Here is a 142553-nt window from a genome sequence, read left to right as displayed (position 1 = left end):
TTCCTTTCTCTCCACCACCAACACTCCTATCTCTCCAATCTCTAACACTATTTCATCCATTTCTCTCTGGAGCAGCCTACCCCCAAAAAAATCATGTGTAATCATTCCTAGAATCACAGAACTTCCATCAGAATCAAAATGGCTTAACGTAAACATTTTTCAGCAAAACGCAAGTGTTACCGTACAAATGCCATTAATTTCGGTTAATTTAAAGAACGGTAGGCCGAGCGATCAGAAAGATGGGCAGTTCGGCGGTTCGAATCCCTAGCGCCAGGTAATGGAGTGAGCTCCCGTTCCTTGTCCCAGCTTCTGCCAACCTAGCAGTTCGAAAGCACGTAAAAAATGCAAGTAGAAAAATAGGAACCACCTTTGGTGGGAAGGGAACAGCGTTCAGTGCTCTTTTGGTGTTGAGTCACGCCGGCCACATGACCACGGAGACGTCTTCGGACAGCGCTGGCTCTTCAGTTTTGAAATGGAAATGAGCACCGCCCGCTAGAGTCGGGAATGACTAGCACATAAATGCGAGGGGAATTTTTACCTAAGTTGAGCATTAAGAAGTCAGCATTTTAAATTTTCTCACACACCTGAAAAGGATCTAAATTTAATTTAATTTAAGAGATCCAAGTACAAAGGCTGGAATTTATATATTAATTCAGTTTGTTGGTCTCCTTGTATCCTACCTTTATTGTTTTTACAAATAGCTTATTTTTGCAGGATCCAATCTGCGTTGGTCTCCTCCAGGGGCAGTTGGATCCTGCAACATTATCCTGGAACTTATATATTCGCCTTCATCTATTAACTTATTTTCATTTTTACAAATAAATTTTACAAAATAAAATGAAGAATCAAATCTATTTATTCATTAATTCGGGTCAATTGTAACAAGGCTGTTAGGGTTACCCCAACGGAGAAAGCATTTATTTTTTCCAGATTTTGTTTTTTAACTGTAGCATGAAGAGAAAACCTAGGAAGTTGTATTGACCCTGAGCAAAATGGTTTATTAGAAATAATTAACAACACCTCCTTCAATTTAAGATAATTTAATTTATCCATTATTGTAGACCTTGAGCTGGCTTAATAAAAGCATTATCCTAACACCAAATTTTGAACCTCATTAAAAAAAAAAAATCTTAAAATCAATCCATCAGCTGAATTAGAACACCTACAAAAATTACTCCTTTTGCATGACATTGCATGAAACAAGAAAATCAGAAATGATGAGTAGTAACTTTCAACTAAATTTGCAAGCTATCCAGAGTCATCGAGACTGTTGGGTGGCTGTATACATTTTCTTAAATAAATGAAGAAATGTAGATTTAATTTAAATAAAAGGAAATACTTAAATATAAAGGGGGGGGAATCCCTAGTGAAAGATTCACACAACAGTGGAATAGTTTACCTACCCACAGTTGTGAATTCTCCATTCTCAGATCTCAGGTTTTTAAAAAGGGGCTTCGTAACCCTCATTCAGTGATGATTTTCCCATCCATAGCAGAGAATTAATTAGATAAAATTAGATAGGGAATTACGGTGTCTTCCATCCTTCTCAGTTCTGGTAGACCTTCTGTCTCCTGGGCTCTTCCTTTCTTCATGTTTTTTGTTGTTAGTTGCAAAGTTGTGTCCAACAAATCACAACCCCATGAATAACGTTCCTCCAGGTCTTCCTGTCCTCTACCATCCTCTGAAGCCCATTTAAGCTCATGCCGACGGCTTCAGTGACTCCATCCAGCCACCTCCTTCTCTGCCGTCCCTTTCTTCTTTTGCCCTCCATGGTTCCCAGCATGAGGCTCTTCTCCAGGGAGTCCTTCCTTCTCATTAGGTGGCCAAAGCCTTTGAGTCTCCTCTTCAGGATCTGGCCTTCTAAAGAGCAGCCAGGGTGGATCTCCTCCAGGACTGACCGGTTGGATGGCCTTGCAGTCCAAGGGACTCGCAGGAGTCTTCTCCAGCACCAGAGTTCAAAGGCCTCCATTCTTTGGAACTCAGCCTTCCTTATGGTCCAACTTCTTCATGTGGGAAGACCCAAAAACATATCTAGATGTTACTGATTTTCACACACGCAGCAAGATCTTGCTCCTGTGTCAAATTTTGGTTAAGATGTCTTGGGAAGCAGCTGAAGGTATCCAGCTAAAAGAAGAAACAGTCATTTTGAGGTTGTATTATGCCAAAGTAGACTTTTGTCTGGTTCCAGAGCGTAGACTTCTCCAGCCTCACCTGGAGAAGCTGAGGTGTGAACCACAGCCCTTGCGGGTGAAGTTATGTGCCATCTACCCATGGACCTGTCTACCATTTTCTTACCTGGAAATGCTGCAGCCTGGACCTTAGAGTTTCTTCTATAATGGAAAGAAAATCCCAAATTTTTTTCGGTGGATGCTTATGACAGCACTCGCTTCTCCAGAAGTCCGCCCGAATGCCGGAGAGGAAGATGAGATTAGAGACATTCTTTTTGTCTACGTTTAGAATTGATTTACGGTTCCCAGACTGCAAGGAAGAGATCCTATATGTACCCTGCGGGCTTTCGGGGGAAAATGGTTTTTCCAGATTTGGGATTTTCGTTTTCATTGCCTTTCCAGATGTTAGGATTAGGCAAGCTGCATTTGCAAACGCAAACATACAAATCCCTCCATGTATTTTATTTCCTTGGCCAGACATAAAAATGTACTTTGCTGCGCTCCCCTGCCACTGTTTTCTTTTGAAATACAAATTTGAGCGTTTTCAGCACCATTGAAAATTAAACATCACCACACTGCAGATTTGAATACCCTTCAGCTGCCCCCTCCTCCACCCCAAACCTTGATTAAATCAAAACTTTTACAAACTTAACTTTAACTTCACAAAATTTTACTTGAATGGCATGATTTTTTATTCAATTTTTTAAAAAAGCTAAGCTGATATAATCAAGAATGCCTTGATTATATCATCTTGGCTTTCAATTATACAGAATGGTGCCACGGTGGTTTGTTTTTAAAGTCAAGATATAATCAACAAATACTTCTTTCTTTGACATTTTTTTATTTTTTTTTCCAAGGCAAGGTTAAAATACAAAACTTTCCCCCTCCCCCTCAAAATCCCAAAAACACAAAACAATCAAAAGCATTAAAAAAGGTACATAAAAAACACATTGCACACATATTATCCCCTCTAGTTGAGTATTGATTAACATTTTAGTTCATAGATAGAAGATTTAAACAGGTAGAGTGTTAACTGGATTTGTCTTACTTACTCACTCAGCTAGTATAACAAAAAAATATCCTTTAAAATATTTGACAGTATGGTTCTCAAGCCTTTTCCTCTCTTAGTCAGTCAACCATCTCTTCCCACAGAGTAAATCAGAGACCAGTGGAATTATAGGTTTTTGAGTCTTGTGCCTGGAAAGGTAATTCAGCAAGTGGAAAGAGAAAGTTTGATTTTTTTTTAAAAAGAAAAGAGAGATAGAGAAGAAACATAAATGTGAAAGACGCTCTAATGAACTGTTTTTTTAAGCAGACCACAACTGCATAATAATGAGGGACTTTGGGGGATGAGGTCAAAGAGAGAAATTTCACCCACAAGGATTTGAACCAACTTTTGAATTGTCAACTACCAAGCACATGTGGGCACTGGGAAGCAGGAAAGCAAAAACCTTCTTTATAACCAAGTTAAAAGAGACCGGCAAATTTTATTGTGGGGTCCTTGGTGCTCTCTGAGCTTGGTGGTTTCCTTCCAGACGTTTCATTACCAAACTAGGTAACATCATCAGTGCAGACCAGACAATTTGTTTTTGGTTTTGTTTGTTTTTTTGCAATAAATTATTTTTATTTTTGTGACAAAAACCTTTGTGTTGTTGGAATGGTTTATCTCAAGTGAGAGGTAACTAACAGAATAACAGAGTTGGAAGGGACCTTGGAGGTCTTCTAGTCCAACCCCTGCTCAAGGCAGAAACCTTTTTAGACAAATGGTTGTCCAAATCTCTTCTTAAAAACCTCCAGTGATGGAGCACCCACAACTTCTGGAGGCAAGTTGTTCCACTGATTAATTTTTCTACCGTCTTTCCCCAAAAATAAGACATATTTCTTTTGCACTTGGCCTTATTTTCGGGGAAGTCTTATTATTTTTGAGGCACAGGAGAAGGCGAGCGTGGTCACCTCATGGCGACGGCTGCTGTGTCACAATATTTTCAGGGAGGGCTTATTTTAGCGCATGCACTCAAAAGCCCGATTGAGCTTATTATCCAGGGAGGGCTTATTTTCAGGGGAAAAGGGTAACTGTCAGGAAATTTTTTCCTTGTGTCTAGGTTGCTTCTCCTCTTGATTAGTTTCCATCCGTTGCTTCTTGTCTTGCCTTCAGGGGCTTTGGAAAATAGCTTGACTCCCCCTTCTTTGTGGCAGCCCCTCAAATATTGGAAGACTGCTACCGTCAAGGACCAACCTTGGCTAGGAATGAGATGGGCAAATACAGGAAGCGCCAAAAATGTTAATTCCTTCTATTTTGAAAAGCGAGAACGGAAAGCGGTTTTTCTTTGATTCGGAAAATCAGCCTCTCGGGTTTTGTAGTTGTTTTTTCTGCATTATTCAGAATTTGGGTCCCACCAAAAACCTATTCCAGCTGATTCTGGATTTGTTCCGAATCACCTTGTAGATGTTTTTTTTGTTTTGTTGTTGTTGTTGTTGTTCTCTGACCTGTAATTGATTGCAAGTTGAGAAAGGGTGATTTTTCTTCAATAGTGGGAGAATTGTGGGGGGGGGGGGGTTATCACTACAGGAAGCGACAGCTCATTCCAAGAAACACACCGGCCGTTATTGCTGCTCGCGTGACAGCCTGGAGGGTGTGTGAAAAAAACAGGGGGTGGGGGAAGGCACAGTTTCAAGGTTGGGCTGAGCCAGGTGGAAGGGTGTGTCACCGGATATGTGAGTGATAAGGAGAAAACGAGAGGATGTTTGTGGAAGAACAGTGATGCTTTAATTCAGTGTTTCTCAACCTGGGGGATGTTAAGGTGAATGGACTTCAACTCCCAGAATTCTCCAGCCAGTGCTGCTGGCTGGAGAATTCTGGGAATTGAAGTCCACCCATCTTAAAGTTCCTACAGGTGAGAATTATTGAGTTAGGTATTTCTGCTTTTCCCTGCTTCCTTGAGAAGTCTTTTTCTTAGGCCAGGGGTCGGCAACCCTAAACACCGAAAGAGCCACAAAGGTCCTAACCGGAAGCCCCCCCCCCTTCAATTCTGAAGCCGACCAGAAGTCTGGTTCCCCTAACATAGAGTCTCCTCCTAGCACGGCGTTCTTTTTCCTCTTCCTGTCCTAACCAAAAGCCAAATTGTGGAGCCGACCGGTGTCAGGGAGCTGCAGCAGAGGGATGAAAGAGCCACATGCGGCTCCAGAGCCACAGTTTGCTGACCCCTGTCTTAGACAGTGTATTTGAGGAACATCTACCCAACTTGGTGTCCCTCAGGCCTAGCAATGTTCTGGTCTTCTAGTTGTGTTCAGTCTTGTTTAAATTGAGATTATCCCAGAGCCCATTCATGTCCATTGTCATTCTTACATGCCATTCCATACATGACATGGCTTGGTACCAAGTTATTTGAAGACCTGTCTTTTCCCAGTACATCTACCCACCCACCCGAGTGGAGACACAGGGATGTTACGGGTCCTCTTTCCTAAGGGAGTACATTTACTGGGGCCAAGAAGAAGAGCCTTTTCTGTGGTGGCTCCCTCCCTGTGGAACATCATCCCTGCAGAGATAAGGTGGGTCTCCATTTTGAACTTTTTGTCAAGGCCCTGACAAAGGCCCTGACCCCAGGGTGATAAGAATCCCATCAAATTGTTGGTCTTATCGTTGTCACCAGGGGGGTGGAGGTTTATTGATTTTGGTACTGAGAGAGACAGCAATAGCAATAGCAGTAGCAATAGCAGTAGACTTATATACCGCTTCATAGGCCTTTCAGGCCTCTCTAAGCGGTTTACAGAGAGTCAGCATATTGCCCCAAACAATCTGGGTCCTCATTTTACCCACCTCGGAAGGATGGAAGGCTGAGTCAACCCTGAGCCGGTGAGATTTGAACCGCTGACCTGCTGATCTAGCAGTAGCCTGCAGTGCTGCATTTAACCACTGCGCCACCTTGGCTCTTATCAGAGATAGAGGGGTGGATGGATGATTGGATAGATGATTTGATGGATGTATAAGAGAGAGATGAGAGGGATGGATGGATGATTGGACGGATGGATGATTGGATTGATGGATGGATGGATATGTATAAGAGAGAGATGAGAGGGATGGATGGATGATTGGACGGATGGATGATTGGATTGATGGATGGATGGATATGTATAAGAGAGAGATGAGAGAGGGATGGATGATTGGATGGATGGTTGTATAAGAGAGAAATGGATGATTGGATGGACGGACGGACGGATGGATGGATGGATGATTGGATGTATAAGAGAGAGATGAGAGAGGGATGGATGATTGGATGGATGTGTAAGAGAGAGATGAGAGGGATGGAGGGATGATTGGATGGAGGGATAGATGATGAGATGGATAGATATATATGAGAGAGATGAGAGAGGGATGGATGATTGGATGGTTGGATGATTGGATTGATGGATGTATAAGAGAGAGTTGAGAGAGAGGGGAATGGATGGATGGATATATAAGAGAGAGATGAAAGAGGGATGGATGAATGAGAGGGGGAGGGATAGATACATGGATAGATGGATGGATGATGTATAAGAGAGAGAGAGAGATGAGAGAGGGATAGATACATTGATAGATTGATAGATTCATTCCTTGTAAGAGTCTAGTTTGGTGAAACGATTGGTTGATTTGTCAATCACCAAAATGTTAGGAAGTCCAAGGACGCTCTCTTTGCAAGAATGGTCTCTCTGCTATTCCCCACACCACCCCCTTCTAAAATAGGGCTCCTCCCCCCATACCTGAGCTGCAAAGGCCAACCGGATTGCCTCCAGGAGACCCCGATATCTTTATTTTATTTTATATTTTTAGACAACCGTGCCCGTTCTCCTCTTCTGTGCGTTTTCTTCTGGTCTAAACTCGAGGCCGAGGCTCTAGGATCGTACGGGTGCATTGAGAGAGGGTGAAAGCTGTGACTCAGCCTGAAATCACCCATAAAGACATGCCTTTTGGGAAAGCCCGATTGTATGCTTTGCATAACATCCTCTGAGCCGAGGGCTCGGCAGCAATTCTCCTCCGCTACGTTTCTTCCTTCGAGGCAACCTGTTTCAATGAAGTGCTTGTCTGAATCTCCGGGGAGGTGGATGAGTGGAGACTTGACTCATGTAGTCATCAAAGAACACAGCTTCAGGGTTGTGAGGTCAGCTCTCATGTGCTCCTACGCCCCCACATCCCCCCCCCAAAAAAAAACCCAGAAAACCCCCTAGCCCCGAGGGTGGGCAACGTGCAACCGGCTAAATGGCTTGCCAGACTCAAGCTGAAAACTGTGGGCGAAAAAAAGGGATGGGCGGAGTTGGCTAGCAAAGGCGAACGCACAACTGAGTCTTCTTGTTGGGTCCGATAGGCACTTCCGACCCAACAGCAATTCTTGGTCTGCTTCCAGGATGCTCATTGCAAGACATGATTGCCCCATCGCTTGAGAATAAGTCAGAAAATCATTTTTTGTGTGCACTTTTGGAGTATTTTTTTTTGGGGGGGGGGAAATGATTAGACCCAGTCCTTCCTTTCTTTTATTCTTTTTCTTTTTCCCTTCCTATAATTCCTTTCTCCCTCCCACCCTTCCTTTTCTTTCTTTTCTTTCCTGTCTCCTTCCTTCCTTCCCTTCTTTTAATTCATTTCTCCCTCTCTCCCTTCTCTTTCTTGCCTCTCTCCCTCCTTCCTTCCCTCCCTTTTTTAATTCCTTTCTCTCTCCTTCCCTTTCTTTCATGTCCCCTTCCTTTTTTCCTTCCTTCCTTGCCTGCCTTTCAATTCTCCCTCCTTTCCTTCCTTCCCTCTTTTTCTTTTGCTGTCTCATTTCTTCCAGTTCCTTCCTGTCTCCTTCCCTCCTTCCTTCCTTCCTTCCTTCCTTCCTTCCTTCCTTCCTTCCCTTTAATTCCTTTCTCTCTTTCTCTCCCACCCTTCTCTTTTCTTTCCTTTGTTTCCTTCCTTTCTTTCCTGTCTTCTTCCTTTACTTTTTTAAATTCCTTTCTCCCTCCTTCCCTTTTTCCCTTTCTTTCCTGTCCCATTCCTTCCCTTTCTTTCCTTCCGTTCTTTCCTGTCTTCTTCCTTTTTTCCTTCCTTCCTTGCCTGCCTTTCAATTCTTCTTTCCTCCTTTCTTTCCTTCCTTTCCCTTTTTCCTGTCTCCTCCCTCCCTCCCTCCCTCCCTTCCTTCCTTCCTAATTTTTATCCCATCTTTATTACTTCATAAATAACACAAGGAAAGAAACATACCAGATATTCCCCACTACTCCTATTTTCCACAGAGCAACCACCCTGTGAGGTAAATTTGGACCAAGAGGGTGTCGCCCCAAAGTCACCCAGCAGGATTTCATGCCCTTAGATGGGACTAGAATTCACCGTCTCCTAGTGATTGGCCCAAAATCATCCAGCTGGCTTTCATGCCTTAGGCCAGTGATGCCTTACCCTTTTTGGATCATGTGCCAAAAGTGGGGGGGGAGCACAGGGGGGCGTGTGTGGGCTTGCCCATACCCATAATGCTATGCGCACAACACCCCCCCACGCACGTGCATGCACAACCAGCGCCTTCCCCCCCCTTTTTTGGCGTGCATTTTTTGCCTTCCCCAGGCGCCAGAGGATTTCTAGGAGCTGCGGGGAGTGAAAACAGCCTCCCCCCCCCCCAGGGGCCCTCTGGCAAAAAACGGTCCTAAGGGCAAACCACATGTCACCGTTCCCGAGCTACCGGGTTGCCCATAGACCCGAAAAAGAAGGCGTAAGTCAGCTGGCCAGCAGCCGTATGCGCACTGGAGCTGACATGGCAACGTCTGCCGTGCCCTAACAAATGGCTCCGCGTGCCACCTGTAGCACGCGTGCCACAGGTTCGCCATCACGGCCTTCGGAAGTACTAGAATTCACTGTCTCCTGGTTTCTAGGCCTACACCAATTAACTCCCTGAGGAGAAATTTCTGCGTGATCACATTTGCCTGCTTTCTCTATCGTAATACTTTCATTTCTTTTTGCCTTGACAAAAAACTCCCTATAGGTGGGGAAACCCCCACCCCCCAAATTGCAATAAGATAGGGGCTGTTTCAAATCAGTCACGCTGGGTCACAACATCGGCCTTCTGGTGCCTCTATGGCTCAGCTCTTGCCAGGGATCCTTATAGACACATTTAAAATTCTTTGGAAAGAGAGCTAAATGCGTTCAGTCTCTCTTCCGGTTCCTGAGGGGGGATAAAAATGCCCCATAGCAAACCGTGGATGCGCTTAACAACTCCAGCATTCACTTAATGGCCGCTGCAAAAAAAAAAAATAGTTTGTAAAATCAGGGGCGGCCACATGGTGATCTGCTTGTGACCTTCAGAACTTACAACCAAAAGTGTGGGCTTAATTACTACTGTAAGTCCGAGGACTATATCTGTGCCTCTATTTCTTCTGTCCAGAATATGGAGATAATGTATTCCTTCATTGTTTTTCTTTAAATGCTTCCATATTTATAGGTAAGGGGGGATCCTCAGCCCTGACTTGAAATGGGGAGATGGAACAGCGGAAAGGTGGAGGAAGTTTAAAAAGAAAGGCTAGCTGGGCGGGGAGGGGAGGGAGATGTTCAAAAGGAAGGAAGGAAGACAGACAGACAGACAGACAGACATAGAGGTAGGTTGCTAATTTTTTTATAATGGTTCGGGCATGCTCTCCGCTTCTGCGCATGAGCAGAAGCATCCGGGCGGGTGAGTGGAGCCTCCCGCCACTGCTACTACCGGTTCGGCTGAACTGGCAGCAACCCACCGATGGATGGATGGATTGATGGATAGATGATAGATAGATAGATAGATAGATAGATAGATAGATAGATAGATAGATAGATAGATAGATAGATGATAGATAGAAAGAAAGATGATAGATAGATAGATAGATAGATAGATAGATGATAGATAGATAGATAGATAGATAGATAGATAGATAGATAGATGATAGATAGATAGATAGATAGATAGATAGATGATAGATAGATAGAAAGAAAGATGATAGATAGATAGATAGATAGATAGATAGATAGATAGATAGATAGATAGATAGATAAAAAGAAAGAAAGAAAGAAAGAAAGAAAGAAAGAAAGAAAGAAAGAAAGAAAGAAAGAAAGAAAGAAAGAAAGAAAGAAAGAAAGATGATAGATAGATATTCCAAAGGTGCTTTTTCAGGAGGCAACTGGACTTTCTTTTTTTTTCATTTTGAAGATGTTTCACTTCCTATCCAAGAAGCTTCTTCAGCTCTGACGGGATAGTGGGGAATGAGAAAGAGAGAGAGAGAGAAGAGAATGTATGGATGGAGAGAGAGATTGGTACATGATAGATAGATTAGAAAAATAAATAGATTAGATTAATGGTAGATAGGTAGGTAACATGTGAATGGAAAGAGATGCTAAAAGAGGAAGGAAAAGTGACGTGACCTGAGAGAAGAAATACCTGGATAGGGCATCCCCACTCTATCCTTATGTTTGGCATCCTCATGAGGACTAGTAATACCCTCTTTTAAATTTGGCACCTCGAATCTGTAGATTAAGCTAGACTTCATGACTGCACCCCAGACCTCCTGCTTGAGCGAGTTGATCAAGCCTCCCAGCACATCCTGCGTTGCAAGGGAAGCAGAATAAGACGAGAATTCGTCAGCCGATCAGGGTGCGTTCCCGAGAGGGCAGAGAGCCGCCCGCTTGCAAATAGGCTTAACTGTTCTCGGGGTTTTTAAAGCTGTGCTGTTAAACAACTTGGAGTTCGCCTCTGACTAAGACAAGGAGATCGGCCGATCGTTAACCCTGTGTGGTGTTATCTTCAAAACCAATCCAGATGCTTAATAGAGAAGCACTCAGGGTTGGGAGTCTTAGCCCAAACACTGCAAATCACACATTGGCACAAAGTTAGATCCGGGATGGGGAACCCAAGGCACGCATCCTACAAGTGGCACACAGAGCCCTCTTTGCAGGCAGGCAAGCTGTCTATCCCAGCTCAGTTTTACCGCATATGCACGCGGGCCTCCCGCCAGCTGATTTTTGGGGCGCACGCGGGAGACATGCAGGCATGTGCAGGGGCGGCATGGGGTCGCACAGGCATGCAGAGGGAATGGGGGGAGCGCGGGGTGGGGTGCCCCCCCCCAGCAGCCCATTTTCGGTCCCAGGAGGCTGCAGGGAGTCCTACTAGGCGCAAAATGGGCCACTAGGGGGGATGTCGCATGCGCATTTGCGGGGGGAGTTGGTGCATGCATGCACAGGGCGGCCTGCGCATTGCATTGTGGGTGCAGGCGGGCGCTTTTGGCACGCGACATCGCAAAAAGGTTAGCCACCGCTGTCTTAGACCAAACCTCACGTGGAATTATGGAATTTTTTTTTAAAATTTGAGTTCTGTGGAGGTTCTTACCTGGTGTTTTTTTTTGGGGTGGCGTGAAAATTTGAGGGCTCCTGAGACAACTGGCTCTGGGATCACCGAAAGGCAGTGGACGTGGTGCAAACATCATTTAGCATGCCTTTGTGTCCCAATGTTTAATAACCGTTTAAATAACCATCCAAGCAAAGAATACATGGACGACAATGGCTTGTTGGTGGAAGGTGGAGTAAAAAAATTGGTTTTTTTCTCCGTAGCTACCTTGCTGGTTTGTTGTCGTGGGAAAAATAAGACGAGAAAGGAGTATGTTTTCCACCTTGAATTATATATATATATATATAATTAAAGCAGGATTTATTTTTATTTTTGAGAAAAAGGTTGGCTAGGAAATGCAGAGCCTTGAGCTTGAATGAATAACAGCAACTAATACGATATGGACACGGTAGCTCAGCAGCTAAGACGCTGAGCTTGTCGATCAGAAAGGTTGGCAGTTCGGCGGTTTGAATCCCTAGCGCCGATAATGGAGTGAGCTCCCATTACTGGTCCCAGCTTCTGCCAACCTAGCAGTTCGAAAGCACATTAAAAATGCAAGTAGAAAAGTAGGAACCACCTTTGGTGGGAAGGTAACAGCTTTCTGTGCGCCCTCGGCACTGAGTCATGCCGGCCACATGACCACGGAGACGCCTTCTGACAGCGCTGGCTCTCCGGCTTTACCTTTTTAACCGACACGATAATGATTTATAACATTTGCTTTCAGTAGTGAAATGTGTACATACAACAGTCAGTATAGAACAGGTTGGCTGGGACTTGAGCCCAGTTTTCCTTTTGAAAGGGTTGTGTCCTTGGTGAAAGTGAAACGGGCGTTTCTTTCCAAAGGTTAGAAAGTGTCCCTCGCAACTTTTCAATTGTAGATTCTTACAGCCTTTTTTGCGTGCAAAGTTAGAACGAGGTGTGGAGGGACAGAGTCAAAAAATGCAGAGTGAAAAAGTACGTGGCAGCACTCTGCGTTCATCCCAGTGACGACGCTTTGTGATGGAAAACAAAGCATTTCGGAGAGTGTCGAAGTCATTTTTTTTATTATGATTTGCGTTTTTGAAAACCGGTTTTTAATTGGAGCGTCGATTTAATCGCCATTTGAACTCTTTTAAGAGTTCAAAAGTACAATTTTAAAAGAACGTTCCTTTGCCCCGTGTTCATTTTTAAACTAGAATTTTACTAGTCCTTAAAGCACAAATGTTCTACAAGTACAAAAAAAGGGGGGGGGAACGCACTTTTATTTATATGCCCGTCCATACAATTAGAGTCATCGTCAAAGAATGTTTTAAAATTATTACATTTCCAAAAAATTACAATCCAAAGGATTTAAGTGGGCTGTTTTGATTTTAGAGACTTGTGCATCTGAAACCTGGGGTTGCATTTATAGCCCCTGAGTTATACATCAAGAAAGGATCAGAAAATACAGTGTTGTATCTGCAATACGAGTGCTAAGGATTGTGATTTGGTATAATTATACCTCCCTTCTATAGAATTAAATCCCATTTCTTGCTATTAAGAATATTATAGAGAGCTGAAGTGTAAAAAAATTTCCCCTGAACTGTTGAATCACGGTCATGCTTTTTCTTAGAACTGCAGATTTGAGGACACAATTTTATCTATGCTTTTGCTTTGTCCTTGAATAAATAAAACTTATTGTTCAGTTGAGTACAGGTATTGTTTCCTGCAATTCCCCTGAACTGCTTATCCTCAACAGCAAAGAGATATCCTAATACCTGAACTTTATTTCCTATGTACAAATATTTTAATCAAAAATACCTGTGGGAATATTTATGCCACCAATGCCAATTTTCTTCTCTTATTTATATTTCATACTTCTTAATTGCTTTCTTTTGAAATTGGAAAGACATTTGGAAGACTGTTAAGAAATCACATAATTTTTGCCTCTTCAGCTATGTCTAAACGATAGATATGCATTTAATTCTTTAACTGGGCTCTGCATAATTAAAGGAAGTCTATAAGTTCAGAAAAAAAGCGGGGGGGGGGGGGAGACTTACTAGCACTTCTAAGGTTTTTAACAAAAATGCCCCAAGGACCAAAAGCCAAGATATAAGATTGCAAAAACGAATAATTTCAATAAGATGCAGAAAAGAATTCTCAAGTAGCTTTCTTTTGACCATGTATCTGTAAAATCAGATTACAAAGGATTTGTAATTCACATCCCCTGAATCCTCATTTCTAGAAAAGCATCTTAAAAGGGAAAATTAGCAAAAGTTGAGAATCATTTGCCCCGGGTGGGTGGCTGATCGCTTCAGAAATGAAGTCAAAAACTATATTGCCGTTTGGTTAAAACTGCATTCCAAAAATTGGTCCCCCCCACCCATGTTTTTATATATCTAATTTTGAAAAGCCACTAGAAAACTGGAACTTCCTTTTTAAATAAGAACACACATCAGCACAAGTTGATGTTCAGTTCTTGGTGGTTAAAAATGGTTAATTAAAATTAATTAAGCATTTGTTTAAAAATGGTTAATTAATAGAGAATCATGACTGAAGGACTGCTAGTTTTAGACAATCTCCTATGATCTACAAAAAATATTGTCTTTCCCAGCTGTGGCACTATACAAATCTATTAAAACTTAAACTTAAACTTAAATTAATGCACAGTCCTTTTAAAATATTATTTTTCCTCTTCGGTAGCTGTCCTTTCAAGGGAACCCAGCATTAATAAATTCCGTTTTCTGCCTTTGTAAAACTTTCATTTTCAAGATCAGAAATGTGTGGGGTTTTTTTTTAATTTTCTTTTCACTGCATAAGAGAAACACATTTATCTATCATACATGTTTTCTTGTTCTGAAACATCATTCCATACATGAGAAGCAGGTATCTAAAGCTTTTCCCCTTAATTAATCATCCACAATTAGCGCCAGAGGCCGGAGATCAAAACCACGCAATTGAGAAGAAAAGAGAAAATGACAACGATTTTAACATTATTTAAAGCTGCTTTTATTTTTCCCCTCTGGGTGTTAAAAATAGCAAACTTTCAGTAGTTAGCAGTGTTGTATAAATACATAAACTTCCTCCAAGGTCTACAGCATAACCTATTAAAAACCTGTACCATTCGGCTGATTTCAAAGAAGATTATTTTATGGCATGTTTGATTACCGGAAAGAGAGTTATAAAAGAGAAAAAATAAATTTTAAAAAAGTGAATGGTTGATGCATAAGAAACAAGCCTTACCCCGATCTTGAATGTTGGTTGGACTTTATTCTGCAGTTAAATTTCAATAATAAGCAAGTGGGTTTAAGCCTTTACAGAGATGAATAGTATTCGGCTACTCATTTAATACTCATAGTCTGGGCATTTCTTATCTAAGATCTGCTGACTCTCTTTGAAAGTTTTGAAGAGTTTTCTCTGGTCCGGCTTCTGTGTCATCTTTACTGAAATGCAGATTGGTCGGTAAAAGGTGACTCAGTTTGCCAGGCAAAGCATGGGGAAGACTCATACCAGAAGGATGATGAGTTCTTAATTTTTAGGGAAGGAAGGATGTCTGTAAGGTGAGAGATTTTCTTAATAAGATTATCCAGCCGGTTCGCACCGGTTTGGGCAAACAATTAGTGGAGACCTGCGGGTGGGTCCACCTACCCGCCCCGGTGCTATGCCATCCTATTTAACTTCATTTTCTAAGCCGCGCACATGCGTGCAAGCTATGCCCGCGAGCAAAGTGCATTGACGGAGGACTGCACTCACACGCTCACAGTTTCAGTGTGCGGCGAAGTGGTGGTAAAATTATGTGAAACCCACCATGTTTGAAATGGTTGTGTTGGAGAAAACCTTGCTGTAAAATATTTGGGGATGGGTCTCTAATCTTTTCACTGAGGATCACTTTTAAAAAATAAACTGTATGCTACATTATCACATTTTATTTTTCCAGGGATAGGGATTTTCAAGGATTGAGGAAGTGTTTCCAGGATAAATTGGAGATTTCCAGGATAAATTGGAGATTTCCAGGATAAATTGGAGATTTCCAGGATAAATTGGAGATACATACCATGTTAGGACACGCTCGTGGTCTTAAAACTGTAAAAGAACTGAATTTATGGAAGCCACGGAGGTCCTTTTTAACCTGCGTACCTTGTTAAAAGAGTGAGGATATCATACATATTGAAAAGAACAAAACCAATTTCTTCCCCATCCCAAAATCTAAATCTCCAAGAAAGCCTAACCTTGTTTATTTTTTTTAAAAAAAAAACAGTAGTCCTTAACTTACAACCACAGTTCAATCCAAAATTTCTGCTGTTAAAGTGATATATTTGTTAAGTGAATTCTATCCATTTTTCTTGCCAATGTTGTTAAGTGAATCACTGCAGTTGTTATGTTAGTAACACGGACGTTAAGTGAATCCGGCGTTGACTTTGCTTGTCAGAAGGTCACAAAAGGGGATCGGGCGACACAGGGACATTGTAACAGCCGTGTGAAAAACAGTTCAAAAGTCACTTTTCTCAGTGCCGTTGTAACTTTGAACGGTCTCTAAATGAACTGTTGTAAATTGAGGACTACTTGTAGAAGAAATAATTGCAATATTGTTCAGGCTTGTTGAGGCTTTGTTTTTCTGTTGATTTTGTGATTGCATGCACATGCGCTGTTCAGACCTCGATGTGCGTTGGACAAGAGAATGTTGTGAATATATTTATTTATTGAATTGATTTGCTGCAGATCTTAGTGTCCGGAGTGAAACACAAAGGAAGCCATAATCTAATTTTATTGAGAACGTTTTTTTTTTTTATACTTTGTCCACTTGTGAGAAGACGAGTGGTTGGAAATTGTTTCCCTGCCCCAAAAATCCCCCTTTTAGGCTTCTGGCAATTCCCCCCCCCCAAAAAAAAAGAATAAAGCTTTGTTTGGGGCAATGGGATCCAGTGGGGACCCCTGTGAGATTCAGGAGATCGGATTGGAGTCAGCCATGCCTTCCAGAGTACAATTGCTGTGTCTAAGCAAGGAATCAGATTTCCGAGATCCCAATTTTGGGTTTTACTGGTGTTATTGCCTCTTCCAAATGTGTTGGATGACAGATTTTCTTTTTTTCTTTCCTTCTTTCCTTCCTTTGTTCCTTCCTTTGTTTGTCTCTGTCTTTTTCTTTCTTTCCTTCTTTTGTTTCTTTCCTTCCTTCCTTCCTTATTTCCTTTGTTTCTGTCTTTTTCTCTCATCCCTTTCTTTTCTCCTTCTTTCTCTTTCTCCCTTTCTATTTCTTACATTCTTTCTTTTTCTTTTCATTTCTCTTTCTTTCTTTCTCTTATGTTCTTTCTTTTTCTTTTGTTCTTTCTCTTTTTCTCTCTTTCTTTCTTCCTTCCTTCTTTTCTTCCTTTGTTTCTCCATCTTCTTTCTCTTTTTCTCTTCATCTCTTTCTTTCTCTTTCTTTTTCTCTCTCTCTCTTTTCTCACTTTTTCCCTTTCTTCATCCCCAGCCAGTCCACAAAAGACCATCATTGGTGGCTTCCTCTATCCCTGACGCACACACACACGCATTTTTCTCCAGCACCTTAAAGGGCACATTGTCCATGCTGCTGGAGAGACCCCCTTCTTTGCTTTACGGGAGGGGGGAACAGACCCAGAATGAAACCTGCTTTGGCCTGATCCTGGCTTGGGTGTGGCAGGCAGCTGAATACGCTAGTAGAGAAAAACACTCCCCAGCCTCTACCCCACACACAATCCTTCCAGAGGGTGTCAGGGATCACTTTTGGGGGTGGGGGTGGGGGGCTTCCAGTTTGGACCCAAGCTTTTCCTTAGTGCCAGAAAGAAGGCAGCTCTCAGCCTGACTTCTCCCCCAAGCCCACCCCTCTCATTTGTGCCAAACCAGCATTTCTTTCTATCTTAAGGAAATGTGGTCATAGCACCCAGTTTCGCTGCAGCATTCGCCTTCCCAGGAACACTGCAGCACAATTCAGAAGCCAAGATTCTTTGTTAATCAATCACTTTTCTTTCTTCCTTCCTTCCCTTTTCTTTCTCTTTCTATGTCTCTTTCTCTCTTTCCCTTTCTTTCCCTCTCTTTTATTCTTCCTTCATTTCTCCATCTCTGTCTCTTTCTCTTTCTTTTATTCTTCCTCTCTATCACTGTCTCTTTCTTATTCGCTCTCTTTTATTCTTCCTTCCTTCCTTTCTCTCTCTCTATCTCTATGTGTCTTTCTTTCTCTCTTTTTATTCTTCCTTCCTTTCTCTCTTTTTCCCTTTCTCCCTTTCTTTCTATCTCTGGCTCTTTCTTTCTTTCTTTCTTTCTTTCTTTCTTTTTCCTTTCTCTTTTTTTCTCACTTTCTCTCTCTGCCTCTTTTTCTTTCTCTTATTCTTTCTCTTTCTCTCTCTTTTCCTTTCTCATTTTTTTTCTTGCTTTCTTCCTCCTCCTCTTCTTTTTTTTTTTCCCATTGCCTGACTTTTGATGGGAGGGTACCTTTCTTGCAGCTGGGGAATGCATTCTTTTCGGGATAAGGCCCTGGGGGTGTCGGAGGTGGGGGGGGCGCTGGGGAAGGATGACGCAGGAGTTGTCCTAATAAGGACTTGGTTCGGGCCGGGCCCGCCTCTTTTGAACAGGTCACCCGAGGGAGGCGGGCAGTTCCTTTTTTAAACGGGGCGACTGACACCAGCCAAGTCATTTCCTTGCTGATCGGTTCAAACCAGTTCATTCAGGAACCCTGGGCGATTAACGGTGGGGGACTTTCCTGAAGTCACCCCATGCCAACCAGCACCGGCCTGACCCAGGGGGCTGCCCCACATCAGGAAGCTCCAGACTTCAAGCTTCAAGCTTTTGCTTCTTGAGCCCGGCTGGGTTTTTTTTAGCTGAACTTGCCAAAGCCATTTTTTTTTCCTCCCATCTTTTTGACTTTCTTTTCTTGGCTGGTTTAACTTCAGCCCCCTTAATTTTATTTTATTTTTTTTACACCCGCCGGAGGAGCCCCCCGTGCTCTTTTCTGGTTTTTTAGCTTTCATTGGGTAAGTTTCCCCGCCAATCATGTTTCTTGTGCTCTCTCTTTTTCCCTCCTCCCCCTTCTCTTCCCCCGTCTCCCCCTTCCCCAAATGCCTGGCCTCGCTCGCAAATTGCCCCCCATTCCCTAACTCACCCATAGCTCCGTGCCCAGCATCGGGGCATCACTACAAAAGCCTTTTCAAGAACACTTGGAAGCTCAGAGGATCAAGCTGCACAGCAGAGCCAACAATACCCCCCAGGTAAGAAATCTCATCTTGTCTCCTTTCCTTAAATGTCTTTTAGGTGCCTCTTTTCTCCCATCCCCCCCCCCTTTTTTTTTTGCTGGCATTAAGGAAAATAGCAAAACTCCCTGAATCGGAGTTAAGGCAGGTTACGAAATTGAGAATAATAAGAACCTTGAGAATATCGTGACTAGGCAGTAAATAAAAATTGAGACACCTCTAGATAAAATATCCATATTTTCAGTCCCGGAAAGATTCTTTTTTTGTTGCAGAGTCTTTCCATATGTCTTCCTTCCTGGCCCGTCCCACCTTAATTCATCTCCGAAAGTTGGGCCTTTTAAGAGGAAAAGTGAGCCAGTCTTAAGAGAACTATAGAAAAGTGGGGTTTTCATTCTTACTTTTCAGTTCACTGCTCACCGCTGCCCTCCCGCGTCTCGAAGGAAAAAGATCGGAGTTGATAAAGACTTCCTCCCAAATCTGTCCCGTTATTATTCCCCCTTTTGGACGACCGATGCTAACTTTCGGAGTCCAATTTTATTAAATTGATGCCCGAGGGGAGGGAGCGCAACGGCAGGCTGTCCGCAGACTGGGACTTTCACCCAAGAGCGAGTAAGACAACGATGTCAGTTTTCAGCCGGAATAGCATAACAGAGTTGGGAGGGAGTTAATTTTCTTAGATGCAGAGAAAAATCTTTAACTGGGATTTCCTGTTCAAGGTTTTGGATAATGAGAATTCTGTGGAGACTTTATAAAATGGGTAGAATATAGAATAACAGAGTTGGAAGGGACCTTGGAGGTCTTCTAGTCCAGTGTTTCTCAACCTTGGCAACTTGAAGATGTCCGGACTTCAACTCCCAGAATTCCCCAGCCAGCATTCGCTGGCTGGGGAATTCTGGGAGTTGAAGTCCGGACATCTTCAAGTTGTCAAGGTTGAGAAACACTGTTCTAGTCCAACCCCAGCTCAAACAGGAAACCCTACACCACTTCAGACAAATGGCCATCCAACATCTTCTTAAAAACTCCCAGTGTTGGAGCGTTCACAGCTTCTGGAGGCAACTTCTGTTCCACTGATTAATTGTTCTGACTTTCAGGAAATTCCTCCTCAGTTCTAAGTTGCTTCTCTCCTTGATTAGTTTCCACCCATTGCTTCTTGTCCTGCCCTCAGTTGCTTTGGAGAATAGTTTGACTCCCACTTTTTGTGGCAACCCCTCAAATATTGGAAGACTGCTATCATGTAGTCCTTCTTATGCAGACTTTCTCATTGATCAATTCTAGAAGCCGGTTTACAGACTCTTTCTCCGCTTAAAAGCCTGCCAGCTGCCAGCTTAAACTGTCGGGACAAATTATTCAGCCTTGGGTGTGAGAGACGCTTTCTGATAACTCCCACGTTATTCTTGAGAAACGGAGGAGGCCAAAGCAACTTCCTGGAAGGATGCTGACCCGCATATTACTCATCTTCCCACGAAGGGCCACTTCATTCTTTCCAGTAATAGAATCGGTCACCGGTCAGCTGCCTCCCGCGTTGCCTGTTGTTGCTAAAAAGTTCTACCACCCGACCAGGCCTGGAAACGGGAGTTTCCATTGAACCCGGGACCTTCTCCGTGGCTCCGGGAGGGATCATGGACTCAGCCGCCCCAAAGGGCTTAGCAACCTCGCTTTGCTTTCCCAACAAACTTAGGTTAGAAAGCGGTAGAAGCCGTCTACCTCCCGTCAGCCTACATCTCAGATGGTCCTTGATTTATAACAGCTCATTTAGTGGCCATTCAAAGCTGTCAGGGCACTGAAAGGAGTGACTTAGGACTATTTCTCACCCTTACGACCGCTGATGCACACACCCCGCGTGTGCAAAATTCAGACGCTGGGCAACTGACTCATATTTATGACGGTTGCAGTGTCCCCGGGTCACGCGACCCCCTTGGGCGACCTTCTGACAAGCAAAGTCAAATGGGGGAGCCGGATTCGCTTAACGACCGTGCCACTTGTTTCACCACTGCAGCGACTCACTTAACAGCCATGGCAAGAAAGTTGGCAGGGAAGCCAAATTCACTTAACAGCCATGCCACTTATTTCACCACTGCGGTGATTCACTTACTAGCCGTGGCAAGACAGTTCATAAAATGGGGCAAAATTTAGTCCATAACCGTCTCGCGTAGCGACAGAAGTTTGGGGCTCCATTGTGGTCGTAAGTCAAGGAAGACTCATATTTTTATAGCACGCATGACCCTAATATTCTTTTCTCTCTCTCTCTCTCTCCCTCCCTCTCTCTTCCTTCCTCTTGTCCTCTTTTTCTGCAGGGTGAAAACTGGCTCTCCTGGACGTTTGAGAAATTGGTTATAATTATGGTGTGCTATTTTGTCTTGTCCATTATTAACTCCATGGCCCAAAGTTACGACAAGCGTCTCCAGCAACGCACAAACTCCGAGAGGAAAGCTCAGTGAACTGGATCAGCAAAGGGAGGGATGGATCCTCCAACTTCCACTGGAATAACCAGCCTTGCATTTAATCATCATCATCATTTGCAAAAGGGAGGGACGGGGTTATGAAGGGGAGCGGGGTGGGGGGGGGCGGGTAAGGGTGGACTCTCTGGTTTAAGTAACTCTGCCATTCGTCACGGTTCCCGCGGGCCACCGTCTCCACGTTAAAGGTAACAGATGCACCCTTGTTTCAATGTAAATTAATTTGTTTTAACATATGTGCTTTCCCCCCTCCCCTTCCCAAATTCACTCCATAGCTGGAGCTAGGGTTTGGGGTGGAGTTTTTCCCACCTCCCCCCTTCTCTCCCCCCCCCTCATTTTTAAAGAAAAGTTTCCCGGCCTTCCAGAACGTTTAGGGCGCCTGTCCATCTATGACGTTTAAAAGTTCAGCCTCTTCCCCAATGGGGTGCAAACCATCTTCCTCTTAACCTGACTGATCTTAAGATTTACCAGCAGCGGGCGGGGCCCTTCTGACACAACATCTGGAAATTCCCCCATGTCGTGTTCACTGGAAGGGTGGGGAAACCACTTCTTCGTTTTTTTTCCTTGGGCCTGTTTCGAAGGGCATTAAATCAACACCCTCTCAGAATCATTCCAGACTTCCCTGTTTGGGTTCTTTTAATTTTAAAACTATCCCCAGTTCTTCCCCTTTGTGTGTGTATGTGTGTGCCGGTTAAATCCTCCCCTCCCCATTTCTTTTTTCTTTTTAGTTCCTTTTCCCAATCTTTCAACACCCCACCCCCGTTGTGGACGAAGGCTTGGATTTTCCCAAAAACTCTTTGCTCAGATCAGGGTGGGATTTGGTTTTTTTTTGACACTGTTCAGTTATCTTTATTTATTTAACTGACCCGGGAAGCCCCAATAACCTGGAGTATCCTTTGCCATCGGATCTTATCAAAATGGTTTAACTCTCGCAGTGTTTCCAGAGCGACTGTTTAGGAAATGCAACAGGAAGTTGGTTTGTAAGGTTGCAGGGAAGGTTAACTGGAAATAAACAACATTCAAAGATGCCTCTTCACGGTGCTTCTTTTTGTTTAAAAGTGGGGGGGGAGGAAAGACCGTGGTTATACTGCATCCAGTTTTGGTCACCACAATGTAAAAAGGAGGTTGAGACTCAGAGAAGAGCAACCAAGAGGATTAGGGGACTGGAGGCTAAAAGATATGAAGAACGGTTGCAGGAACTGAGCATGTTTAATGAAAAGAAGGACTAGGGTAGCAGTCTTCCGATATCTCAGGGGCTGCCACAAGGAAGAGGGAGTCTCCAAAGTTCCCGAGGGCAGGACAAGAAGCAATGAAAGGAAATTAATCAAGGAGAGAAGCAACCTAGAACTAAGGAGAAATTTCCTGACAGAACAAATAATCAGTGGAACAGAAGTTGCCTCCAGAAGTTGTAAATGCTCCAACACTGGAAGTCTTTTAAGAAGATGTTGGATATTTTTAAGAAGATATTGTCTGAAGTGAGCAGGGAGTTGGACTAGAAGACCTTCAAGGTCCCTTCCAATTCTGTTATAAAACAGTTCCTTTGCTTCATTTTGAGCGCTTACATCTCAGAACACCTTGGAAGGATGACCTGCATCTAAAGGACCACCAATAGGCAGATTCAAGGGAGGACAATTCCTATCTCCCTGGAAAGAAGATGGTCCTCATTTCCACAGCATGGATTGGAGGTCGTAGCTTGTAGCTCATAGATGGCTGGTGCCTGTTTGGGCATCTGATGCACGGAGAAAGCTTCTCCTTCCTGGCCCGGTGACATGGGGCGACGTCTCCTTTTTGTCAGCGTTGTAACTTTCCCCTCCTGTCTTTAAGACAAGTCACCTGCTCTGTCCCAACGTGTAGAAGAACATCTGAAGAACTTCTTAATAGCTGAAGAACATCTTCAGAAGTTTGGCGGGACAGAATTGGACCTGACAGTAGTGCCTGGTAGAAATTCCATTTTTCTTTCCAAAGGTGTTCTTAGCTTTGACTAATCAAAAAGTCAGTTGATTTTAGCGGATGCTTGGTCTCGCCCAATTCTATTTTATGTTGCCTTTCGTGTGATCATGCGTGACCAGTTGGGTTTCTGCCAGATTGTCCTCTGTTTTGGTCAAGCAAGTGGTACGTCTCCCATCTTCTCCCACTTGTGTGCCCCTCTCTTCTCCCCCCCCCCAACACCTGCCTTCCTGTCCAGCATTGTGACACCTCCTTGGCGTGTACCTTTCTGTCGGATAGCTTATCAGACTGATGTTGACTGTTCGATGTCATGGCAACAACAGTCGGTAGGCTGTCTGACATTTTGGTATGTTTCATCTTGACTGTGTCCATCCATCCATCCATCCATCCATCCGTCGTCTCCAACCTGTTTGTCCAGCCTGCAAGGGGGCTGCTGCCTTGACATTTGCATTTTTTTTTAAAAAAGAAGTGGACATCCTTGGACATCCCAAACCCTCGTGCCCTTCGCGTTGGCCATCTTGAGATACATTGGGAGCCGTGTCACTCGAGGTCTTTCGGCAGGTATGTTTCCAGAGGGTGAGAAGACAGTGGGTGGAATGAGATGTCCTCAAGACATGGTTGAGCAGGGAGGAAAAAGGACGCCCTTTAGTATTTAGTAAATGAAATCCATATTCCTCCAAACTTCTCTCAGCTATGCAAAATGGTGCTTCGGACCTACTCATGTCCTCTACGCTTTGCAGGATCTTCTGAGTCATGTAGGGGAGTGATGGTGAACCTTTTTGGCACCGTGAACAAAGTGGAACACGCATGCATGGTCTGTTTTTTGGGCCATTTTGGGAGCTGGTTTTGGGGTGTTTTCCGGTGCTCCGGCGCCCACGAAGACCAGCTGAGCAACCAGAATATCAGCTGGCAATGGTGTGCGTGCCCGCAGAGAGAGCTACATATGACATGCGTGCTATAGATTCGTCATCACGGATGTAGGGTCTTCCAGATGAGACAATAGAAAAGAAAAAGGACATGGCATTTCGTGGTCGTCCATGACAGTATAAGTACATGCCATAGTCCCCAAATTTAAAACTTCTCTTCCATTCTCAAGTTTGCTCACTTTTTCTTTATTCTGCCTGGATTGCCTTGAACTGTCAGTTCCTGACATGTAAGATATTTTCATTTTTGTTAAATGCCGAAGTATCTGTAGCCCATAAAAGATTTTTCATTAACGGCCTCTAAGACGCTGAGCTTGTCGATCAGAAAGTTCGGCAGTTCGAATCCCTAGCGCCGCATAACGGACTGAGCTCCTGTTCCTTGTCCCAGCTTCTGCCAACTTAGCAGTTCGAAAGCATGTAAAAAATGCAAGTAGAAAAATAGGAACCACCTTTGGTGGAAAGGGAACAGCGTTCCGTGCGCCTTTGGCGTTGAGTCATGCCGGCTACATGACCACGGAGACGTCTTCGGACTGCTGGGTCTTCGGCTTTGAAACAAAGATGAGCACCGCCCCCTAAAGTCGGGAACGACTAGCACATATGTGCGAAGGGAACCTTATCTTTACTTTTAACAGAATACTTAGCAGAATAGATACTGGGACTTCTGAATGGTTTGCATTTTCTTCCAGGCTCCTATTAATTACTGAAAGTCAGTGTTTACCACCCTGGCTTATGGTCCTGCAAATGCCTTGCTGGCTGTGGATGATGGATGGGAGGAAAGGAAGAGGACTAGCTAATAATTTTTATTATTAGCTATCAATCTTCATTTTTCCAATTTTATCAACGCCTCCCTATACTTTAAAAAGTACAGAAGTGATGTTTTAAAGTATAGCCACCTTTAGAAAATGATTCACTTAATCAACCTTGGAACAATTAGAAGTTTGTGGGTAGCTAAAATTTGTATGTATAGAGATAGTTTTCCCTGTGAGTGTTGTGTTTTACTGCTTTTCTATGCCGGTCGATGTGCCTCTTTCCAATGAAATGCCCAGAATACATGGGAAGAAGAAGAAGAAGAAGGCGGCTTCTGGGTTACTCTGCAAAAATGTAAGAGGATATGTACAACTTTATAATCATGCAAATAAAAATGCCTTTGCTGGTGGATAAAATAAAACAAAATAAATTGCACATTTGTTGTAACGAAGTACTTATTTCCAAAGTATTCTGATTCTGTCTTAAGGCAAGAGACCTTCTACCAACCCAGTCCGAAGGTTGTCCCGTCTTACGTTTCAAAAAGCTCCAGTGATGGAGCAATCCACAACTTCTGGAGGGAAACCTTTCCACTGATTAATCGTCCCCACTATTGCAAAATTGTTCTCACTGTCAGGAATTTCCTTCTTCGTTCTGGGTTGGTTCTCACTTTGATAAGCTTCCAGCCGTTGCTTCTTCCTTGTCCTGCCCTCTGATGCTTTGGGGAATAAGAGCCGAGGTGGCGCAGTGGTTAGAGTGCAGTACTGCAGGCTACTTCAGCTGACTGCTAGCTGCAGTTCGGCAGTTCAAATCTCATCAGGCTCAAGGTTGACTCGGCCTTCCCTCCTTCCAAGGTGGGTAAAATGAGGACCCAAATTGTTGGGGGCAAGAGGCTGACGCTAAACCACTTAGGGCTGTAAAGCACTGTAAAATGGTATATACGTCTAAGGGCTATTGCTATTGCAGTCTAACTCTGCCCACTGCTGGGAGTTTGATCCTGACTGGCTCAAAGGTTGACTCAGCTTTCCATCCTTCCGAGGTGGGTAAAATGAGGACCCAGATTGTTGGGGGGCAAGAGGCTGACTCTGTAAACCTCTTAGAGAGGGCTGTAAAGCACTGTAAAACGGTATATACATCTAAGTGCTATTGCTATTGCAGTCTAACTCTGCCCACTGCCAGGAGTTCGATCCTGACCGGCTCAAGGTTTCCATCTTCCGAGGTGGCTAAACGAGGACCCAGATTGCTGGGGACCATATGCTGACTCTGTAAACCGCTTAGAGAGGGCTGTGAAGCAGCATATAAGTCTGTGCTATTGTTCTAAGTGCTATAAGTCAACCCCCCCCTCTTCTCTGTGGCAGCCCCTCAAATACCAGTAGAACCAGGGACCCTAAAAAGGGCTAAGTTATCCTTCTCTGGAAGTCTCCCAGCAGAGACCGAGTGGACCCTGCATTTGGCGTTTGTGCACTGAACAGGGTTAGTCTTGAGGACCTCAAGGCCTCTTCCAACTTGAGAACTCGGTTACTCAAGTTAGAAGCAAACCGGTTCTCGGTGTACAAAGCGCCTTTTGCAATCTCGGTCCTGACTCAGTCCAGGGAGCCAAGCAAAAGAAATAGCGATGAGAAATGGGACAAAGGCAGTTGCTTACGAAGAGACCCAAAAAGGTTTAATTTTCAACGTCTTTTGAAACTCGCCCAACGCACATCAGCAGCCTCTTCTTCCATTTTCAGATTTTCCCTTTACACAAGCAACCAACTTTCATACTCGGACCAGAGGTAGCTGACCCCTGGGCTCAATGGTTAGAGACTTGGGGGAAACCTGAGTTTATTTCTCTGCTGACTTGAGAATGAAACTTTAAAAGCTGCCTAAGTGGGGAACAGAGAGACAGTTCGGTCCGTTGACGGGGGCACCATGCTAGAAACTAGGAGACCATGAGTTCTAGTCCTGGATTAGGATTGAAAGCAGGTTGGGAGACCTTGGGCCAATCACCAGGAGATTCCGAGTTCTAATCCCATTTTAGGATTGAAAGCTGATTGGGTGACCTTGGGCCAATCATCAGGAGATTCTGAGTTCTAATCCCACTTTAGGAATGAAAGCTGAGTGGGTATTGTATTAGTATTAGGTATGTTCACCACCTTGAGTTTTTAATAAAAAATAATAAAAGGGGGAAGGGGTTAAAAAAAAACCCTGAATATTGATGCCGACTCGGCAAACATTCAGAGCTTCCTGCTTGGCATTGCGCCCCATGGTTTCCACAGAAAGGTGATTAGCACCTTGCGATAACACCCGCTTGTAAGGTTGGCGGGAGCAGAAGAAAGGAAAGGAGGAAATTGCTGCAAATAATCCTCAAGAACAATAAAGGCAGGACTGGGAAAACCATCGAAGGAGGTAAAGTCCAACCTGGCTGAGTTTTATTACTTCCTTGCACGTAGGCAGGAATCTTCCATCCTTCCCAATTTTTCCAGATTGTCAAATTGCACTTCGTTGTGAGCCCCATTCTGGGTGCTCCCTTCAAAAATAAGATCCTTGTTACAGCAATTTGTTCAGGGGCCGAAGTTACCATGGCACCGGGAAAAAAAGGGATGGATGACCATTGTTCACACTTACGACCGATGCAGCCTTCCCATTGTCATGTGTTCAAAATTCAGACTCACGTCAACTCCTATTTATGACGGTTGCAGTGTCCCAAGTTCATGTGATCCCCTTTTGCTGGACCTTCTGACCAGCAATGGGGAAGCCAGTCACTTAACCACCGAAGTAATCGTGCTGCTAACTTCACAACTGCAGTGATTCATTTAGCAACTCTGGGAAGAAAAGCCGTAACGTGGGGCGAACTGGTAACGGTAGCAGCGGGTGGACGCTTCTGCGCATGCAAGAGCGCGCCCGAACTAGTGGTAAAAAAAACAAAAATTGGAAACCCACCACTGCTTGCAACCTTTCACAAATGGCTTAAGTTCCAGAGGATTTAAACCCTAAAGCAGAAGGTGTCCAAACTTGGGAACTTTTAAGGCTTGTGAACTTCGACTCCCCGAATTCCTGGCTGGGGAATTCTGGGAGTTGAAGTCCACAAGTCTTAAAAGTTCCCAAGTTTGGACAGCCCTGCCTTAAAGGAACAAGGAGAGGGAGAAAGGGAGTTTAGAAAAGAGAAAGGCTCAGCGCAATCTAAACAAATGTGTAAGCCTTGAGTTGACACATGGTTAGGCCGGCTTTTGTGTCCTCGCTTATCTTACACGCAACTGAAGGACTTTTGCCCTGTTAGATGACTTGCTTTCAAAGTGCCTTTCGGTGGTGTTAGCTCTGAAAGGGCAACAGCTTCCTGAGCATGTCTCTGCACGGATGTCCTCCCGAAGTTTTCCCTCCTCGGTTTCTCCACGTCATGCCTTGCCTGGTGCTTAAAGTGATCTCAAAGACGAAGCTGTCCAGCAACTAAAGGTCCATTGAGATTCTCAGTCATCCAGGTTGGGGTTCTCCCAAAGGGGCTTTTTCAGGAGGCAACTGGATTTTCTTGTTGTTTTTCTTTGAAGACGTTTTCCTTCTCCTCCAAGAAGCTTCTTCAGCTCTGACTGGAGGGTGGAGAATGGAAGGACTTACGCTTATAGCTTGTCATTTGCATCCTTTTAGAGCAGGAGTATGAAATTCAAGGCCCACGGTCCGGATCCGGCCCACGGGGTACTTGCCATATTTTTCAGAGTATAAGACGCACCAAGGTTTTGAAGAGGCAATTTTTAAAAAAGTTTTTGCACTCTGTAAACTTTCCAAAAACGGGCCCGTTTATTTTCCCCCAAAAAGGCATGAATAGCCTTTAGGGGACTTGCAGAGTGCCCCTAGGGGGGGTGCTCCCCCCCTCAGAAATGAGCAAAAAATGCCCCCTTTTTCATGAAAACTGGCCCATTTTTTGTCAAAAAAAAATTAATGCATAGCCTTTAGGAGGCTTATAGAGTGCTCCTGGGGTGGGGGGTTCAAATTGAGCAAAAAATTTCGCTGGCAGAGGGTTGCAGGAAGCCGGTGCAGCCAAAACGGAGCTTGGAGAGCCCGTTCGCTGGTAGAGTGCTCGGGCCACCACTTCTTTTTTCTTTGAAACTGTTTCACTCCTCATCCAAGGAGCTTCTTCAGTTCTAATTGACTGGAAGGGAACGGGAAGGATTTATAATCTTTGCAAACCATCTAGTCGGCCCTTCAGGTCACTTGGAGGTTTAACCGTATCGAATCAGAGCGCAAAAAGGTGTGGGGCCTTCTTGGAACTGCCCAAAGGACTGTGTTGTAAACAGCAGATAGGTGGTGTCCTATCTCTCCCCCTTGGTTGAGGGAGGGGGGATGTTCAGTTTTAGAAAAGAATAGAATGATAGAGTTGGAAGAGACCTTGGAGGTCTTCTAGTCCACCCCCCTGCTTAGGCAGGAAACCCTGCACCACTTCAGACAAATGGTTATCTAATCTCTTTTTAAAAACTTCCAGTGTTGGAGCATTCACAACTTCTGGAGGCAAGTTGTTCCACTGATTAATTGTTCTCACTGTCAGGAAATTTCTCCTTAGTTCTAAGTTGCTTCTCTCCTTGATTAGTTTCCACCCATTGCTTCTTGTCCTGCCTTCAGGTGCTTTAGAAAATAGTTTGACTCCAGGGATGAAATCCAGCAGGTTCTGGAGAACCGGTAGCGGAAATTTTGAGTAGTTCAGAGAACTGGCGAATGCCACCGCTGGCTGGCCCCGGAGTGGGGTGGGAATGGACATTTTGCAGTATCCTTCCCCTGCCACGCCCACCAAGCCACACCACACCACATCTGCCAAGCCATGCCCACAGAACCAGTAGGAAAAAAAATGAATTTCACCACTGCTTGACTCCCTCTTCTTTGGGGCAGCCCCTGAGATATTGGAAGACTGCTATCATGTCTCCCCTGGTCCTTCTCTTCACTAGACTAGCCATGCCCAGTTCCTGCAACCGTTCTTCATACGTTTTAGCCTCCAGTCCCCTAATCCTCTTTGTTCTCTGCACTCTTCGTAGAGTCTCATCATCTTCTTTACATCGTGGCGACCAAAACTGAAGACATATATGGCCTCTTTGACCCCTCTTTCAAACCAGTGGCCCTCTCTGTCCAGAATGTGGGGGCAGAGGGGAATGTAGGATTGTCAGATCTGAAGGAACGTTGACTCTTTCCCAAGAGGATGTCCACCTGGAACCCAATCTCAGGAAGAAAGCCTCTCTTCACTCGGAGCCATGAGGTCTCCAAGTTCAGGAACAAGCCAGGTTTTCTGGCCTGAAAGTCAAGTTTGAATAATTGGCATTGCGAAAGAGGTGGCAATCTCATTGAAACCAACTATCGCTCCATCTTCCGTTCTCTGGAAACCATCTGTAGACCTTGTATGCAAAACCTGGCAGCTTTCAAATGCAAAGCAGAGGCTGTGTCATTAAGTGATGAGACGGTTTCTCATTACCAGTTAACAATTAACTCACCTCATTTGTTAATAACAGGTCGTGGTGAGTTTGCTGGTCACGCCACTAAAAGGGTTTTTTGGGGCAGGAAATCTGGATTCAGCACGAACAAAGATGCGATAGTTTTAATTCGGGATTCGCAAATTTATTTATTCAATTTTTTTTTAGCCGTCTATCTCAACCCATGACCTTGGGTGGCTTATTATTAAATAGACATATACTTCAATTAAAAAAAAAACATTCTAAAACAATAAAAACATTTTAAATCATTAGAAACAATAAATACACCTAGCCGTCAAAATACTTGGCCAGTTAACCATATAAGTAGTTCCACAATTTACGGACACAATTCGGGCCAAAAATCCTGTTGCTATGCAAGACAGCTGTTAAGTGAGTTCTTGCCCCACTTTATAACCTTCCTTGCCAAAGTTGTTGGCAAGATGAATCACTGCCGCTGTCCGTTTGCTTGTCAGAAAGTCGCAAAAGATGCTTGCGTGATCCTGGAAAATGGGAAATCCACGCCAGTTGCCAAGTATCTGAATTTGGATCATGTGACCATCTGCATGCTTCAATGGGCATAACTCTGAGAAACGGCCCTAAGTGGCTGTTTAGTGCCGTTGTAACTTTGAACGGTTACTAAATGAAAAGTTGTAATAGGACGGGGCCTTCAGCCAGCTACTATCATTTGTAAGATCTATTGATGGTTTAATACAGGTGAACCCAGCTAATTTAGCTTAGTTTACTTTATAATCATTGCACATCGTACAACGAAATTAAATGCCACCTTCAGTGTACACTATAACTATAAAAATAAAAACACAAGCACACATCCTTCACATGATGTATAATTGAAATTGAAAACCCCTGATATTGCATTAATATTGCACTATATGATGATGGCGAGCGTATGCATGCGAGCCATTTGTTAGGGCATGCAAGGCATTGCCCTGTCAGTTCCAGTGCACATGCACGCACTTGCCAGCTGACTTCAGCCATCTTTTAAGGCCATTTTTCACCTTCCGGAAGGCAAAAAAACCCCAGCCCTACGAGCAAACCGGAAGTTCGGAAACAGTGACTTCTGATTTGTCTGTAGGGCCGTTTTTTGCCCTCCGGAGCCTTCAGGGAAGCTCCTGAAGCCTACGGAGGGCCTCCAGTGGGGCAGGGGAGGCTGTTTTCGCCCTCCCCAAGTTCCTAAAAAGCTTCTGGAGCTTGGGGGAGGGCAAAAAAAGTGTGCCAAAAGCTGGTCGCACACGCATGCATGCGGGGCAGGGAGGGGGTCATGTGCACATGTGCAGGGGGGTCGTGCGCATTGCATTATGGGTGCATTATGGGTGTCGGCATGCCTGTGCATGACCCCCCTGCGTTTCCCCCCCCCCTTTTGGCACACGATCCAAAAAAGGTTACCCATCACTGCACTATACCGTATAATTCAATATATTTACTGCTCTGGGATAGAAGCTGTTTTTCAGCCTATTTGCCCTTGTTTTTTATTGCCCTGTACCGTCTGCCGGATGGTAATAGTTAAAAAAAAAAAGGATGAGATGGATCTTCAAGAATGTTTTGAACTTTCTTAAGGCAGCGGGAGCTATTAAGCTCTTCCAAGGAGGGCAGAGGGCAACCCACGATCCTCTGGGCAATGACGTTGACCCTCTGCGCTGTCCTATCTGCCACTGTGCAATTGGCAAAACAGACACAGGTGCAGCAGGTTGAAATACTCTCTATGTTGCAACGGTAGAAGGTCACCAGCAGTTCCCCATTCAGTAGTAGTTTCCTGAAAAGTCTCAGGTCGTATAATCTCTGCTGGGCCCATTTGACCAGGGCTGCAATGTGAGCACCCCAGGCCAGGTCCTCTTTGATGACAACACCCAGAAACTGAAAACTGACCCCTTGCTCCACTCGGCCTCCATTGATAAGCAAGGGCTGGATGTCTGATCTATTCCTTCTGTAGTCCACTATAATCTCCTTGGACTTCTTATTGATGTTAAGGACCAAGTTGTTGTCTCCGTACCACGAAAGCAACCGAATCTGGGTTTATTGGACAAACCACAATAACGCTGACCCTGATTTGGTGCAAAGGATGAAGCTGCATCGCTGCGGTCAAATCTAGCTGAGAATGTTCACGTAAAATTACAAGCACAGACCGTGTTTATTTGAGTCTGGTTGAGGGATTCTCTATTCCATCCCTGGCTGTTTGCATAAAAAACCTGCCTTTTAAAAAATTTCCTTTCCTTCCTGTTCCTTCACCCCAGGCGGAATTTGCTTTCTTGGGCAATTTCTCCCCACCCCACTCTTCTAGGAAGGGGGAAAAAAATTAAAGGCGGGTGGGAGGAAGTTGTGTAAGAGAAAGGGAGAGGTTGTAAGAGGGAGTGAGTAACAGGAAAAGAGAGTAGGAGGCGAGAACCGGAGGTTTTTATGCAAAGGATCCGGAGCGATAAATAAGAATTAAGAGCACAGGGCAGACGAGTGTTATCTAAAGCCTGTTATGAGTCACCGAAAAGAGGAAGGACAACTTGCAGGCAGTTGAAGGTGGTAGCAAGAGGGGGTGGGGGAAGGAGGCCTTTAATGAGGACTAGAAGCATGGGTGAATATCAACTTTTGGTCTGACTTCATGATAATATTGCAATACCCATTTCCCTTCTCCAAAAGGACTTTCCCTTCATCCTTCTTAACCTTTCCTTCTACCTGGTTTTTTTTGGGGGGGGGAGGATTTTTTTGGGGTATCCAAACTCGCATGAGCCAGCCGTGTGCAGCAGCTGCCCAAAAAGCCAACACTGTCCTATGCTGCCTAAACAGAGGGATAGAATCAAGATCACGTGAAGGGTTAATACCACTTTATAAGGCCTTGGTAAGGCCACACTTGGAATACGGCATCCAGTTTTGGTCGCCACGATGTAGAAAAGATGTGGAGACTCTGGAAAGAGTGCAGAGAAGAGCATCAAAGAAGATTAGGGGACTGGAGACTAAAACATATGAGGAACGGTTGCAGGAACTGGGTATGTCTAGTTTAATGTAAAGAAGGACTAGGGAAGACATGATAGCAGTCTTCCAAAATCTCAGGGGCTGCCACAAAGAAGAGGGAGTCAAACTATTCTCCAAAGCCCCTAAGGGTAGAACAAGAAGCAATGGGTGGAAACTAATCAAAGAGAGAAGCAACCTAGAACTAAGGATAAATTTCCTGACAGTGAGAACAATTAATCAATGGAACAACTTGCACCCAGAAGTTGTAAAAGCTCCAACGCTGGAAGTTTTTAAAAAGAGATTAGATAACCATTTGTCTGAAATGGTGTAGGATTTCCTGCCTAAGCAGGGGGTTGGACTAGAAGACCTCCAAGGTCCCCTCCAACTGTTATTCTGTATTCTGAAATCATAAGAAAGCACAACTTTTTGCTATCGAAGAAAACTCTGAAGAGAGTTTGGTGCTCTGGTTAAAGGCATCGCATTAGAAACCAGGAGACTATGAGTTCTAATCCTGTTTAGGCACTATGTCAGCCGCCTGACTTTGGGCCGGTCCTTCCCACTGAGCCCAAGGAAGAAGGCAATGGCAAACCGTTTGTGAAAATAAAATTGCTAATAGCAGTAGACTTATATACCGCTTCATAGGGCTTTCAGGCCTCTCTAAGCGGTTTACAGAGAGTCAGCATATTGCCCCCAACAATCTGGGTCCTCATTTTACCCACCTCGGAAGGATGGAAGGCTGAGTCAACCCTGAGCCGGTGAGATTTGAACCGCTGAACTGCTGATCTAGCAGTAGCCTGCAGTGCTGCATTTAACCACTGCGCCACCTTGGCTCCTTGCTAAGAAAACTGAAAGGATTTCTCTGGGCAAGAGTCAACCTTGACTTGAAGTCACCCAGAAAAATAAAACTTGGAAGTCGATTTCCCATTTCAAAGCCATCTCCTTGTCCATCAAAAGTATACCTGGGGCTGGCACTTGGCTTCCCACTTACAAATCTCTGATGCTCAGATTCACCTGGGCATGTAAACTGGGTTGATTGTCAAGGTTCCAGGTAATACACCCAGAGCAAACAGAATTCCGAGGCAAGCAGGTTCCTCCAAGACCAAGTTTATTGGATATATCATATTGGCACAGGCTGGTGAAAACCAACTCTGAAAGTTCCCGCCGTTTTCCCTTAATTAGAAGCAAAAGTTTCCTCCCTTTCCCAAACGATCAGTCACACGGTCCAATCAAAGTGCTGTCCGGTTGCTTGGAAACTTCGCTCCTCCTCTCTTCAGCCACCTGTGGGAACGTCCTTGGTTCTCAGGGGAAACTATTTTGTTTTGGCTAGAAAAAACTCAGCTCTCTCTATTCCGCCCCCCCCCCTCTCTATCCTTCAGCACCGTTGTGGCAATGCCAAAACCTTCAAGGTGACCTCGGTCAGGCCAGCTTCAGAGTTGGATTTGGTGCTACTTGTCACTCATAAAGCCCTCCATGGTAGTGGATCTGCGTACTTGAGAGACCGCCTCCTGCCAATTACCTCCCTGCGACCAATTAGATCGCATAGATTAGGCCTCCTCCGAGTTCCATCTGCCAGTCAGTGTCGACTGGCAACTACACGGAGGAGAGCCTTTTCAGTAGTAGCTCCGACCCTTTGGAACGATCTCCCCATGGAGATTCGTACCCTCACCACCGTCCAGACCTTCCGCACAGCCCTTAAGACCTGGCTATCCCGTCAGGCCTGGGGATAAAGCTAATTTGTCCCCACCCGAATGATGAATGAATGTTGCTTACTATTTTACTTCTATGTATTGTTTGTGTCTATTGTCTGTACCCTCCCTTCCTTATTTTATGTAAGCCGCCCTGAGTCCCCTCAGGGAAAAGGGCGGCCTATAAATACTAATAAAATAAAATAAAAAAAAAACAATCAACTGCTTCTGACTTTTTAGAGAGAATCATCTGCAACTAACACAGAGGGTTGAGCGTCACGAAAGCTGAATTTTTGACATGTTTTTCTAGCCCTTTTTCGTCTCCTGTGCAGATCAGGGTAAATGGGAATTATAGTCCAGTGTGATTGAAGGGCACCTAGTGGGAGCCATGGAAATACACTGAAGGTGATTCCCCATTTAATAAAAATGGGGAATCAGAAGATTACTAGAGCATCTTCCTTAGCAGAAGTAGATGTCCCAAATACAAAAAAATAGGAGGAAGTAAGGTTGATAGTGAGGAACCCAGAACAGGAAGCAGTCAAAAAAAAAACCATGAAGATGGCGGCTGGAATGCATGACGGATCTTTTGGATGGAAAAACAAGCAGATCAAGAAAAACTTTATCTTTCCTTCACCGTCATCTAGTCCAACTCCAACCCCTTCCCCAAGCAGGAGACCCTAAACAGATAGTCCTCAACCTTGGACCACAATTTCCGTTGCTATGCAAAACAGTTCTTAAGTGAGTTTGGCCCCAGTCTTAAGTCAAGTTAAGTCAATCACTGAAGCTGTTAAGATAGTAAACACGGTTGCTTCTCTCTTCGATTAGTTCCCACCCATTGCTTCTTGTCCTGCCCTCAGGTGCTTTGGAGAATTGCTTGACTCCCTCTTCTTTGGGGCAGCCCCTGGGATATTGGAAGGCTGCTATCTAGTTCATCTCTTTGTTAGACATGTAGAGTTCCTATGTTTTAGCCTCCAGCCCCCTAATCATCTAAGTTGCTCTTCTCTGCACTCTTTCTGAGCAGGGGTGTCGAACTGGATTTCTTCAAGGGCTGGATCAGCATTGTAGTTGTCCTCCGCAGGCCGGCCAAGGTGGGGCGATGGGACAGACGGCAGATGGGATGGGTGTCTCCTGCCACACTCTGCCAGCCAAAACGGGGCATAGGGAGTCTATGCGTGCCCCCTTCGTCCCCTTTAGCAAAGGCAATGAGGACCAGTCCTTTGCTATTTTCAGATCTAGTTCCCCCACCATAGAGTCTTCTCCTAGTGGGGCATCCTTTTTCCTCTGCTGACCGGAGGTCCAGTTCCCCCACCATAGAGTCTCCTCCTAGTGGGGCATCCTTTTTCCTCTGCTGACCGGAGGTCCAGTTCCCCCACCATAGAGTCTCCTCCTCATGCGGCGTCCTTTTTCCTCTGCTGACCAGAGATCCAGTTCCCCCACCATAGAGTCTCCTCCTAGTGCAGCATCCTTTTTCCTCTGCTGCCCGGAGGTCCAGTTCCCCCACCATAGAGTCTCCTCCTAGTGTGGCGTCCTTTTTCCTCTACCTGCCCTAACTGAAAGCCCTATCAATTGTGCTGCCGACTGGCGACAGGGAGCCGCAGCAGAGGGATGAAAGAGCCACATGCGGCTCGAGAGCCATGGGTTGCTGACCCCTAGAGTCTCAACACCCTTTTCCTATTTTTTTTTTTAATTAACTTTTAATTTACAAGGTACTTCTCCTAAACCAAGTCTCCTCCATCCTACCTTTTCCTGTGAGGAAATCTTAGGGCCAAACAAAATGCTTTCCCACTCTTTGGATATAGGAGAACAAAATCTATTCCCTGCTTCTGCCCTGTTTGCAGAAAAAGCTGAATGTTTCAACCCAAAAAAGTTGGACATGAAATTGTTGGAAGAAATATCCATCTGGGTTCAGTTCCAAGTGGGGAGAAAGACGCTGGAAACATAGAGGCTGCTTGGAAGGATGGTTTAATGGTGAATTAGAACCACCAAGCATGTGTGATACTGGGTAGCTGACCACATGGAGGAGAAAGAGATTTATATGCATCCTTGGGCTTTGAACGTGAGCTTCCTATTCCTGTTGCAAGGGAAAGTGTCCTATTGGTTGCAGACCATGTGCAGTTGTTGGAAAGAAATGTCTTTCTGGGTTCAGTTGCAAGTGGGGGGAAAAAGACACTGGAAACATGGAGGCTGCTTGGAAAGATGGTTTAATGGTGGACAGGATCACAAGGCTTGAGCTCCTGAACAGAAAAGGGAGATCACATGCTTCCAGATGTTGGATGAAGAAGAAAAAAAAAAGAAAGAGATCCTGAAAGCCCCTGGTTTTATGCCCTCCCTGACCTTTGATCTTGAGCTTGTGTTCTGATTGGTTGTCAGACTCCCATGGGGCCATGCAGGGGCAACTCTAGGCTGTGTTTTGAGCCCAGGTTTGGTTGAGCATTGCTTCTTCCCAGGTGCCCTGTGGTGAGCTGGGTAAAGGGCTAATGCTATCATGCCTTAATCCCATCACCCTGGAGCTGAATGGGGGATATCTTTGTTATGTAGAATAGACTGTCTCAGGCCCTTTAATGGCCCATTGACAAAGGTAGGGGGCTATTAAGAGTCAGCCTGTTTCCTGCCCAAAACCATGTTCCTCCGTTTCTGATCCAGGGAAATATAATCTTCTGCCTTTTCAATATTTCCCAGGATATTTCATTCTTCTAGGATACGGGGTGGGTGCTAACTTTCTACAGAGTCGTGTTTGTCTGAATCAAGTTTGAACCTTGCTGGGTGATGCAATGAAAAGGCCTTGGTTGTGTCATGGGGTGAGCTCCCCTGATAGATAATCCTATTATGTCCTGGAGGGGTCCTGTCTTAAACCCACCACCCTGGAGCTGGAGGCCTTTCTCTTGTAATAGCAGTAATAGCAATAGCAGTAGACTTATATACCGCTTCATAGGGCTTTCAGGCCTCTCTAAGCGGTTTACAGAGAGTCAGCATATTGCCCCCAACAATCTGGGTCCTCATTTTACCCACCTCGGAAGGATGGAAGGCTGAGTCAACCCTGAGCCGGTGAGATTTGAACCGCTGAACTGCTGATCTAGCAGTAGCCTGCAGTGCTGCATTTAACCACTGCGCCACCTTGTAGATAAGCTGGCCTCAATGGGCACCCAATATCTGCTGGGGTGGGGGGAGTTGCAGGGAGCTGCTCCTTGTCCTTATGGTGGAGAGGGAGCTGTTCCTTGTCTTTAAAAACACGTTTCTCCTTTTCTCATCTGGGGAAATATAATATTCTGCCTTTTTTAAATATTCCTCAAAATATTTTATTCTTCCAGGAAAAGAGGGTAGGTGCTAACTTTCCTTCAGAATCAACCTGTCCCGGACGGTCCTTTCATTCCCCACCCCACCTTTAAAGTGATTTTTCCCCCCCCATGTATGCACCCATTCATTAGCTTTCTTCTTCATGCTTCCCCACCGCATCTGAGGTTTCAAAAACAGGCCCGGCTGCATTTCCGACAGACAGACGTCAATCTCCGAACTGCTTTCCTCTTCCAGCAACATTAAGTTCGTCACCAAGAATTGTGACTCAGCAGGAATTCAGATTCACTCCCGCCATCCTCCTTCCTTTTCTTACCCGAAGAGTAAACAGCTACTCCTAGGTGTAGCTTTGAGGTTGCAAGATCGGCTCCAGGTAGAACTCAAGACCGGCCGATCCCTCCCCGTTGAATTTTGCAGATGGTCCTCAACTTACGACCACAGTTGAGCTCAAAATTTCCTTTGCTAAGCCAGAAAATTTTTTAAAGGGAATTTTGCCCCATTTTACGACCTTTCTTGCCACAGCTGTTAAGTGAATTGCTGCCCGTTTATAACACAGTTATTAAGGGAACCCGGCTTCTCCCCTTGCTTGTCAGGAGGTCGCAAATGGTGGGTCGCATAACTCTAGGACGCTACAGCCATCATAAATATGAAGCAGTTGCCAAAGCCTCCGAATTTTTGACTCTGGGGCGGCTGCAACGGTCGTTAAGTGTGAAAAACGGTCATCACTCACTTTTTTCAGTGCCGCTGTAGCTTTGAACGGTCACTAAATGGTCCTCGACTTACAACCCTTCATTTAGCGATGGTCTCAAGTGGCAACAAACGTTGAAAAAAGTGACTTACAAGTTGTTGATCAGAATAGAGCTATCAACACATTGTTCATATAAATATTAAGTTTGTTTTCTTCTAACGTAATTTCAAGAAAATGTATAGTTATATTTGAAAGAGACAGCACCTGGGAAATACTCTGTACTTCGTAAGGAAATGGAAATTTATGTACAAAACAAAAAGATGGAAGGAAAGAGAAGTGGAGAGATGAAGGGAGAAAGAGAAGTGGAGTGGAGGAGAGGAGGGGAGACAGGCCGAGGGAAGAGGAGAAGGAAGGAAACAGAAGAAGAGGGAAGCAGAGAGGGGACAAGAGAGAGGGAAGCAGAGGAGGGGGGAAGGGGAGAGGGGAGGGAAGTGGAGAAAAGGAGAGAGGAGAGGAAAAGGAAGGAGAGGGAAGGAGTGAGGGGAGAGGAGAAAGAGAGGGAAGGAGAGGGAAGTGGAGGGGAGGAGAAGGAAAGAGGGAAGCAGAGCGAAGCAGAGGGGGGAAAGGAGAGAGGGAAGGAGAGGAGAGGAAAAGGGAGGAGAGGAAAAGGGAGGAGAGGGAAGGAGAGAGGAGAGGGAAGCGGAGGAGGGAAAGGAGAGAAGGAAGCGGAGGAGAAGAGAGAAGGAGAGAGAGAATTGGAAAAGAGGAGAGGGGAGAGGAGGAGAGGAAAAGGGAAGAGAAGGAAGGAGAGAGGTGAAAAGATAAGAGAGGGAAGGAGAGGGAAGCGGAGGGGGGAAAGGAGAGAGGGAAGTGGAGAAGAGGAGAGAGGAGGGGACAGGCGGAGAGGAAAAGGGAGGAGGGGGAAGGAGAGAGGGGAGAGGAGAGAGAAGAAAGAGAAAGAAGGGGAGGGGAGGAGAGGAGAAGGCAAGAGGGAAGGAGAGAGGGAAGTGGAGAAGAGCAAAGGAGAGAGGAGAGAGGAGGAGAGAAAAGGGGAGGAGAGGGGAGGAGAGAGGGGAGAAGAGAAAGAGAGGGAAGGAGAGGGAAGTGGAGAAAAGGAGAGAGGACAGGGGAAAGAGGAGGGGAAAAGGGAGGAGAGGAGAAAGAGAGGGAAGCGGAGGGGAGGGGAGAAAAAGAAAAGAAGAGGGAAGCGGAGGGGGGAAAGGAGAGACGGAAGTGGAGAAGAGGAGAGAGGAGAGGAGGAAAAAGGAGGAGCGAGAAGGAGAAAGGTGAGAGGATAAAGAGAGGGAAGGAGAGGAAAATGGAGGGGAGGGGAGGAGAAGGCAAGAGGGAAGCAGAGGGGAGAAGGGAAGGAGAAGGAAAGAGATGGACTGTCATTGTAAAACTGAAAATGTGATGTACTATAAAGGAAAATGTATAATAAAAACATTTTAAAAACCAAGAATGGAGCTGGAAGGGACCTTGCAGATCTTCTACTGAAGGCCTGGAAAACGCTCCCCCAGGGCTTCCAAACCTTTGGCTATTACCTATCTCACCACACCCAATTTAATGATTACGTTTTCCTTAACCGATTATATTATTTGGAAAGGACGTCAGCCAGGGGAAAATCTGGCTCCCGAGTGTCCCCTAGCCAAACCAGGTGTGACAATGAGTTGATAGCCGGTGTTATTTCTCTTAGCACTCTCAGTCTTCGGTTGTCTAATGAACAATGTCAACCGAAATCCCTTTTCCTGTTGCAGGCCAACAAGCACCACAGCACCTGCTCTTCAGGTGAAAAAGCCAATAGGACACGAACAGGATGATGGGATGGTCTAACCCTCCTCCTCTACCACCACCAGCCATGGAGGCAGCAGATCTGTCTGAGAAAGACAATACAAACTGTAGGCAGTCCTCAACTTACAACCACTTAGTGATCGGACTGGGGGGGGGGGGGGAATGACTTGTAACTGGTCAGACAACATAATAGCAGAGTTGGAAGGGACCTTGGAGGTCTTCTAGTCCAACCCCCTGCCTAGGCAGGAAACCCCATACTGTTTCAGACAGATGGCTATCCAGCATCTTTTTAAAGACTTCCAGTGTTGGGACATTCACAACTTCTGGAGGCAACTTCTGTTCCATTGGTTAATTGTTCAGGAAACTTCTCCTCAGTTCTAAGTTGCTTCTCTGCTTGATTAGTTTCCACCCATTGCTTCTTGTTCTACCCTCAGGTGCTTTGGAGAATAGTTTGACTCCCTCTTCTTTGTGGCAACCCCTGAGATATTGGAAGACTGCTATCATGTCTCCCCTAGTTCTTCTCTTCATTAAACTAGACATACAAAGTTCCTGCAACCTTTCTTCATATGTTTTAGTCTCCAGTCCCCTAATCCTCTTTCTTGCTCTTCTCTGCACTCTTTCTAGAGTCTCCGCATCTTTTCTACATCGTGGCGACCAAAACTGAATGCAGGATTCCAAATGTGGCCTCACCAAGGCCTTATAAAGTGGCATTAACACTTCACGGGATCTTGAGGCAAGGAAAATTCCAGGCAAGGAAAATTGCCCAACTTTGATACAATTCGTGCTCGACTTATACTTCATTTAGTAGCCGTCCAAAGTTACAACACCACTGAAAAAGTGACTTACAACTGTTTTTCACCCTTATGACCATTGCAGCATCCCCGTGGTCACGTGATCAAAATCTGCATGCTTGGTAACTGGTTCATACTTATGACGGTTTCATGCGATCCCCTTTTGCAACCTTCCGATAAGCAAAATCGACGGGGAAGTCAGATTCACTTAACAAACGTGTTACTAACTTAACAGCTGCAGGGTTTCACTTAACAACCGCGTCAAGAAAGGTCGTGAAATGGGGCAACATTCACAATGTCTCACTTAACAGAAATTTTGGGCTCAATTGCAGTCATAAATTGAGGACTGCCTGTATTTTCACTCCACGTTTCTTGATTTGAGCAAGAAATGGAGATGATTATAAATAATCCCTCTAACATACAGATGTGGTTTATATTGGTCTTCCTTTTGTTGACCTGGTGCTTTCCTGGTGGATTGGGAATCTGGGGTGATTGTGTCCAATTTAGGGCAGCTGGTTGGGGAAATCCTTCCCCTACAAGGTTAAATAAACCTTGGTCTGGATCGGAAGTCAGTCAAACTGCACTTAACCTGAAGCTGTTTATTGCCGCTGGAAGTGGATCCACCATAAATAAAACCCACTTGCTCTCCGACAAATGGAATGCGTGCGCCATCTTGTGTCCTATCTGCATACAGGGCGCAAGAAGAGAAAGCGAAATAAGATTTCAAAAAAACAAATTCTGTGAGGGCTTCTTCAGTGGGTCTGTAGCTGAGATGAAAGTAACATGTCATAAAGTTGGGGACAAACCAGGCACCGTTTCAAGGCTTTTAAATATGATGTTCTGGGTCTTCTCTCCAACCCCAGGGTGCTCAATTTCTCTTTGTCCATCTTTCTAAAGTTGACCTTGATTCTATCAAATCTCAAGACTTAAAATGGACCCCTAACATCAAAAACGCCATCAAAACAGCACAACAAAGAATGTTTTTTTTTTCTGTGCCAACTGAGGAAGCTCAAACTGTCCAAAGAGCTGTTGATTCAGTTCTAATAGAGGAATCATTGAGTCTGTCATCTGCTCCTCTATAACTGCCTGGTTTGGCTCTGCAACCCAACAAGACAGACACAGACTTCAACGGATAATTAGAACTGCAGAAAAAACAATGGCTGCCAACTTGCCTTCCATTGAGGACCCGTATGCTGCAGGAGTCAAAAAGAGGGCTGTGAAAATATCTACGGATCCCTCGCATCCTGGACATAAATTGTTTCAACTCCTACCCTCAAAACGACGCTATAGAGCACTGCACACCAGAACAACTAGACACAAGGACAGTTTTCTCCCCAATGCCATCACTCTGCTAAATAAATAATTCCCTCACCACTGTCAAACTATTCACTAAGGCTGCCTTACTATTACTATTAGTCTTCTCATCGTTCCTACCACCCATCTCCTCCCACTTATGAGTGCAGGACTGTAACTTTGTGACTTGTATCCTTACGATTTATATAGTATGATTTGATTTCTTATTTGAACCTTATGAATATCATTAAGTGCTGACCCTTATGATTCTTGGTGGATGTATCTTGTCTTTTTATGAACACTGAGAGCATCTGCACCAAAGACAAATTCCTTGTGTGTCCAATCATACTTGGCCAATAAAGAATTCAATTCAATTGAATGAAGTGAATATGTTTTTCAACTTTAAGATGCGTGGATTTCAACTCCCAGAATTCCCCAGCCGATATGTTAGCATAGGGGAACTGTGCTAATACAGGGAATGCTCCAAATTTGTTAAGTGAGACGTTTCTTAAGTGAGTTTTGCCCCATTTTATGACCTTTCTTCCCAGCGTAAAGTGAATCACCGCAGTTGAGAAGTTAGTAATCTGGTTGTTAAGTGAATATTGACTTCCCCGTTGACTTTGCTTGACGGTCGCGAAGGGGAATCACATGAAACCATCATAAATGTGAGTCAGTTGCCAAGCGTTTGAATTTTGATCACATGACCTTAAGGATGCTGCATTGTTCATAAATGTGAAAAACGTTCAGAAGCCACTTTTTTCAAGGCCGGTCATTAAACAAACCATTGTAAGTTGAGAACTACCTGTATACAGCAGCCAGAAACAAATGAGTTGTAGTTTATAAAGCTTTATGTCTTTTAATAAAATAAAATTTGTAAGACTGAAAATGTGCTGTTATATAGCTACAGTTTTTTTCGGTTTATTGTGTAGAAACAACACACCAAGACTTGGTTAACTGACACTGTTGTTTCCAAATACAGGCTGCTTGCCAAGTGCCACAATTTTTGATCCTAACTATGACCATGGGGGTGCTGCGATGATCATAAACGTGAGAATCAATCATGTTACTTTTTCCAGTATTGTAACTTCCAACGGTCACTAAATGTATGATTGTAAGTGAAGGACTGCCTGTGTTCCATGTTTCAGACAACTGGTTGTTCAATCTCTTCTTTAAAAGTTCCAGTGGCAAGCTGTTCCACTGATTAATTGTTCTGACTGTCAGGAAATTTCTCCTCAGTTCTAAGTTGCTTCTCTCTTTGATTAGTTTTCACCCATTGCTTCTTGTTCTACCCTCAGGTGCTTTGGAAAATAAGCTGACCCACCCCCCCACCCTTCTTTGTGGAAGCCCTATTGGAAGACTGCTATCATGTCTCCCCTAGTCCTTCTTTTCATTAAACTAGACCTACCCAGTTCCTGCAACCGTTCTTCATGTTTTAGCCTCCAGTCCCCTAATCTTCTTTCTTGCTCTTCTCTGCACTCTTTCGATAGTCTCCACATCTTTTCTACATCATGATAACTAAAACTGAATGCAGCCTTCCAAGTGTGGCCTTACCAAGGCCTTATAAAGTGGCATTAACACTTCAGGTGATCTTGATTCTATCCTTCTGTTTATGCAGCCTAGAACTGTGTTGGCTTTTTTGGCAGCTGCTGCACACGGCTGGCTCCTATTTAAATGGTTGTCCACTAGGACTCCAAGATCCCCCTCACAGTTACTACTGTTGAGCAAGGTACCACCTATACTGTACCTGTGCATTTCCTTTTTCTTGCATAAAGGTAGACCCTTACTCTTTTCACCATTGAATGTCATTTTGTTAGCTAGTGCCCAATGTTCAAGTCTGTCAAGATCCTTCTGCATCTTCTGGAGTGTTGGGCAATGCTAGTTTGGTGTCATCTGCAAATTTGATGAGTTCCCCGTCTATCCCAATCTATGTTGTTGCTGTAGGAAGAAAAATGAGTATCCACACAGGCAGGTGTCATAAATTAATGGCTACATTTAGTACAAAACATATAAAACCAGGAATGTAGAAAATATGGATGCTGGTGGACGAAAAAAGGCCTCTCTCCAATCATCGAGGCTGCCTGATATGATTCAAAGTGGAGCTCATCGTCCCCTTGTCATTAGACGTACTTCCTCCGTCGAAAATATGCAGCTTCTAAGAGAGGCCTCCATAGGTATGGAAGCTGTGGCATTTGTAATGCGCTGTGTCCTTCGTTGGGACAGGTGCACGGAAAATCGACCTCATCGGAAGTCTTGGTCCTCTTGGAAAAGGCACGGAGTCCTTATGTGCTTTGGGAAATCAGAGGCTGCCGTAGCTGGCAATCACTTGTTCCAAGGTGGTGAAACAGCCCAGAAAGTCATCTTCTTCAATCCCAAATTTTGAATACTGGTGAATGTAAGCCCTGCGTGGAATGAACAAGAGGTTTTTGGTGAGCGAGAGCGCCTGTCCCAGTTCAAATTATCCACAGCTCCTCGAAGGGAGAGTCATTATATAGCTCATCTAATAGGACAGCGAGTGTCTTGGGGCGGAGAGGAAGTCGCGCATCTCCCAGTCGCGCAGCACCAAGGGCCGGAAGAAACACCCACGAGATCCAGCAAGAGATGAAGCTTCGCTTCCGCTCTGGAATAGGGAGCGAATCTCCATCCCCTGCCCTTCCCTTCTCAGGCCAGGCAAGGAGTGAGTGGAAGGGGAGGGCTAGGGCCGGGCCAGCCAGTCGTGGGTTTAGCCGACAGGAAGCCACAGCAGGGGGACAAAAGAGCCACGGATTGCCGAGACCCCTTGCTTCAGCTCACCTGCCCCCCCCCGCAACAGTACCTTCATCTTGTTCCCGCGAGGGCTGCGTTTTGCCTCCTGTAAAGCTGCAAGTTGCACATACCTCCCTCTGTGGCGGAGATTTCCATCCCCACCACAGCTGCTTGGCCGGCCCCACATTTGAGAGCTCTTTTTTTTGTAGACCACTAGTGATCTGTTGTTGTGGCCCAGGAGCCGTTGGAGCTGCCACCAGACTCCGACAGCGAGGGGGCTCTATGAGTCGGCTTTGGAGGATCTGGAGGACCCTGGACAGGGTCCCGACTCCGAGCAGGGCGCAGAGAGGCTGGTTGGCCACCAGGAGGTGCCTGAGCCTTGGACCAGTGGGGAGGAGACAAGGGAGAGTGATCCAGACACCAGCAGTGAGTTGTTCCGGGATGCCCAGCACCAAAGAGCTAATAGGCATAAGGAACAATTACGCAGTTACAGGAGGTAATTGCACTCAGCTGGTGGTAATTAGGCTCCTCTCCAGACTATAAAAGGACTGCTTGTGCACACGCCCCTTTTGCAGAAGTCAACGCGTTAACTAATGTTGGAGAACAGTATTGTGAGCTTGGCAGGCTGGATTGCTGCCAAGGCTTGTCTGTGCCGGTTTGCTGCCAAGGACCTGTCTGTCTATTAATAAATTCCGCAAAGTATCTTTGGCTTGGAGTGCTTTGGTGTGGAACGAGGGGGGTCAGAACAGTCTGTGGACCACCGGTTGGTGACCTCTAGACTAGATGACCTACAAGGTCTCTTCCACCTTCCACTCTGCTAATCTGTATAACTAGACATAGTCCCGAAATGGAAAGGGGATTTAATTCATTCAACTCACTTGGAAGCGAACATTTTCCAAGCCTTCCCTACGAGGCTGTTGAGTGGATGGAGCAGAAATTGGCTGTTGCTGACCAGGGAGGCTGACTTCTCATACTTGTTGAAGGCTCTGGGTGAGCTCCAGATGCTCAAAGCCTGCGGAGGGTCCAGCCAGGGAGTGTACAAGGCTGGATCCTGGAAACCCCCTGCAAGGGAGAAGAAGGCGACGCGTTAGATCTGAAGATTACAGGTAGTCCTCACTTAGCGACCACAATGGGGACTAGCAACGTGGTTGCTCACTGAGCAGGAAATGGTGGGACTGCGAATGTGGTTAGGACGGCGATGGCGAGCCTTTTCGGCACCAGGTGCTGAAAAGGGAATGTGTGTGACGCACTGAGGGCCAAAAAGGGAGCCTGTGTGCATGCCTGGGCCGCAAACAGGAGGAGGAGCTGCCCAGGGGGTATGCACGTGCCGGAAAATGAACTTCTGGTTATTGCCGCGCATGTGCAGATCAGCTGGCTGCTGCGTACGCTCATGCTGGGAAAGGGAAGATCAATGTTTCCAGTTTCCACCACTGCTGCATGCACAAAGGCTAGCTGACCACCGCGTGCACAGGGGTGCCAGAGATCCGGAAGAGGAACGGGCAACGCTGCACGTACCAGGCGATATGGCTCCGCGTGGCACTTCGGGCATGTGTGCCATAGGTTCGCCATCACGGGCTTAGGACCTCATTTCCCCGTCAGTCGTTAAGCAAAGCGACAAACTTGAACATTGGGCACTATCTAATGCAATGAAATTCAAAAGAGTAAGATTCTACATTTAGGCAAGAAAAACGAAATGCACAGGTACAGTATAGGTGGTACCTTGCTCAGTAGTAGTAACTGTGAGAGGGATCTTGGAGTCCTAATGGACAACTATTTAAATAGGAGCCAGCCGTGTGCAGCAGCTGCCAAAAAAGCCAACACAGTTCTAGGCTGCATTAACAGAGGGATAGAATCAAGATCACGTGAAGAGTTAATACCACTGCATAAGGCCTTGGTAAGGCCACACTTGGAATACTGCATCCAGTTTTGGTCGCCACGATGTAGAAAAGATGCGGAGACTCTAGAAAGAGTGCAGAGAAGAGCAACAAAGAGGATTAGGGGACTGGAGGCTAAAACGTATGAAAAACGGTTGCAGGAACGAGGTATGTCTAGTTTAATAGAAAGAAGGACTAGGGGAGACATGATAGCAGTGTTCCAAGATCTCAGGGGATGCCACAAAGAAGATGGAATCAAACTATTCTCCAAGGCACCAGAGGGTAGAACAAGAAGCAATGGTGGAAACTAATCAAGGAGAGAAGCAACTTAGAACTGAGGAGAAATTTCCTGACAGTGAGAACAATCAATCAGTGGAACAGAAGTTGCCTCCAGAAGTTGTGAATGCCCCAACACTGGAAGTCTTTAAGAAGATGTTGGATAGCCATTTGTCTGGAACGGTATAGGGTTTCCTGCCTAGGCAGGGGTTTGGACTAGAAGACCTCCAAGGTCCTTTCCAACTTTGCTATTGTATTGTATTGCATTATGATCGCTAAGTGGAAAAAAACCGCACATCAGCACCATCAGAGGTGGCATTCTGCCGATTCGGACCAGTTCACCCAAAGTGGTAGTGGAAATCGCCCACCCAGTTGCCCTGCTCTATGCCGTCCCATTTAGGCACCTTTTCTTAGCCAAAGCACCTGCGTGGAAGGCTGAGCGCCTGCACACACTCACATTTGCGAACCGGTAGGGAAGGGAAGTGAATTCTACCCTGGAATGTGATTGAAGATTTTGCTTGCACCTTCTGCATTAACTCTGCTTGTCCCAAAGGGGAAGACACACCTGTGGTGAATACGTGACCTACAATCATGTGACTACAGGCCAGTGCAAAGGGTATTAAATCCACGTGGGTTTATTTTTTATTTTTTAAGCAATGTCGTAACTTTGGACGGTCGCTGCACAAGGCAGTCGGTAAGAAAGGAATATCTATACAGGTTAACCTCGACTTATGACCACAGGGCAGAATTTCTGTTGCTAAGCAAGAGAGTCACCGCCAATTTTTGCTTTTCAGCACGGTCGTTAAGCGAATCATTGCAGCTGTTTAGGGAGTCATGTGGTCCTTTAAGAGAATTTGACTCTCAGGTGCCAGCTAAGGTCACAATGGTGATCACACAACCCCGGGACATTGCAATTGTTATACATACAACTTTGCACTTTGTTTGGCAAAGGGGCTGAAAAAAAATGACTTGGGACCAGTCCTCGCACTTATGACACTGCAGCATCCCCATGGTCACTTGAACAAAATTTCGGGGCTTGGAAAACCAGCTTGCCTGTACGCCAGTTGTGGGGTCCAAGCGGTCACACAATCACCACTTGCAATTTTCCCAGCCCACCTCCAACCAGCAAAGTCAATGGGGAAAACTAGATCCGCTTAATGACCATGCGATTCACTTAACGACGGCAACGCTGAATAACCGTGGCCAAAAAAAAAACCCCATTTCAACGCTGGCACAACTCCCTTCATCAACGCCTTGCTTTAGCCATCAAAATCCTGCTCCCAATTGTAGTCATAAGTCGGGGGAACTGCGTGTACCCCCAATTTGGTCTCCGTTCATTATTTGTAGAAGGAGCCAGGTGGGACAGTGAGCCAGGAGGAAAGGTTGGTTGGCAGCCGCAGAGGAAAAGCCACACCAGTTGTCTCTGCTTCTCGCAACGGCAGGCGCTTACCCAGATCTGCACACTCTACGTCCTTCCCTCGCAGAGTGACCAAATTGGCAATCGAAGTGTTGAAATTAACCGTCCGGTTTGAAGAGGGCTTCTCAGCTGCAGGAGCTCTGCTGGTTGGAGGCCGCACCTGCCAGTCAATACCTGTGAAGGTAACGTGAACAGGAAGCTCAATGTTGTGGCTTGCTGGCCACCGGCCATTCCAGCAGCCGAATCAAAGGAGGAGGAGGAGGCGTGGGAGTCAGGGTCAGCGGGCAACCTGAGAGCTCCGAGGGGGAAGAGGGAATGGCACAGAGAGAGAGAGGGAGGGAGAAAGAGAGGGAGGGGGAGAGAGGGAGAGAGAGAGAGAGGAAGGGATGGAGAAAGAGAGGGAGAGAGCGGGAGAGAGAGGGGGAGGGGGAGGGAGGGAGAGAGAGGAGGTTTGAGGTTTCGTTTTATTTATATGCCGCCCTATTCCCAGTGGGACTCAGGGCGGCTCACAAACCCAAGAGGGGAAGGGAAACACAAGAACTACAAATACAAGCATTTAAAATAACCAACAGACACACAATCGAGAGGGGAAGGGAACTCATCAACCCCAGGCCTGCCGACACAGCCAGGTTTTAACGGCTTTTCGGAAGGCCTGGAGAGAGGTGAGGGTCTGAATCTCTGCGGGGAGTTCATTCCAAAGGGCCGGAGCTGCTACAGAGAAGGCCCTCCCCCGGGTAGTAGCCAGATGGCATTGGCTGGTAGACGGAACCCAGAGGAGGCCAACCCTGTGTGATCTAATGGGCCTTTGGGAGGTAATTGGCAGCAGGCGGTCTGCCAATTAGAGCGCATTGCAGTAGTCCAGTCTTGAGGTCTGGACTACTTGAGGAGGATCCTGGGCTGTCTGTCAGCCCTCAAATGGAGAGTCAACAGCCCCCAGGTCTGCAGGTGGCTGATGAGCAAGAGGAGGAACAGCTGGGTCCAGTGCCTGACGCGTGGATGCACAGAAGGCAGAGGAGAGGAGAGCAGTGGAAATATGTGGGCCGGTCCTTGGGATGGAAGAGCCACCGTGGCCAGCCAGACTTGTTCGCCGGCGTTGAGAGAGAAAGTTTTTGCCAGGGGTAAAGGAATCTTTAGAGTTGACTTCAGAGGTCTAGTGTCGTGGTTGGAGAGCTGGGTCAGAACAGTCAAGTGGCTCAAGGGTTCCCTGTATGGCGTCTTCAACATCTGGAAACAAGACAGAGCTTTGATCTCACCTTCCTCCATTTTGGCGTTGGCAATGAGCATCTGCCGGAGGTGCTTCAGGAGCCCAGGCCAAGCAAAGGTGGTGTAGGCCAGGGAGTTCTCGGACATTTGAGGGATATTCCGGAGACCCAGCATCTTAAATTCCGGATGGGGAACTAAAGCTTCCATCAGATCCCCTGGGAAAAGAGGAAACGAAGATTAAGAGAGTGCTTTGAACTCTTTGGCCCTACGAAGAATTGAGCTTTAAATAGAAAGGTTACTCAGACGGACGTAGTCCTCGGCTTACAACCACAATGGAGCCCAAAATTTCAGTTGCAAAGTGAGACAGCGGTTAAGTGAAAGTTTGACCCATTTCACGACTTTTCTTGCCACGGCCGTTAAGTGAATCACTGCAGGTGTTGCATTAGTTAAGCAAATCTGGTTTCCCCATTGACTCAGCTTGTCAGGAGGCGACCAAATGGAACCACATCACGGGAACACTGCAACGGTTATAAATTGAGGCAGTTGCCAAGGGTCCGAATTTTGATCGCGTGACCATGGGGATGTTGCAACAGTCCTAAGTGTGAAAAACGGTCATAAGACACCTTTTTCAGTGCCATTGTAACTTTGAACTAAATGGACTTTTAGACCTCGACTTATGACCACAATCGAGATCAAAATGTCCAATGATCTGTGTTAGGAATATAATCTAATGATTGGGTTGGCAATATATAAATCATGTAACAATGCTGTTCCTGTTTCTTTAAATCATACTGTAAAATGTGATTGGTTGCTGTTTCCTCAATCGGCCATAAGAGGGAGCCAGAATGACTGTTAGCTCTCTGTTCGTTAGATGCTGGGCTGATGTGATCTGAGTGCCGTGAGCTATTGTAAGTTTTGCAACTGCTAGCAAACTTTGTGTACCGGACTGATTATATGATACTGGACTATGTTATTTGGATTATCCCTTAACTGAAAGACATTGATGACTGACCGTCTTATCCGTGTATGACTTGGACTGTTTGATGGACTCTGATACCTCTATTTCCACGAAAGTAAAAGCCTATTTCAACTGCAGTGTCTTTGTATGCTGGTTTGTATGTTCTCCAACACAACTCTCACAATGTTTCTCTGAACGTACTCGCTCTCCCAACGGGGAGCTTACCTAACAATCTGCAAGCAATAGCTCTTAAGACTTATATACCACTTCACAGTAATTTATAGAGTACAGTGGGTCCTCATTTTACCGACCTCGGAAGGATGGAAGGCAGAGTCAACCTTGAGCCACTGAGGATCGAACTCGTGGCAGTGGGCAGAGATTGATTGCAATAGCAATAGCACTTAGCCTTATATACTGCTTCACAGTGTTTTCCAGCCCTCTCTAAGTCAGCATTCCCCCTCCCAACAATATGGGTCCTCAGTTTACTGACCTCGGAAAGATGGAAGGCTGAGTCAACCTTGAGCTGGTGAGCATCGAACTCCTGGCATTGGGCAGAGTTTGGCTGGAATACTGCATTCTAACCACTATGCCAAGCAAGACAGTTAGTTGTTAAGTGAGTTTTGCCTCATTTTAAGGCCTTTCCTCGCCACAGTTGTTAGGCGATTCACTGCAGTTAACGTAGTCACACGGTTGTTAAGTGAATCTGGTTTCGTCATTGACTCTGTCAGAAAGTCGCAAAAGGGGATCACGTGACCCTAGGATACTGCAACCGTCATAAATACCTGGCAGTTGCTAAGTGGTCAAATATTAATCATTTGAGCACAGGGATGTTGCACTTAACGGTTGTTAAGTGAATCACTGCAGTTGATAAATTAGTCACCCGGCTGTTAAGTGAAGCTGGCTTCCCCATTGATTCTGCTCGTCCGAAGGTCGCCAAACGGGATCCCAAGACCTTGGGACTGCAACTGTCGTAAGTATGAACCAGCTGCCAAGCATCTGAATTTTGATCACATAATCCTAGGATGCTGCAAAGGTCGTAACTGCGAAAAATGGTCATAAGTCACTTTTTTAACCACCCACGTAACTTTGAACAGTCGCCAAATGAATGGTTGAAACCTGTAGACTAATAACTTGTACTTTGCCAATACCGATAGTCCTTGACTTACAATAGTTCATTTAGTGACCGTTCAATGTTACAACGGCGGTGAAAAAAGTGACTTATGCCCGTTTTTCACAATTACGACCTTTGCAGCAATCCGAGGATTATGTAATTAAAATTCACATGCTTGGCAACTGCTTGGTTCATACTTACGACCATTGCAGTGTCCCAAGGACATGGGATCCCCTTCTGCGACCTTCTGACAAGCAGAATCAATGGGGAAGCCAGATTCACTTAACAGCCGGGTGACTAACTTATCAACTGAGGTGATTCATTTAACAACCCTGAGAAGAAAATGGGGCAAAACTCACTTAACAAATGTCTCACTAAACAGCAGGAATGTTGGGCTCAATTAAGGTCACAAATCAAGGACTACCTGAAATTTACACTAAGAAGAGGAAAGTATCAGGGTTCTAAGTAAAAAGTAGAGACATCCCCCTGCCAACAAAAGTGTGTCTAGTCAAGGCTCTGGTTTTCCCAGTTGCAATGGGTGGCTGTGAAGGTTGGACTATAAGGAAGGCTGAGCCCCAAAGAATGGATGCCTTTGGACTCTGGTGCCGGAGAAGACTCCTGCATTGAGTCCCTTGGACTGCAAGGCCATCCAACCGGTCAGTCCTAGAGGAGATCCACCCTGATTGCTCTTTAGAAGGCCAGATCCTGAAGGGGAAACTCAAAGGCTTTGGCCACCTAATGAGAAGGAAGGATTCCCTGGAGAAGAGCCTCATGCTGGGAAGGATGGAGGGCAAAAGCAGAAGGGGACGACAGAGAATGAGGAGGCTGGATGGAATCACTGAAGCAGCCAGCGTGAGCTTCAATGGACTCCAGAGGATGGTAGAGGACAGGAAGGCCTGGAGGAACGTTGTCCATGGGGTCGCGATGGGTCGGACACGGCTTCACAACTAACAACGACAAAAGATGATTTTGAGGGAAAGTAGGACAAAACCAGCCTTTCTCAATTTTGACAACTTGAAGAGGTGCGGACTTCGACTCCCAGAATTGCCCAGCCAGCTGTGCTGGCTGGGGAATTCTGGGAGATGAAGTCCGCACCTCTTCAAGTGGCCATGGTTGAGAAACGCTGGGCTAGACCCTTTTCAGAAAGAGCAACTAAATACCTAGAGGTGACCTGCTGTAATGAGCTGGCTCTTTGGAAGAGTAGGCTGGCTGGAAGACGCTTCCCAGCTGATGTGCGATCGCTCGGTTGACATCCTGGAAGGAAACCTGCTTGATCTTCATCAGCTGCAGGCAGATGTTATGGACGGCGTCGTTCTCGTGTACCAGAAGGGCGTCCGAGGTTTGGTATAAGTGGGACAGCGTCAAGACGGAATTGTAATTTTGGACAATCACCTTGAAAAGAGGGGAAGAGAATGGAAGCGGCTTTAGATATAGGCAGTCCTTGTCTTACGAGCCCAAAATTCCCACTGCTCAGGGAGGAAGTTGTTAAATGAGTCGTGCCTCGTTTTATGACAGGCTTTTCAGAATTGTTAAGTGAATCAGCTACAGTTGCAAAGTGAATCTGGCTTCCCACATTGCCTTTGCTTGTCGGAAGCTGGCTGGGAAGGTTAGCAGATAACAGAATAACAGAGTTGGAAGGGACCTTGTAGGTCATCTAGTCCAACCCCACACCCAGGTAGGAGACAATACACAGTAACTTAATAAAAAGGGTTTATTGCCAGGACAGGGAGTCTGGTTCGTTGTTTGGGGAAGCCTAGATCAGAACACCTACAACGAAGAAGACCTGGGATACTCACCTCCCCGGTTCCGTATGGCCAGATAACGTGGTTGAGCAGGAAGGAATTTGGATAGGCGTCTCTTAGGGTTGCCGTCACAAACGCCCCCAGGCCCGACCCCGTCCCACCAGCCATGCTCATCATCATCAAGAAGCCACTTAGCCGGTCACACTTCTCCACTTCCTTCTGAATGAGGTTCATGATCGCGTCTTCATGTTTCGGGCCATGGACGCAGTACCTGACCAGAATTCAGGAAAGAAAGAGGATATTCTGACCCAGCTCCCTGAACACGACAAACCGTTCGTAGGTAAATAAATGTTCCCTTTATTAGAAGCTCCAGCAGTCCCGGCAAAAGGTTTCTCTCACACCGCAGGCTAATAAGTCCATCCGGCAGGGAGATGAATAGTTGTCTGCCACATTTATTCATCTCTGCCCCCTGCCTTTTATCCCCAGGGCTAGGGTGGGGCTTCATTAGCAGCGGTGGCTCTTCTGTCCCAAGGGCCAGCCCATAGATTTCCACTGCTCTCCTCTCCTCTGCCTTCTATAGCAGTGTTTCTCAACCTTGGGAACTTGAAGATGTCTGGACTTCAACTCCCAGAATTCCCCAGTCAGCGAATGCTGGCTGGGGAATTCTGGGAGTTGAAGTCCGGACATCTTCAAGTTCCCAAGGTTGAGAAACACTGTTCTATAGCATCGTGCGTCAGTCACTGGTCACAGCTGTTCCTCCTCTTCCTCATCAGCCACATCCAGACCTGGGGGCTGTTGACTCTCCATCTGAGGGCTGACGGACGGCCCAGGCTCTGCCTCTTGTCTCTCCCTTTCTGCAGCTCCATTCCCTCTTCCCCCTCGGAGCTCTCAAGTTGCCTTGAGGCTGACCCTGATTCCCACGCCTCCTCCTCCTCTGATTTGGCTGCTGGAGAGCTCGGCGGCCGACAGGCCACAACATAGGATATGGGACATTGTGCTAGAAACAAACTGCCTGGTTATAGGCAGTCCTTGACTTACATTCATACATGAGGCCCAAATCTCTGTTGCCGGTCGAAACAGTGTCATTTGGCCCCATTTTGGCAACCTTTCTTGCCACGGTCGTTAAGTGAATAGCTGAAATTGCTAAGTTAGTAACCTGGTCGTTAAGCGGATCTCGCTTCCCCATCGACTTTGCTTGTCGGAAGGTCACAGAAGTGGATGGCATGACCCCGGGACACTGCGACCGTCATAAGTAAGTACCAGATGCCAAGTGATCAAATGTTGATCGTGTGATCATGGAGAGGCTGCAACGGTCATAAGTTACTTTTTTCAGTGCTGTTGTAACTTTGAACAGTCACTAAATGAACAGTTGTAAGTCGAGGACTACCAGTATACAAATCAGGGGAGGTCTCCAGAAGTCGCAAGAAAGCAGAATCAGAATTTATCGAGGCAGCATAGCTGACAGACTGAACGGCTACAGGTAGCTCTCAAACTTAACAATCATAAGGGAGCCTGGAATTCGTAAGTCATGATGGTCGTTAAATCAAGGCACCCGTGTAACTGGACCCAATTCTACAGCTACATTTTCCAGCAGTTGTTAAGGGAACGCCATGGTCATTGAGTGAACATTGTTGAATAGTATAGGAAGGTGTAGGGTTTCCTGCCTGAGCAGGGGCTAGGATTGGAAGAGGGGTCTGCAACCTTAAACACTCAAAGAGCCATTTGGACCCATTTCCCACAGGAAAGAAAACACAAGGAGCCACAAAACCTGGGTGGGCATGGCCAACTCGATATCACTCACTCCCACCCAGTCAGTTGAATCCAGCAGGTGGTGGGTTCCTGCCAGTTCTAACCTCTTCTATAGAAGAGGTTCCACAAATCTACAGTCCCGTTTAGAAGCGATTCCAGCTCCCTCCCCCCGCACGTCCGTACATCATCAAGATGAAGAGCGAGACGAGGAATTCTGGGAGTTGAAGTCCACAAGGCTTAAAGCTGTCAAGTTTGAACACCCCTGGGGTTTTTTTTCCTAAAGGGTTAAGGGTTCAAGGATTTAGATTTGTTTATTATTTATAGGGTCTTGTAACTTGACAGCTTTAAGACTTGCATGCTTCAAATGCCAGAGTTTCTGAGCCAAAATTTTGGTTGCTAAGCAACTACGTTGTTAAGTGAGTTTCACCATTTTACAAGTTGGCCACTCCCACCCAGTCACATGGCCAGCAAGCCACTCCCACAAAGCAGGCCACACCTACAGAAGAGGTTCTAAAATTTTTTGAAACCCACCACTGCTACCCAGGTTTTGTGGCTCCCGGTGTTTTCTTTTCTGTGGAAAACAGGTATCTCTCTGTCTCTCTCTGTTCTCTCCTGCTCAGCTTCACGTGTTGAGTGACTGGGGGGAGAGGATGAGGCCAGCCAATGGTGGAATCCCCCGACAGGGAGCCACAGCAGAGAGACGAAATAGCCGTATGTGGATCCAGAACCGCAGGTTACCAACACCTGGACTAGAAGACCTCCAAGGTCACTTCCAACTCTATCGTTCTGTTGTCTGACCAGATAGAAGTCATTTTTCCCCCGTCCGGTTATTTGTTATAATTTATTCTGTTGTTGTTCAGTTAATCTTTGCTTAATTGCAAAACAGCAGGATTCTCTCTGCAGCTGTGCTTTGAAGAAATAAATAAAGGGGGTTGTGTTAGTTTGGAAGGCAATCCCACATACCCGTGTGCCCAATTGTTTCCTGATCCTTGTTTCTGACAGAAGGCAGACTGGGGGCCGTATCTCCAATTCCCAGTTCTGGAGGCAAAGGATAATGTCTGGTTGATCACTTTCGGTTCCATGTCGACCAGAACAGACCGCGCGACCATACCTAAGTAGGGAAAAAAGAGGAAAAAAACCCTTTTTACAAAATTGCATTGAAAAAACTAGATAGATAGGAAACATGGGGAGTCCTCCACTTACCACCACAATTAATCATGACTTGCCTCCAGAGGTGCTCTAACAGCGAAAGGTTTTAAGAAGAGAATCCATGACGGCGAACCTATGGCACACGTGCCAGAGGTGGCATGCAGCGCCCTCTCTGTGGGCATGCGAGCTGTCGCCCCAGTTCAGCACGTGCCTCCTGCTGGCCGGCTGGTCTTCGGGTGCCTGCTGCGCATGTGCAGGGCATTGCATTTTGGGAGTATTCGCACGAGCATGCATGCGCCTTGGGCACTCAGTCGAGAAAAGATTAGCCATCACTGGTATGGGGGGGGGGGGGTCTCCTGCTTGAGCAGGGAGTTGGACTAGAAGACCTCCAAGGTCCCTTCCAACTCTGTTATTCTGTACTCTTCTCCAGTCTGGTTTTCTAGAGGTTATACAAAGGTTATGGAGAGATATGCGCAGCAAACTGCCATAACTTAGTAACCGATTACCTCAACTCTCTATGAGCTCACCTAATTAGTAGAGCCAGGAAATACCAGGAACTGTTGTGTTATGTGAGATTCTACCCTGGCTGGGATGGTCTTAAGAGACTGACAAGGAGAATGTACCAATAAGATGCTGTTGCTACCTATGCTCTTGCTTTGCTTGTTGAAACTGTATAAAAGCCAAATAAACTCCGCAGAGGCAGACAGACATTTTGGACACCACCTGCTGTGATGGATTTCTGAGACAAACAGTCACGGTCTCAATTCTCCCTGTTTTTCTTTTTTCTTTTGGCCCAACAACCCTTTCAAGAGGCCAATGACGTTGATGATTTCTTACCTCCATCTTTTTCCTCAAAGAAACGTTCTTTACAAGCTGCCTGGTAAGAGTCATTCTCCTTCTTGGAGCAGAGCCCCTGGGAGCTGTGGAGGTCTCTGCAGATGGTATCAAACACCTCACGCCCAATCTGGTTGCCGCACTGACCCAGCTGAATGGTTACGATGGACATGCTCAGCCGCCTTTCCCTAAAGAAGAGGGACCCAAGTTTTAATCGCCATCTTAAACCTGGAATCTGACAGCAGCAACTTTACTAGCTGATAACCCGGCATTGCCCGGGGTATTTATTTATCCTAATACATACATTTGTCCTCAAAAATAATCCCAGACCAAACGTAATTTCTAACGTTGGGGTTTCGCCCTGACCAGAGGGAACCCCCTTGTGGAGTACTATGAAGCTGTTACCATGGCAACTGCACTGCGTTGTACAGTAGAAGCCATTTTACGGCAGTACAGTAGAAGCTGTTTTAAGGCACAACAGGTTGTATCTTAACAGAACACACACCCTGAAGGGTGTTAGGGGTGTCTTACCCCCACTGTGTTTGTTTCCAGAGAGTAAGTCATCTGTGTACCAAGTTTGGTTGAAATTGCTCAAGGCGTTCCAGAGTTATGCTGGAACACACACAGCCATTTTTATATATGTAGAAGGAGATAGATAGATAGAAGATAGATTTATTCACAGACCAATGTGTGTAAAACAAATTCTTAAGAGGAGCATGTCAGCAAACTAGAAATGTAGAAGGAATTTGTGCTAATTGAGGCAACCTTGGAATACAGGTAGTCCTCAGCTTATGACCACTGTCATAAACTTTGGTTTATGTTGTTAAGTGAGGCATTTAAGTGAGTTTTGCTCCATTTTTTGCCCTAATTGTTAAATGAATCACCACAGTTGTTGAGTTAGTAATCTGTTTGTTAAGCGAACAAGCCAAGCATAAACCTGGCTTGTCAGAAAGTCACAAAAGGGGAACACATGACCTCGGAACACAGCAATGGTCATAAATATGAACCAGGTGCCAAGCATCTGAATTTTGATCATAAGGTCATGGGGATACTGCAAATGTCGCAACTGTGAAAAACGGTCGTAAGTCACATTTTTTCCATGCTGCTGTAACTTTCGACGGTCACCAAATAAAGTCGAGGACTACCTGTAAATAGCACAGTGAGTGTTGATTATTTGTTGGGGGTCCTGTGCTGATTCCACACAAACACACACATAAATTATTATATTACAGATAGCCCTCAACTTCCAACTATTCATTTAGTGACCATTCGAAGTTACAAAGGCACTGGAAAAAGTGATTTATGACTGTTTTTCACATTTACGACCACTGCAGCAATCCACCATGGTCACATGATCAAAATTCAGAAGCTTGGCGACTGACATGTATTTATGACAGTTGGGCTGTCCCAAGATCTCACATGATCCCCTTTTGCAACCCCTTGGCAAGCAAAGTTCATGGGGAAGCCAGATTCACTTCACAAGCGTGCTACCATACTAACTCAATTGCAACGATTCACTTAACAACTGTGGCAAGAAGTCAGGCTGTAAAATGAGGCAAAATTTACTTAACGACTGTCCTGCTTAAATTGGCTCACCTATAGTAAATCAAGCAGAGTTGGAAGGGACCTTGGAGGTCTTCTAGTCCAACCCCGTTTAGGCAGGAAGCCCTATACCATTTCAGACAAATGGCTATCCAACGTCTTCTTAAAGACTTCCAGTGTTGGGGCATTCACAACTTCTGGAGGCAACTTCTGTTCCACTGATTCATTGTTCTCACTGTCAGGAAATTTCTCCTCAGTTTTAAGTTGCTTCTCTCCTTGATTAGTTTCCACCCATTGCTTCTTGTTCTACCCTCTGGTGCTTTGGAGAATAGTTTGACTCCCAAATCTTCTTTGTGGCAACCCCTGAGATATTGGAACACTGCTATCATATCTCCCCTAGTCCTTCTTTCTATTAAACTAGACATACCCAATTCCAGCAACCGTTCTTCATGTTTTAGTCTCCAGTCCCCTCATCCTTTTTGTTGCTCTTCTCTGCACTCTTTCTAGAGTCTCCACATCTTTTCTACATCGTGGCGACCAAAAATGGATGCCGTATTCCAAGTATGGCCTCACCAAGGCCTTATAAAGTGGTATTAACACTTCACGTGATCTTGATTCTCTCCCTCTGTTTATGTAGCCTTGTTGTGTTATGTACACTTGCTAATTACAATGCTTTATTTTATGGATATGATCATTGTAATATGGATATGTATATCCAGATAGATAGATAGATAGATAGATAGATAGACAGACAGACACATATAAAATATTGTTAATATAATACAGTATATGTATGGGAATGTGTATTCCATACAGCCATAATGGCAAACCGGTGGTACGCAGAGCTGTCTCTGCAGACACGCAAACCGTCGGCCCAGCTCAGCTCCACCGCGCATGCGTGCCTCCCACCGGCCAGCTGGTTCTTGGGTCTCTGCCGTACATGCATTGGGGGGGGGGGCATGCAGGGCAGCCCGCAGGGGTTACACAAGTACGCCCAGGGGGTCATGCATGAACAGGGGCACATGTCCCTGCGTGGGGCATATGGGGGGGCGGGGTGTGCGTGCACGGGTGTGTGCAAGCATGCTCATGGTCACACATGCATTGCATCATGGGTACACACACATGCGTGTGCTGTCGTCACGCAACAACAAAAAGGTTAGCCCTCACTGCCATACAGTATAATTATTATAATTGCCCAAAGATGCATATAAATTTAGCATATCAATTTAATTAATTATTATATAATTAAGGGATAGTCGGACATATACCAAACTTTACACCTAGCACACAATAACGGACAATAGCCAAATGTTTTGTCTTCCTATTCTTTTAAGTCAAATTCTTACAGACTAGCATAGGGCTACTACTGCATACTAAATATATTAAACCAAATATGTATGTGGTACTTCACTGAGGGAAAGAAATCAACCTCCTGCTGATTGTTACAGAGAAACAGGCTATAAATTATAAGCTATTAGCAAAATAGGTTTATGAGTTCAATTTTAATTTTATTTTGTCAATCATGTATAACAGATCTAAGTATAAACAGGATTATGAATTATAATATATATATATGCTAGTCTTGTTGTATTCGGGTCTTTTCCCGTGTAAGATTATACATACATACATACATACATAATACATACATACATATATATATATATATATATATATATATATATATATGCATATATATATATATATGTATGTATATATATATATGTATGTGTATATATATATATATATATATATATATGTATGTGTATATATATATATATATATATATATATATATATATATATATATATATATATGTAATTAGAAAACCACATCGCGTAAATTCTTGGCTATATTATGAACATCTGACATAGTTAGCCACATATACCCTTATATATATAATATGTACCCACGTTCTACATATATAGCGTATATAAAAATATAAATTATACCACAGCTCCCTTTACCCGCCTTCCTTCTTCCTCCCACAGCGCATGCGCCTAGGTTCTCACGCCTCCTTCCACGCTTCCTTCTTTGCCTATCTCCAAGCAACAGCCACGGCTCATTCTGCGCATGCGCCCACCAAGCCCGTCGGCGCCGAGGCGGGAAAATCAGTCTCGGGGAAAAAAAAAAAAGTTATCCGAGAAAGGGCAAGCCGCCTCAGTCGCGAGCTTGACGCATGCGCCCTATCGACGCCGGCGCACTCGAGCGCTGTTTTTTTTTTTTTAAAGAAACACGCCTTCCAGTCGTCGAAGCAACCGCCGGGCTAGGCTGCGCGCGCGCGTGTGTGGAGAGTCAAGAGCGATTCCCATCCATTGCGCTTGCGCGGATGGAGGCGGACTCGTCCTCCAGGCGACGTCGGGCAGCCTTTTGAGCGGGGAAAGCTCGGCTTGGCGCTCTCGCTCTCTTTCGCGCGCGCGCGCTCCCTCAGGCTGCTCATTCCGGCGCATGCGCGTTGGCTCCGGCGAGCTTGAGGAGGCAGGGCCTGGCTTAGCCCGGGCGATGGCGGCCGTCATGGCGGCGCTGTGGGTGGGTGCCGCGGGCCCATGAGGCTCCCTCAGCCTTCACCCGGACGACGCTCCCGGCTCTTGGCAGCGAAGGCGGCTGTCCCGCACGCTCCGTCCCCGGGGCCATGGCGGGCGTCTTCGACATCGACCTCGACCAGCCCGAAGAGGCGGCCTCGGACGAGGAGCTGGAGGAAGGGGTGAGAGCGCGGCGTGGCCAGGCCGAGGGCGGCGTGGGGGAGGCCGGGACCTCAGGAGGCGACACGAGGCGAGGGCCGGGGCCCGCCGAGGTTGAGAGACTCCTCGGGTCCTGCGTCTCCGTCTTCCCGCCGCTAACCGAGGAGGTTCCTGGCGGCGCTTCTGGCCCTTGGAGGACGGGACGAGGGACGTTAAGCCAGGCGCAACTCGGGGGAATCCCCTGAGCGGCCTCGGAGAACCAAACGGGAGCAGGAGACCACCAGGAGATCTTGTCCCGGGTGGGGCGGGGAGGGTTACATGGGAAGAAGCCTCTCGGAAGAACACCGTGGCCGTCGGGGGTGTCAGGCGATGGTCCGGCACCGGGGAGACCCGGGTTCAAGTCCCTCTTCTTCTTCCCAGGGAGATACAGTATGTCCCAGAAGTGAGTACAACCCCCCCTCATATTTTGTAAATATTTTAAGTATATCTTGCCAGCAGTTTAGACATGAATGTCTGTGCGTTGCGTTACTTTGAGCGGACAGCACATTTACACTGTTATGCAAGGTGTATTATTCACTACTTTACATTGTAGCCAAGTGTCATTTCTTTAGTGTTATCACATGGAAAGATATCCTTAAATATTTACAAAATGTGAGGGGGGGTGTACTCATTTCTGTGATATACTGTATATTAGGCCGCTTTCCTCTTCCATACCTAGCCTACCTCGCAGGGAGGTAGTTTACGGGAGCCAAAAAACGGTCCTGGGCCTTCATCCTGGATTGCAATGCAAGACTTGGTCATCCGCAAATGAAAGAAATGCTGAATGAATTGGAATCAGGATAGAGTTGGAAAGGGACCTTGGAGGTCATCTAGTCCAGCCCTCTGCTCAAGCAGGAGAACCTATACTATTTCAGATAAGTGGCTGTCCAGTCTCTTCTTAAACACCTCCAGTGATGAAGCACCCACAACTTCTGGTGGCAAGTTGTTGCACTGGTTAATTGTTCTCACTGTTAGGGAAGTTTCCCCTTAATTCCAGGTTGCTTCTCTCTATGATTAGTTTCCATCCATTGTTTTGTCTTCTGGTGCTTTGGAAAATAAGTTGAGCCCCTCCCTCTTCTTTGTGGCAGCCCCTCAAAATACTGGAATACTGCTATCATGTGTGCCCCCCCCCCAGTCCTTCTTTTCTCTAGACTGGGCAAACCCGAAATCCTGCAACCGTTCTTCATATGTTTTTGTCTCCAGGCCTTTAATTGTCTTAGTTGCTCTTCTTTGCACTTTTTCCAAAATCTCAACATCCTTTTTAATAATGGGGTGACCAAAACTGGATGCAGGATTCCAGATGTGGCCTTACTAAGGCTTTATAAAGCTTCACTAATACTTCAGGTGCTTTTGATTCTATGCCTCGGTTTATATAACTAAAGGATTGTATTAGCTGTTTTGGCTGCTGCCGCAAAATGCTGGCTCATATTCAATCTCACAGTTACTGTTTTTGAGCCACAGCACTCATCCTGGCCTTGCCAACTCAGAATAACTCTCCTAACTTGAATGAGACTTAGAGCTATGCTTATTTATTAAAATTATATGCCAGCATCTCTTACTTATCTCCCAAGGTCAGTTCCACATATCATTACAGTGATTTAGTCTCCAGGCCTTTAATCATCTTAGTTGCTCTTCTCTGCACTTTGGAAAAAGTGGACCTAAACTATGACTCAAAGGGGATTTCAAAGAAAAGAAGAGCCCTATTAATTTGAAGAAGAGATTAATTACTTCAATTAATTACATTAATTACAAGAGGGCCTTCTCATGAGATGCTGAAGGGAAGAGCCCAGCTAGGACCTTGAGGGCATCTCCTGCCTCTTACTCATCTCTTTTGCATCTGAAGTCCTCTGTCTGTATAGTTTCTGATGGACTTTTTTCCTCCTTGAATTTATCCAGTCCCTCTTTAAAGATGCCCCCAAACTTTGGCATATAAAAGGACCCAGGCTTTTGAACCAAAGTTAACATGACGCCCAAAACCATAGCATTCAAAAGGGCCCAGGCTTTTGAACATGGTGACTTTAAAAAAAAGTGTCACATTGGCAGATTTATTGCCAATGGTCTGTGGGGCCAGAGCCCGGCGTGTCAGTTGATCATTGCCAGGAGTGTTGACCTCCGTCTGCTGCACTGGGATGAAATGGGCTCTCGTCCATGGAAACTGATGCTGCAATAAATTTGGGGCAGCCCAAGCTTGGGCATCTTTTCAGTCAGGCTTACTCTTGAGTAGGTAGAGAGTCCTGTTGTTTTCCTCTACAGGTCCTCATGTAGGACCTCCCCCTTGGAATGCAACTCTCCCTAATAACACTGCTGTAATAAGTGAACCATTGGTGACTATTCAAGCTGCTTTAGTAATGTTGCTTCACAGTGGGTAAGGTCAGCTACTCCTTATGTAGCATATTACTCATATGGGGAAGCAACTTATGCAAACAAACTGTTTGCCTTTAGGCATTCACCTTGGAGGAGGCAGTGTCAGTAATCCCATTGAACATCACAGGCCTTATTATAAAAAACAACAACCATACAGCCTTGTAGCTTATGATGGAAAAAGATGTTGCTCTTCATAACTCGAATTAGCCTTCTCTAGGCTAAACTTGTATACTGTCTTTCAGGGATGTGTTTGGATAGAAACAGGACTATCAAGGGAGATGTTGGAGAACCATTTTTGACACAGTTACAACAATGTAGGGAGGAATTTGAAGAGGATAAGAATGGAAAGGGAAATTGAAGGGTATTTTTGGACAGGTGAAAATTTATACTCGACTTTTTTAGAATAATGTAGGCAATTGGTATAATATCCCATTATACAAGTAGTCCTCCACTTATGACCACAATTGAACCCAAATTTTCTGTTGCTAAGCAAGACAGTTAAGCGAGTTTTGCCTTATTTTACAAGCTTTCTTGCCACAGTTAAGTGAATCACTGTAGTTGTTCAGTTAATAACATGGTTGTTAAGTGGCTTCCCTCCCAATGACTTCGCAAAAGGCTCCAGATCTTAAATACATGCCAGTTGTCAAGCGTCCAAATTTTGATCACATGATCATCAGAATGCTAACGGTCATAAGTCTTTGATAACTAAATGGCTGTAAATCGAGGACTACCTCAACATTTTGCTTGAAATAGGATCGTTAGTTTTAGGAGATTGTGGAAAGGAAACTAGATATTTACATTTTTTGTGCCAAATATCTGTAAAGGCAAATCTTTAATTACATATACTTAGATTTCTGATAAGGGCTTGGGTTTAGAGCATTTATCTGTAAAGGGACAAAGATTAGCAATTACTTAATTGTGCTACCACAGCATGACAGGCAACTTTTGAAAAGCTGCACTGTTCTTTTTTAAAAGAACATTTTCTGGTAACTAAGCCTGCAATTGTAGGGCCATTGCATGTTAATGTCATGTAAATGGATTGATATTTATGGTTTGCAGAATACTTTGGCAGAATACTTTGAAAGTTGTTTTACTTTAATGATACCCAGACTGCTTATGTTCCCTGTTCTTCTTTGGAAACACAGTGGAAAACTTTGCCTCAGAGATTTTGTAGTTTCTTGCAAATTGCAGTGGTATGTTTTGTAGAAATTTGAGGCGGCTGTCTGCAGGTTGGAGGTTGCTGACTTTGACACTACAGATTCAACATGTTATTAAAGGCCTCTAAACCCAGCGGTCCCCAATCTTTACACCTTGGTGGCACAGCAGGGAAGGAGAGAAGGGAACCAGTCCGCACAAGTGCTGACCCACCACTCACTCGCGGACATACACGCCAGCTCACTGCTCACGCAAGTTGAACTGCTCACGCAACTGTGCGCCAGCCCACCACTTATCCAAGTTGAGCTACGTGCGCCAGCCCCGCCACTTGTGTGGCCTGGTTCCAAACAGGCCATGGCCCAGGGATTGGGGACCTCTGCTCTAAAGACTTGCACTTAAGAGTTGGCTCTTGATCATGGCCTAATTGCAAAAAGGTTGCTTTATGCTCTTTACCAGTGGCATGCAAAAGCAATGGTAGAATTGACTTTTCTCTGCACTGTAGCGTAATTTTTCACCTTTGAAAAATTTTCACAGGTGAAGGCAAATGTATATGTCCCGGGATAATGTTGCAGGATCCAGTCAGGGTATGTCACCGGGACGTTTATTCTTCTGAACTTTCGTCTTCATGCCGGAGCTCATCCTCAGGGAACTTCTCTTTAGCAGGGTGAAAAATTGTCCCACTTGGCCATCATAATCTTTTGCTCATGTCAGGGTTGTATATTTTTTTTAAACTCTTGATCTTGCAGACATAAATGCTTAGTTATCCAATATTGTTGTAGGCATTGTAGTTTCTACCTTGAGTGAATGTGTAATCTTAGAGTCATCTAGATGTAAATACAAACCCGGAACACAAATATTTGTGCTGAACTTCAGTGTCTCCCCATTCTCCCTAGGATAGGGTGAGAGATCTGCATCCTGCCTCTTTTTTTTTTAAACACATGTGGATTCCCAGCTTTGTGATTTTGATTTATTTTTAGGAATTATTAGGTTTTTGCATTCCTGCTATTAGTTTTATTACTGGAATGTATAGAAATGTTGTGGTGCTAGTAGTCACACAGTAGAATGAACCAAAGTGAAATATTTCTTATATTGAATGAAATCTTAAGAATGTGGTTGGGGAAAATATTGTATACCTCCCTTTCTGGTTTCTGTGTCTCTAATGAAAAAGTTGCCTAATTTGACTTTTCATGGTACTTGTATTGTTTACTAACTATATGCTGTGGTGGACTATGAACCCAGTTCTGTAGTCCCATCTATAGAGTATGCTAATGAATTTACAACTGTTGTCGATTTTACTCACACCTTCTGTATGGTGGGCTGTGGTTTTCACAGATTGCAGAAAGGATGATCAATTTTTGGGGACTATTTCCAGTACAGTAGAACAGCATAAAAACAGCATATTTCTTAATGGCCCAAAAACTACCCCATATAACCATATACTTGCATTGAGGAGTTGATTAATTAAACAAATTTCCTTTTATACAGGTAGTTCTTGACTTATAACCGCAATTGGGAGCAAAATTTCCACTAAATTGTTAAGCAAAGCAGTCACTGAGTCACCCCTGATTTTACGATCTTTTTGCCACAGTTGTTAAATGAATCACTGCAGTTGTACATGTCGTTAAGCAAATCCAGCTCTCCCTATTGACCCTGCTTGTCGGAAGCTGTCTGGGAAGGTCACAAATGGTGATCATGTGACACTCTGGGACATTCCAATTGTCCAAAAGTACATCAATTCTTGATCACCTGATTATGAGGAAATAAATGAAAAGACTGGTTATACATCCTTTTTTTCCTGTTACTGTAACTTTGGTCACTAAGCAAATGGTTTTAAGTCAAGAACAACTTTTATTTCCACACAGTTATCACGGTCTATGATACAGAAAAAAGTTTTTCTGGGGAGGAATGGATATGAGAGTTTCACTCTATGGGTGAATTGCACAAACCTAAGCTTAAATATTTTATGGTAGCGGACATTCTTCTTGCAATCTTTCATTTATATTCCCTCCAGTGTGTTGATAATATTTTTTTCTCAAACTCTTTTTTCCAACTATTTATAGGATTTGCACACAGCTGAGTAATAGGACAGCTGCTTGAAAACTGCTGAATCTGTGCAGTCAATCCCCAGGTTTTGGTGCGTCTCTCCAGTGTGGTTGCCATATCTTTCTGCTGACAAGGCTTATTATGTAAATTCAGCCTGCAGGCTTGTGGTGCTATCCGCTTTTAAAACTCGAGTTAATGTATAAGCAAAACTTACTGCGCTTTCTAAATAATTCTTGTTTGCAATGTTGTAGTGACTTTTCTTTTACCCTTTCGTTTTAGGGTCACTTAAGTGAAAGTATGGATCATGGAGGAGTCGGCCCATATGACCTGTAAGTCCTGTTCTGACCGAGGCTTCCCAACAGCATGAAGCAAACTCCTAGTCCTGACAAAAACCCCTTTTATTAATTTACTTAATTCTGCACATTCACATCCAGCAAAATCTTTCAAGGGAAGATTTACGGTCACAGACCTTATCTAGCTTGGAGAGCTGCCAGGCCAATATCTGCAAAACATGGCAAGGAGTCTTGGAGAGTCAATTAATCGAACTAATTGTCCCTCTCCAAACTCCACTCCCCTTTCCCTTCTTTTATTTCCTCTGGGAGGGACCATTTAGCATCCAGTAATATACAATGAAAAAGTTGGATGGAGGGCAAGCAAGAAGCACGGGGGGGGGGGGGGAGGTGGGGTCAGCTAGTTACTCCGGTAGCCACCTCCAGTGTGGTACTTCCCTATTGGGTCGAGGTTAACTGGCAGAGCCACATCTTCAGGTCCTTGCGGAAACAACAGCACTTAGACTTATATACCACTTTGTAGTGCTTTACACTAAGCGGTTTACAGAGTCAACTTCACAGCTCAATCTAAAGCGGTTTACAGAGTCAGCTTCTTGCCTCCAACATCCTGGGTCCTCATTTTACCGACCTCAGAAGGATGGAAGGCTGAGTCAACCTTGAGCCAGTCAGGATCAAACTCCTGGCAGTGGGCAGTGAGCTTACCTGCTACACCGCGTTCCAACCACTGCGCCCTCCACGGCTCTTGGTGGAGAACAAGAGAGAGGGGTAGAAAGGCTGTTCCCAAGGGCTGGCCATACAGCAGAGAGAGAGCCCTTCTTGATCCTGTCATTCGGATGTAGGGTTGCCTTGCTAGCCGCCTTTTTAAAAAAGAAAATTGTTGGTTCTCTTTCAGCGGAATGGAGCATTGTGAGAAATTCGAGATTTCGGAAACGAGCGTAAACCGGGGTCCTGAGAAGATCCGCCCAGAGTGCTTTGAGCTGCTCCGTGTTCTTGGCAAAGGGGGCTATGGAAAGGTAAGGCACCTTCTGGCGAGCTGGAGAATCTCTCCTCTTTTCCTGATAACCAGTGGGCCCAGCACGTCTTTTCCTCCTGAATATTTGTTTATTAATTTATCACTAAACTCACAATTCAAATATAAATCACCGCGTGTAGGTTGTGGGGGCTGTATAAATTGGTTTAATAAATAAAACCCCAAATTTGGGCTGGAATGAAGGGAATGGGAACCAGGGAGTGGTCCCATCTGGTGCAGTGAGCAAAATGGCCCCATATTTCCTCTTCAGTTGTTTCATCAGAGCATAAGGACTGGAACTTTTATTTGCCGGGCGGGGACTATAGCTCAGGGGTCAAACATAGCCTGTATATGCAGGAAAACAAAGATTCAATACTGAGAATAGGGTGGATAATTTTTTTAAAATTGAAATCGGATTTTTTAAAAAAAACAATATCCAAATTTATTTTAATAAAATGTTTTTGGAATAAAAATCTATCTAAAGATGATTGTTTAAGAGCCAAGGTGGCGCAGTGGTTAAATGCAGCACTGCAGGCTACTGCTAGATCAGCAGTTCAGCGGTTCAAATCTCACCGGCTCAGGGTTGACTCAGCCTTCCATCCTTCCGAGGTGGGTAAAATGAGGACCCAGATTGTTGGGGGCAATATGCTGACTCTCTGTAAACCGCTTAGAGAGGGCTGAAAGCCCTATGAAGCGGTATATAAGTCTACTGCTATTGTTTAAGATACATTTAATTTATTCAGCATGAAATGGAGCTTATGTAGCATGAGGCTACTGGGACTGTCGGTGAGTCAACAGCAGGTCGGAGGAGCCACTGTTGGACAGATGACAGTTGCTCTTTAAAAAATTAAGATTTAAATCGACTTAATTTAAATCAAGCCTTTTTACTAGTGATTAAAATCATGATTTAAATTGGCTTGATTTAAATCAAATCCACCCTGACAGAGAATTTCAAAATAGGGCCTGAAAGGTTCCGTGTTTAACTGTGTGGTTCACTGTTTCTGAACCGTGGACTTCAATACCCAGACTGAGCTGCACCGATAGGTTTTCTATAAATGAGCTGTAGTTTATTGGCCCAGCATCTTGTAGCAATCTCTTCTGTATTTTTTTCTGCCTTGTTTATACACTGCTTTATGGCAAAGGTTCCTTGGGTAACTTAGAAGATAAAAACAAAAACACAGTTGAACTCGGAGCAGGGGTTAGGAGAGTGACTTTTGGCCTGTTGATTTCATAATATGTGCTTGATTGATGGCCTCTGTGTATGCTTATCCTCACCTTCCTGTTTTCATTATGTTTTCAAAAGTTAGAAGTGGTTTCTTTATATCAAGTAATATTTGCCATTAGTTGCCCTGAGCCTTGTTATCAAAAGACTATTTATAAATTGACCGCATCTATATTTCATTACGTCAGAGCGATAGCTGGTACTTGTAAGTTGCTGAATGGTGCAAACCCGGGCTTAGGGGAAAACTGGCTTGTGCCACCGTGTTTTTCTGAAAATAAGACAGGGTCTTATTTTCTTTTGACCCCTGAAATAAGTGCTTGGCCTTATTTTCGGGGATATCTTATTATTTTTGAAGTGCAGGAGGCGGCGTATGTAGTCACCTCATGGCTGCTGCTGTATTGCACTGTTGCAGCAGCGCAACACAGCCGTTCATCAGCTGTTTGCCCCTGAGGCCATGCACGCGCTTCCCAGGACTTTGTACCATGCTATTGGCCCGGCCACGTAACTAGAAATGCTTTACGAGTTGACAGACTGGATGTCCCATCGCCACTGTTGCCTCCTCCGTTCTTCACTAATGGCTTTTGCGGCGGCCATTAGCGTGACAGAAGGGGCGTGGTGGCTAGGGTTGTGGGAGCAGATGTTAGGTAAGGGCATGTCGGATGCGTGGGGCATGTTCCCCCCTCCCTTCCCTCTCCAGCCTTACCTTCTCACGTCGTGTTGTTTGCGTGGCAAAGCAACCAGAGTAAATGGCGGGGACTGGCTGCGCATGCATTTAAATAGTTTTGGGGAGGGCTCATTTTCGGGGGAGGGCTTATTTTAGTGCATGTGCTTAAAAAGCCTGATTGGACTTACTATCCAGAGGAGGGCTTATTTTCGGGGAAACAGAGTATCTGGCTTGCTTAGTGTCATTCAGGTGTGGAACACTGATCATTCGTTATTCACTGATTAAAGGAAGCATCAAAAATGTCAGATATTGCAGTCACTGTGAACCTTTCTTTGGTGTTTGGCCGGGAGGGGAAAAGTAATATTGCTTCTTTTTAAAATGTGTTGGCAGGTTTTCCAAGTTCGCAAAGTAACGGGGGCAAACACGAGCAAAATCTTTGCCATGAAGGTGCTGAAAAAGGTGAGATGGCTTTGATTACCCAACTGCAGAAGGACAGAAGACTTTGTGTGGGGTGAATGTAGAACAAGGTTTTGCTCACTGCAGATCTTCAATCAGCCTCCCTTAAGAGGATCTTGCTGAGACTCCAGAAAATCATTGCTAGGAGAATGTAAATTTACTAAGACATACAGGTAGTCCTCAACTTACAGCCATTTGTTTAGTGGCCGTTCAAAATTACAGCCGCCCTGAAAAGCTGACTTACAACAGTTTCTCACACTTATCTCTGTTGCACCATGCTTGTGGTCATGTGATCAAAATTGCCCCATTGAGCAACTGGCATGTGTTTATGACAGCTGCAGTTTCCTGGGGTCAGGTGATTACCTTTTGTGACCTTTGCTTGTGACTAGCGAAGTCAATGAGAAGTCAGATTCCCTTAACAACTGATTGCCTTAATACTTGAGGCAGAAATAATTGCCTTGGTTAACAACAGAAATTTTGGGTTCAGTTGTGGTCATAGGTTGAGGACTGTCATCCTAACCGAAATAAAGAAGTTTTATACAACCAGCCCCGTGTTTCTGTCTAGTGACTTCAGATAGTAGCAGTAACTGGAGAATTGATTTTTACTTACTTGTAGAGTTTTTTTCATCTGCTGTTGCGTACTTAAAATTCTTGAACTTTTGCTTAGTTGGTTCACTTATTATACAGATATTTTTAACAGGCGTTGCTGTTGTTGCTCCTTGTAAGATAGTAGAACAGCTAGCAGCAGTGCCTGTGCTTCTCATTTTGAAATGTCATCTGGTCCATTGAAACCTAAATGACTCTGAATATCTTATAGGTGACCATACATTTAACAAAGGGTTAAATTATCTCATTCTGCGATCTATAATCTCTTGAAAAAAGGAAGAAGAATGAAATAAGGAAGAGAAGGCTTGAGAAACTAGGCTTGGTTCAGGGGTGTTTGGTTGTTTGAAGTCTATTGAATTGCATGAAACTGACTCTTACATCATGTGTGAAGCAGACCATCATTACAAGCCATTGGATGGTTTATACTTGATGACTTTGGACACTGAAGTTGAGTGGGCTGTGAAAACCAGCCCAAATAAATTAAAGAGACTATTTAGATTTTATAACATCTAATAATCTCCTCTTTAAATCAAGAATCCAATTAAAAGTACAAGAATCCTTGTCAGCAACTTATATGTGGACTTCAACTCCCAGAAGTCCCCAGGCAGCATGTTTTATCCTTTTTCTACTCTTAACTACAGCTGCACCTTGCAATCGGACTACTGCGCCACCTTCTGCTTGCGGCTGTTATTGAAATCTGTTCAGAAACTTCAATTGGTACAATATGCAGCCACTTTACACACTCCAGTCCCTTCCTTGTTCACAGCAAACTATACTTGACCTCTAAATTGAATAAACCCTGGCTTACACAAAATAGCATTAGAATGCTCACTTCAAATCGTGGTTGGCTGTTTTACAAACACACACAATATTTACATTTACCTGGGTTTACAGGTTTTGAGGCAAGCATAGCTTTACCTTCCTCAAAATTAGGAAATGTAGCAGACAAGGAAGAAAACACAGTTTGGCTTTTGGGGATGAATTAGTCCACGGCGTCTAATATGTTTTGCGAACTTTGATAGTGTGGTAGCGCAGTGATTAAAATGCAGTACTGCAGGCTACTTCTGCTGACTGGCGGCTGCCTGCAATTTGGCAATTCAAATCTCACCAGGCTCAAGGTTGACTCAGCCTTCCGTCCTTCCGAGGTCGGTAAAATGAGGACCCAGATTGTTAGGGGTAATATGCTGATGGTAAAGGTTAGTTCTTGGAGCTTGTGGGTTGGTTTCTGAACGTTTCGTTAGCAGGCTAGGTAACATCTTCAGCGGAGTTTATATGCTGACTCTGTAAACCACTTAGAGATGGCTGTAATGCACTGTGAAGCGGTATATAGGTCTAAGTGCTATTCCTATCAGTGGCTCCAGTTTGGGGGATGGTCACATGTAGCAGACTTTTGATATAATTACCATATTTTCTGGAGTATAAGACGTACCGGAGTATAAGACGTACCGGAGTATAAGACACATCTTAGTTTTTGGGAAGGAAAATAAGGAGAAAAAAATTCTGCCTACCAAGTATTCATCTTTATCCCCATAGCACCGGAAAAGCAAGCAAACACAATAGTATAATAAAAAAACACTTTTTGCCACTTTTTTTCTTTACCCAGGCAGCAGGGAAAAGCTTAATAAGCTTAATTAGATGTCTGGGCATTCAGGCAAAAGCAAGTCACACCTCCTAAAATGTAACAAAGCTGAATCAACAAACCAGCCCAGCCAGCTCAGTGCTTGCCTGAAGGAAACCATTGGGAAAACTCAGATAGCCAATAGGAAAAATCCCTGCCTTGCCCTTAAAAGGATTATCATCAAAAGAATAGAAACCACGTAGCCACAGGAACTCTCTGCCTTGCACTTGAGAGGATTATCTCACCAAAATAGAAACTGGACAAAAGAAGTACCTCTTAAGGCAGTCTTCAAATCTTCATTGGCTTCTCCCAACTGGAAGGAATTGGGAAATTTTTCCAACAGTATGCTGCAGTAAAAATATTAGAACCTTTTTTTCAGCCATCATTAACACCTCATTAGGGTTGAAAAAAAGGTTCCAAAAAGCAACATTCGGAGTATAAGATGCATCCAAATTTCTGCCCTCTTTTGAGGGGAGGCGGGAAAATGTGCATCTTATACTCCGGAAAATACAGTATACTATATATTTGTCAGGAAAGATCAGGTCCACATGTGAAAATTGATTTAAATTAATTTATTGCTAAACGCCTATGCACAAGAATCTTCTCAACTAATGCTTGGAGTTAAGGTGGAATTCAAGGGAGGTTCAACTTAGTCTACTTGTAGCTACGTAGGGATTCTAGGTTGATCCCACTTTTAACCCCGTCCCCCCAGATTCTACCATTCCCTCTACCTATTTTTTAGAATGCAAATACTATTATTGTTTTGTCTTCCTTAGGCGATGATTGTGAGGAATGCAAAAGACACTGCTCACACCAAAGCCGAGCGGAATATCTTGGAGGAGGTCAAGCATCCGTTTATCGTCGACTTGATTTATGCCTTTCAGACTGGTGGAAAACTCTACCTCATCCTCGAGTATCTCAGCGGTAAGTGTGAGCGGAGAATCAAAATGTGGATTTTGAGTTCACCAACCATGGGGGATCCATTTCATTGCTTACCTTTCTCTCAGAAAACTTATAAGAAAGGTCGTAAAATGAGGCCAAACTCACTGAACAAATGTCTCGCTTAACAACAGAAATTTTGGCCTCAATTGTGGTCATAGGTCGAGGACAACCTATACTATATGTAGCTGTCCAATGGACCCAATGTCCATTCGTGGCATGTGTCCAGGCTACTTGAAGGACTGTCTCATCCCACTGGGATTACCCTCCTTACCCATGCTGGCAAAGGAGGCATGGCACAGGCCCTGTTGGCCTGAGTATTCTGGCTGATGGGGTTTAGGAGAAGGACCTTCTCTGCCATTGCCCCTGCCCTTCGGAACATCTTGCCTTCCAGAGCAGGGATCTCCAACCTTGTCAACTTTTAAGACTTGTGGACTTCAACACCCAGAATTCCTCAGCCAGTTGGCTGAGGAATTCAGGGAGTTCAAGTCCACAAGTCTTAAAATTGACAAGGTTGGAGACCCCTTCTCCAGAAAGAGGTCAGCTCCAACCGTCCAGACTTTCTATAAAAGCCTAAAGACCTGGCTCTGCCGATTAGCCATCTTTGAATTAGGCTGCAATGTTTAGAATAGAAGAGCAGAGTTGGAAGGGACCTTGGAGGTCTTCTAGTCCAACACCCTGCTCAGGCAGAAAACTTTATAGGTTTTATAACTATACCATTTTAGACAAATGGTTATCCAACCTCTTCTTAAAAACTTGCAGTGTTGGAGCATTCACAACTTCTGGAGGCAAATCACTCCACTGGGTTAATTGTTCTCACTGTCAGGGAATTTCTCCTTAGTTCAAGGTTGCTTCTCTCCTTGATTAGTTTCCACCCACTGCTTCTTGTCCTGCCCTCAGGTGCCTTGGCGAATAGCTTGACTCCCTCTTCTTTGGGGCAGCCCCTGAAATATTGGAACACTGCTATAGCAATAGCAATAGCAGTAGACTTATATACCGCTTCATAGGCCTTTCAGGCCTCTCTAAGCGGTTTACAGAGAGTCAGCATATTGCCCCCAACAATCTGGGTCCTCATTTTACCCACCTCGGAAGGATGGAAGGCTGAGTCAACCCTGAGCCGGTGAGATTTGAACCGCTGACCTGCTGATCTAGCAGTAGCCTGCAGTGCTGCATTTAACCACTGCACCACCTTGGCTCTTGGCTCTATAATTTGGCTTTGTAAAGTATCTTACTTACGGTGGGTTTTTTAAATAGCTTTGTACAGTTTTTATCATTTATGATTGAAAGCCAGAGTTATCCTGAGAGAAGATGGACGGCCAATAAATTTTGCAAATAAATAAACAAATAAATTGCAAGGCAGTTTGTGAATCTTAACCTGAGTGTGGTCAGTTCTCTAAACCAAAGGACAAGTTATCTAGAATGCCCCCATGGACTTGGAAATAGGGCAAACTAACCTTCTGCCACGCATCCATCTGCATCCCATGGTGGCATCTGTCTCATGCTGAATGTTGAATGAATGTTGAATGTTGATTTTATTTATATCCCGCCCTTTTCCCCTGAAGGGGACTCAGGGCGGCTCACAACTCAACCAGGGAAGGGGGATACAAACAAAAAATTAAGAAACAACACAAAACAATGCATAATTAAAAACACACAGCAGTCATACCAATTCGAGACGGGGGCAACAGTTCTTTAGCCCCAGGCCTGTCGGAACAGCCAGGTTTTAAGGGCTTTGCGTAAAGCCTGGAGGGTGGTGAGGGTTCGAATCTCCACGGGGAGTTTGTTCCAGAGGGTCGGAGCAGCCACCGAGAAGGCTCTCCTCCGGGTAGTCGCCAGTCGACACTGGCCGGCAGATGGAATTCGGAGGAGGCCTCATCTGTGGGATGCTACTTTCCTAGTGATGAAGCCGAAATTTTACTGGTCTTTTCTCACACTTTTATTTTAGGAGGAGAACTCTTCATGCAGTTGGAACGAGAGGGGATATTTATGGAAGACACCGCTTGGTAAGTGACAGAAAAGATTCTTCAGCTCCAGCAGGGTAGACTTAAGGCAAGAGCTGAGTGAAGAACATATGAAGCCAGTTGTGGGGCAGAGTTGGCGTGGCATATCACACCCACACTTCCTGCTGAGCTGCGTTTTCGTTTCCCATGCTTCAAAGAGAAGGCCATTTGGGGAGCTGGATAATTGAGCTATGCCTGGGTGTGCCTGAAGGCTGATCTTACAATATGTCACAATACCAACGTAAATGTAGATCCTGTGTTTCATTTAAATAGTTATATAAATACCACTAAATATAGCCATGAAGCCACAGTGGGCCTAAAATAGCTCCTGTTGAAACAAACCTCTGTACAGAAGTTTGCTAAAGGCAGATGCGGACAGATTTTTTTTGACCAATATGTAAAGGCCGCATATAGCAATAGCAATAGCAGTAGACTTATATACCGCTTCATAGGCCTTTCAGGCCTCTCTAAGCGGTTTACAGAGAGTCAGCATATTGCCCCCAACAATCTGGGTCCTCATTTTACCCACCTCGGAAGGATGGAAGGCTGAGTCAACCCTGAGCCGGTGAGATTTGAACCGCTGACCTGCTGATCTAGCAGTAGCCTGCAGTGCTGCATTTAACCACTGCGCCACCTTGGCTCTATATTTATATATTAACCTAGAATTAAATATGATGTTTCATTCCAGCAGCTTTCATTCAGTTTTGTGCTAAAAACAATTTTAGGAGAGGGAGGGGGGGCGGGTTAACATTTCATCCATCTGGTGATCTTGTGGTTTTCACCATGGGGGAAAAAACGGATATAGCTGAAGTCTGTTCTTTGGGCTGTCCCAGTGTTTGATCAATGATTAACAGGTTGGAATCATGAAATGTTTCTATAGAAGGAATAATGTGATTTTGGGGCTGTGGGTCAGAAGCCACCCATGGATTTCTCTGGCTCCTTAGCAGAAGGAAATGCCATTTAAGAGCATGTGACTCCCATCTCATTGCTACAATTAACAGCATCTACTGCTGATTGGCATTCTTGGCCAGTTAAAATGGCTCCCATCCTCTGTCACATTAAGAGCTGAGCCGAAGGAGGAAAGAAGTCCTGGGCGACAGGTAGTCCTCGACTTACGACTGGCTGCTTAGCAGCCATTCAAAGTTATGATGCACTTATAATCCAGAGTTCTGACGGTCACCTCACCCACTCTGTGCAGCCACATGACTGCCTTTTGGGTGCTTAGCAACAGATCAAATTTAAGGCTTTTTTTTTTTGGCAGCATCCTGCAAACACATGGCCCAAATTAATGCCATTTTTTTTGTCACAAACTGCTTTTTAATTCTGGTGAAAAATGCCTGTAGTCTACAAAGGAATCACTTAATGACTGAACCGTTAACTTAAATTGCTGCAAAAAAGTTCACAAGATTGAAAAATCCGCGCTTAATGACCACAATTTATTACAATTGTAAGTCGAGTACTACCTATAGCATCATCATTATTATCATCGTTTAATGACTCCACAATCCATTGTGGGGTGGAGTCTGGGCAACTGAATGGAGCTAGCAGAGTGCTTACTGGCCGGATGCCCTTCCCTGTTGCCAATGAGGAGTTTTGTTCAGCAGATACATTCTCATTGTGCCCAGAGAGAGAAATATCTGCCTCTACCCAGGATCGAACTCAATTTCAACGACCTTTGCAGCCAACTTTCCACAAGCAGAGTCAACGTGGGAAGTCGGATTTGTTTAATGACTGCATGATTCCCTTCACGCTAAGCGATTCGCTTAACAACCGTGCCAAATACAGAACGGCATGACTTGCTTAAAAAAACCCACCTCACTTAACAACGGAAATTCCGGTCCCATTTGTGGTTGTAAGTTGAGGACCACCTCTGGCTTGAAATGGAATTATGGATTGTGATTTATCCATGTAGTTTCACAACTAAAATTATGGTTACCTTATTTTTCGGAGTATAAGACGCACCAAGATTTTGAAGAGGCAATTTAAAAAAAAAAAGTTTTAGCACTGCAGACCTCCTGAAAACGGGCCCATTTTTTGTTAAAAAAAGGTCATGCATAGCCTTTAGGAGGCTTGTAGAGTGCTCCTGCCCCCCCCCCAAGCAAAAAATGGCCTGTTTTTCGCAAAAATGGACCATTTTTGTCAAAAAAAAAATGGCATGCATAGCCTTTAGGAGGCTTATAGAGTGCTCCTGGGATGTGGGGCAAAAATCCCCCATTTTTCACTCATTTCTGCCCTCCCCAGCCCCCAGGAAAACTCTGGAAGCCTCCTAAAGGCTATACACGGCCATTTTTGCAAAGGGAGGGGGGTTGGGAGGCTAAAAATGCTGTATTCAATGTATAATACGCACCCAGATTTTCACCTTCTTTTTTGGGGGGGAAAGATGCATCTTATACTCTGAAAAATACGGTACTCTTTGTCCTTTAGAACTATTGCCCCCCAAAACAGGGATGGGGAAACCCAGCCTCTCTAGGAGCTGAATAGTGAGTGAGGGTAAAACTAAGCCAAACAAATAACTATAAAGCTTGGAAGCTGAGTCCTCTCGTCGTGCCACATCTGAGGTTTTGCGCAGCTTTGTTCCCCCCCAATTTATTTCTTAATCTAATTTATATGATTGAGAATGATTGACATATTAAAGCCATACGTGACGCATAGTCACCTGGGTTTCTTTCCTAATTTATTTATTTATTTTTTGCTTTGCATTGCAGTTTCTACTTGGCTGAAATTTCGATGGCTTTGGGACACCTGCATCAGAAAGGAATCATTTACCGTGACTTAAAGCCAGAAAACATCATGCTGAATCACCAAGGTTAGAAAGGCAGTGGCCAAGCCCTTTTTACTTTTTTTTTTTCCAACTGTTTTTTCAGAATTATTGGAATCTGGGTTTGATTCAGTAGAATAGATTTTCCCTGCCTCAGAGCCAACACATGGGTTGGGATTGCAGTTTTCAGCCTTTCCAAATGGTGTAAGGCAGGGATCTCCAGCGATGGCAACTGTAAGACTCATGGACTTTTAAAGAGAAAGAAAAATCATACTGTTGTACATGTTAAAAAAACTAGAAATTGGAAAATATGAGAAGAAAAGTAATATGGCTATAATTGGAAACAATGGAAATATAATGTAAATGAATTATGGGGATTTTTTTGGTGGGAATATTAAAGGGGGTATTCGGATAACACTGTTCACAAAAGAAGTTTTATTATGTAACAAAAATAAATAAAAAACTTTAAAAAAAAGACCCTTCGGACTTCAACTCCCAGAATTCCCTAGCCAGTCAACTGGCTGGCTGTGGAATTCTGGGAGTTGAAGTTCACAAAGCTTAAAGTCGCCAAGATTGGAGATCTCTTGTGTAAGGACAACGATCCCAACCATCTGAATGGACACTTAGATTACTGCCTGAATGCACAGTTCGGTTTTGAATCCTTGTGAACATGTGTAGTAAATTTAGAGCATGAATTTTACTACGGGAAGTCTGAAAGCTTTCATGGTCTTTTCTCAGTCTTGGCACCCATGAGATGAGATGCTTACATCTCCCGTTATTGTAATTTTTGACTTAAACTATTTGTCCAGTGAGCATTCAAAATTACAATGGCCCTGAATGAATGACTTAGAATCCCTGCCTGTAGTTATGACCACTGCAGCACCCCCACCCCCAATCACATGAACAGAATTTCGGCGCTTGGCAATCTCTCCACCCTAACAACTGATCCCCCCTCCCCCCAATTCCCCCACTTCTGCACTGCTGGATCCCCCAGGCCTTGCTCTTGCTTTCTCACTCCATTAGGTCCCAACAGGCCTTGGGTCTGCTTCCCACATAGCTTGTTTGAGCCCCCTCCTCCTCACCCTCCCCACTAGGTTTCCCAGGTCCTCCCCTCCTCTGAGCTACTGTGCTTTGCTTATTGACCATTGGACGACCATAATAGGGGTGTTCTCCCTATTATGGTTGTTAAAACATCAAGTTTAACGTTTAAATTTAAACGGATTAGGGTGTTTATCCAAGGTGATTTTGATTTGGATTGGATTGGATTTCTATAGCCGTCCATCTCAGCAAACAACTCTGGGCAGCTCACAATTCAAAACATATATTACAATTAAAATGTTTTTTTTTTAAAATTAAAAATATAAGTATTAAAAGCAGTAAAAAAAAAACATTAAACATTGATCATGTGGGCACCTCGCTTAACAAACACCATGTGCAGACTCCATTACGGTTGTAAGTCAAGGACTACCTGCATTTTAACTGCCTAAAAGAAGCAGCAAGTGAAAGAAGACCAAGAGCTTGGCCTTCTAGTAGCAGGTCTTTTCAGGGGTGGCCCCCTATTTTGCGGAATATTTGTCCTCTAGATACCTGCTAGGCTACACTCCTGTCTGGGTTTAGAAAGCCAAGCAATTTCCCGGTCATAGGCATAGGTGTTACTGTTTGTGTGTCAAAAATGTATTTTAACTATATATTAGCTTTCTGTGGTTCTCTTCTTTATTTTTCTTCTTCATTATTTCTTTCCCCTCCTCCCCCCCCACCCCAGGTCATGTTAAACTGACTGATTTTGGACTGTGTAAAGAATCTATTCATGATGGAACAGTCACCCATACGTTCTGTGGAACAATAGAATACATGTGAGTCCAGCTGATAATGATAGAAAAATGGTGCTCAAGGAGAAGTATTGATCCTCAACTTATAACTGGCAGTTTCGCAAGCGTTCACTTAACAGTTTATCTGGTGAAAGGGACTAACAACCCAGATCAGAAATTCCAATGATTGTGTCCCGGTTCTCAACCCCCCTGCCATGGTCTCATGACCATTGGATGCTCAGCAACACAGCTGCATTTATGGTGGTTTGCAGCGTCCTGCAGTCATGTGACCACACGTTACGATGACTTTGCCAAAAGCCAGAAATTGCTTCCGGTGTTCAGCCAAACTCTGCCACATTAAAAACTGGGCTTGTTTTGCGACCGCTTTGCTTGCGTATCGCCATTAAAAAAATACAAAATACTGTCAGCTCACCTTATTGGCCTGATTTATGGCCATCAGGACTGTTAGGGTCATAGGTCAAGGCTTCCTGTCTCTGCGAAGCAAGATGCCAATTTTATTTGGTAGGTGATTATGCAATGCCATGAAACTGATCCTCCCTATGAAAACACATACATCGTCTCACATTATAAGCACGTGGCGCGCCTCTGGTGACTCTACTTATTTGAAAAATCATCCTCCTGAGGAGTTGTTGATGTCTTTGAGATGACCTTTGCTGCACAACATGTTGAATAAAGGTCATAGAATCATAGGGCTGCAAGGGATCTCAAGAGGTCTTCTAGCCCAACCCCCCTGTCTAAGGCAGAGACCTTATTTATTCCATTCTGGATAGATGAAAACCACCAGTGATGGAAGCACCCACAGCTCAGGGAGGCAACTTCTGTTCTATTGATTAATTGTCAGGAAATTCCTCCTTCATTTCCAGATTGCATCTCCCTCTGGCAAACTTCCACCCATTGCTTCTTGTTCTAGCCTCAGGTGCTTTGGACAATGAGTCAATCCCCTCTTCCCTGTGACAGACAGCACCTTAAGTAGTGGGAGATAGGTTTTAACCTTACCTTTCACACTGTCACCAGCTCAGCTTGATGCTATACAACAGAGGTGAGTTGGAACCATGGCCTCTTTATGACTTGTGGACTTCAACTCCCAGAATTCCTGAGCCAGCCATGGCCATGGCTGGCTCAGGAATTCTGGGAGTCGAAGTCCACAAGTCATAAAGGGGCCATATTTCCCCACCCTTATTTTACAAGAAGCTGATGCTACCCATGAGTCTGCGGATAACGAGTTGGCAAATCTAATCACCCTAGAAGTAATAGTGAATCCTCCACAGGTGAGCAGCTGTCACCAAAACTACTCGACTGATTTATGACTATCGCAACCGGTTGTGACTCTGCTGTGCTGATCCTTGCTATTTGCTTTTGATGTCTTTTTAGGGCCCCGGAAATTCTGATGAGGAGTGGGCACAACCGTGCTGTGGACTGGTGGAGTTTGGGGGCACTAATGTATGACATGCTGACTGGAGCAGTAGGTGCACACTTACAACTTGCATGTTTTGTTTGTTGTTTTGGAGCACGCGCCCTGCCTTTAAAGAATCTGCCATGCGGTTTTTCCGTTATCTGCCTTATTGCTAAGCCTGCGCGGTTAGATTTCCTGGTTTGGAAAGAAATGTCATTTATAGTCTGGTTTATTCAGAAAACAACGGCGAACCTGCCTGTACAGGTGGTCCGTGAGTTACAACCACAGTGGAGCCTAGAATTATCGATTGTACGTTGTCATGTCATAAGTCGAGGCACTACGGGATCCAAGTTCTATTTTTAGACTATCTTTACGATGGTTAGTAAAGCGAGTCACTGCGACCAGTAAGCAAATCACATGGTCCTTTCCTCCAAATGGCCACAGGTTGTTGTTGTTTTGCCAAAAACTGGCAAAACACATAATGGTCACAGACTCTGGGATGCTCCAACCAGTTATAAATGCGAGTTGGTTCCCCGACCCCTAAAATGCAATCATGCCAGAGTGTGTGTGTTTGTGTGTGTGTGTGTGTGTGTGTGTGTGAGAGAGAGTTGTAACTTTGAGGACAGATCAGAGTTAGCTGTTTTTGAAGTCCATCTTAAGTTCGAATGGCGGTTAAATAACCAACCTTAAGTCAAAGACTGCCTGCATTTCACTCTACTTCTTGGAAATGCTACGTATGTCCATGATGGCAAACCTATGGCATGCGAAGCCATGTCGCCTGTCATGCGCGGCCTTGCCTGTTTGTCTTCCGGGCTTCTAGCGTGCATGTGTGCACAATGATCGGCTGTCCTTCGTGCATGTGGCAGTGCCGAAAACTGGTGTGCACGTGCCCACTGGCAAGCTGACTGTTGGGTGCGCATGTATGCCAGAAACCGAAAGTTTGGTTTTTCTGGAGCACGATCCCTTTGCGCTTGCAGCAGTGCCGAAAACCGGCCTGCGCATGGGTGCCAGCTAGCTGATCATTGGATGCGCATGCACGCTAGAACCCAGGCCTTAAGATTTCCCGGGGCACAGCCCCAGTGGGAGCACCCACACACACACATGCACATGATGTTTCTGTGCAACCTTTCTGGCACCCTGTGCCAAAAAGGTTTCCCATCACTGTGCTGTGTCATTCCATTTGTGTTAATTTGCAACACTTACTGATGCCCACAGCATGTTTGTTGGGAGGGGAATTTCCTTCCATTGGCTGGGCTGAATTTCTAAACCCAAATCGTGAACTTTGAGGTTGCAGCAAGCTTGAAAACAGAACCCCTAAATTTGGTGCTTTTCCCGTTGGGTTTGCAGTCCAGGAATGGTAGTGATTCCTTATGCGCTTACTGCTGATGTTGTAGTCAGGGCGTCCAGTCCAGTGGGAGCGTATCAAAAAGTCCAGATAATGGTTGTGACTGTGTGATCAAATCTCTGCCATTTCTCATGTGATCGCGCGTATCCATGTCTCTGGAGATTCTCAGCCATCAAAGTCGTGGTTGCCTCATTTCTCAAAAGGCAGCCGGACTTTCTTTCCTTTGTTTTTCCTTGAAGACATTTTGCTTCTCATGCAAGGAGCTTCATCGGTTCTTAGAAGGACAGTGGGAGGGATGGAAGTGTGGGCAGAACTAAGCCTTCCATCTCCCTCCCCCCCCCCAATCCTGCCAGAACTGATAAAGCTTCTTGGATGAGAAGTGAAACTTCTTCAAGGAAAAACAAAGTCCAGTTGCCTTTTGAAAAAGCACCTTTGAGACACTCGCCCGTGCTATCTTGGTTTCTTAGACAGCCCTGGTTGTATGTAGATCAAACCCACTTTATAATAGCCAGGTTTGGGAATCAGTTTTTTACAGGCCTGCTTAAAAGCCAGGAAGCACAAGCAGAATTTTGTTTTGATAGCGGACATTAAATGGTGACGTGCATTTTACTCACTGCTTCTCTTTCCTCCTCTCTTTTTCAGCCCCCTTTTACTGGGGAGAACCGAAAGAAAACGATTGACAAGATTCTCAAGTGTAAACTCAATTTGCCTCCCTACCTCACACAAGAAGCCAGGGACCTGCTTAAAAAGGTGAGACTCTTACAGGGAAATCCCACAGGTTGGCTCAAGTATAAATTCATAGCAATTTTTCAAATGTCCTACTACTCTCCTGTAGCTTCTGTGCTCAGTTACAGGTAGTCCTCGACTTACGACCACAATGAAGCCCACATTTTCTGAAGTTAAGCAATATGGCTGTCAAATGAGTATCGCCCGATTTTATGGCCTCTTTTGCCTTGATTAAGTGAATCATGCAGTCGTTAAGCGAATCTTGCTTCCCCCATTGACTTTGCTTGTCGGAAGCTGCCTGGAAAGTTTGGTTTGGTTTGGGTTTTTTTTTTTTTTTGAAAAGTTTTATTATTTTAATTAAACAAAAACACAAAAAAAGAATCATCCTTTGTTACATCTTGTAACAAAGCATGTTGATTGTTTACAAATACATTTCGTGCGTTTCTTCCACAATCATTACATATACTTCATTCAAATTGAATTGTACATTTTAAATCAAATTTTTTAAATGTATTTTACTATCACTGTACCACAATTCTCATTTAATTACAATTATTTAAACGTGCTTTTATCTGAAATCATTTGTATTTAAAGACACAACCACCTACTGGCATTCATTCGCAATTTCAATAAACCTCCAATCACATTACACCTTTATAACATTCTGAAACAAAATCAGTTAATAAGATATCTAAGCATTTCCCCCCAACTCACAATTTAAAGCTTATATCCAATTTGCTTTTACTAATACAACACACACACACACACACATACATAATCCCAGTAAGGGTATGGCTAGCTGATGAGAGCTAAATAGCTTGAAATAGATTTATACTAGTCTCCCTTTATTTATTTATCAGCACAAACACAAAACACACACACACAAACATATATCATTAAACATTATCCATTAACATTTCCTTGTTATTAGTTAACTAAAAGTTATTTACTATTTATATCACCTCTCCTCTCATCAGGTCCAAAAGAGATTATACCTTTATAGCAAAGATCTAAACAAGAATTTATTAATAAAATTTATAGGTCTTTTCCCTAAGTCCCAGTTTACAATTTATATCCAAGTTATTTTTGCTAATTAAGGTTATCATTTCATTACTATTATTGTAGTTAATTATATGTTAAGAAATGTACATTTAATAACAATCTAAAACAATCTACAAAATACTAACATTCCTACTTACTAATCACCAAAAGTATCCATTAACATTTCCTTGTTGGAAATGTGGTTAACGAAAAATTATTTACTATTTATATCACATCTCCTCTCTTGGTTTGGTTTGGTTTTATTGGACTTACACGCCCTTCTCTCAAAGGACTCAGGGCGGCGTACAACATAAAAACACATATAGTAAAAAGTAAAAAAAAAAGATTAAATAGGAAATCCAATAACCTTCGATTGACAATTTAAAATCAAATTTAGGATTACATTAAAATTAACAATTAAAGTTAATAATTTATTTTATTCTACTCAGGCCAGGCCGGCTTGCTGAAAAAGCCAACTTTTTAGGGCGCGCCGGAAGGATTGGAGGTTGGGGATTATGCGAAGGAAAGTTAGAAATGAGGATCACAGGACTATAGATATGCTGCAAAAGTCATAAGTGCCATTGCAACTTTGAATGGCCACTAAATGAGTTGAGAGTGAACCAAAAGTTATTTCGTCCGAATCGTTCTTTGAACTGAATTGCAAGCTTGTGTTTTCCCAATTAATAACTACTAAAAATTTTATTGAGCCTTTTAAATATGTAAAATGTCTCCAGCATCTGTTTGTACACAGTTGGTGAATCACGTTTCAGTACAGGCAATCCTCAACCTACATCCATCCATTTGGCAACCAAAGTTATAACGGCACTGAAAAAAGTGACTTACGACTGGTCCTCGCGCTTACAACCATTGCATTATCCCTGTGATCAAATGAATCCAAAATTCAGGTGCTTGGCGACATGCATTTACAGAGGTTGCCGCATCCCAGCTTCATGTGATCACCATTTGTGACATTCCCCAGGTAGTTTCCAGCAAGCAAAGTCAATGGGGGAAGCCAGGTTTGCTTAACAACCGCATGATTCACTTAACAATTGGTATGATTCACTTAACAACTGTGATTTCAAAAGTCATAAAATTGTGAGTGACTCACAAGCTTAGTAACAGAAAATCTGGTCTCAATTGTGGTTGCAACTCGAGGACAATATCTATAATTCCCATACCACCCAATGAATTTAAAGTTGGAGACACATTTACCAGTTTTATCGTTAACAATAAGGCTTTTGTCAGAACTACCGTCTCACGCATGTGTCTTGCATTCACTAGCAGCCAGTCTGCTGTGCACTTTGGGGGGAGGGAGCTGGTTGGGAGGAGGGAAGGCTACCGACTAATCATACCTTCTAGAGCAGGGGTGTCAAACTCTATTTCATTGAGGGCAGCATCAGGATGGTGTTTGACCTCGGGGAGGACAGAGCTCAATGTCATTCATGTCCAGGGCATCTACGGTGGCCCGTGCACTCTGCCAGCAAAAATGGGCTCCCAAGTTCCATTTTCAGCTGCGATGGCCTCCTGCAACCCTCTGCCAGCGAAAACGGAGCTCGGGAGGGCCTTGCACAGCCCTCCTGAACTCCATTTTCACTGGCAAAGGCACTGCATCCCGGTCCTTCACTGTTTTCAGGTCGCCCCCGCGGGCCAGATCTAAGCACCTTCCCGATCTAAGCAGCCTTGAGTTTGACACCCATGTTTTGAGAAACAAGTTCAAGGTCAGACAACTGGGAAAAGCATATAAATCCGCACCACCCATTCTACAGTTGAAAAGACTGTTCCCAAACCATTCTATTCGAATATGATTGGACAATGAACCACCACCGGAGGGAAGGGACTAAGGGGGACAAGTTAACCCGGAAATTTTGGCACTCGAACCTCAGTTCTGGCTTTGCTACATTGTAATCGACTGGTAAAATATACCTTTCACAACAGATGGAACTGAGGATCTTCCTTGCTTAAAGGACCAAGCTGGGGCAGGTCTGACAGCTATAAAATAACTTTTTCTAAAAGAAAGTCCATTTGGTTTTAAACTATCCATTTCCTCTCTTCAGCTGCTAAAGAGAAATGCTGCCTCTCGCCTAGGAGCTGGTCCTGGAGACGCTGGAGAAGTTCAGGTACACAATTTTGTGATTTTGTTGGAAAATGCCCTCCCTTCTCTTCCGGCCAGTAAAATAATTTTCAAAAGGGATTGCTTCGTGAGCTAGAATGTCCTGGATGTAAGCAAGGGTTTGGGTATACTTTCGGAGATGTGTCAAGCTGATATAAGCTGATATAAGACGAACAACTGGAGCCTGTTCCCAGTGTGGGCATGCGCAGAGTTGCCAGACGAAGGGAACAGCTAAAGAACGGGTCGACTTGGGAGTAAGATCACAGGTGGACCATGAATGGCCCTTTCCAGAGGGAATAAAAGAGGAGCAAAAGGGGAGTGGAGTTTGCAGGAGACAATTCGTTTGCTTAATTGGTTCAGGACTCTCCGAGACGCTTTGCCGAGTTTTGCAGATATCGGCCTGGCAGCTCTCCAAGCGAGATAAGCTCTGTGACTGTAAATCCTCCCTTGAAAGACTTGGCTGGATGTGAATGAGAGGAATTCACAGCAAATTAATAAAAGGGGTTTTTGTCAGGACAAGGACTTTGCTTCAGGCTCTCAGGAAGCCTCGGTCAGAACAGATTTAAGTATGGCTGGCTGGGGAATTCTGTGAATTGAAGTCCACGCTGGCTGAGTTTGAAACACAGCCTTAGTTCCTTTTATAGAACAGCTATCGCTTTGCCCAGTTTTTATTTGATGCTCTCTCTCTCTTCCAGTTCCTATTCTGAATGAGGACTGGTAGACCTACCTGTGTGCTTCAGTTTGCATTCTGGTCAAAACGAAGGGCCTCTCATTTGGCCTGTTCTGCTGTCTTTGACTGGACACCGACTGATAATCCCTGTATTTTTTTTTTTAGGGTCATCCCTTCTTCAGACACATCATTTGGGAAGAACTGCTAGCTCGGAAGGTGGAGCCACCTTTTAAACCCTTATTGGTATGTAATTTGGATACATGCTTGTGATCTTCAGGCACAACCCAGCCAGATAAGCCAAATTTTGGAATTAGGGCACGCAATTCCCAAGTCAGATGGGGTTTTGGCCCTATTTTTCCAAAGTTGTCTGAATCAATACCCTGTTTCCCCCAAAATAAGACCTCCCCAGATAATCAGCCCACTCGGGCTTTTGAGCGCATGCACTAAAATAAGGCCTCCCTGAAAATATTGCAACACAGCAGCAGCCATGAGGTGATCATCCTTGATGCCTCCTGCACCTCTAAAGTAATCAGACCTCCCCAAAAATGCCAAGCGGTTATTTTGGGGGTCAAAAGAAAATAAGACCCTCTCTTATTTTCAGGGAAACACAGTACTCATAGCTGCATCTCACTTCCCCCACAAGGGAGTTGACCTCTGATTGTTTTAAATTCAGTTTCAGTTTTAAATTTTGGGCTGAAATGCACCTCCCAATTTTAATGTGGTTCTTGCATTTCGGAGAAAGGCAGAAGATTGGCGCTGGTAGCAAAATCTGGGCTTCCCCTAAACCGTTGCGTTGGAAAATGGATAATTTGTTGATCCATTTCCATAAATTGGAGCTCAGAGATACATCTGGTTGTTATAGGTAGTCCTTGCCTTAGAACTATTCGTTTAATGACTGAAGTTAAATGGCCCTGAAAAAAATTACTGAAGAAGGTTTTTCACACTTAACGATCGTTGCAACATCCCCCTGGTCATGTGATCAAAATTTGGACGCTGATTCATATTTATGACACTTGCAGTGTCCTGATGTCATGTCAACCCCTTTTGCGACCTCCTGACAAGCAAAGTCCATGGGGAAGTCAGATTCCCTTAACAACTGGGGCGAGAAACATAAAATGGGGTTAAACTCAACTGTCTCGCTTAGTAACAGAAATTTTGGGCTCAATTGTGGTCATAAGTCAAGGATTACCTGTACAGCCTTCTTCATCTTTGTATCTTCCTGAAGCATTGGGATTGCAACGAATTCTTCAGTCCTATTGGCTAGGAATTCTGAAGTTGCAGACACATTCAGCTCAAAGCATTCAGAATTGGGGAGGCTGGTGAATGGTATCAAAAACAGAATTGCTCAGGTAGTCTTCGACTTAACAACCATTCACTTGGGACAGTCATAGCATCCCCATGATCCCATGTTCCAAATTTGGGTGCTAGGCAACCTGCAAGTATTTACAATAATGGCAGCATCCCTGGGTCAGGCGATCATCATTCACAACTTCCCGGCCAGCTTTCAATAAGCAGAATCAATGGGAGAAGATTCCCTTAATGAGCACATGATTTTTCAGTAGCCGCAGTGATTTGCTTAACCGCCATGGCCAGAAAGGTCATAAATTAGGCGTGGCTCACTTAACAACTGCCTTGCTTAGCCAGAACTGAACTGTCGAGTCACTAATTTCAAGTCACAAGTCGAGGATTACCTGTACCTACTTTATACTAATGGCAGTAACTCAGATTTCATAGAGCTCTGGTGTCCAACTAATGGTGGTGCTTGGGAGGGGAGGTCTCCTTGATATCTTGGCCTTGAAGGCATCTCTTCTCAATCCTCCTTTTCTTTGATCCGTGACTCCCTTCCCCCTTCCCCTTGCCTTCGTTTCTCAGCCCAGTTGTCCAAAAAAGAGGCCCTCCAGTGGCGGCGGCAGGACTCCAGCAGGACTTCCAAGGTGGTACATCTACAGAACGCTTCCTCCGTCCAGAAGCTTTTGTCTTCCACTAAGGCTGTTGTGCTTGTCTGTTAAACTATTAAAAAAAAAAACCAAACAACCCTTCCTCAACTTTTGTTTTTTGCAAAGCAATCCGAAGAAGACGTGAGCCAATTTGATGCAAAATTTACACGTCAGACTCCTGTCGACAGCCCGGATGACTCGACCCTCAGCGAAAGTGCCAACCAAGTTTTCTTGGTAAGTTAAGTTTGAGGATGAATATCTGTGGAGATTCTCAATCATCCAGGTCAAAGGTGCTTTTCCCACAAGGCAACTAGATTTCCTTGGAGTATTTTAACCCCTTGAAAATGTTTCGCTTTTCATCCAAGAAGCTGCTTCTTCAAACTGGATGAGAAGCAAAACGTTTTCAAGAGAGAGAAAAAAAACCCAGGAAAGTCTTTGGAAAAAGCATCTTTGGAACATTTGAGGATGAATCCTGACCCGTCCAAAGCAATCAGGTCCGTTTGATCTCTGGCTCAAATTCTCAAAAGGTAGAAAAATAATCTCGAAAGCGAGATTATTTACCTACCACGAGTCCAGAGGTGGCTATCATGTTTTGCTACCACCGGTTCACCCTCCGTGCGCCCAGCCTTCCGCGCATGCGCTTTGCTTGTGTGCCTTCTGCGTGTACGCCCGGCCTCAAAAACGTGCCTAATAGTACGGCGAAGAGCTGGGGCAGGTGGCGGGCCAACCTGCGGTTTCCGCTACCAGTTCAGGTTGAACCGGTCCGAACCGGCTGAATACCCCTTTGTTTGAGTTCCTCTTTATTTCCTTCCTCCTTGCCGCTGGCAATGTATATAAATAACAAACTTCCTCTGTTTTTTAATCCCCCCCCCCCCCCGATCTTGTCAGGAGTCAATAGAGCTTCTCCGTCATCCAGGTCATGGTTGTCCCAAAGGTGCTTTTTTCAAAAGGCAACTGGACTTTCTCTATTTTTCCTTGAAGAAGTTTTGCTTCTCATCCAAGAGGCTTCTTCAGTTCTGACTGGATGGTGGGGAGTGGAAGTGTGGCTTATACTCCAAAAAATACGGTATATCTTTTAAATGCCTTTTTTTCAGAGTATAAGACGCACCATCCCCCCCCCAAACAGGGTGAAAATTGGGGTATGTCTTATACACCAAATGTATCCCAACCCATCCCCACCAGAGGCCAGAACCATGAGGCATGGAGGCGGCGATGGTCTGTGGTAATCCCTGCTGCCTGAACAGCTGATTGGGGATATTCCGGCAGTCGATCCACCCACCAGTCATCTGTGCTGAATCAGGCTGCAATAAGTGCTGAAGCTGACCTGGCTGATCAGAGTTTGCAGCAGCCATCACGTTCAGAAAGCACAGTAACTGATTCAGCAGGATTCAAAATAATCAATACATTACCAAAAGCAGGTTTTCCAAAGTAGCCGTAAATACAAGCAAAACACAAGCAGTTTCACTTTCCGTTCTCGGCTAAGCCAGGCTCCTTCCGGTCTCCTTGCTCACCCAGCAAATTTCAGAGCCCCAATAGCCCTCATTGGCTGACTTAATTGTTCTGCCTATTCATTGGCTGACCTTGTTACCATGTGTCAGCTGACTACCATGGATGCTGGTAGGCAGAGGCAGAATTTTTCTTCTTCTTTTCCTCCCCCAAAACTAAGGTGCGTCTTATACTCTGAAAAATAGGGTATATTTTTCTGTAATGTTGCTTAGTATAAGGAGAGTCCGAAGGCAACTGGCAGGGAAGGAACTTTCCCTCCAGAACTCAGCCTGAGTTTGGCAATCTTGGTTGCTCCTACCTGTATGTTGGTTCTCCTTGCAATGTTGATGGGGGTTGGTTCTTCATGTCCTCTTTTGGTTTCGTCACAATGCTGTACCCTCACTCGAGTTCTTTTTTGGTGGGGATGGCCACCCTTGTTCCCCTCTCCCCTGCAGGGCTTCACATATGTGGCTCCCTCCGTACTTGAAAGCGTAAAAGAGAAGTTTTCCTTTGAACCAAAAATCCGGTCACCGCGCAGATTCATTGGCAGCCCTCGGACCCCCATCAGGTATTTGTCTCTTCCCTTTGCTGGGTGTTTTGCGAGTGGCAGCATGTGTCTGCTCTTCATGAAAGCTTGAGAATGGTCGGTTTTTCATCCAATGATTTGCAAACAAGGATTCCATACAATCCTCTTGGTGCCATAAAATGTCAATAAGCCAGTAGGTAGAAAGGCCTTCTTTGTAGTTTGATGGTCTTGCCATGACCTCCAGGTTGGAAAACGGGTTCCTGTAAACGCAGAAGGTCTGAATCATTAGCCTCACCATTAAGTTACACAGAGTAGGCCCATTTTGGCTTAAGTTGCACTGTAGACACAACTAATGGGCTTAGGTACAAAATGGTTTGACCTTTTGCCTCTAAAATATTTGGCTTAGCACATACATACATACATACATACATACATACATACATACATACATGTTATATTTGTGCTGATAAATAAATAAAGGGAGTTAGCTTCCTCCCATAATTGGGCCTATCAGGGGTTGTGACACTAAATATATACCTTCTTCCCTGGCTTCAGCTGATAAGGAGGAGACCTGTGGCTTAATGGCTAAGACGTTTGCTTAAGATGCAATACAGCACAGGTTCGAATCCCACTAAGGGTATGGCTAGCTGATGAGAGCTAAATAGCTTGAAATAGATCTATACTAGTCTCCCTTTATTTATTTATCAGCGCAAATCAAACACAAATATAACAAAGGCAACAGTAAAAATATTGGGTTTCTGTCATGATGGACTCTTGTGATGAGCCAATTGACAGATGTTGGAAGCAGCTTCCTCCCATAATTGGGCCTACCAGGGGTATATATATGTGTTTTATTTGTGCTGATAAATAAATAAAGGGAGACTAGTATAGATCTATTTCAAGCTATTTAGCTCTCATCAGCTAGCCATACCCTTACTGGGATTCGAACCTGTGCTGCTTCCATCATCTGTCAATCGGCTCGTCACAAGAGTCCATCACGACAGAAACCCAATATTTTTACTGTTGCCTTTGTTATATTTGTGTTTTATTTGTGCTGATCTATACTAGTCTCCCTTTATTTATTTATCAGCACAAATATAACATATATGTATGTGTGTGTATGTGTATGTGTATATATATGTATGTATGTATGTATATACATACATACATACATATATACATACACAAACACATACATACACATATATACACATACATATATATATACACACATACAAAGAAAGAGAGGAATGATGGATAGATAGATGAATGGATATAGATATAATATCTATCTAGATAGATTATTACATATATGTAGTATCGATAGATAGATAGATAGATAGATAGATGATGGACAGATGAATGGATATAGATATATATAGAGAGAGATGGGGGAGAGAGGGAGGGAGGGAGAGAAATGATGAATAGATGGATGGATATAGATATAATATCTATCTCTAGATAGATAGATACGAGAGAGAGAGAGAGAGAGAGAGATGAATGGATATAGATAAAATGTCTATCTCTAGATAGATAGATACTAAGAGAGAGAGAGGACGTGGTGGCTCAGTGGCTAAGATGCTGAGCTTGTTGATCAGAAAGGTCGGCAGTTCAGCAGTTTGAATCCCTAGCACCACGTAATGGAATGAGCTCCCATTACTTGTCCCAGCCTCTGCCAATCTAGCAGTTCGAAAGCAGGTAAAAAATGCAAGTAGACAAAATAGGAACCACCTTTGGTGGGAAGGTAACAGTGTTATGTGCGCCTTTGGCATTTAGTCTTGCCGGCCACATGACCACGGTGACGTCTTTGGACAGCGCTGGTTCTTCAGCTTTGAAATGGGGATGAGCACCACCCCCTAGAGTCAGGAACGACTAGCACATACATGTGTGTGTGGGGGGGGGAACCTCTACCTTTACTATAGAAATAAATATATATGTTTTGATGAAAACTTTTTAATGGCCGCTGCTTCTTTTCTTCCAAAGCCCCGTCAAGTTCTCTCCGGGCGACATCTGGGGACGAGGCGGTTCCTCCGGCATGGCCAATCCTCAGCCGCCCGTGGACTACCCGATGGAGATGGGTGGGATCGAACAGATGGATGTAACCGTCTGCGGAGAAGCCTCGGCTCCGCTTCCGATCCGGCAGCCCAACACCGGCCCGTACAAAAAACAGGCTTTCCCCATCATTTCCAAACGACCAGAGCACTTGCGCATGAACCTATGACCTCATCGGCCGCAGCCCCCCCTTTCCCCCGAAACCCGGCTTGAGCGACAGCAGAAGAGAAGGACAGCTCTCTGCCAGGGCAGCCGTGCCTCACCGCCGCCCTCCTGCCAAAAGACGAGACCTCTCGTGGCTTTTTTTTCCTTCTTCCCCCTCTCAGTGATGGTATCAAGTTAGTCATTGCACAGAATAACGGAAAAGAAGGACGAGAAAAAAAATTGGATTCCCCTTCCTTCCCTCCCCCCTCCTTTCTCTTTCTCCCCACCTCCTTATTCCCTCCTTTTGAATCAATGGTGCATAAAGACAGGACGTGAGCAAAAAATATATATATATGGTATTACACAACTTAGGCACAGCATCTAATGGATACGCAGCGTGGTATCTTTTCCTCTCTATCAAAGATTTTTGTTTGTTTGTTTTCAAGTCAGTCGCTTGAAGCTAACGGGATGGAGAGTAGACTCTGGCTCTCTTGCATGGTTGTGCCCCCAGAGAAGTCCATGCCCGCTGGGCCTTTTCTACCTGAGGATTTAACCCCACCAAGTCCCTTCAGGTGGCTTCCTGCAATTTTAAGAAATTATTGGAGGTCCGATGCTTAACTCCAACCCTTAGGATTGCCACGTACAAAAAAAAAAAATCTAAATGAATCTTTTTTTAAAAAAAAGAAAATTATATATATATATACATACATATATATATAAATCTATATTTTTCAACTAGTTTTCTTTCCCTCCCCTTTTAGAAGGGGCACGTTATGAAAAAGTCTCCCACAGTTGGAACATTACGGAATTATTGATTTCCCGCAAGAAAGAGAGAGAGAGCAAGCTAGCAAGACTTAACATTTCTTATTCTATTTGAAATAATGGTTTTGTAAAAATAATAATAATAATAATAAATCACTGTTAATTATGTTGCCAAGATTGGTAGGGTAAGAGTTTTACCCTCTTCATCTTTAAATGCTTTTTTGTTTTTATTTTTTTTTATTTTTTTGGTCTTGTTTCGTTTTTAAAAGGATCCCCATCGGGCCGTTGGCTGTGCTAAAATCTTGGCTAGTGTGCGGACGTCCCCTGTTTTAATCTGAGGTCTTTGTGACGTTTTCCCCGCCCCACCCAAGCTCACGTTTTGCCCTGCTGGTCTGGAGTTTTGTGGCTGTGTTGAATTTCAGGGTATCTTGTCCTATATTCTCATCATTCTGAACAAAAACCTGGCTATCGGGAACTTCATCTCTCTTTTTATGCTGGCGATATAGTTTGCTCAAGACGCCGGCACACGCCAAGGAGGGCTTAAACCTATTGCAAAAAGGGGCACAAGCTTTAGCAGACGGCTTATCTTTTTTTAAAAAATAAAAATAAAAACCTGCACATGTCTATTGCTGTTGCAGCCGATTGGTCATGCTCCGAAGAGATGGCTTTGCCCCGTAATTGTGTTCCATTGCTCATCGGTGACGGACGACCGTATCGCTTCTCTGCTGGAGCAAGCCACCCGTTGATTGTATTGAGGGGGGAGAAAAGGAAAAGGAAAAAAGAAACACACACAAGTATTACGATGGCCTTTGACGAATGTCTTCCAGAGAACTTTTTTTGCAATTTAATTTTAGGAAATGTTCAGAAGATTTGCTAATTTATGTTTCTGCGAGTGTTATTGAAAGAAAAGAAAAAGAAAACCTGTACACAAAATGACTCTACCGTCACAGGTAACAAAGAATTAAATAAAGGTAACTTTACCTTAACTTAAATACTTCCTGCCTTAAAGAAAGCATTTCCATGGCCACAGCTGGTGAAAAGGTGAATTTTTGGTCCACAGAGCTTTACTCTAGTGTAGAGTGTGGGTGAGTGTGAATTGTTGGGACAGGGTGGGCATCCGTTTGCTTGGGTTTCTCCCCCCCCCTCCCTCCCTCCCGCTTGTTACACCTGGTCGGTCTTCAACTGTGGCTACTTAGAGGGTTTTTTTGTGATGTTTTGTTGTGCTTCTCTCCTTGAGCCATAGGATCTGAGCCATAGCTATATTTTTATTTGAATCTAGCCAGAACCTCCTCCGTGGATTATTCTCCCCAGCTTCACACCTCGGATCCAAGCTGTTCCAGAAGTCAGGGGCCGTGTTGAGGGGACATGGGGGCTGGGATTGTTGAGCATGGCTTCACCTCTGTTGAGTGTAGAGCAGTATGTCTACCTTGGCTTGGATCAAAATTAAAGACACAATCCTAGAAACGAAAGACCCACCCAAAAGGAACAGTGATTCTCCTTTAGGTAGCTCTGGAATCCGTTCTAGAACCCGTTTAGGTTCTAGAGCAAGGATCTCCAGACTTGGCTACTTTTAAGACTTGGGGACTTCACCTCCCAGAATTCCCAGTCATCATGACCTCACTGGTGAATTCTGGGACTTGAAGTGAGTCTCCATGGCATGCAGGAATGGCTGAGGAATTTTGGGAGTTGAAGTTCACAAGCCTTAAAAGTGGCCAAGTCTGGAGGAGGGACACCCCCCCCCACCCCAAATCTTAAAAACATGCCAGTTGGGGGAGTCTGGGAATTGAAGTCCACAAGTCTTTAAAGTGACCAAATTTGGGGACCTCCTGTTGTAGAACAAGAGATTTAATTCCTGTGGACCAGCAATCTCCTAAATTTTGCATGGGCTACTCCAAAAGGAGTCCCTTTCCCATGCGCCCCAGCATCAAGCAATGTCATGTGAATAGTGAGACATTTCTGGATGAGGATCTGGGTGTGAGCTAAATCATGGGGGTCTCCCACTGTTGTTCTACCACAGGCACCTGCTTCGGATTTCGTGCATGGCGTCTTCTTAACTAATCACAGCCTTGTTTCCTTTTGCAGATGAATGATAGCCCAATTGGGGAAGAGCCTGAAAGGGGAGAGGAGGGGAGGGAAAGTCCGGCTTGTGGTCCTTCAGTCACATGAAGACCGCCATTGCCTGGATGAGGGTCTTGGCAGGCCCAGGAAAGAGGCTCGCTCGCTTTCTCCACTGTCATTTGGAAAACCCAGCCCTATTAGCTCTAGAACAGGCTCTCCTTTCCAGGGGTGTGAACTTCAACTCCCAGAATTCCACAGCCAGCCTGATGACCTTTGAGAAGAATTCTCGGGTTGGGAGTTCATATGTACCTGGAAATAGCCGGGCTTTGGAAAAGATGGCTCTGGAGTCCTCCAGTGGGACAGGTAGAACTTTTTCCTTCTCCGAACCATGGAAAAGTTAGTCCTTCCTATGGAGGCAAACCCCCCTCCCCCACCCCAGCCCCGTGAAAATGGGATTCAGAGCAGTGTAAGATGCTCACATTTCGGGGTTTGGCGGTTCCGTCTCTTGTGGCTGGCTACAATCCTCTTGTGTGTGTTGTGTGCTGTTGCTTAAGCGGACCTCTCTTAGCTGAGGGATTAGCAGAGAAAATCTAGCAGAGTGTTTGATGGAATCTGTGTCATTGGCTATCCATCCTTGGCAACTTTTTAAAGACTTGTGGACTTCAATTCCCAGAATTCCCCAGCCCGCCATGTATGGCGGGCTGGGGAATTCTGGGAATTGAAGTCCACAAGTCTTTAAAAAGTTGCCAAGGTTGGACACCCCCAAGGTTAGATATTTCACGTGCCCCTCTTGGTTCTTTTAAACTGTGAAAAAAAACTTTGGAATTGTTATTTGGGACAGTTAAGCGCGCACACTATGCAATTTGAGTGGTCTTGTATTTATTTGTATAAAGAATCAATTTCCCCGACCCGGATTCCTTGCCCTTCTTGTAGATAATAGCTATTGTGTCCACTTCAGAGAGTGTGTAATTCCCTCGTGCGACGCAACAAACCCGCAACCATCTATGGAAATGTCTATTGGAGAAATTAAGTGCTTTCTTTAACAATGTCTTAAGAAAAAAATAATAATAATAAAGGTTTCCATGGGGGGGGGTTTACAGTAATTAAGATTTATTTTATACAATCTGTGCTTTTTTAATTATAATCTTGGGGTTTTTTGCTATCGTTTTGATTTTTTTATAGATTTTTGTATCCTTATATAAAGAAGAAATAACTGAGGTTAATACCTGCTGAAGCTAACAACATACATATATATATATATGTATATGTATAAAGTATTAAATCTTGATGACTTGAACCATGTTTTTGTTCGGCCAAGAATCAATGCTGATGGTATGCTAGAGTTTGCTTTGAGGAAATAGTGAGAAATTATTCGAATGGGTTGGCAGAGCAGGACAAGCAAGGCATTGGATCGCTTGGTGGTCCCTCTGTGGGCACGGGCGCTTCTGGCGTGGCAAGCTTTGTTTTGGTGCCATCAGCAACCTGTTGCCTTCCTCCAGGCATTGTGGGTTAGAGTTTCCCTTGTGTTCTAACCAAGCTCAGACGAACATGTTCAAGTCTATCGTGTTAATCTTGTTCCAAGAGAAAGTACCCACGTGTTAGAGCAGGGCTCCCCAACCCCACCCCCCCGGGCCTTGGCCTGGTACTGGGTCGCGGCCTGTTCGGAATGGGCTGCACAAGCGGCAGGCCCTGGCACACACAGAACTTCACACACGCCCGCAAGTGCCAGCTCTCATAGAACCCTTTCCTCTCCTGCCAGTCCGCAAAGCTGGTGAGGTTGGAGACCAATGTGTTAGCGGAATGGTCGGCGTCCCTAGAAACTCTGTAGAGGGCAATCTTGAGGGAGGCAAGAGGTGGGATCTCCTTCCCCAGCCTGAGGCCAACCTGCTCCCGTCTGGTTTAGCCGGGAAGACTGCAGAAGGCTGTCCTTGTGATCAAGGGACAGGATGTCACAGGATTGGCCCCTCAAGCAGCCAGGAGTGGATTAGTGGGGGGTCTACTCCTTTCCCCTACCATCTTGGCCCAAGGCGTCTTTACCTGCATTGGGGCTGTAGGAGAAAAAGGGGAGAACGTAGTAGGTGTTGAATTATAATCTAGGGCCGTGATGGCGAACCAATGGCACGTGTGCCAGAAGTGGCACGCAGAGCCCTCTCGGTGGGTATGTGTGCCCTTGCCAGCTGCTCTTCTGGTTTCTGGCCAGCTGGTCTTTGTGGATGCTGGAAAATGACCCCCAAAACAGGCTGTTTTTCAAACTGTTTTGAGGCAGCCTTGGGGGCCATTTTCGCGCACCGGCCAGCTGGTCTTGGCAGGCGCCAGAGCTTCGGAAAACAGCCAAAAAACAAACCATTTTTCAGGCCAGAAAAACGGCCTGAAAATAGTCCCAAAAAACAGGAATGAGCGCACCGGCCAGCTGGTCTTTGGGTTTCTGGTGTTCCGGCAAAACCGATCCAGTTTGGGCACTCGGGGCCAAAAAGGTTCGCCATCCCTGATCTAGGGGACTGTTGAGGTCCTTGGTGCTTCTTTGAGCTTGGTGGTTTTCTTGCAAACGTTTCATGACCAAACTAGGTAACATCATCAGTGCAAAACCCCACTCCCTTCTAGCGCTGATGATGATACCTAGCGGGGTCATGCAAGGAAACCGCTGAGCTCCGGGTGCAACCAAGGGACCCCACAGTCCAACCCTGAGCTACAAATATTCTCTTCCCCCGGTAACCGAGGACTGCTGAGCATGCAGGTCGGAAGGGCAGCCAGTTGTGTGTGAAACTGTAGTTCAGATTGATGTTTCCCGTCTCCTTCCCAGCTGTCAGGCGCAAATTCGTCTAGCAACACCAGCCGTCTGGAAGGAAGAGTCGAGGCTTGTTAACCCCCCTGTTGAAATAGCAGCTGTGTATCGGGTGTGTTGATGACCTGCCAGTGCGCCTTTCGTTGTCTTAAGCCAGGATGTCTCTTTTAAGCTTCCGGAAGAATGAAACGATGCAGGGTTCCTTTTAGCTTCTCTTACCCGGTTGTGTCTTCAGTAGTTCAAATGTCTCCACCCTGGTACTTTTAAGGGAGGGAGGGAGGGAGCTGGGAAGAGCTCAAGCAAAGTGATGCACAATGACAGCTTTTCACCTGTACCCTTTTTTTAAAAAAAACAAAAACAAAACCATGTTCTTTCTTGCAAACACTTTAGCTGGCTGTGTTAAAACCATCCATTACGAATCCGACTACAGCTGCCTTACAAGGAATGGTATGAGGGTTCTTACCTCATTCTGTACTATTTACTGTAATAAAATATACTTGATTTCAAAACAGATGGGTGTAAATAGCAATTAAATGCAACTTTGGACAAATGACTGAATAGTGATTTCTTTATTTCTTGCTCTCGAAGGGGAGCAACTTGGGTTTCCAAGCCAATCTGAGCGGCTAGGCGCCAACAGGTGAAACGTTAGACCTCTGAAGGTAATTGTGCCCTGTGCAGCTAAATAGGGGAAGATAGGTGTTACCTTGTAAGAGATTCTGGCCAAATACTCCAAAGAAATAGACCCGTTATTGATTCTCAATAAGGAAGCACCGCATTAAGGGACATGGTGGCTCAGTGGCTAAGAAACGGAGCTTGTCGATCAGAAAGATAGGCAGTTGGGTGGTTCAAATCCCTAGCGCCGTGTAATGGAGTGAGCTCCCGTTCCTTGTCCCACCTGCCAACCTAGCAGCTCGAAAGCACGTAAAAAATGCAAGTAGAAAAATAGGAACCACTTTTGGAGGGAAGGGAACAGGATTCCCCCTGTGCCTTTGGTGCTTAGTCGTGCCAGCCACATGACCACGGAGACGTCTTTGGACAGAGCTGGCTCTTTGGCTTTGAAACGGAGATGAGCACCGCCCCCTAGAGTCAGGAACAACTAGCACATATGTGCGAGGCAAACCTTTACCTTAAGGAAGCATGCTTTTGATGAAGTTGGTTTGCAATAGCAGTAGACTTATATACCGCTTCATAGGCCTTTCAGGCCTCTCTAAGCGGTTTACAGAGAGTCAGCATATTGCCCCCAACAATCTGGGTCCTCATTTTACCCACCTCGGAAGGATGGAAGGCTGAGTCAACCCTGAGCCGGTGAGATTTGAACCGCTGACCTGCTGATCTAGCAGTAGCCTGCAGTGCTGCATTTAACCACTGCGCCACCTTGGCTCTAATTTGGTTTAATTTGGTTTAATTTCGGCTTCCCGGATTTTGATGATTAAAGCTAAGGAACCCAAGTCAACGATGAGTTGTTAGCAAGTATACCACAATACAATCCATCCATTCAGAATCTGGTCCGTATACAGCTGTTCAGAATCACCTTATAGGGTACGGATCCGCCGCCCCCCTGGTGCCTCCTGTTTGTGCAAATGGAGTTTTGTGTGCTTGCCACTCATATGAAACTATCCCCCCTCAATTTATCAATTTCAGAAGGACGGAAAGCTGAGTCAACCTTGAGCCAGTCAGGATCGAACTCCTGACAGCGGAGAGAATTAGCCTCAGGGTGGATTTGGTATAGAATAGAATAGAAGAGTTGGAAGGGATCTTGGAGGTCTTCTAGTCCAACCCCATGCCCAGGCAGGAAACCCTATACCGTTTCAGACCAATGGCTATCCAACATCTTAAAGACTTCGTGTTGGGGCATTCACAATTTCTGGAGGCAACTTCTGTTTTACTGATTAATTGTCCTCACTGCCAGGAAATTTCTCCTCAATTCTAAGTTGCTTCTCTCCTTGATTAGTTTCCACCCATTGCTTCTTGTCCTGCCTTCAGGTGCTTTGGAGAATAGATTGACTCCCTCTTCTGTGGGGCAACTTCTGAGATATTGGAAGACTGCTATCATGTCTCCCCTAGTCCTTCTTTTCATTAAGCTATCACAATTTAAGTCATGATTTAAATCACTGGTAGAAAGGCTCGATTTAAATCAACCCGATTTAAAACATAATTTTTACAGAGCAACTGATATCTCTATCCCACAGCGGCAGACTCGCCAAAAGTCCCAATATTGCACAATATACAGCCTCGTGCTAAATAACTAAGCTCCATTTCATGCTGAATGGAGATAATTATTGTTAGAAAACTATCTTTAGATAGATTTATACTCCAAAAGCATTTTATTAAAATAAATTTTAAAAACTTTAAATAAATCCAATTTTAAATTTTAAAAATCAATTTATTTTATTTTAAAAGTCATCAATTTTTATCCACCCTGATTAGCCTGCAATACTGCACTCTAATCACTGCACCACCATATATTAGATTTAATATGCTCACCTTATTCCTCGGTCACAAGTAAATTCACGTCATACATATAAGTGCCGGGGAAAAAATGAGTTTGTAAACATGTCAAAAGGTTTAACACAAAAAAATTGCAGGCTGACGGATTAAAACTGCATTTATTTTCACCAACCATAGGCTACATTTTTTAAAAATAGTATCGCTAAAATAACAGCTTTCCTCTTTAGTAAAAATCTAGCTGCTTATGACAAAATAGAGGCCAAAACTTTTGTTCTTTAAAATTCGGACTTAGAAAATGTAAAAAACGTCATCCAGGTTTGCATAATTGAAAATTTGAGATTTACGTTCATGGAAAGCCGAAACGATTCCATGAGTCTCGCCACGCGACGGCCAGGTACAATGGTTAGAAGCATCCCGACAACGGCAAATCCTACGAGGTGGATTTTGTACCTAAAAAATCTTACAAGTTTGCACACGCCAGATGTTAACACTGGAAGCAGTAAAAAGGTCTCCCATTGCTGATTTTGGTAGACTAGTGATTGTAAAAAAATACTCAGAAATTTGGGGATTTCCCAGAAGCAGCCTTGAACGGGGGTTAATTCCGTGTGGAAAATTAAGGAGGATACGGGGCTGTGATAATCTGAACGAATTCCAACACAGTTGAGTGGAGAGGACAAGGCATTCTTTCTGCCTCCCTCTTTCCTTCCAGCCATTGTTCTCTACAACAACGCGCACGCCTGACGTTCAAATGAGTCCATACTGTGAAGCACAAGGCCACTTTTATTTTTAGCTTGCTTTAATAGAGTTGCAACTGGGCAGAGGTTGCGCCGTCGTACCACTTGTTGATGTGAGTGGAGAGGACTGTTCGACAGAGGGGACAGGTCTTCTCCCGGTTCAGCCACAGAGCGATGCAGTCGTCACAAAAGACGTGCTGGGAAGAGAAGGGATTGCTTTAGTTAGAGGAGCATGCAAATGTCAGGAGAATATGACGCAAAGGTGCCTTTTTTTCCCCCAAGATGCAACTGGACTTTCTGGTTTGTTTGTTTTTCCTTTGAAGATGTTTTGCTTCTCATCCAAAAAGCTTCTTCAACTCTGACAGAACAATTAACCGGTGGAACTACTTGCCTCTAGAAACTGGGTGCTCCATCACTGGAGGTTTTCAAGATGTTGGATAACCATTTGTCTAAAGTGGTACAGAGTTTCCTGCCTAAGCAGGGGGTTGGACTAGAAGACCTCCAAGGTCCCTTCCAACTGTGTTATTCTATTCTATTTTATTCTATTCTATTCTGTCAAAGAGATTTGTCAAAGAGATCAGACAACCATTTGTCTGAAATGGTGTAGGTTTCCTGCTTCAGCAAGGGGTTGGACTAGAAGACCTCCAAGGTCCCTTCCAACTCTTCTATTCTGTCAAAGAGATCGGACCACCATTTGTCTGAAATGGTGTAGAGCCGGGATGGTGAACCTATGGCGATGCGTTGCCTTGTCAGCTGGCCAGCGCAAATGCGCGCGCTGGCCAGCTGAGTTCAGCTTTTTTTAAAGCCATTTTTCACCCTCCCCAGGCTCCAGAGGCTTTATAGGAGCCTGGGGATGGTGAAAAGAGCCTCCCCTCCCCCGGAGGCCGTCCGGAGCTTCCCTGAAGCCTCCAGAGCGCAAAAAAACGGACAAACCAGAAGTTCGGTAACGGATTTCCGGTTTGCTCGTGGGGCCGGTTTAAGTCCTCCGGAGGCTTCAGGGACCTTCAGGAGGCCTCCCTGAAGCCTCCGGAGGACTAAAAATGGCCCTACTTCCGGTTTGCTCGTAGGGTCCTTTTTAGTCCTCTGGAGGCTTCAGGGAAACCTCCTGAAGGTCGCTGAAGCCTCCGGAGGGCTTAAACCGACGCTATGAGTAAACCAGAAGTGACTTCCGGTTTGCTCGTAGGGTCCTTTTTGGCCCTCCGGAGGCTTCAGGGAAGCCTCCTGAAGGTCCCTAAAGCCTCCAGGGGGGGGGGGGGAGGCTGTTTTCGCTCTCCCCAGGCTCCTATAAAGCCTCGAGCCTGGGGAGGGCGAAAAAAGCATGCAAAGAATGGGGGGAAGAGCCTCTCATGCGCGCATGCGCACTGGGGGTTGTCGGGTGTTGAATTATGGGTGCGGCACGCCCACGCATGACCCCCCCTGCGCTCCCCCCCTTATGGAACGCGAGCCAAAAAAAGATTCACCATCGCTGGTTAGGGGTTCCTGCTTGAGCAGGGGGTTGGACTAGAAGACCTCCAAGATCCCTTCCAACTCTGTTGTTTCTGTTCTGTCGAAAACCAATCCTGGGTCACAAAGTCTCTCTGAACTCCCTAGAGGTAGTCCTTAACTTATGACCAGTCACTTAGCAACAGTTGGAAGGTATGACAGATTCCCCCGAAAGGTGCTTACGACCAAGCTCCGAAGTTACAACAGCTGGCCTCCGCCCCCCCCTTTGCAATAACATGAGTAACATGACCATATTTCAGGCATGGTTTGAAGCATCCCATAGTCGCGACCATGATTTATGTTTTTGGGCAACATCAGTGTTTACTTCTGTTTTGGGGCAAAAACATTCCATGCCGAACAATCACACAGCACCCACTGAACAACCATGGTGATTCACTTAACAGCCGTCTTAAAAAAAAAGGGGTGGTGTAAAATCAGCATGGTCAGGTGACGGACCACTTTACGACCGTCACGACTTCTAACCATAACGAACAGGCTCCATTAGGGTTGCAAGTCGAGTTACCTTTAACGGGACCCAAAAAAATCTTTCAGATACTTCTACTTTGTCTTAAAACTTAGTTTCAGATCTGGTAATGGCTTAATACACCAGTTAGAATACTTTTAAGGTCAAACATGCAGACTTGAGAGAATCTCCCAATATTTGCAGGATGGATTAAATAACTCAGCGGATGGTGTCCCAAAGGTGCTTTTTTTCAAGAGGCAACTGGACTTTCTGTTTTTCTTTGAAGTCGGTTCGCTTCTCATCCAAGAAGCTTCTTCAGCTCTGATTGGATGGTGGGGAAAAGAAGGATTTATATTCTTTGCAGACAACTGGGTCATTTGCATCCCTTTAGAGAGTCATTGAGGCCACTTGAAGCTTCATCGGCTCTGACTGGATGGTGGGGAATGGAAGGATTTATGTTCCTTGCAGACAACTGGGTCATTTGCATCCTTTTAGAGAGTCATTGAGGCCACTTGAAGCTTCTTCAGCTCTGACTGGATGATGGGGAATGGAAGGATTTATACTCCTTGCAGACAGCTGGTCATTTGCATCCCTTTAGAGAGTCATTGAGGCCACTTGAAGCTTCATCGGCTCTGACTGGATGATGGGGAATGGAAGGATTTATACTCCTTGCAGACAGCTGGTCATTTGCATCCCTTTAGAGAGTCATTGAGGCCACTTGAAGCTTCATCGGCTCTGACTGGATGATGGGGAATGGAAGGATTTATACTCCTTGCAGACAGCTGGTCATTTGCATCCCTTTAGAGAGTCATTGAGGCCACTTGAAGCTTCATCGGCTCTGACTGGATGATGGGGAATGGAAGGATTTATATTCCTTGCAGACAACTGGGTCATTTGCATTCCTTTAGAGCATTGTTGAGCCCACTTGGACATTTGTCTATGTCCTTGGGGGCACCCGAGTAGTGCAAATGGATGCGGGACCTTTTTGGAACTGCTGAAAGGACCGTGTTGTAGACTGGAGATACTCCTTGCAGACAGCTGGTCATTTGCATTCTTCGGAGAGTCGTTGAGGCCACTTGGAGGTTTGTGTCCTCAGAGTCTGGTTTGAAAGAGAAGTCGAAGAGGCCATCTATGTCCAAATTGAAGAGCCCTGCCTCCACAGAGGGGGAGGGATATGACATCATCTATCTCCAGCCCACAACACGGTCCTTTCGGCAGTTCCAAGAAGGCTCCACACCCATTTGCACCACTCAGGTCACTCTAAGGACAGAGATAAACCTCCAAGTGGCCTCAACGACTCTCTCAAAAGGATGCAAATGACCCAGCTGTCTGCAAGGAGTACAAATCCTTCCCTTCCCCCACCATCCAGTCAGAGCTGGAGAAGCTTTCTTGGAGGAGAAGGGAAACATCTTCCAGGAAAAACCAGAAAGTCCAGTTTCCTCTTGAAAAAAAGCTCCTTTGGGACAGCCGTGACTTGGATATGACTGAGGATCTCCACAGACATTAAGGAGCTGAAGATCTCACTTGTTACGGAAGTGCGGTTACAATGAAAACGGTGCACGCAGACTTCAGTGCAGGGTGTGACTTGCAAGGATTTGACAGGTGAGTGTTACCTGGCAGAGGAGGACAACTGGCTTCTGAAACTCAGCTTGACAAATGGCACAAAGATCGTCTGCTTCGGCACGCTGCCTCTTGCTGGCCACCACGCCGTAGCTCTGCAAAGCGAGGAGGAGGAGGAGGAAGAGGGTGAAATTATGTCAGAGGCGCTGGAGAATAGAGAGAGTATTTAGGGGTCCTTGGTGCTCTTTGAGCCTGGTTGTTTTCTTCCAGACGTTTCACTACCAAACTAGGTTAACATCATCAGCGCAAAACCCCACTCCCTTCTAGCACTGATGATGTTACCTAGTTTGGGTAATGAGATGTCTGCAAGAAAACCACCAAGCTCTGAGATCACCAAGGTGCCCTCATTTCAACCTTCAGCTACAGATATTCTCCTTTAGAGGGTTTTTAGTTTGCAGTTCTGACCCAGAACCATCCTGCTTGTCTGCTCACCGTAAGCCCAGATTTATTTTTGGATTGTTTTGCAGCGTTTATTTTTTTAAAAAATGCAGAGCGGATCTTCCTGGACAAAGATCAGAAAAGGCTCCAAGGATTTGGCTCGTAGATATTTGGACTTTTCCAAAGCAACAGATGGATATGATTAATTTTATACATATAAAAAGGTAAGACTTTCAGTCGCCAACTACTAGCACTGATGATGTTAGCTAGTTTGGTAATGAAACGTCTGCAAGAAAACCACCAAACTCAGAGAGCACCAAGAATTCCACATCCTTCCTCTTCCTCACGCTCCACTCCCTTCTAGCACTGATGATGTTAGCTGGTTTGGTAATGAAACGTCTGCAAGAAAACCACCAAGCTCAGAGAGAATTTCACGTTCAGCAAAACTATCAGGTCAAGCTATTCTAAACAAACCCCAAACCCCGCACTCCCTTGCACTGATGATGTTACTTAGTTTGGTAATGAAATGTCTGCAAGAAAACCACCAAGCTCAGAGCCACGAGAACGCCACAAGAACTGGCGTTAATTCTGTCCCAACGGTTGCGGTTCTTTGTGCCATGTTTTATAGGATTATAAATACTAATGTAATAGTTGGTATCTATTATTTTTGAGACAGAACTTTTGATTTTTTAAAATCATGGTTATAGATAATGTATGTGTCAGGCCTGCAGTCATATTCCTTTTAGGATCTTTGGCCTGCCACACTCTCATTAGGGGAGGGGGTTTAACAAGGGGTAGAATGTGTTGTTTTCAAAATTAAAAAAATCCTTTCTAGAAGCTCAAGGTCATATTTTGTCTCCCAAACCTTTGCACCAGATCGGAAGCAGTTGGGCGTAGGTGCTAACGTGGAAGAAGATTGGACCATGTGATGGACTGTGGGTGTGGGGACAAGATCATGAACTTTTAACTGAGTGGGATCCTGATGTAACCTCCAGAATTGGGATCCCATAGCACGATGCCAACATGGCCTGCCTTATTAAATTGGAACTTTAAGCATAGTTTTGCCTTTGACTCTGATTTAATTCTGCATGATATTTGGAACGCTGACACACTCTCTCTTTCTTTACTATGCTGTTCCATTAGTGGGGAATTGGGAGGGGGGAATAGTAAGTAGACGACTGTGTTGTTGTCAAAATAAAAAATTCCTTTCTAGAAGCCAAGGTCATATTTTGTTCTCTACACTTCTGAACCTGACCAGAACTGGATGGGTGGAACTGCCAGTGTGACAATAGAAGATTGGACCGTGTGATGAACCTATGGGTGTGGGGGGCAAGATCATGAACTTTCAACTGGGTGGGAAACCCAGGAAGCTTTCAGATTCGTGTTTTCCACAGATGTGCCAACATGTCTCTCTTAATAAATTGGAACTTAGAGCAATACTTTGCCTTGGACTCTGATTTAATTTTGGATGATATTTGGAACGCTGAGATTATGTCTGTTGCTCAAAATGTACTTAGAGGGTGATGTTTAAAGAGGCGTGAAAGCAGTTGTTGGAAGGACCTGCTCCATCTGAGCTTTGCTGTATAGCTTTTTCGATTGATTGATTTACTCATTGCATTGATACAGCCACCCATCCCGCAGAAGCTAACTATAATAGCAAACAATTAAAATTCTGAGTATTGCACAGAGACACATGCTGTGTTTTAGCTCTCCCCTGCGACCACAGAGTCCTGGTTAAGAAAGAAGCTGGCAACTATTGGGATCCTTAGTTTTCTCCTTGGTGATTCCTTGTTTAGGTTTTCTCTTGATTGTTTGTCTGGTGTTAATCCCTGCTTATCTGAACATTGCCTGGAGGGGTGTTCCAATCCTTTGGGTTTTTTCCCCCCTAGGTTTTGGATGGTGTGTAAATGTGGGTTATCTCTAGGTGTCTGTTGATGACCGATACCTTCTTCTGCCAGCTCTAGTGTTATTCTGTAGCTACCCCACTTATTCAAGACTAGGGACTCAGTTTATCAAAGATGTTTATTGGGTTAAGGTGATATTCTAAGGTCAGACATCTCACTCTCCGCCCCAGGGAAAAAGAAATCCCCCCTTTTTTCGGGTCTCCTGAATGTCTGCCCAGCGATGCCTTCCAAACAGAGAAACAATGTGATATGAATGACTCACTGAATTAACTCTTTAATCTGTTATTGAAATAAACATGGATTCATTTCTGAATTCCTATTAAGCTTGAGACTTTTTTGCAGATCATACAGGTTGTCCTCAACTTACAACTATTTGTTTAGTGATCATTGAATGTTACAACAGCACTGAAAAAAGTGACTGATGATCCCGTTTTTCACACTTATGACAGCATGGTCATGTGAGCAAAATTCAGATATTTGACATGTATTTATGATGATATTTTGCAACCTACTGACAAGCAGTCAGTGGGGAAAGCAGATTCACTTAACAACCGTGTTACTAACTTTAAGAACCACCGTGATTCACTTAACAACTGTGGCAAGAAATGGTTGTAAAATGGAGCAAAGCTCACTTCACAGCTGTCTTAGGAAAGAAAGAAAGAAAGAAAGAAAGAAAGAAAGAAAGAAAGAAAGAAAGAAAGAAAGAAAGAAAGAAAGAAAGAAAGAAATTGGGCTCAGTGGTGGTCGTAAGTCAAGGATTATCTGTAATTCTCCTTGGAGCATACAAATACTCACCGGTCGTGTAAAAAATATCCGTAAGACCCTTCTGAAGTTTTTTAGCTGTGTAAAAAAACTCAAAAGCTGAAAAACAAATGAGAGAAAAAAAATTATGGTTTGTCCTGTAATAATAGAGTAAGGTTCTACATTTAGGCAAGAAAAACGAAATGCACAGGTACAGTATAGGTGGTACCTTGCTCAACAGTAGTAACTGTGAGAGGGATCTTGGAGTCCTAGTGGACAACCATTTAAATAGGAGCCAGCCGTGTGCAGCAGCTGCCAAAAAAGCCAACACAGTTCTAGGCTGCATAAACAGAGGGAGAGAATCAAGATCACGTTAAGTATTAATACCACTTTATAAGGCCTTGGTAAGGCCACACTTGGAATACTCAATTCAGTATTGGTCGCCACAATGTAGAAAAGATGTGGAGACTCTAGAAAGAGTGCCGAGAAGAGCAACAAAAATGATTAGGGGACTGGAGACTAAAACATATGAAGAACGGTTGCAGGAACTGGGTAGGTCTAGTTTAATGAAAAGAAGGACCAGGGGAGACATGATAGCAGCCTTCCAATATCTCAGGAGCTGCCACAAAGAGGGAATCAAAACTATTCTCCAAGGCACCAGAAGGCAGAACAAGAAGCAATGGGTGGAAATTAATCAAGGAGAGAAGCAACTTAGAACTGAGGAGAAATTTCCTGACAGTGAGAACAATTAATCAGTGGAACAGAAGTTGCCTCCAGAAGTTGTGAATGCCCCAACACTGAAAGTCTTTAAGAAGATGTTGGATAGCCATTTGTCTGAAACAGTATAGGGTTTCCTGCCTAGGCAGGGGGTTGGACTAGAAGACCTCCAAGGTCCCTTCCAACTCTGCTATTGTATTGTATTATTGTATTGTAATAGTTCACTTGGTTTTTCAGACTTAAAGCGTTTTTTGGAAGAACTGAAGCTATATGGCCTTGGCCTTATTGGGGGGGGGGGGGGCTTATTGTTTTGGGGTTACAAAATTGCGCAATACAGCAGCCATGAGGTGACCATGCTCATGAGCAGCTCCTCATCAACCCTCCTCTCCAGCCAGGCAGAGCAGCACTCACCGACCCAGTGGTATCCAGAAGGTGCCAAGCCGCAGGAGTCGGGGGGGGAGGTGCTCGCGTGGCTTGCCACCTTAGGGATACCGCTGGGTCGGTGAGTGCCGCTCTGCTCAGCTGGAGGAGGGAGTTGCACGAGCGCCTGTTCCACCTCCCACTCGCACACTTCCCAGCCTCACCACGGCCTGGGCCAGCTCTCCCTGCAGGGCCAGGCCGGCCGGTGCTGCCGCCATCCCAGCACTGAGGATGGCTTCTTCTGCGGCTTCCAAACCCCAGAAGTCTGCCACTGGGCAGAGAGTCTTCTGGCAGCCGGCCCACAACCATAGAGCGGGAAACACACTCCCAGAGTGGCCACTGCCGGAAGACTCTCTGCCCCAGCTGCCGGAAGACTTCCAGGGTTTGGAAGCCGCAGAAGAAGCCAATATCCCTCTTCTTTGTGGCAGGCCCTGAGATATAGGAAGACGGCTATCATGTCTCCCCTAGTCCTTCTTTTCATTAAACGGGACCTGCCCAGTTCCTGCAACCGTTCTTCCTATGTTTTAGTCTCCAGTCCCCTAATCATCTTTGTTGCTCTTCTCTGCACTTTTTCTAGAGTCTTCACATCTTTTCTACATCGTGGTGACCAAAACTGAATGCCGTATTCCAAGGGTGGCCTTACCAAGGCCTTATAAGGTGGTATTAACCCTTCACGGGAACTTGATTCTATCCCTCTGTTTATGCAGCCTAGAACTGTGTTGGCTTCTTTCTCTCCTTGATTAGTTTCCACCCGTTGCTTCTTGTTCTGCCCTCAGGTGCCTTGGAGAATAGTTCGACTCCCTCTTCTTTGTGGCAACCCCTGAGATATTGGGAAGACTGATATCCTGTCTCCCCTAGACCTTCTTTCTATTAAACTAGACAAACCCAGTTCCTGCAACTGTTCCTCATATGTTTTAGCCTCCAGTCCCCTAATCCTCTTTGTTGCTCTTTTCTGCACTCTTTCTAGAGTCTCCACATCTTTTCTACATCGTGGCAACCAAAACTGGTTGCCGTATTCCAAGTGTGACCTTACCAAGGCCTTATAAAGTGGTATTAACCCTTCACGTGATCTTGATTCTCTCCCTGTTGATGCAGCCTAGAACCGTGTTGGCTTTTTTGGCAGCTGCTGCACACGGCTGGCTCCTATTTAAATGGTTGTCCACTAAGACTACAAGATCCCCCTCAAGGACTACCTGCAAACTCTGCTCCCACCGTGACTCCATTCTTTTTAGGGTAAGACACTCGGAAGGCAACCAATGTTTACCTTTAGGATAAGATACAGCAGAGCCAGCAAGATGCCAAAACTCCACCCGATGCTGCCGTCCGATTCCCTTAAGCCAACCAGATATCGAAACCACACAGGGGCAGGAACCACTTTAGAATAGCTCTGGCAAAGCTCTTCCAACAGCATATACCAGTAACCCTGTAGAAAACGAGGGAAACAGAACAAAAACGAACATTAGAATTCACGCAATGCAGTTAGTCCTCGACTTACAACGGTTCATTTAGTGACCGTTCAAAGTTACGACGGCACTTTAAAAAGGGACTTAGGACCGTTCTCCGCACTGACAACCAGTGTGACTACGTGGGGTAACCCAGGAGCAAATACAGTAAACAGAGGTTTGTATTTAAATAGTGGTTTTATCTCCAAAGAATATATACATACATGTACTTTAGTCAGACCTCAAACAAACAGCAATCAGCAAATTACAGCACAGAAGCACACATGGAGAGAGAGAGAGATACGCCCCAACAGGGCCTCTTCTTATTACAGGCTCTTAAAGTGACATCAGCCCAAAAACCTTGCTGACTCATTCCCAGCATTACATCATCGTAGGAACTGGTCAGCTCTTAAACACAACCATCCCAGTACCCCCATGGTCACACGATCAAAATTCCGGCACTTGGCAACTGACTCATACTTATGACGGCTGCAGTGTCCCGGGGTCATGGGATCACCATGTGCAACCTTCCCAGGTGGCTTTTGATAAGAAACTCAATGGGCGAAGCCAGATTCGCTTAACAACCTTATGATTCACTTAACAGCTGCAGTGATTGGCTCAACGAATGCGGCAAAGGAGGGCATAAAACAGGGCAAACTTCACAGCCACCTTAGCAAGGGAAATTTGGGGCTCAATCGTGTCCTCCTGTTTTTATAGCAGGTTGCTAAGTATTTTCAAGACACAAAAAGAAGAGTGTCAAAGCAGTGGTTTTTTTGAAATCAGAATTTAAGTCACCAATGGGGGGAATTAGGGGGATAAAGTCCCCCCCCCTTTCCAGTACAAAATTACAATAGCACTGAAAAGAAGTATGACCATTTTTCAGAGTTACGACTGTGGCAGTATTCCAAAAGCCGTGTGATCAAAATTCAGAAGCTGGGCAACTGGCTCGTATTTATGATGGTTGCACTGTCCGGTGTGTGTGTGTGTGTGTGTTTGTGTGTGTGTGTGTTGATCGGCTTTTGCGACCTTTTGGTGAGCAGCAGAGAAGCCAAATTCACTTCACAACCATAACAAATGCATGATCCACTTAACAACTCTGGCAAGAAAAGTCATAAAACGGGGCAAAGCTTCCTTAAAAACGTTCTCACTTAGCAACAGACATTTTGGACTCAATAGTGGTTGTAAGTCAAGGACTCACCTGCATGGCCCCTTTCAAATGCACCCCTCAGTTCCAAGTCAATATCTGCATTCTTGGCAATGAGTTAAGGCAGCAAAACCTGGTCTCGCTAAAAGCAGCACAACTGTTGTGGCCTGCCAGTGGAGCTGGTGGCAGATTCAGACAGTGAGGAGGTTGGGGAGGAACCTGGGCCAGTCCTGGAGTCTGGGGAAGGCTCGGATGAGGGCTCTGTGTTGGAGGCAGAGAGGGGGCCAGGGCCGTCCGACAGTTATCAGCTGCCTTCAGAGTCAGACATCAGTGAGGCAGACGAACAGCTGGAGCCTGTTCCCAGTGTGCGCATGTGCAGAATTGCCAGATGAAGGGAAGAGCTAAGGAACAAGGGTCGACTTGGGAGTAAAGCCACTGGTGGACGATGAATGGCCCCTCTCATAGGGAATAAAAGAGGAGCAAAAGAGGAGTGGAGTTTGCAGGAGACAATTAGTTCCCTTAATTAGTTCGTGACTCTCCGAGGCTCCTTGCCAAGTTTTGCAGATATGGGCCTGGCAGCTCTCCAAGCCAGATAAGGTCTGTGACTGTCAATCCTCCCTTGAAAGACTTTGCTGGATGTCAATGAGCAGAATTCACAGTCAATTAATCAAAAGGGTTTTTTTGTCGGGACAAGAAATCTGCTTCGTGGCTTGGGGAAGCCTCGCTCAGAACAAGGACAGCTAAATTAAAATCAAATTAAAAAAAAGGAGAGAAGGAGAGAAGAAAGGAAGGAAGGAAGGAGGGAAGAAAGGAGGGAATCTAAGAGAAAAGAAAGAAAGGAAGGAGGGAAGGAAGGAGGGAATGTATGAGAGAAGGGGGGAAGGAGAGAGGAAAGGGAGGGGGAAGGGAAGGAAAAGAAAGGAGGGAAGGAAGGAGGGAAGGAGAGAAGGAGGGAGGGAAGGAAGGGGAGTGGGAGAGAAGAAACGAGGGAAGGAAAGAGGGAGGGAGGGAAGAAGATGCCTAACTTTCTATGTTTATAACAATTTTGTTATTATGGAAATGTCTCGAAACGTAGTCAAATGTAAAGCAAAACAGTGGTGGATGTTGTATTGTCTTTTGCAATCTATTGGCTGTTGTATTTTTCTTTTACTAATAAAAAACAATAAAAATTAAAAAAAAATTAAAAAGAGTGGCGTCTTTACCTTGGATTTAAGAGACATGATAAAACAAGGCAGCAGGAGAACGGCGCATTTCAGGCTCATGAAGACAAACTTCAAAACGAAATCTGTGATGCCCACTATCCAGAGCACCTCCCAGAAGTTCAGAAAATCCGCCGTCGGAGTTAAGAGGATCAAGCTTTGAAGAGAAACCATAAAAACAGCGGAGGATTAGGGTAACTGGGATACAAAAACCAGCCTGGAAAGAGGTTAAAGGGACACAACTGGAAAAATACAGACAGTGGAGGAATTTAAATGGAGAAAAACAATATATATATATATATATATATATAGTCCTTGACTTGCAAAAGTTCATTTAGGGACCATGGGAAAATTGTCTTGTGATTCTCTCCCCCCCCCCCCCCCCGGTGTCAGCCTCTATTTTGCTTGCTTGCTATTGGCTGCCATAGAAACGGGGAGGGTGGGAGCTTGAGGTATTTGGGATGGGAAAGTTATGGTGCTGGAGGAGTTATCAGAGGGGAAGTTGGGTCTCACCAACTGAATGAGAAGTTTTGAAGATGCAACTCACATGACACCTTAGGGGGTTGCAGATTGGTTATTGGATTGGGGTGACAGGGGGGAGGGTGCTGGATAAAAGTTTGATATGTACTTGTTTGCGCCTTTTTGGCTCAGATCTTGCTTTTCGTTTGCTGCTATCCCTTCATGACCAGTATAAGTATCTTTAATTCCACATACAATGGAGTTGGGAGTTTTCTTTCTTCGTTATTGATGGAGGCACACCTGACACACAGATTATCATTCACTTTTGGGATTTTGTTGGCTTCGTCATATACAGGCAGTCCTCGACTTACAACAGTTCATTTAGTGATATGCGAAGTTACACCACCACTGAAACCAGTGACTTATGACCAGTGGTGAAATTCAAATTTTTTTTACTACTGGTTCTGTGGGTGTGGCTTGGTGGGTGTGGCAGGGGAAGGATACTGCAAAATCCTCATTCCCTCCCGATCAGCTGAGACTCAGGAGGCAGAGAATAGATGAGGGCGGGGCCAGCCACAGGTGGCATTTGCCGGTTCTCCAAACTACTCAAAATTTCTGCTACCAGTTCTCCAGAACCGGTCAGAACCTGCTGAACTTCACCCCTGCTTATGACCATTTGTCACAATTAAAACCTTGGCAACATCCCTGTGGTCATGTGATCAAAATTCAGACGCTTGGCAACTGACTCATATTTATGACATTAGCAGTGTCCCGGGGTCACGTGATTTCCCCCTTTTGCGACCTTCAGATAAGCAAAGTCCAGGGGGAAGCCAGATTTACTTCACAACCATGTGACTAGGGCCCCTCGCTGTCGGAATCTGGTGGCAGCTCCAATGGCTCCTGCTGGGCCACAACATTAATGTAACTCTTGTCCCGCAGAAGTTGTCCGTGGCAAATGAGCTGGGGCCAACTCTCATAGTGTGAGCCCGGATGCCATTTTGGGAGCATCTTCAAGGCTGCCACAGCAAAGCCGGGTGGAGCTGTGGGAATGTGAGGTGTGTGTGTGTGCGGGGGGAGGGTAGAGATAGCTGGGGGATGTGTAGCAGTGGTGGGATTCAAAAATGTTTACAACTGCTTCTGTGGGCATGGCAGGGGAAGGATACTGCAAAATCCCCATTCCCTCCCGATCAGCTGGGACCCGGGAGGCAGAGAATAGGTGGGGGCGGGGCCAGCCAGAGGTGGTATTTACCTGTTCTCTGAACTACTCAAAATTTCCGCTACCGGTTCTCCAGAACTGGTCAGAACCTGCTGAATACCACCTCTGGTGTATAGCCAAAATAGCAAGGATGCTCTACCAGTGTTGGAAGGGCGTGGACAAAAGCCAGTTGGGACTGCAACCTGATTGGATCGTTGGACGGACCTGTGACCTGGGAGGCAAGTACTTTGGGTTTTGATTTGGGTGGGGAAAACTCCGGGTCCTTCAGAGTCGGGTTTTCACCAGCTGTGCCAATATGACACGCCAAATAAAATTATGCTTTGAGGAAACGCTAGGCATCAGAGTTTTGATTGCTTTGGGTTGTTACCATATTTTTCGGACTATAAGATGCACCGGAGTAAAAGACGCACCAAGATTATGAAGAGGTAAATTTTAAAAACAAAGTTTTTGCCTTCCACAGCCCCCAGGAGCACTCTGCGGGCCTCCCAAACCCGCTGCACGCCCCGTTTTTTGTGAAAAAGAGAGCATGCAGGGAGTTTGGGAGGCCTGCATAGTGCTCCTAGGAGCTTGGGAGAGCAAAAAACACCCCATTTTTGTGAAAAACGAGCCCATTTTCTCTTGTTTTTGCCCTCCCTGGCCCCCAGGAGCACTTTGCAGGCCTCCAAAACCCTTTGCATGCCTGTTTTTTTGCAAAAAACAGGATGCACTGGGCGGGGTTTCGGGAGGCCAAAAATGGCCGTATTCGGTGTATAACACGCACCAACCCTGTTTTAGAGGGAATGGAGTGCATCTTATACTCTGAAAAATACGGTACTTGAAACCTGACACATAGATCCCCGTACATTGGGGGGGGGGGGAGTCCGTCATAAGTCGAGGACTTCCTGTACCAATACAGGGAATTGAGCCTGTGTTGTGTTACCTGTAATGAAGCGACTGAGAGTAGAAGGTGTAATAGATGAAAACAGATGATCCCGTCAGGAAAAATAGCAGCCACATACATCGTAGCCTGGAGCACCTTTCCTGCAAGAGAAAAAATTTAGAAAATGTAGGTCAATCGGTAGCCTCACGGGGCTAAACCAAGATGCAAAGGGAGTCACGTGATTCCATTGGACCGGGATGGTATAAGGAACTCTGCCTTGAGCAGTGGGTTGGACTAGAAGACCTCCAAAGTCCCTTCCAATTCTGTTATTCTATTATAGTCTTCCAAAACAAACCATTTCAATAAAATTCTGAGCTCCACAACAACAAAATATTGATATGAAACCTGAATTATTATTTCTTTTGGGGGGGGGAGACTTTACCAGAAACATACAGTAAAGAAAATGTATATTTGATAATTCACTTAATAACTGCAGCTGGGATTGTATTTGCACAAAATTGGACAAATGAAGCGTTCCCTCTGGATGAGAAGGTGATGAGGAAAATATTAGAATGGGCAGAAATGAATAGGTTAACGCTTGAAATTAAAGAGAAGGAACAATCTGATTATTATGACATATGGGAAATATGGGTAGAGAATAAATATGAAAAGTGGAAAAAGCAGAGGAGCGAAATAGAGAAAATGTTTTAACCGAGTTAAAGAAGAAGAGGATTGTTATAGTATTAGGTATGGTAATATTAGTATTAAGTTAAGAATAGATAAAATATTAGATATGGCTGTACATTGTAATTGTTATTGTATAAACCAGTGTTTCATAGCTGGCTGGGGAATTCTGGGAGTTGAAGTCCACAGGACTTAAAAGTCACCAAGGTTGAGAAACACTGGTATAAACTATTTGCACAAAATGTTTGTACCCAGACGACACACTGTTTAATGGAAGATGTGGTTTCAATCAAAATTAAAAATTAAAAAATTAAAAACAACAAAAAGTCCTTGGAATGTTGTACTTCACAATATACAGGTGGTCACAATTGAGCCCCGAATGTCTGCAGTCTAGCAAGGCAGTTTATAAGGGAATTTTGCCCCATTTTCGTCCGTGGTTATTAAGTGATTCAGTACACCTATTAAATGAATCCCTGTGGTTGCTAAGCGAAGCGGATTGCCTTTGCTGGTCGGGGGCCAGCTGGAAAGTTTACAAATGGTGAACACATGGCCCAAGAACAATGCAACGGTCGTAAGTACAAGCCAGTTTCCAAGCATCTGAATTTTGATCACATGACCATGGGGATGCTGCGATGGTTGTTAAGAGTGAAAAACCAGCCGTAAGTCACTTTTTTTCTGTGCTGGTGTAACATCCCCTTTTGCAATCTTTGGACCAACAAAGTCAATGGGGAAATCAGATGCACTTAACAAACGTTTTATTAATTTAACAACTGTAGTGATGCACTTAACAACTGTGCCAAGAAAGATGCCACCAGTTACGTGGGTCATATGGTGGACATGTGCAGAAGCAAAAAAAAATATTGGACAAAAATACAAATGTGGCTGGAAAAGATGATAAAGCAGCACAATGACTTAAAACCAGAAAATATTTTTGTTGGAGATTTTGCCTGAAACTTAGGGAAAAGGGAATACATATTTAATTATACATGTATTAACCGCAGCTAGAATTGTATTTTGCACCAAACTGGAAAAGTCGAGAGATCCCTACTGATGAGAATGTGATTGGGAAAATATTAGAATGTGCAGAAATGAATAGACTAACACTTGTCATAAAGGAGAAAGAACAAAGTGAATATTATCATATTTTTTGGAGTATAAGACGGACCAAAGTTTTGAAGAGGCAAATTTTTTAAAAAAAAGTTTTTGCACTCTGCAGACCTCCCAAAAACAGCCCAGTTTTTTTTAAAAAAAGGGGGGGGGGCATGAATAGCCTTTAGGCGGCTTGTATAGTGCTCCTACGGGATGGGGGGGGCGGCAAAAACGAGCAAAAAATGGTCTGTTTTTTGCTCATTTCTGCCCTCCCCAGCCCCCAGGAGCACTCTGAAAGCCTCCTAAAAGCTATATACAGCCATTAGAGCTGTAGAGCCGAGATGGCGCAGTGGTTAAATGCAGCACTGCAGGCTACTTCAGCTGACTGCAGTTCTGCAGTTCGGTTGTTCAAATCTCACCGGCTCAAGGTTGACTCAGCCTTCCATCCTTCCGAGGTGGGTAAAATGAGGACCCGGATTGTTGTTGGGGGCCATATGCTGACTCTGTAAACCGCTTAGAGAGGGCTGAAAGCCCTATGAAGCGGTACATAAGTCTAACTGCTATTGTAATTTCGGTGAAGGGGGCAGGGTTTCAGGAGGCAAAAAAATGCTGTATTTAGTGTATAAGACGCACCCAGATTTTCAGCCTCTTTTTTGAGGGAAAAAGGTGCGTCTTATACTCCGAAAAATATATGACATGGGAGCTATTTTATAAATGGTTGGAAAATAAAAACAGAAGTCAGAAATAAATAGAGATCAGTGAACCATAGAAAACATGTTGAGATAGAGACGTAAACAATATGATGATTCTCACCAATATGACTATTAAGATTATTATATTTAATATTCTTATTATATTCTTATTAGAAGATACCTTAAGAAGGAGAAATGATACCGTAGATTTATGATGCTTATTATTACTATTGTAAGGTTGGAGAATCAATATCAGTGTAATTAATACTGTTGAAAATTCTAATTGTTATTGCGGAGATATTTGTACCCAGATGACACTCTGTTTAATGGAAGATGGAATGTTTAAGTTAAAAAATAAAATAAAATAACCTTTTAAAAAAGGGTGGCAAGAAAGGTCATAAAAACAGGAGAAAACTCACTTAAACCACTGTCTTGTTTAGCAACGCAAATGTTGGGCTGAAATTGTGGCCTTAAATCGATGACCACCGGTGTTAGGTATTTACACTGATACTGACACACACACACACAAATGCACACACAAATGCACACACACACACATTAACGAAAAGACATAACAGCTTAAAGTATTTTAAAAAGTTACAGATGATGCCATTAGGATGCTTTTGACTATTTCTTTGATATTAATTGTATTTATTGATTTTTTTTTTTCTGCCCTACGCCACACAGAATGTCGAAACAGCGTAAACAGGTTCAACTGGCATTTAAGTGGCTTTCTCACTGACCAGTGTGCCTTAAAATAAGTAACGTGTTCAGATACATCTAAATCTCCTACTCGGTAAATAAATAAAGGAAGACCAATTTTAATAATATGTCCTGTCATATTTATAGGCCATGCTATACTCTATAGATCAGTGGTGGGTTCCGGATCCCGTCGCAACCAGTACGCTGCGACGGGGCCGGGCATCCAGCATGGGCATGCGCGCTGCACACGCATGTGCATTCACTGCCCTGCGACGCTTTGGCTGCTCGCTGGAGGGTTGTGCAGGCGCTGTACGCTGCACGCATGTGCACAAATGGCCCAGTTGGCTTAGAAACAGGTAAGGAACGAAGGCAGGCGGGCGGGGCCCTCCAAAGCACCGTTCCAGTACAGTGGCTGCTGCTCATAGCAGCAACCGGTACACCTGTACCGGGGCATACCGCCCGGAACCAACCACTGCTATAGATGTGCAAGAAGCTGCTGGCTTGTCAGAATGCTCTGAAATTTGTATCCCATTTTTATTCTTTTTACAAATATCTCAAGGCAGCAAGCATATCCAACACACCTTCCTCCTCTGATATTCCCCACAACGACAACCCTGTGAGGTGGGTTGGACGGAGAGAGAATGACTGACTGAACTTCACCCAGGTGGCTTTCACGCCTAAGGCAGGACTAGAACTCATGGCCTCCCGCTTTCTAGCCTGTTACCTTAACCATTAGAACAATCTGACTCTCTCTCTCTATATATATATATTTCATATATCAAATTAGTTTATTGAAATAAAGGTAATCCTTGAGTTACGACCACAACTGAGCCCAAAATTTATGTTGCTAAACGAGACAGTTCTTAAGTGAGTGTTCCCCCATTTTACGACCTTCCTTGCCACCGTTAACACGAATCATTGAAGTTGAGTGACACAATTGTGAAGTGAATTTGGCTCCTCCATTGTCAGAAGGTCACAAAAGCGAATTACGTGACCCCGGAGCACTGCAACCGTCATAAATGTGAGACAGTTGCCAAGCGTCTGAATTTCGATCCTCTGACCAGGGGGGATGCTGCAACGGTCGTAAAAGTGAAACAGTCATAAGTCACTTTGTCAAGTGCCGTTGCAACTTTGAACTGTCAATAAATAAATGCTTGTAAGTTAAGGACTACCTGTAATCCAGTGGTCTGCATGCATTAAGTTTAAATTTCTCAATGTGTTCATCTAAAATGTCCCATGTCAGTATTTAATTTATCATTGTCCTTAAAGGCAAAGGTTCCCTCGGCACATATGTGCTAGTCGTTCCTGACTCTAGGGGGCAGTGCTCATCTCTGTTCCAAAGCTGAAGAGCCAAGGCTGTCCAAAGACATCTCCGTGGTCATGTGCCACCATGACTCAATGCCGAAGGCGCACGGAACGCTGTTATCTTCCCACGAAAGGTGGTTCCTATTTTTCTACTTGCATTTTTATGTGCTTTCGAACTGCTAGGTTGGTAAAAGCTGGGATAAGTAATGGGAATTCACTCCATTACGCGGCGCTAGGGATTTGAACCGCCAAACTGCTGACCTTTCTGATTGACAAGCTCAGTGCCTTAGCCACTGAGCCACCGCATCCCTCTTATCCTTAAAGGGAAGCCTGAAAAATAAATAAATCTATGCTATTTTATAGCCTGGTAGAACACAAGTCAACACCAACCTTCTATATTTCTGTCCAGAATTTGAATCCGTCTCCGGAGTAAAAAAGGAAGCTTTAAAAATACTTACAACCTTGCTGGAGGAATCGATACTTACTCTTAGGAAAACCTGATTTACAATGGCTTTGTTTGCATACATAAAAGTTGTGAGCAGCCCAATTCCCAGAGATATGCCTGTTAGGAAAAAAGGGTCAATTATATAAACAAAAAAAGGAAAAAGGAAGAAAGGAAGAAAAAAGAACAAAAGAGGAAAACAAAAAACAAAAAGAAGGCAACGATCCCAGGTTTCTTTCAAACAAATGGCAAAATTAAGCAAGAATTACACAATGCTCTATTAAAGGAGGAGACAAATACAGCAATCCTTTTTATATACACAGGGGCACTGCAACCCTAAACTCCAATAAGATCCTTCACAAATAAATTTATTTGTGAGAATCCCAATGATGAATTAATAAAGAGCATTTATGTAGCTCTCACAACAAAATGGGGAGACCGGTAAAAAGAGAATATTTGTAGCTCAGGGTTGAAATGAGGGGTGTTGTGGCCTGCCAGCGGAGTTGGCCGCAGATTCGGACAGTGAGGAGGTTGGGGAGGAACATGGGCCAGTCATGGAGTCTGGGGAAGGCTCTGCGTCGGAGGCAGAGAGGGGGCCAGGGCCGTCTGACAGTTATCAGCTGCCTTTGGAGTCAGACATCAGTGAGGCAGACAAACAGCTGGAACTTGTTCCCAGTGTGCGCATGTGCAGAGTTGCCAGACGAAGGGACCAGCTAACGAACAGGGGGTGACGTGGGAGTAAGACCACAGGTGGACTGTGAATGGCCCCTCCCATAGGGAATGAAGGAGGAGCAAAAGGGGAGGGGTGCAGAGATGGTATTCAGCAGGTTCTGACCAGTTCTGGCAAACCGGTAGCGGAAATTTTGAGTAGTTCGGAGAACCGGTAAATACCACCTCAGGCTGGCCCTGCCCCCATCTATTCTCTGCCTCCCGAGTCCCAGCTGATTGGGAGGAAATAGGGATTTTACAGTATCCTTCCCCTGCCACACCCACCAAGCCACACCACACCCTCTCAGCCACGCCCACAGAACCGCTAGTAAAAAAAAGAATTGAATCCCACCACTGGAGTGGAGTTTGCAGGAGAACAATTAGTTCATTCCTGCATTGCGGCGTCTGAAAGATATGGGCCTGGCTACTCTCCAAGCCTGATAAAGGTCGGTAGTTGTGAACTATCTTGAAAGACGGTGGGAGAGGAAAGACTTTGCTGGAGAGGAATTCACTGTCAATTAAATAAAAGGGCGTTATCGGGACGAGGACTCGGCTTCATGCTGCCTGGTTGTTTACTTCCAGACATTTTATTACCCAAACTAGGTAACATTATCAGACCTAGAGGGGAGAGGCGGAGGAGGAGGGCTGTGGGGTTCTTGATTATCTCTGTGCTTGGCTGTTTTCTTGCATTGGGTTTCTTTACCCAACTAGGTAACATCATCAGTGCTACAGGGGAGTGGGGTCTGCAGAGAGGAGGAGGAGGAGGAAGAGGAGGAGGATTGCGGGGTCCTTAGTGCTCCCTGTGCTTGATTGTTTTCTTGCAGATGTTTCTTTTCCCAACTAGGTAAATTCATCAGTGATAGTAATGAGTGGGGTTTGTTCTCGGGATGCCATAAAATGAGAGCAAACCCCTTTCTCTACTAGCACTGATGATGTTACCTAGTTGGGCAATGAAACGTCTGCAAGAAAACAAGCTCAGAAAGCACCAAGGATTCCTCAGAATGGGATGAATCCAACTTTTGGGGAAAAATACTTGGGAAAGACTGGCTTGGAGATGCCGTGTTTTGACTGCGGTTTCCTATCTAATTAGTTCTCCATCTTCTTCCTCCCTGTCCCCTGGAGCCATTATGCAATTAAACCGTAGTACAAAATGTAGGAGACGGGGCAGAAACTCACATGAGGTTGACTCAGCTTTTCAAAGGTTGACATCCTTCCAAGGTGGGTAAAATGAGGATCCAGATTGTTGGGAGCAATAGGCTGACTCTATAAACCGCTTAGAGTGGAATCCCTATGAAGCGGTACATAAGTCTAAGTACCATTTCTTGCAAAGGAAGGGAGGGAGGGAAGTAAGGAATCTGTGGTGGCACAGTGGTTAGAATGCAGTATTGCAGGCTAACTCTTCCCACAGCCAGGAAGTTCGATCCTGACCGGCTCAAGGTTGACTCAGCCTTCCGTCCTTCCGAGGTGGGTAAAATGAGGACCCAGATTATTGGGGGCAAGAGGCTGACTCTGTAAACCGCCAAGAGAGGGCTGTAAAGCACTGAGAAGCTGTATATAAGTGCTATTGCTTGCAAAGGAAGGAAGGGAGGGAGGGAGGGAGGAAGAGAGGGAGGGAGGGAGAGAGGGAGGGAGGGAGGAAGATGTGGTGGCACAGTGATTAGAATGCCGTACTGCAGGCTATTTCTGCTGACTGCTGGCTGCATGCAATTCGGCAGTTCGATCCTGACGGGCTGAAGGTTGACTCAGCCTCCCATCCTTCCGAGGTGGGTAAAATGAGGACCCAGATTGTTGGGGGGCAATAGGCTGACTCTGTAAACTGCTTAAAGAGGGCTGTAAAGCGGTATATAAGTCTAAGTGCTACGGCTACGGCTATTAGAACAGCCGGTACTCCAAAAATCAAAGCAGTATAATTAGAGCAAATGGCATCGTATCCGTGAAAGGATTTTCCTATAGTTTAAATAAGGTAGCCACATTCATTGTGACAGAATGACCCCAAATCTTTCCTATGCAGCTTCACATAGCTTATAAAAAAAAAGATTTGGGTATTTATTTGCCCACCTTGGGTGTTTATTTTGAAACAAAATCACTCTCCGCATTTGGTGTAGCATCGCAGGTGCCAGAAAGGAATATTTTATAGCAGTGGCATTCTGCTGTTAAGCAGTGGTGGGATTCAAATAATTTATCAACCAGTTATCTGCCCTAATGACAGGCTGGGTAGGCGTGGCCAGGGGTGGTGGTCATGTGACTGGGTGGGCGTGGCCAACTCAACATCACTCATCGCAACCAGCCCCGCCTCCTGGCCACTCACCTCAACGGCCTCAACAAGGAAAAATTTCCCTCTCTATTGACTTATTGAACATCCAAAATGCCCCTCAAAACAGCCCCCCCCCAAATGGCCTGAAAGCATCCCCAAAAACGGACAAAAACAGCTAAAAAGCCAGCCCTAAAATGGCCCAATAAATGTCTCAAAAAATGGTCAAAAATGCCCTGGAAAATGGACGGGGTGGGGCCAGCCAGTTTGCCCATGTTAACAACCAGTTCGCCTGAACCGGTCAGAACCGGCTGAATTCCCCCCTCTGCTGATAGGTTGTGTGGACTTCAACCCCAAGAATTCTCCAGTCAGCAAGCAATCTACACTACAGGTGTCAAACTCAACGCCTGCGGGCCCATGGGGTGCTTAAATCCGTCCTGCAGGGCCGGCCTGGAAATATCAAGGGACTGGCCCGCGGTGCCTCTGCCAGCCAAAATGGGTTGGGGGCAAGCTGCATGCGGGCTATTTTCGGCCTCCCTGGCCTCCAGCAGAGCACTGCCAGCCAAAAATGGGCTACGCGGGGGGCTGCAGGAGGCATCTGCGTGGCCTGTTTTTGGCCAGCACAGTACTGCGGGAGGAGTCCATCCCGTCTTCCCCACCTTCCTGCTTCCCGCCCCCCCCCCCCGGCCCGTGGAGGAGAATTACAATGCTGATTCGTCCCTCGAAGAAATCCAGTTCAACATCCCCGATCCACACCCTAATTTTGAGCGGAGAGCCCCTGTGTATACGGCAACAAAAGGACAAATTTAAAAAATAATTCCTAGATGCTCATTAGCAATTTTTTTTCCACTGGAGGCACAGAACATAAAACAGAAGGGAAAAGGGCAGGAATAGCATTAAAAAAGATGGATCCCTTGTTCCCTTTAAAATGGGGAAACTGGACTTCAAGATGAAGCTAAGTACCAAAAATCCAAATATCGGAAGCTATGCCCCAAACAGGGAGCGGAAGCTTTCTGCTCCTCCTTTTACTGGGGGAACTGAAAATAGAAAATATGGGTAGTCCTCAACTTGTGACCACGATTGAGCCCCAAATTTATGTTGCTAAGTGAGAAATCTGTCCAGTGAGTTTGCTCCATTTGGCGACTTTTTCTCTCCATATTTGTTAAGTGACACACTGTAAGTTCCTAAATTAGTAATACGGTTGTTAAGTGAATCTTAAGTGAATTTTACGATCTTGCTTGCCACGGTCGTTAAGTGAATCACGGCAGTGGATAAATTAGTAACCGGGTTGTTTAGTGAATCTGACTTTGCTTTTCAGATCCAAAAGGGAATCGCATGACCTCTGGACACTGCAACCGTCATACATGTGAGTCAGCTGCCAAGGATCCGGATTTTGATCACATGACTGTAGCGATGTCGCAACGGTCATAAATGTGAACAATGGTCATAAGTCCCTTTTTTTCAGTGCTATTGCAACTTTGAACAGTCATTAAGTGAACTGTTGTAAGTCGAGGATTATCTGTACATAAAAAATGAAAAGTAATTGTGTTTCTTACTACAGGCAGTCCTCAACTTACAAACATTTGTTTAATGACCGTTCAAAGGTCAAAGTTACAATGGCAATGAACAAAGTGACTTCTGACGATGTCACATTTACACCCGTTGTACTATCCTCGAAGTCATGTGATCAAAATTCAGACGCTTGGAAACTGGCATCTACCCAGACGGGGAACTCATCAAATCTGCAGACGACACCAAGCTGGCAGGAATAGCCAAAACTCCGGAAGACACGCTGAAGATACAGAAGAATCTTGACAGAACAGAGGGCACTATCTAACAAAATGAAATTCAATGGTGAAAAGAGTGCATTTAGGCAAGAAAAACGAAATGCACAGGTACAGTATAGGTGGTACCTTGCTCAGTAGTAGTAACTGTGAAGGGAATCTTGGAATCCTAGTGGAAAACTGTTTAAATAGGAGCCAGCTGTGTGCAGCAGCTGCCAAAAAAGCCAACACAGTTCTAGGCTGCATAAACAGAGGGATAGAATCAAGATCGCATGAAGTGTTAATGCCACTCTTTAAGGCCTTGGTAAGGCCACACTTGGAATACGGCATCCAGTTTTGGTCACCACGATGTAGAAAAGATGTGGAGACTCTAGAAAGAGTGCAGAGAAGAGCAACAAGGATGATTAAGGGACTGGAGGCTAAAACATATGAAGAACGGTTGCAGGAACTGGGTATGTCTAGTTTAATAGAAAGAAGGAGTAGGGGAGACATGATAGCAGTCTTCCAGTATCTCAGGGGCTGCCCCAAAGAAGAGGGAGTCAAAACTATTCTCCAAGGCACCTGAGGGCAGAACAAGAAGCAATGGGTGGAAACTAATCAAGGAGAGAAGCAACTTAGAACTGAAGAGAAATTTCCTGACAGTGAGAACAATTAATCAGTGGAACAACTTCCCTACAGAAGTTGTGAATGCTCCAAAACTGGAGGTTTTGCCTGATTGTCACTTAACAGCTGCAGTGATTCACTTAACAATTGTGGCAAAAAAAGTCACAAAATGAGGCGCAATTGACTTGGCAACTGCCTTGCTTAGCAACAGAAATGTTGTGCTCAATTGTGGCTCTAAATCGAGGACTACTTATAAATCCCATCCGTCCCAATGTAAGGAAAATATATTGACTAGACAAAGGCAGTTCAGACGAACTTGTATTAGATGGTTTAATCGGAAATAGGTTTAGTGGTATCAGTGTGATAATTCAGGTTTAAAGGTAGAGGTTTCCCTTGCACATATGCACTAGTTGTTCCCGACTCTAGGGGGCGGTGCTCATCTCCGTTTCAAAGCCAAAGAGCCAGCGCTGTCCGATGATGCCTCCGTGGCCATGTGGCCGGCATGATTAAACACTGAAGGCACACGGAACGCTGTTACCTTCCCATCAAAGGTGGTTCCTATTTTTCTACTTGCATTTTTTACGTGCTTTCAAACTGCTAGGTTGGCAGAAGCTGGGACAAGGAACGGGAGCTCACTCCGTTACGCGGCACTAGGGATTCGAACCGCTGAACTGCCAACCTTTCTGATCAACAAGCTCAGCCTCTTAGCCCTTCGAATTCAGGTTTATGCTTCATAATTGCAACTGACTTATTGTATGAATTTTTTAAAAGACATTGTTAATACAGGTAGTCCTCAACTTACAACAGTTCATTTAATGGCCATTCAAAGTTGCAGCAGCACTGAAAAAAGTGACTTAGAACTATTGTTTACACTTATGACCGTTGCTGCATCCCCATGGTCACGCGATCAAAATTCGGATGCTTGGCAACAGACTCATATTTATGATGGTTGCAATGTCCCGGGGTCATGTGATCTCCTTTTGCAACCTTCTGACAAGCAAAGTCAATGGGGAAGCCTGATTCCCTTAGTGACCGTGATTCACTTAACAACCGGGGTACTAATTTATCCACTGCAGTGATTCACTTAAGAACAGTGGCAAGAAAGGTCATAAAATGCGGCAAAGCTCACTTGGCAAAGGTCTCACTTAACAACAGAAATGTTGGGCTCAATTGTGGTCGTAAGTCGAGGACTGTCTGTATTCTGCAATGAACTTCCAGTTACTAGTGATAAAAACAGGTAATCCTCAGCTTACAACCAGACACTTAAGCGACAGTTTGAAGTTATAACGAGCACCACAAAAGGTATTTATGGCCCGGTTCTGAAATTTTAATGGCCACCCCCACAATTTGTGATCACAATTTGAGTGCTTAGCAACTGGCCAGCATTTACCGATGCTTGCAGCTTTACGGCCGTCCCACAATAGCAGTAATAGCAATAGCAGTAGACTTATATACCGCTTCATAGGCCTTTCAGGCCTCTCTAAGCGGTTTACAGAGAGTCAGCATATTGCCCCCAACAATCTGGGTCCTCATTTTACCCACCTCGGAAGGATGGAAGGCTGAGTCAACCCTGAGCCGGTGAGATTTGAACCGCTGACCTGCTGATCTAGCAGTAGCCTGCAGTGCTGCATTTAACCACTGCGCCACCTTGCCGCGCACACACACACAAATAAATCACAAAATCACATTGGCCACTGATGACCTGGTTCACGACCATCACAACTTACAACTGTAATTGGCAAAGCTGCGGATCAGTCAGGGGATGGCCTAAATCCTTAAAAATCTCCTTGAAGGAGGTGGGTGGTGTGGAAATATCATAAATAAATAAATAGAAGAAGATTGTGGTTTTTGTTTCCAGCCCTCCTGAAGAAGACATATAACAAAAACATTATACAGCAGGACAAATGTTCTAATTTTCAACCCTTTGGAGGCCTTGGGGCATCAAGAGCCAAGGTGGCGCAGTGGTTAAAAGCAGCACTGCAGGCTACTGCTAGATCAGCAGGTCAGCGGTTCAAATCTCACCGGCTCAGGGTTGACTCAGCCTTCCATCCTTCCGAGGTGGGTAAAATGAGGACCCAGATTGTTGGGGGCAATATGCTGACTCGCTGTAAACCGCTTAGAGAGGCCTGAAAGGCCTATGAAGCGGTATATAAGTCTACTGCTATTGATGGCGAATCTGTGGCACGCAGAGCCCTCTGTGGGCACGTGCACCATTGCCAGCTGCTCTTCCTATTTCCGCCGCACTAGTTGGTCTTCGCACGCGCCAGAGCTCTGGAAACCCCAAAGGCCAGCTGATCTTCGGGTTTCCGGCACTATGACATGCGTGCGTTCTGACTTGGGCACTTGGTGCCGAAAAGATTCGCCATCCTTGCCTTAAGGGTTTCCCCTGGTTTTGGTTTAGTCTATTTTGTCTCTAGTTAAAAACAAAATCACTGTTGGGTACCACAATTCAAGAGTGTTGTGACCCGCCAGCGGCCAGCAGAGCTGGAAGTAGAGTCGGACAGTGAGGAGGTTGGGGAGGAACATGGGCCAGTCCTGGAGTCTGGGGAAGGCTCTGATGAGGGCTCTGTGTCGGAGGCAGAGAGGGGGCCAGGGCCGTCTGACAGATATCAGCTGCCTTCAGAGTCGGACATCAGTGAGGCAGACAAACAGCTGGAGCCTGTTCCCAGTGTGCGCATGCGCAGAATTGCCAGATGAAGGGAACAGCTAAAGAACAGGGGTCGACTTGGGAGTAAGGCCAAAGGTGGATGGTGAATGGTCCCTCCCACAGGGAATAAAAGAGGAGTGAAAGGGGAGTGGAGTTTGCAGGAGGCAATTAGTTCATTCCTGCATTCTTGCCAAGTATTATGGCGTCTGAAAGATAACGGCCTGGCTACCCTCCAAGCCTGATAAAGGTCGGTAGTTGTGAACTATCTTGAAGGATAGTGGGGGAGGAAAGACTTTGCTGGAGAGGAATTCACTGTCAATTAAATAAAAGGGTTTTATCAGGACGATAAAACGGTTCGGCTTCGTGTCAGAACAGATAAGATCTTTAAAAAGGCAACTTATTCAAAGGGACTGCAAAGAGAGTTTTCCAGATCCTGGTTTATAAATCAAGAAACACCCCAGAAAAGGAATTATCTTCTCTATGGCGGACAGAAGCAAAAGGGTTTACGTCATTAAGTGAGTTTTACCCCATTTTACAACCTTTCTTGCCACAATTAAGTGGATCAGAGCTGCTGTTATGGTAGTTAACGTGCTCATTAAGTACATCTGGATTCCCCATGGGTTTTGCTTGTTAGACAGTCACAAAAGGGGATCACAGTACCCCGGGACACTGCAACCGTCATAAATATGAGTCAGTGGCCAAGCGTCTGAATTTTGATCCTGTGACTATGGGGAGGCTGCTATGGTTGAAAGTGTGTAAAATGATAAGTACCTTTTTTAGGGTTGTTGTAACTTTGAACAGAGACTAAACTGTTGGGACTACCCATAGGTTGCATTAGGCCTAAAGTCCACAATACTATAGGTAGTCCTCGACGTACGTCCCCAATTGAGCCCAAAATTTCTATTGTTAAGTGAGAGATTTGTTTTTTGCCCTACTTTACAACCTCTCTTGCCACTGTTGTTCAGGGAATGAACAATGTTAAGGGAATCTGTCTTCCCCATTGACATTGCTTGTCAGAAGGTCGCAAAAGGGGATCGCATGACTCCAGGACACTGCAACCGTCATAAATATGAATCAGTTGTCAAGCATCCAAATGTCAATCACCCTCCTAGGGATGCTGCACACTTCATAACAGAGGTGGGTTTCTACCAGTTCGGGCGAACCGGTAGAGGTAATTTGGCCTAGATCACAGAACAGGCAGTGACCCAGGCTGGCCACGCCCGCAAGCCAGTTCTCTGGTCTCCACTGACGTTGCTAGCATGTTTTTTATTATGGTCTTCACGCATGCACAGAACAATTTACAGTGAACTACCCATGCATGAGCAATATATGTTTGATACACACGCTAGCGTGGCGAACCGGTACCAATGCCGTTAGGAATCTACCCCTGCTTCACAAGTGTGGAAAATGGTCATTAGTCACTTTTTTCAGTACCTTTTTCAGTTTCAAATGGTCCCTAAAAAGCTGTTGTAAGTTGAGGACTGTATAAAGTAATATTCAGGAAGTTGACTTACAACCATTGAATCTGGAATTATGCTCATAAGTGGCGCCCATCCTTATGTAGGTCGCTGTTTCCCCACCCCTGATTTTATTTTATTTTTTTCATGGTGATGGTTAAGCAAACCTGGTTTTTGGCAGGAAGAGTCAATTGTGGTCACCTGACTGCAGGACCCTGCGAATGAGGCATGGGTGTCAAACACCCAAAATGCAACCAAACAAAGCCTGTGAATCTGGGGAGGTCTGTCGTAACTTCAAACAGTCACTAAGCAGTCGGTTATAAGTCAAGGACTACCTAGACTGAGGATTGTTTAAAGGTTTTTTAAAAAGTGTTTACTGTATTTTTCGGAGTATAAGACGCAACGGAGTATAAGACGCACCAAGATTTTGAAGAGGTAAATTTTACAAAAAGGTTTTTGCACTCTGCAGGCCTCCCAAACCCTCTGCATGCCTCGTTTTTTGTGAAAAAACAGGGCATGCAGAGAGTTTGAGAAGCTTGTAAAGTGCTCCTGTGAATGGGGGGGGGGGCAAGGAGGGGCAAAAATGAGCAAAAAAATGACCCATTTTTCACTCATTTTTGCCCTCCTCAGCCCCCAGGAGCACTATGCAGGCCTCCCAAAGCCTATGCACAGCCATTTTTGCAAAGGGGGGGTGAGGTTTTGGGAGGCCAAAAATGCTGCATTCAGTGTATAAGGCGCACCCAGATTTTCACCCTCTTTTTTTTGGGGGAAAGATGCGTCTTATACTCCGAAAAATCCATGTCTAATTTTTAAAGCAAGTTACTGGCCTTTGGGGTTGAAACAACAGGATTTGAAGCATTAGAGAGGTCTCAAAATCCCCAAATCATATATCCAAATTATGAAAATCAAAGAGATGGAAATTGAATTGGTGTGCTTCTTTTATACAGGACATCAAATTTAGCTGAGCTTCCTATAGGATTTTATTTTTTTAGGGTCCAAAACCTCCGGTCTTGAAGTCCAGACGGATCCACACCCAATTCATTCATCACTTTCAAATAACACTTAAAACAAACAAACAGATGTTTCCAAAACACCAGTCGGTGGATACGCTACCAATGATATGTTGCACGAGAATTTTGATGGACAAAATCAAGATGTACGGGATGCTCTTGTGCAGCCACTGAAGGAGGTATTTGAGTTCCGAGAGAGAACTGTCTCTTTGTTCTTCCGCGGACGAACCCCCCGAGTTACCGCTTCTGGTTTCGCCGGGCGTCTGGCCGTGTGGCCAACTCTGAGTCCCCAACCGCGAATGTTGTCGGCAGCCAGCGTTGGCCTCTGGCTCCCCGACCGCCGAGGTCATTTGGATGTGAATGTCCCCTCCGTGCTGGCAAGGTTCCTCTCCTGGAGATCGCGTGGCGTGAGGGCCCTGGCAGGGAGGGCTGTGACTATGGCCGTTGTTAAGTCCACTGTGCCGAACGTTTGAATTGGACTGCATGGTACGGAACGGGTGGTGACCTGCTTCCACGTGTTGTTTGGCGGTGTGATGATTCCTAACAGGAAGAAAGAAACGAACAGTCAGGCTCCGTTTTCAGCTGCGATGAAGAACCAATAGCAGAAATTTTAAATAGTTCGGAGAACCGGCAAATAGGCTGGCCCTGCCCCTGCTGCCTCCCAGCTGATTGCTTTTATTGCCCTGAACAGGAGAACGGAGCTCGAAAGCAGGTTAGTGGGCTGGGGAGGGAATGGGGATTTTGCAGTATCCTTGCCACGCCACGCCCACAAAGCCACGCCAAAAGAACCGGTAGTAATTTTTTTTGAATCCCATCACTGTTTCAGATGCCAAGCAACCCAGTTAATGTTTATGACCTTTGCTGTGTCCCTGGATCATGTGATCCCCTTTTAAGACCTTCTGACAAGTAACGTCAATGGGGAAGCCAGATTCACTTAACAGCCATGTTCTTAACTTTTAACAACAGCAGTGATTCACTTCACAACCGTGGCAAGAAAAGTCGTAAAACGGGGCAAAACCCACTTAACAAAGATCTCGCTTAACAACTGAAAATGGACACAATTGCGGTCATAAGTCAAGGACTGCCTGTGTGAAAACCATTGCTTGAAAAGTGGCAGGTGGGAGCCTATTAACCAAGAGAATTCTTGCAATTCTCTAACCTGGGTTTTCATATGGGACTTTAATTCTTATGATCCATCATCATGAAAGCAACTTTTGCCAGCTGGGACCCCGGCTTTTAATGTGGAGATAAAACTTGGGAAATTGCCTGAAGCCCGTTTTGCCGTTAACCACTGTTAGGAATATAATTCTAACGGTTGGGTTGGCAATATATAAACCATGTAACAATGTTGTACCTGTTTTCTTTAAATCATACTGTAAAATGTGATTGGTTGCTGTTTCCTCAATCGACCATAAGAGGGAGCCAGAACGACTGTTAGCTCTCTGTTTCGTTAGGTGCTGATCTGATCTGATCTGATCTGAGTGAGTGTTTTGGAAGCTGGAAGTGCCGTGAGCTATTGTAAGTTTTGCAACTGTTAGCAAACTTGAATACCGGACTGATTATATGATTCTGGACTATGTTATTTGGATTATCCCTTAATTGAAAGACGTTGATGACTGACTGTCTTATCCGTGTATGACTTGGACTGTTTGATGGACTCTGATACCTCTATTTCCACGAAAGTAAAAGCCTACTTAAACTGCAGTGTCTCTGTATGCTGGTTTGTGTGTTCTCCAACACAACTCTCACAACGCTTCGCTGAACGTACTCGCTCTCCCAACGGGGAGCTTACCTAACAACCACCTTTTAATTAGGATCTGTTTTACCTACAGAAATTGATATGCTGTGAAGCAAAGATTCTGGACAGCAGCCAAAGTTGGCGAGAACGCAAATTCACCCCCTTAAGTGGCCGTAAAGGACATTAAGTGACAATTCCCGAGTTGGCTGGTCCTCTCTCACAGTTATTCAGCGCCGAAAAGGAGGGGAGACGAATTCCTTGGAAGAAAGGCATAAAAGTAAGGATAAATATGTAAATAAGTAAACAATTGCCAACAAGTTAATGCTGTGATGGGGAATCTATGGCTGGCGTGTTGGAAGTGACACGAAGAGCCATCTCTCTGGGTACGCAAGCCATCGCCCATTGCTCTTCCAGGTTTTGGCATGCCGGCCAGCTGGTCTTCACGCATGCGGGAGCGCCGGAAACCGGAAGATCAGCCGCACGGTGTGCATATGTGCGCCAGGTAAATGATTTTCCGGTTTCCGGAGTGCCAGCTGGTCTTTGTGATTGCATGTGCACCAGAAACTGGAAGATCGTCTTCCTGGAGCACGCATGCACTCTGGGCGGCTGCTCTTCTGGTTTCTGGCACCCGCTGGTGCACTCCCATTTCGCCACTCAGTGCCAAAAAGGTTTGCCAACACTGGGCTAGTGTTTGTTTTTGTAAATCTAGGATTTCCTGGGGAAAAGTGGGGAAGGACAAACCAGAACTCACGAGAGCAAAATCATAGAATCACACGGCTGGAAGGGACCTTGGAGGTCTTCTAGCCCAGCTCAAGCAGGAGAACCTATATCATTTTAGATAAGTGACTGTCTAGACACTTCTTAAAAACATCCGGTGATATTTGTATCCGGCCCACAATTTCTGGAGGCAAGCTGTTCCACTGGTTAATTGTCCTCACTGTTAGGAAGTTTCTCCTTAATTCCAGGTTGCTTCTCTCCTTGATTAGTTTCCAACCATTATTTCTTGTCTGGCCTTCTGGTGCTTTGGAAAATAAATTGACCCCCCTCTTCTTTATAGCAGCCCCTGAAAGACTGCAATCATGTAACCCCCTAATTCTTTTCTCTAGACTAGCCAAACCCAAATCCTGCAGATGTTCTTCAGATGTTTAATCCTCCAGGCCTTTGATCACCTTAGCTGCTCTTCTCTGAACTTTTTCCAAAGGCTCAACATTTTCTTTCTAGTATGGTGACCAAAATTAGTTGCAGTATTCCAGGTGTGGTCTTTGTTGTTGTTAGTTGCGAAGTCGTGTCCGACCCATCGCAACCCCATGGACCACGTTCCTCCAGGCCTTCCTGTCCTCTACCATCCCCAGGAGTCCATTTAAGCTCACGCTGACTGCTTCGGTGACTCCATCCAGCCACCTCCTTCTCTGTCGTCCCCTTCTTCTTTTGCCCTCCATCTTTCCCAGCATGAGGCTGTTCTCCAGGGAGTCCTTCCTTCTCATGAGGTGGACAAAGCCTTTGAGTTTCCTCTTCAGGATCTGGCCTTCCAAAGAGCAGTCAGGGTGGATCTCCTCTAGGACTGACCAGTTGGATGGCCTTGCAGTCCAAGGGACTCAATGCAGGAGTCTTCTCCAGCACCAGAGTTCAAAGGCCTCCATTCTTTGGCGCTCAGCCTTCCTTATGGTCCAACGTTCACAGCCATCCATTGCAACTGGGAATGTATGGCTGTGAAAATTGGACCATAAGAACGGTATGGTCTTACTTGTGTTTTAAAAAGCGGTAGTGATATTTCTTGTGATCTTGATTCACCCCATGATTGTATTAACTTTTTGGGCTGCTGCTACACACTACCAGTTCTCATTGTATCCTGGACAAATGGGGGGGGGGGGGTTGATATTTTTCTGAATGATCCTGTTCACCAAACTATGTGATGTGGCTTTAATTAGGATTCATTTAATTGGCCACAACTGGGTGAATTCACACAGCACACCAAGATGTCAATTGATGTGTTTATAAACCACAATCAGCAAGCCCTGACATGTTGGGAAGGGGGAACAAGCCAACATGGTAAAACCAAGATCAGACAAATTCCTGGCGGATAAAATAAACAAAATCAAGTTTTCAGGCTCTGCCTGCAGAGTGTAGACAATTTAGAGCTATCCAGATGTTTTGGGCTACAACTCACATGATTTCGAGACAAATGGGAAAGGACTTGCCCCCAAATCTACATTTTAAATGCCAGGATTACTGGGGGGAAAAATGGCATTTTTTAGGTTGGGAGGTGGCCAGCCACCTCCCCACCAAATTAGGGACTGAGGACATTGGTCTTATTTTAGGAAGGCAGCTGGAACAGACAGTCCTCAACTTATGACCACAAGTGGGCCGAAAATTTCCCTCGCTAAGCAAGACAGTTATGTGACTTTTGCCCCATTTTACGACACGTTTATTTGTATTCATTTCTTTCGTTCATGCCCATGTTTATATTTATACCTGCTATCTTATACATGTTTGACAAACTAATAAATACAAATAAATACACACAAAAATCGCACTGCAAAGCATACTTTCCTTCTGCTTGAGCAGGGGGTTGGATTAGAAGACAACAAAGGTCCCTTCCGATTCTATTACTCTGTTAGTTGTTAAGTGAATCCCTGCAGTTGTTCAGTTAGTAACATGGATGTTACGTGAATCTGGCTTCCCCATTGAGTTTGCTTGGCAGAAAGGTCACCAAAAAGTGATCCCATGACTCCAAGATACTGCAACCATCATGAGTACATGGCAGTCGCCAACCGTCTGAATTTTAATCACACGACAACAGGGAGAAAGCAACAATCGTAATTGTGATAAACAGTCATTAGTCTCCCAAAGGTGCTTTTTTTTTCAAGAGGCAACTGGAGGCTTTTGGTTTTTCTTGGAAGATTAGTTACCTGCTAACACAGATAAACCTCCAAGTGGCCTTAATGACTCTTTAAAAGGATGCAAATGACCAGCTGTCTGCAAGGAGTATAAATCCTTCCATTCCTGTTCTGACCCCCCTTCTCCGTCCAGGAACGAAAGCCACAAGCAAACATAAATAAGAATACTTTTAATCAGTCCAGACTCTCATTGGCTGCAAGCCCAAAATAAACAAAGAGATAAGCACTCTGGCAGTAAGTCTTACAAACCTAGGCAATGCAAACAACTCTCACAGCAAACCACTTCTCCAAGTTGGTGTCTCTGAACCGTGGACGTTGACTCCTGCAAACAGGGCATGGCACAAACAGTCTCTTTTATAATCAGGAGAGGATCTTAATAAGCATCAGCTGAACGTAATCATCCCATACAATTACGCAGTTGTTCTTGCAGCCGAGTAGCCCTTTGATGGCGTGCATCCCGAAACAACTCACAAGTGTTTTCCTGAACACTCCCTCTGATCCAAGGCTCCGCCGCCACCTGGTGGCCAACCAGTCTCTCCTCGCCCTGCTCGGAGTCGGCACCCTGTCCAGGGTCCTCCACCTCCTCCAGGGCCGACTGATAAGACCCCACGCTGTCGGAGTCTGGTGGCAGCTCCAACAGCTCCTGCCGGGTCACACAACACATTTCCTACCATTAGCCAGAGCTGAAGAAGCTTCTTGGGTGAAAAGTAAAACATCTTCAAGGAAAAAAAACAGAATGTCCGATTGTCTCTTGAAAAAAAAAGCACCTTTGGGACTCGAAGGGGCCTCAACGACTCTAAAAAGAACACAAATGACCAGCTGTCTGCAAGGAGGATAAATCCTTCCATTCCCCACCATCCAGTCAGAATTGAAGAAGCTTCTCGGGTGAGAAGCGAAACCTCTTCAAAGAAAAACCGGAATGTCCGGTTGCCTCTTGAAAAAAAACCACCTTTGGGACAACCGTGACCCAGATGACTGAGAATCTCATAGACAGTCCATAAATCACTTTTTTCAGTCTTGTCGTAGTTTCGAACATTCACTAAACGAATGGTTGCAAGTCGAGGACTTCGTGTACTCAGCCCAGTTTTACACAACCAACAAATGCATTGCAGGAGAAGGAAATTAAACTAAATCCTTTTTGGAGAAAAGGGATTAATGACTGCTCTCATTGTGACGAATAGAACACAGAATAGTAATTCTCTGTATCCCCTTCAGGAAGAGGACTCAGTCCCCAATCCTGTTTGAAAGGCAGGGCATGACTGGTGCAACTAGAGTGGCAGGAACTACAGTACCCCTAAGCATGGGCAGAGCCCAGGCAGGTCCTGGCCACAAAATTCCTCTTCCCCAAAACACCATGTTGGGCCGATGCTTCTCTTCCAGGCCTTGGAAGCAAGTTAATGAATTGGAATACCAAGTCAAATAAAAAGCCAGGCCACTTCCTGGTAATTTCAAGGACACATTTGAACAGGTGGTTAGTGGGTGGCTGAGGACTTCCATGAGGCCTAGGGGATTTCCCAGTTTAGACCAGTGTTTCCCAGGCTTGGCCTCTTTAAGAAAAGTGAAGTTCAACTCCCAGGATCTCCTAGCAGCAAGCTTTAAGATGGGAGGACTTCAACTCTCAGAAATCCACGGCCAGTGCGCTTTGAGCTGGATGGACTACGACTCCCACAATTCCCCAGCCAGCAAGCTTTAAGATTGGTAGACTACGACTCCCACAATTCCCCAGCCAGCAAGCTTTAGGATGGGTGGACTACAACTCCCACAATTCCCCAGCCAGCGCCCTTTGAGCTGGATGGACTACAACTCCCACAATACCTCAGCCAGCAAGCTTTAAGATTGGTGGACTACAACTCCCACAATTCCCCAGCCAGCAAGCTTTAAGATTGGTAGACTACAACTCCCACAATTCCCCAGCCAGCAAGCTTTAAGATTGGTGGACTACAACTCCCACAATTCCCTAGCCAGCAAAAGCTTTAAGATTGGTAGACTACAACTCCCACAATTCCCCAGCCAGCGCCCTTTGAGCTGGATGGACTACAACTCCCACAATTCCCCAGCCAGCAAGCTTTAAGATTGGTAGACTACGACTCCCACAATTCCCCAGCCAGCAAAAGCTTTAAGATTGGTGGACTACAACTCCCACAATTCCCTAGCCAGCAAAAGCTTTAAGATTGGTAGACTACAACTCTTACAATTCCCCAGCCAGCAAGCTTTAAGATGGGTGGACTACAACTCCCACAATTCCCCATGCTTTAAGGGTGGCTGTGGAATTCTGGGAGTTGAAGTCCACCCGTCTTAAAAGAGCCAAGAGGGGAAAACCCAGGTTTAGATTACAGTGGGATTACCTGGTGGCCTCCCATCCGTCCGCTCTTTCCTAGCTTCCGCGATAGCCGCCTAGTCTCAGCTCTTCCCCCCACCCCTTCTCGCTCTCCCGCCTAGGCGATGATAGGAGTTGTAGTCTCCAAGCGGCCGGGACGGAGGACGCGGGGGTGGCAGCCGAGGCCTCGGACTCTTAAGAGATCGCTGCTTTCCCGCCGGCGGCCCTCCCTGTCACCCACCTCTCATAGCGGGCCGGAGTTTCATGGCGAGGCCTGTCCGGGACGCCCGGGCCTCGCCTCCACCGCCATGGCAGCCGCGAGGGCGACCGACCAAGCGCCAGTCTCCGACGGAGTCACCGACCAAGCGAGCGACGATCAGCTGCCTCCGACTACCGGCTCCGGGGAGGAAGAGGAGTGGCCACGCCGGCAGGAGGAGGAGGAGGAGGAGGAGGAAAGCAGGCCTTAGAAAAGTGGTCGCCACGGCAACAGGGGCGGTGCTGCGGACGGGGCGGGGCTTGAGGCGTCGCCGCGGGGCGGAGCTAGGGACGTCCTGCAGAAGGGCGGGCCTGGAGAGGTGTTGCATTTGGAGCCGTAGCCATAAACGTCACCGCGGCGGGCGGAGCTATGGACGTCACGCAGGGAAGGCGGGGTTAGGGACGTCACCGCGAAAGGGCGGCGCTGGGGGGGAGGCGTTGCCGCGGGGGGGGCGGAGCTAGGGATGTCCCAGCGGGGCGGGGTTATGGACGTCGCCGCGAAAAGGCCGCGGTGGGGGAGGTGTTGCGCGGGGGGCGGAGCTAGGAACGTCACCGCGGGGGACGGAGTTAAGGAAGTCGCCGCGGAGGGGCGGGGCTTGTCCTGCTGTACTGTGGCTGTTTGCGCCCCGTTGGGGAAAAGTTAACGACTTAATTAATCATAAAGTAATTAATGAACCCCCGAGACCTTATAAGTTCATCAGTACAGGTCGTACAACCGTTCGTTTAGTGACTGTTCAAATATAGCATTACTGGAAAAAAAGTGACCACAAATAATACAATCATGTCCCGTTAAGGGGTGACCCACTTAAGGACCGTCGCGATTTATGACCATAATTCCAGGCTTAATTGTCATAAATCAAGGACTACCTGGATCTCGGGAGCTAGATTAGTGATGGCTAAATATTGGGGATGAAATTGGGATCTTCAAAGAAATGAATGGTACAATGACATCTGGAGTATGGCAACAAATGATAAATTAACACAAACTAAAATTTTAAAAAAGGATGATTAAAGTAAATAATTATAATAGGGGGGATTTTGCAAAAAAAACTGTTGGTGGAAGGCAAAGGGAATAAACCTACTCAAGAATAGATGCTGTTTTGGAGGGCATAGGGCACAATTGTATTTATAAGGGCACAATTAGTTGTGATAGAAGAAGAAATATAAGGGAAAATTGATCTGGGGGTGTGTTTTCCCCTTTTTTGTATTTAGATGTATATGTACTATGTTTGTATTACTTGTATTTAAAATAAAAAAAATATTAAAAAAGAAAGAACTACCTGAATCTTATTCTATAGTATGGTGGGCTTCAGTGACCATTCAAAATTACAACAGCATTTTTAAAAAAGGGATTTGTGACCATTTTTCACACTTACGACCATTGCAGCATCCCCAGGGTCATGTGATCAAAATTCTGGCGCTTGGCTACTGGCTCATATTTATGACGGCTGCAGGGCCCACGCAATCCCCTTTTGGGACCTTCTCACAAGCAAAGTCAATGGGGAAGCCCGAATCCCTTAGCGACCAAGTTACTAACTGAACAAATGCAGCGATTCACTTAACGACTATGGCAAGGAAGGTGATAAAACGGGGTGAAACTTACTTAACAACTGTCTGGCTTAGAATGGAAACATTGGGCTGAATTGTGGTTGTATGTCAAGGATCACCTGTTATTTCCCATTGATATTTTTCCCCACCAATAACACAGGTTTTCACTGAGACAGATAAACCAGGTGGATCTACTGGATTATGGATCCTTTGCCCCATCTCTGATATTTGCTGTGGTTGTTAGTTGCGAAGTTGTGTCTGACCCATCACAAGTCCATGGACAACGTTCCTCCAGGCCTTCCTGTCCTCTACCATCCTCCGGAGTCCATTTAAGCTCACGCCGACTGCTTCGGTGACTCCATCCAGCCACCTCCTTCTCTGCCGTCCCCTTCTTCTTTTCCCCTCCATCTTTCCCAGCATGAGGCTCTTCTCCAGGGAGTCCTTCCTTCCTTCTCATTAGGTGGCCAAAGCATTTGAGTTTCCTCTTCAGGATCTGGCCTTCTAAAGATCAGTCAGGGTTGATCTCCTCTAGGACTGACCGGTTGGATGGCCTTGCAGTCCAAGGGACTCAATGCAGGAGTCTTCTCCGGCACCAGAGTTCAAAGGTCTCCATTCTTTGGCCCTCAGCCTTCCTTATGGTCCAACTTTCATAGCCACCCATTGCAACTGGGAAAACCATCGCCTTGACTAGACACACTTTTGTTGGCAGGGGGATGTCTCTGCTTTTTAGTAGGTGGTCTAGATTTGCCATCGCTTTCCTCCACAGGATATTACAGTTGTTTTTAAGAATGATGGATAGAAATCTGCAAGATTTGCCACTTCCTTGCCATATGTGTTCTGCAATAATTAAAATTTGCATTTGGGGCCTGTCCTGCTGTTTTCAAATTGACTCAGTGTTATGGGAAAATCTGAAAAATGATGTTCCGTGAAGTTCTGCTGGAGAGGGGAAACAAAAAAATTAAAGTATTAGCAGGCTTTATCTCTTAACTGCCACCCAAACAGAATACTTTGCCTGTGGGGAAAAAAAAAACATTTATTTTTATTTCATTTTAATACAGATCGTCCTCAGCTTACGACCACAATTGAGCCGGAAATTTATGTTGCTAAGCGAGACATTTGTTAAAGTGACTTTTGCCCCATTTCTTGCCACTCTTGTTAAGTGAATCACTTCAATGGTTAAGTTAGACACACAGTGAATCTGGTTTCCCCATTGACGTTGCTTATCAGTCATACAAGGGGATTACGTGACC

At 45.0% G+C, this 142553-nt stretch overlaps 4 protein-coding genes across 7 annotated transcripts in view; 2 read left to right on the top strand and 2 right to left on the bottom strand.

The window, feature by feature from the left end:
* VMP1 (vacuole membrane protein 1) overlaps window positions 1–25168 on the top strand; it is a 150007-nt gene extending 124839 nt beyond the window's left edge. For 2 of the 3 annotated variants that reach the window (XM_087717105.1, XM_087717107.1), the window contains 2 exons: window positions 18579–18678; window positions 20955–25168. In XM_087717105.1, the coding sequence (XP_087573231.1) occupies window positions 18579–18678; window positions 20955–21098 (244 nt within the window). In that variant the 3' untranslated portion in view covers window positions 21099–25168. Of the gene's footprint in view, window positions 1–16928; window positions 17198–18578; window positions 18679–20954 lie in introns of those variants that run through there. The other variant, XM_087717106.1, reaches the window with a different exon arrangement.
* Window positions 25169–44606: 19438 nt separating this feature from the next.
* On the bottom strand, window positions 44607–61316 carry TUBD1 (tubulin delta 1). Of its 2 annotated transcripts, none has more exons than XM_087719061.1 (9): window positions 61212–61316; window positions 57709–57893; window positions 56686–56833; window positions 54028–54244; window positions 53392–53623; window positions 50213–50377; window positions 48993–49133; window positions 46271–46454; window positions 44607–45049 (listed from the first exon to the last, which is right to left on the bottom strand). In XM_087719061.1, exons 1-9 carry the CDS (start codon window positions 61238–61240, stop codon window positions 44947–44949), a joined length of 1404 nt encoding a protein of 467 aa, XP_087575187.1. In that variant the 5' UTR covers window positions 61241–61316; the 3' UTR covers window positions 44607–44946. The 2 variants fall into 2 exon arrangements, with proteins under 2 accessions (XP_087575187.1, XP_087575188.1); XM_087719062.1 differs by having other exon boundaries at window positions 61197–61310.
* Window positions 61317–61730: 414 nt separating this feature from the next.
* Window positions 61731–94873, top strand: RPS6KB1 (ribosomal protein S6 kinase B1). The gene is made up of 15 exons (XM_014072495.2): window positions 61731–61948; window positions 67806–67855; window positions 68709–68829; window positions 71102–71170; window positions 74168–74315; window positions 76276–76333; window positions 79036–79136; window positions 80851–80941; window positions 82289–82379; window positions 84298–84405; window positions 87477–87539; window positions 88368–88445; window positions 90266–90373; window positions 92080–92192; window positions 94134–94873. Exons 1-15 carry the CDS (start codon window positions 61877–61879, stop codon window positions 94369–94371), a joined length of 1509 nt encoding a protein of 502 aa, XP_013927970.1. The 5' UTR covers window positions 61731–61876; the 3' UTR covers window positions 94372–94873.
* A 7664-nt stretch (window positions 94874–102537) lies between these two features.
* On the bottom strand, window positions 102538–139914 carry RNFT1 (ring finger protein, transmembrane 1). Its single transcript, XM_087717104.1, has 9 exons — window positions 139742–139914; window positions 132652–133088; window positions 122132–122208; window positions 117235–117335; window positions 114644–114797; window positions 112120–112278; window positions 109773–109838; window positions 106689–106790; window positions 102538–103327 (listed from the first exon to the last, which is right to left on the bottom strand). Exons 2-9 carry the CDS (start codon window positions 133031–133033, stop codon window positions 103193–103195), a joined length of 1176 nt encoding a protein of 391 aa, XP_087573230.1. The 5' UTR covers window positions 133034–133088; window positions 139742–139914; the 3' UTR covers window positions 102538–103192.
* Between the last annotated feature and the right edge of the window lie 2639 nt (window positions 139915–142553).

Source organism: Thamnophis sirtalis, unplaced genomic scaffold, assembly GCF_051295495.1.
Source record: "Thamnophis sirtalis isolate CommonGarterSnake01/CBP01778 unplaced genomic scaffold, rThaSir2_p1.2 scaffold_6, whole genome shotgun sequence".
NCBI classification, from domain to species: Eukaryota; Metazoa; Chordata; class Lepidosauria; order Squamata; family Natricidae; genus Thamnophis; species Thamnophis sirtalis.
Note: the sequence above shows the minus strand (reverse complement) of the source record. Positions and strands in the feature narration are given on the sequence as shown.

What these genes read in the sequence shown, in the direction of transcription:
- RNFT1 (XM_087717104.1), bottom strand. Translation starts at nt 133,033, where the DNA reads ATGCAGTCCAATTCAAACGTTCGGCACAGTGGACTTAACAACGGCCAT. An exon ending in TAAATCAGGTTTTCCTAAGA is followed by an intron (nt 117,336 to 122,131) that starts GTAAGTATCGAT and finishes TTTCTCTTGCAG; the next exon opens with GAAAGGTGCTCCAGGCTACG. An exon ending in GGATATTTTTTACACGACCG is followed by an intron (nt 106,791 to 109,772) that starts GTGAGTATTTGT and finishes CTCGCTTTGCAG; the next exon opens with AGCTACGGCGTGGTGGCCAG.
- TUBD1 (XM_087719061.1), bottom strand. Translation starts at nt 61,240, where the DNA reads ATGCGCTGTGGGAGGAAGAAGGAAGGCGG. An exon ending in GGAAACAATTGGGCACACGG is followed by an intron (nt 54,245 to 56,685) that starts GTATGTGGGATT and finishes AATTCTGGTCAG; the next exon opens with GTACTGCGTCCATGGCCCGA. An exon ending in TTACAGCAGGTCACCTCTAG is followed by an intron (nt 50,378 to 53,391) that starts GTATTTAGTTGC and finishes CTCTTTTCCCAG; the next exon opens with GGGATCTGATGGAAGCTTTA.
- RPS6KB1 (XM_014072495.2), top strand. Translation starts at nt 61,877, where the DNA reads ATGGCGGGCGTCTTCGACATCGACCTCGACCAGCCCGAAGAGGCGGCC. An exon ending in CATCCTCGAGTATCTCAGCG is followed by an intron (nt 74,316 to 76,275) that starts GTAAGTGTGAGC and finishes CTTTTATTTTAG; the next exon opens with GAGGAGAACTCTTCATGCAG. An exon ending in CCAGGGACCTGCTTAAAAAG is followed by an intron (nt 84,406 to 87,476) that starts GTGAGACTCTTA and finishes TCCTCTCTTCAG; the next exon opens with CTGCTAAAGAGAAATGCTGC.